The 144,179-nt window shown below is 38.4% G+C and overlaps 1 protein-coding gene across 2 annotated transcripts; it reads right to left on the minus strand.

The window, feature by feature from the left end:
* Nucleotides 1-5,212: 5,212 nt before the first annotated feature.
* LOC130918004 (endothelin-converting enzyme-like 1) lies at nt 5,213-95,031 on the minus strand. 2 transcript variants are annotated; one of them, XM_057839838.1, is made up of 18 exons: nt 94,883-95,031; nt 83,686-84,864; nt 78,701-78,769; nt 78,207-78,317; nt 78,032-78,124; nt 71,938-72,062; nt 47,615-47,837; nt 43,718-43,816; nt 43,171-43,245; nt 40,047-40,150; nt 39,240-39,298; nt 26,882-26,933; nt 20,079-20,146; nt 18,200-18,324; nt 14,844-14,909; nt 11,796-11,891; nt 6,980-7,056; nt 5,214-6,670 (listed from the first exon to the last, which is right to left on the minus strand). In XM_057839838.1, the coding sequence occupies exons 2-18, from the start codon at nt 84,541-84,543 to the stop codon at nt 6,571-6,573; spliced, it is 2,400 nt and encodes a 799-aa protein (XP_057695821.1). In that variant the 5' UTR covers nt 84,544-84,864; nt 94,883-95,031; the 3' UTR covers nt 5,214-6,570. The 2 variants fall into 2 exon arrangements, with proteins under 2 accessions (XP_057695822.1, XP_057695821.1); XM_057839839.1 differs by lacking the exons at nt 26,882-26,933; nt 39,240-39,298 and having other exon boundaries at nt 5,213-6,670.
* Nucleotides 95,032-144,179: the final 49,148 nt, after the last annotated feature.

A 144,179-nucleotide genomic window follows, 5' to 3' on the forward strand; every position in this document is an offset into this window, starting at 1 on the left:
TGCTACATATCCCTTGTGAAGTGCTACAAGAAGCCAAAGATTCCACAATTACATATTGTCGTATCACAAGGTGCAAGTTGCATTTTATTCGCCATCTGGCCTTACCACTTTCGTTGTAATCCTCTGTAGTTTGAGGCAGCAAGGTCGTTGCATGAAAAAAATTAGCTATTTTCACGCATTTTGCCGATTCTTTCACGAGTGCTTTTCTCTTTTTAATTCTTATTTTTCAGCGCCACCCTTGCTCTTTTTATCCATCCGAGCACCGAGATAGCAGCTAATTTGGCTCAATACAGACTACAATTAGGGGGCGGAGCTGCATGCTGTATTTTTCGTCTGCACACGTGAGGTTGAGTCTGGGAAAAAAAAAAAAAAAAAATATATATATATATATATATATTTTTTTTTTTAAAGACGGCCCACAGGGACAGCAGTAACAGAATGTAAGTTATACTCAGTGACACTGTCATAAATAAATACCAAACAAAAAATTATAACAGTGAAATTTTTTATTTTATAAAACCCGGACCGGCCCATCTGGCCGGCCGGCCCTCCGGGAATCGTCCAGAAACTCCCGATTAGTCACTCCGGGCCTGGATACACGTAATACACGAAAATACACGTAAAACTTAGACTTTGGTCACTCTATTTTTATTATTGTTATTTTTATTCTTCTTATTATTATATTAACTCTACTTTTATTGAAAATTTTACAAATTTTATTAAAACGAAAACATGAAGAGGGGTTTTAATATAAAATTACTATAACTTGTAACTATAACATTTATCGTTTAAGAATTACAAGTCTTTTCTATCCGTGGATCACTTTAACAGAAAGAATGTTAATGCCATTTGTGGATTTATTGTTACAATAAACAAATACAGTACTTATGTACAGTAGCTTGTATGTATATATCCGTCGTGTGTGTTATCTTTCCATTCCAACAATAATTTACAGAAAAATATGGCATATTTTAGAGATGGTTTGAATTGCGATTAATTACGATTAATTAATTTTGAGCTGTAATTAACTCGATTAAAAATTTTAATCGTTTGACATATATATTATTTGATATATATTAGGGCTGCCCCTAATATATATATTAGGGCTGTCAAACGATTAAAATTTTTAATCGAGTTAATTACAGCTTAAAATTAATTAATCGTAATTAATCGCAATTAATCGCAATTCAAACCATCTCTAAAATATGCCATATTTTTCTGTAAATTATTGTTGGAATGGAAAGATAAGACACAAGACGGATATATACATACAACATACTGTACATAAGTGCTGTATTTGTTTATTATAACAATAAATCCACAAATGGCATTATTAACATTCTTTCTGTTTAAGTGATCCATGGATAGTAAGACTTGTAGTTCATAAAAGATAAATGTTATAGTTACAAGTTATAGTAATTTTATATTAGAACTAGGGCTGTCAAACGATTAAAATTTTTAATTGAGTTAATTACAGCTTAAAAATTAATTAATCGTAATTAATCGCAATTAATTGCAATTCAAACCATCTCTAAAATATGCCATATTTGTATGTAAATTATTGTTGGAATGGAAAGATAAGACACTTGACGGATATATACATACAACATACTGTACATCAGTACTGTATTTGTTTATTGTAACAATAAATCCACAAATGGCATTATTAACATTCTTTCTGTTAAAGTGATCCACGGATAGAAAGACTTTTCGTAGTTCGTAGTTTTAGTGGTTCTTAAACGATAAATGTTATAGTTACAAGTTATAGTAATTTTATATTAAAACCCCTCTTCATGTTTTCGTTTTAATAAAATTTGTAAAATTTTCAATCAAAAGTAGAGTTAATATAATAATAAGAATAAAAATAACAATAATAAAAATAGAGTGAAAAGTTTTACGTGTATTTTGCATAGCTAAATTGATATGGAATGCCAGTTTACTTAGCATTGTTGTTTAACTGTGTGTCAGAATAGGGCCTCATTACTATAGACTGAAGTGCTTTTCTTTTTGAGAACATTATTTTTTTTGAGAGAGAGATAGGAATATTATTTTTGTTGTGCTTTCACTAAACGATACTTATGTTTGTTGTGAGGGAGAAGCTTATGCCAATAAACGGCGCGCCTGTGTCCACTCGCCTTTACTGTATAACATATACAGTGGGGAGAACAAGTATTTGATACACTGCCAATGGGTTTTGGCAGTGTATCAAATACTTGTTCTCCCCACTGTATCTGTACATATCTTACCCAAAATAAAACAAGAGACACATAATTGCCACTAAAAGAAAGAAAACTTACCGAAATATGTGTGGAGCACAAATAGCAATTTGCATTGCATTGTGAATACAGCATAAACGTCTCACAACTACTAATTCTCCCACGTTTAGAAGACATAACATCAGTATGGAACGGCGCTGCCCCCAAGCGGCCGGTGGCAATCTCTTCACTCTTAATGTCCATAAACGGCCTCATTGTAATGTTTAAGGCAATATGCCAGCGGGTGCGTTAATTGCGTCAAATATTTTAACGTGATTAATTTAAAAAATGAATTAACGCCCGTTAACGCGATAATTTTGACAGCCCTAATATATATATATATATATATATATATATACACACACACACACACACACACACACACACACACACACACACACACACACACACACACACACACACACACACACATATATATGTATGTATTCATGCCCTGATGGGGGCTGCTCGAATTTATCTGGATCAAATATATTAGTCTGTTATGAAAACACAAATGCAAACTCACCATTGACTTGTGCAAATCTCTGAAAGAGACTAGTGAAAGGCCTACTGCACAATTTAAATATTCCATAAAGTAAAAATACTAAATATTGAAAATAATTGAAGTACAAAAAGCAAGACCCAAAAACGTAAACTTGGGTAAAAGGTGTCATTCTTGCTTTTAATTTCAATAGCGAGAAGTAGTGCCGGTGTTGTGTCGATGTGGTCTCCCCTTCGAATTGATATCCAGCTACTGAGAATGCTCATGGCAATCACCCCCATTTGGGGGTGGGGTTGGGGGGGTCAAATGTCATTGAGTTTGTCTACCATTTTGACTACGATGTCGTTGCTGTTATTGTTGCTGTGAACAGTGTTGTTTTCATCAACGATGACGATAACGAGGATATTTTGTCAATGAACACTTTTCATGACAATGACAAATCGATAACGACGTAAAAATGTATTTTGGGGACTAAAACATGACGAGATGAATTCCATTTTTCGTCTAATGAGACAAGAACAAGACGAAAATGTGCAATAGTTTCCATCACATGCTCACAGCGTGTGACATTTTAATGTGTAGTTAGCCTGCATTTTAGCAGTGTCATGTGTCACTCATGTGATGTGCTGCCCCCCAACCCACCAGTGTGTCGTCTCCAGTCTCCATGCAGCCTTGCACATGCGGTAAGATTTGTTTTCTTATCTTAGCCAGAGAGAATATGCAATGTTACTTTAGCCTTTAAGGTAAGTGCTGAGTGATGATCTCACAGTAAATGTAACTCGTAGCGTTAGCATTGCATTCTCATTAGGCTACTACTTTTTAAGCTTAAGCTTTTTATACATACAGTTTGTGGCGTCCACGTAGGTATAATTAATTGAAAATAATGTAGTGCAAAGTGTGTATTCTCACCAAGTTGGCGTTGTCCTTGTAGATGCTAAATAGTTGGAAACCTTTATTTTTTAATTTTGATGGGTTTTTTTTTGGGGGGGGGGGGGGATTTTTAATGTTACAGATGAAAACATTTTTAGTAAAGGTCAATTAAAACTAGACAAAATTAGTCGAGTTTTCATCAACAAAAACTAGACGAAGACAAACACATTTTGAGACGACAAAATTTGACTAAGACTGAGAGGTATTATTGTCCAAAAGACTAAGACTATGATGAAAATTAAAATGGCTGCCAAAAACAACATTGGCTGTGAGTAATATTTTTAAAGTATATTCATTTTGTAGAGCCTTTTGACCACTAAGCCTATCAAAAAAGGTACTCACATTAGAATATTCATTCATTTATTCATTGTAAATCACTCATTTAAAGGATGTTATAAGCCTGTTGAAATACACTTTACCTATGCTACTGCAGTATTATTTACATGTTATAAGCTATGATCAACTGTCCCACCGATACCCATAATCTTATCAGTTTGAGATCTAACATATCGGAGAAAATGCGACAGTAACCAAGAAAAAAAAAAAAAAAAAAAAAATACAATTACCGTAAGCAATAATTATGAGGTAGATATCCGTGACTTTTTTACAGACGCCGTTTTTTTCATTGTGACATAATTTGTTTAAAAGTTTAAAATATGCGAGCGAATAAATTTTTTAAGTCGTTTTTTTTTTTTTAAACAAAATATGAGACATTAGTTAATGATTCTAAGCTAAAAACAACAGACATTTTGAATAATAAATATATTAAATACCTTAGTTTTATGGCTGGGTTGAAACAAAAGCAGAAGCGCGACGTCTGTAAAAGGGGGTTTTCAGGGTAAAACGGACAAATTAAAAATAGTTCGGGGCTTCATGCGCCATAAATCTGCTATGGTAGCATATAGACATATCTATCAAACACAACAGTTGTTTTGTTTTAAAATACAGCAGTTTCTTTTAAAGAGGAGTGCAAGAGCAGAAACTGCTTTTTCAGTCTTTTCTGTGTTTTACGCCACATCGATTTTGAATTTTGGGGAAAAAAAAATTCCATAAGGTTCGTGTGAAACTCATGGGGTTCAGTAGTTTTAGCAAGGTTAAGAATCACTGACCTTGAGTAAGCTTGTATCATCGCCAGTACCCAAGAATGGAAGAAAAAAGTTCATAATCAAATCACTCCATATAGGAATAATGCTCTCAATTTGTAAATCCAACCTACTGTGTCATCAGTTGATTTAATGACATTTCTTCAGTCTTGCTGTAAATTGTTGAGACAATGCTGTTGCTCTGTAGCAACAAGCCTAGATTTCAAACTACAAAACTTTCCCACCTCTAATTTTTGCACAATATGGCATTTAAAAATACACTCACAGAACTTGTCATGAAGCTGCATAGATTATTTTATATGTGCTAACAATTTGTAAGCACCTGCATGACAACTACTACAACTGCCTGTATGAGACAGTCAAAACTCATAATGACGTTGCTGATCAGAAATATACCAGCATATATTCCGGGAGCCTTAATGAGAAAGTAACTGTCGTACCTGATAAAGAGAGGTCCCCTATCAGCTGTTAGGTGGTTGAGATAGAGCTTGGCCGCTGCCAGAGGATCACGACTGTGGGCACACACACTGATAACACACCGATAATAACCCAAAGCTACACAAACGTCACACCGGAATTTGATTGTATTTATTCAAACATTGAACAGCAACCATTGAGAGGAAGCGATAGCCAACATGTGAATTAGCAGCTGTACAGTCATGTTTTGGGTGAATGAGTTATGCGTTTGTTTGAGCTCTGTGGTGTTAAGTATCAAAGGGAGGGAACATGCTCTTGTTGTCAAAACTAACCATACAACGATAACACCCGACTCACATTTGGTTTACAAAAGCGTTTTCTTTAAAACAACACTGCCACCAAAATTTGTTTCAGTGCGCTCTGCAAGTACGATGTTGTATTTTGTTGTTCGAAGAGTTCAACATAAACTGTCTACATCAAATCTACTGCTTTTCTCTTTGTTAATGGGTCTGTTATTACTACTGAATGTCAGCTTCTCTGGTACATCCAAGTTTAAAAGTCCAGTCGGTATCTTTTTATTTACAAATACCAATCGTTTAATTTGAGTGAAGAGGTGAGAGTTGTACTGACTTTTGGCGCTACATTTCCTGAGAAAAAACGACAATAATGAATTTTCCTTTTACAAAAAAAATACAACACTTAACAGCGCTTAAAAAGGTACAAATACTGTAACAAGAGAACAACGCAGGCAAACGATACAACAGTCGTGACGGTGAGCTTTGTGCTCTAAATCACAAGAGCAAGAGTCAACTTGAATACAGTACCGAACTGAGAGAGAGGCAACATTTAGCCACGCAAAAACAATGCAGTCATTGCAGTTGAGAAAAAAACCTGCTTCAATCTGCAGTGAAATCCCCCCTCGACCTCTTGTGGTACGCTGGGAATTTTCTAATCAATGCATCAGAGGATAAATTATTGAAAAGAAAAGAAAAGAAAAAAAAAACGTTACTCAAGTTAGAAAAAAAAAAAAGGTCCTGCATGAAATACATTATGGTTCTCATAGATTTGCTGTAATAGAAAAATAGATGATTTGAACAAAATGAATCAATTAAAAAATATAGAAAAATATAGATATCATCAATAATACATGTAATGTGTATGAATAATGAGACTAATGTGGTTAGTAGACAATGCTTTCTTTGGCTGATGACTTAATGAGCATCATTAATTCTATATTTCTTACACTCATGAAAGTGAAAAGATGAACTTTTATCCTCAGTTAGGATGAATGTGGTCCATTTTCCTGTGACGAATTAGAGGTGGTCGTGTGTGTGTGAGTCCAACAGAAGCCTTAACAGGATCATCACCATACAGAACATTTGTCAACAGGATTCATGGGGGTACCCTTCGGACAGTGGAAAACGCGGGAAAACTCATTGAATTGAGAAACGCTGCCAATCACCCTGGAAGGTGAGAAATGTGTAATATATTAGCACAACATATTTCTAACTTTGTAAAGATTTTATGTGTGCAGTGTTTACTGTAAGTAAAAATAATAATAATAATAATAATGATAATAATAATACATTTTATTTGAAGGCACCTTTCTGGCACTCAAGGTTGCCGTACAATTATTTAAAACATTTAAACATATTAAAAGTGAGAAAATTAAAGTAAAGAACGTCTAAAGCAATTTTAGAATACTAAAAGAGATATAAGGGCAGTAATAAGTTAAAAAAAAAAAAAAATGTAATAAGGTGTGTTCAAGATACCTGTAGTGTTCCGGTGCATGTTTATCCGTTAACAACTGCAAGTAAATAGACTGAGATCTTCTCTTCATACACCAGTTCTGAAAATTAAGACAAAAATGGAATTAAATAATTTGAAATACAAATTGATTAGATGGATACAGTTGAGGCTAAAGTTATTAGGTATAAATTAGGCCTGAACGATATTGGAAAACATTAACATTGCGATACATATTGCCAAGGCTCCACACTTACTTTTTGCATTGGTTGCACTGGTGCAGCTAACTATTTTCTTAAGGTGCACCAGCACAAAATGTAGGCGCACACTCATTTTTCATTGCATCACCTTAAGTTGCCTGGTATACCAGACTCACCGATGTTCCAGCGATTGAGTCTGGCGACCGTACAGCGGATCAAATTCCGAGGGCGGAGCAAGCCACAGCAAACAGACAGCGGAGTGGACTAATCAGCGACGGGCAGACGTGACGTTGTTTTTTTTTTCTTTCAAATATTTTTATTCATTTTTAATGTACATAGAACCACAATAAACAACCACATAATTATGAACAAAATATTGTTACAAATGAAAAACAGAAGCGTAAAGACGTGACGTTGTTAAAGCGACAAGTAATTAGCGTGAGCAGAGAATGGAGAAGTTTATTCAACATGGCGAGCTCGAGCCATGTTGACTGTTGTCAATGACTTGTTTCGATGTTTTTGGTAATTTAAAACTGGTTTTACCGCGGATTGGAACATATTCTCAGCTCTCCCGTTCGCCATCTGTGTTGTTGTAGACACGACTTTCGGCGCGCAAGAGTGACGTTACTCGTTAAGAACGCGTCACGCAAATAAACGAATCTGATTGGACGATTGATTAGACGATTGATAGAGGCCGTTAATGGGCTGGGTCCCACACTATTTCTTACAGTGTTTGAAAAATACAGGGAGAATAGTCTGGTTGTGCCAGGCAATCACCTTAAGCACCATACTTTTTTTTACTCTCTAACATTTATATAAGTAATTTGTTCATTCCTTCATCTTCTGGACCGCTTATCTTCACGAGGGTCACAACGGTGCTGGAGCCTATCACAGCTACGTAACAGAAGGCGCGGTATTCCCTGAACAGGTCGCCAGTCAGTCGCAGGGCACATTTAGACACACAGCCATTCACGCACACACACCTACAGTGCTGCCCATAATGAAAATAAAAATTAAATCATTATTATTTTACACAAAACTCAAAAAATGGGCCAGAGAAAAGTATAGGCACCCTCAGCCTAATACTTGGTAACACAACCTTTAGACAAATTAGCTGCGAAGTACCCCTTCCCGTATCCATCATGGTTTTTTTTTTCTTTTTACAATGCTCTGCTGGAATTTTAGACCATTCTTCCGTGGCCAACTGCTCCAGGTCTATGAGATTTAAAGGGTGCCTTCTCCAAACTGCCATTTTCAGATCTCTCCACAGGTGTTCTATGGGATTCAGGTCTGGACTCATTACTGGCCACTTTAGAAGTCTCCAGTACTTTCTCTCAAACCATTTTCTAGTGCTTTTTGAAGTGTATTTTGGGCCATTGTCCTGCTGGCAGACCCATGACCTCTGAGGGAGACCTAGCTTTCTCACACTGGGCCCTACATTATGCTGCAAAATTTGTTGGTAGTCTTCAGACTTCATGTGCATATGCACTTCTATTTATGTACATGGTCAAGCAATTAAGTGCCAGAGTCAGCAAGGCAACCCCAAAACATCAGGGAACCTCCGCCATGTTTGACTTTGGGGAAAGTGTTCTTTTTTTTTTTGAAGGCCTCGTTTTTTCCTGTAAACTCTATGATGATGGCTTTTCCCAAAAAGCTCTACTTTTATCTCATCTGACCAATGAACATTGTTCCAAAACGTTTTTGGCTTTCTCAGGTAAGTTTTGGCAAACTCTAGCCTGGCTTTTTTGTCTCTGGGTCAGAAGTAGGGTCTTCCTGGGTTTCCTGCCATAGAGTCCCTTTTCATTCAGATGCCGACGGATAGTATGGGTTGACACTGTTGTATCCTCGGACTGCAGGACAGCTTGAACTTGTTTGGATTTGGTCGAGGTTCTTTATCTACCAGCCACACAATCTTTCGTTGAAATCTCTCGTCAATTTTTCTTTTCTGTCCACATCTAGGGAGGTTAGCCACAGTGCTATGGGCTTTACACTTATTGATGACACTGCACACGGTAGACACAGAAACATTCAGGTCTTTGGAGATTGACTTCTAGTCTTGAGATTGCCCATGCTTCCTCACAATTTTGCTTCTTAAGTCATCAGACAGTTCTTTTGTCTTTCTTTTCTCTATGCTGAATGTGCACACAAGGACACAGGATAGAGGTTGAGTCGACTTTAATCCATTTTCACTGGCTGCAAGGGTGAATTAGTTATTGCCACCACCTCTTACGTGCCACAGGTAAGTAACAGTTGCTGTTAATTTCACAAATTCGAGAAGCATCACATGATTTATCAAAGGGTGCCAATACTTTTGTCCGGCCCATTTTTTTTAGTTTTGTGTGAAATGATAATGATTTAATTTTTTCCCCATTCTCTTTTGTGTTTTTTTCACTGCAAGCAAATTAAATGAAGATATTACTACCAAAACATTTGTAATTGCAGTCATTTTTCTGGGAGAAATTGAGCATTATCTGACAGAATTACAGGGGTGCCAATACTTTTGGCCAGCATTGTACAGACAATTTGGGGTGTTCAATCAGCATACAATGCAGAGAGATGTGGAAGGAACCTCGAGAAAACCCACGTTTATTTTTGAACATGGGGAACGTGGAAAAAGGCTTCTTTATTAAATGGTTCATTGAGTAAGTCCACTCAAATTCAATCCCGCTTTGACGCTCACGCTGCTGAGAACAGCCTCTCGACAACGAAGATTGACTAAACGATGATTAACACATTTGTGCCTTTGATCATAAAGCTAACGAGCCTTTCTCTCGCCAGATCAGAGCTACAAACCTGTCAATCATCATTATCTTTAAGTACCAAATACCAGTTCCACTGGTGAGCAAGAAAAGCAGCAGGAGGGAGGGTGACAGCATGAAGCAGGAAAACAAATATATTTTCAAAATTAAAAACCCGATCCTTTTCATCAGATTTCATCCTCTGAAAAATCGCATGATCGGGACATCCCTCAAAAGAAGTTTTGGAAACAAATACAGACAAAGACGACGTCCACAAAATTTTATTTTGATACTTGTTATGGTTTAGGTTTGTTATTGCTTGGTTCGTTTCATGTTTATGCCATGTTTTGTCTCTTGGGCCATATGATCGCCCATCGATTTCACATGTTGTGCCTGCTTGTTGTGTGTCGACCAACCGGCTCTCACCTACCTGTGCCTCATTATCGCATGTCTGAGTTTTTAGCCTCCCCATGCTGTCATTTCTTGTTGCATCATCATCAATTTCAGCATCCACGCCACATGTGTTCCTGATCCCTCGTCCTGCCTTGTTTCAAGTAATTGGTTTGCCTTTTAAATTCCGTCTACAACCCTGTCTTGCATCCCCGTTTTTCCTCCATTTGGGTCCACCCCTCCTTTGTCCCTCGCTTGCTCCCACCTGATCCCTGTTACCTGTAAAATTGTTACCCCCCACTTGAAATCAAGAGTCAGTAGTGTACCCTTGCTGAGCCACAACTTTCAACTACCTCTTAAAATAGTTACTTGTCTTTGTATGTTTTTATGTTCTTTTTCGCAGAGGTAGGTAGTAGCGCGTTACATGTATTCCGTTACATTTACGTAAGTACCTTTTTGAGAAAAATGTACTTTTGAGAGTAGTTTTACTAAGCCATACTTTTTACTTTTACTTCAGTAAATTTGTGGAGAAAAAACGCTACTCTTACTCCGCTACTTTGGGCTGCACAATAGTCATTACATTTTCCCTATTTATTCTGCATATTAGATTTATTTATTTTTTGCCAGTGATGCCAAGAGTAGCTCTAGCAATTTCACCAAAGAAAGGTTGCAACAATCATCACATGACTCCATTACACCAATCTCACACAAGCTTGCAGCCTGTTCAATCACGTGGCGTCTTTAAAGCACCGTAAAAAATGAATTATTTGACATAGAGCGTGACTTGAAATCGCAGATTTAAACCTCTCTCCCAGTTCTTATTTGTCACCGATTGACCAAGGAAAACCGAAGATCTGGTCGTTTCAATTTCATAATAGTAACTATGAAGGAACTAGCAATTATGCTGTTAGGCTAAAGATATTTGATATAATGCAAATCTAAAAATGTATATAAATCTTATTCAGGGTTGTATTTTATATTCCAAAATGTATCAAATGCTACATCAGAACACTGCTGATGGTTTGATTGTATCAAGGCTCCAAAGTACTGGAACACTGGGAAAAAAGTTTTGGGAAAATGTTCGTCAGATCCTCGCTAATAATTTTTGACAACTGTAGCTAGCTACATATAGATTTGTCATGGCTGTAAAACAACATTACAAAACCACACTCAGACCTTAAAACAAGCAAAACACATAAAAGGACTTTATTATTCGGCGTCGTTTTGTTTTCTTTTTGATTCTGAGAAAAATTTAAACAGTTTGAGATGTTATAGGTCACGATGGATTCAATGAGTCATTTGTAAACAAGGTTTGAAACGTCTTTTCATGAAGGCGTTGTTGTGCCTTCTTACGGTATACATAGTGTGTTCTCCTAAGGACACGCAGGTGTCGATCTCTGTCTCCAGGTATTAAAAAGTATGTTATAAAAACTAAGACTTTTAACAAAATTTCAGACGAATGGCAAATGTATGGCAAAACAATAATCTAGGCTTTTAATGAGAAGCTTTGGTACCTGTGCAAAGGCAATGAAGAAGAGTTGTTCATGTGTATATTTGAGCCCTGGTAGGGGTCTCTCTGGGCCGTGTTCTCTCACCCACTTCTGATATGCCTGCACAAAATGATTGTGATTGGGGTTAGGAATGAGACATAGGTTTAAATTCAAGGGTAGCTCACTGAGTTAGATGTTCACACACCTGCCGTACAGTCAAACTTAGATCTCGCAAGGATAATCAGTAAGAGAATGACTGCAACCTTTGTTGAGAGATGTCAACTTTAATAAATTAGTCAAAAACTAAACGATTATCAAACAAACTGACAAGTATTTTAATAATTAGAAAATTGTTAAGAGCCTATTTGTAGCTTAAAATTTTCAAAAGCTGTCAAATCAGATTCAATCAAACATCTGCTTTTACGTGGGAAAACACAGACCCATTTATGAAATATAGCGGACCAAGCTGTTAACCAAATTATGATCATTTAATGGAGAGAAAAAAAACACAATGTATTGTGAAATTAATCATTATTTTCAGCCAGATCATGAGTACACAATTGTACTACGTAATCGAACCTGAAGCAGCTACAGAAGTGTACAACCCCTAGCAAAAAGTATGGAATCAACATTCTCGGACGAGCACTCACTCAGACATTTTATCATGTAGAACAAACTCAGATAAAATGCTTGAAAAAATAATGAATTAGTTCAAAAGTGCAACTCTTTAGAATTAAAAAACACTAAAAGAAATGAATAAAAAACATTGTGTTGGTCAGTAAATGTTAATTTTATAGAGCAAGTGCAGGGAAATATATATGGAATCACTCCATTCTGAGAAAAAAATATGGACTCATGAAAAACAAATAACAATCAAAACACTTCTGTAGTATTTAATAGCACCACCTCTGGCTTTTATGACAGCTTGCAGTCTCTGAGGCATGGACTTGATGAGTATTCTTCATCAATTTAGTGCCAACTCTCTTTGATTGCAGTTGCCGGATCATCCTTGCAGGTCGGAGCCTTGCTGTGGACCATTTTTTTCAATTTCTACCACAGGTTATCAATAGGGTTGAGATCTGGGCTATTTGCAGGCCATGACATTGACTGGATGAGTCTTTCTCCAAGGAATGCTTTAACAGTTTTAGCTCTGTGGCATGACGCATTGTCATCTTGGAAAATGACAAACATATTTTCAATTGAAGGGATAAGAAAGCTGTCTAAAATTTCAATGTAAACTTGTGCATTAATTGAAGATTTAACCACAGCCATCTCCCCAGTGCCTTAGCCTGACATGCAGCCCCATATCAAAAAGGACTGAGGGAATTTTGATGTCTTCTTCAGGCAGTCATCTTTGTAACTCTCACTGGAAGGGCACTAAACGGAAGTTCCAGCATCATCACCTTGTCCAATGCAGATTCTTGTCCCTTGACACCTTGTCCAATGCAGATTATTGACTCTTGACATGTTGTATAATAAACTAGCCTTCGCATTTCGGCAACCAGGGGAGATGTTTTAAATCTAACTTAAATATTATTTGTATACCCTGGCTTTTAGTAAATATCATATGCTGGTATTGTAAATATTACAGCAGTCTTACCCTTTTGGCACTGATCTGTCTAATGCGCTGAGCTAGCCTTCAATCCGCCCCCCATACTACTGCAACAATGTCAATGGCTTTTGTCAGATTGACAAACAGTCAGATGGTGGCTTTTTGCCATCTCCTCTTCTGAGTGTTTTGTTCGTGGTGACTGGCTGCTTATTTTCACTAACGGAAGCAGCAACAACAGTCTGAAAAGAAGCGAGAGTCCTTATCTTTTACCCCTGTGTATGTGTTGGATGTACACATCACAAAACACAACACCATGCACTTATTCACAGAGCAATCAAGTAAGTGCTGCTTAATAGAAGCTAACGCTTTTATAACGCTAATCTGTGCATCAAACAACACTCAATTACCTTGCACAAAGCCACCGCTGTCTAATTTAGCCATGCCCTCCAACCACAAACATTTAAGGCTAGTGCACATTGCATTATCAGTCGCGGAGGTGGAATTTAATCACAAAGCTGCAAAATGAGTACTTGTCAGTTAGTGTAGCAGCTTTGCTAAGTACATACGTACTGTATATCCCTCCAACTCCACATAAAAAACAATAGCTAACATTATCATTAGAATTTTATGTCGGTAATACTCTTTGCTAATTATAATTTGTGTTAATATATCAAATCTTTTTTCGTTTTGGCTTTGACATGATAATATTTGAACCCTACTTTATGGTTGTTGTTCTACTCTGAAGCTTCATCCCGCCTACCTGGTCATATGATCATCCAATTTCGGCTGCTCAAATGTCAATACGATCTGATTGTCCTCTACGAAAGCAAAGAAAAATTTTTGTGTTTTAAATAAAAGGAAACATTCATTGACTGAGCTACATTTTTGCCCATTTTCTAACATGCTTTGAATCAAATATCATCTCAATCATTCCATACTTGAAAGGTGATGTTATTTTTCCATAGTCTCTGATGTCATTTTATCAGGTTTGCAAGACAATTTGTGTTGAAAATGCCCAAAATGTCCTTTTTCAAGCTATTTTACTTGATCCTTATTGCTTGCCTCTGCAAAAAGCCCATTAATATGTGGCTTACTGGATTGAATTTTAATATTTTATGTTTAAATTTAAACTCTTCGCTCTGAATAGCCATTGGTGAGCGGGTGTGTATGAAGCGAAAGAGGGCAGGTACGTGCATAGGAAGGTGTGGTGTTACGTCAAACCGCAATTGCAATTGAAACACAGATGACAAACTAGGGCGTACACTCATCTTGACCTACTCACCTGCATGAATCAATGGAAAAAATTGGAATTATACACAAGGTCACCCTTTAAGTGCCAGGGCCCAATTTGTTTCGGTCCTCTAAAGCCCACCAAAACCCCTGCATGCGGGACATGGCTTAGAATTCATAAGCACAAAAGTCATATTCATATGATATGAATGGCATATCCTTAGTTATTCTGCATTTTATATTACTTTGATATTGGATTCAGCAGTATGAAATGAACGAATAATACTCACATAGTATGACAGCTTGAGTCCTCCCATGTCTGCAATGTTCTCCCCCAGAGTCAAGCGACCGTTAACCTATATACAAAGAACACATTTGTATTGCGTTCTAAAAGAATAACCCAAAATATTAACCATCTAATGCACAAATTAGGGGCACTCATTTAATCTAATGGTACTGAAACATGAGCATTTGCAGTCGTTCTTTAAAAGAATCGGACGTCTATCGCCATCAATGGTATGCAGTAAGTTAAAAATTATCAAGGAAAAAATGTTTGGTGGTAATCAGTGTGTTTATCAATTTTTTTCATTTTAATTTTAAGTTTTTTTAATCATCAATGTAATTTATACATTTCTTTTTTAATAATAAAGAATAATATGAAAACAAATGTAATAATGATCACTACGGGTATTAAATTTTATTATTATTATTTTTTTAAATGACTGAAAATTCCTTAGCTATAAAGGTTAAAGGTCTTAAATGTAAAATAAATAAACAACAATAGTTACTTCTTCTAAAGGGATAGTCTTAAAAGTGTCAACTTTTGAATAGCTGTCCACTGTCCATGAAAAGGTTCAATAGTCTCCAATAAAAAAAAAAAAAAGAGTCAGAGGGTTCAGTATGGGGGTGGGAACCTCTTCGTACCTCACGATACGATACGATTTGCGATACAAAGCTCACGATAACGATGATCTGACGATATGGCGATACAACGATTATCGATACATTCAGGAAATCTATTCTAGGATATTCTACAAACTGATAAACAGAAAAACAAGCTTCTGCTGTGAATTGGAATGAGTTTATCACTAGTAGACGTCCAATCCATTTGAAGTGGGAGGTTGGCAGCGAATGAACATATTCGCTGCCATCCCTCCCAATTCAAACGGATTGGAAGTCTATGGCCGTCAGTGGCAAGCAATGCCAAGCATTGGGGGAATTTTGGGCCATTTCAGGTCATTACCTGTTGATTTTCAGTTACTTTCTGTTGATTTTGGGGTATTTCACTTCCTGTTTATTTTGAGTTAACGAACAGGAAGTTACCCGCAAATCTCCCAAATGGTTTGGCAGTGACTCAAACTCAACAGGAAATGACCTGCCCCAAAATGGACAAAAAGTGACTAGAAATGCCCTGAAACTTTGAAAGCATGATTGTGAATTGTCTGGTTTCAAATGAATGAACGTTCCCGGTCTAAATGGATTGGGCGTCGAGCACCGTCAGTGGCAGCCACTCCCACTTCTATGGTCATCAGTGACAGCCAATGCCAGGTAACAAGGTAATTTTGGGCCATTTCAGGTCATTACTAGTTATTTCCAGTCACTTCTTGATTTTGGGGCATTTTACAGGTCACTTTCTGTTGATTTTGGGTTACAGAACAGGAAGTGATGTGAAGTGAATAAGCAGTGACCTAAACTCAACAGGAAATGACTTGTAAATGCCCTCAAATGAGCAGAAAGTGACCTCTAAATGCCCCGAAAATCTGAAAGAATGGTTTCGAATGAACGACCCTTCATTCCCCCTTCCCAGTCTTAACGGACTGGGCATCCAACGCCGTCAATGGAAGCTATATAGTTAACTGAGACACTTTTATGGTGGAAGATTTTGGTAGCAACTTGTTGGTTCCTTTTATTTTTTTTTTGAATATTGATACCTTTTTAAAACGATATCTCGATTCTTGGCAGGAGCATATCGATAACCTTTTGGGATACAAAGTAACACGATATATCACCAGTTCGATATTTTATCACACTCCTAGTTCAGTACAACAGGAAAAATGAAAAGGCTTTTCTTTTTTTTCTCACAGCATTTGAAAGTTTAAGTGTGTATACAAAATATATGATAATAAATGTGAAATAAAAAAAAAAAATATCAGTTTAAAAAATCAGTTCGATTCAATCAGGTAATATAAACATTTTTGATGTCTTTGATGTTTTGAACATGAAAAGTAACGTCCGTAACAATGAGGTAACTGAGTTACTAACTCAATTACTTTAATAATAATTTGTAACTGTAACAAATTACTTTTTAGATTTTTAGATTAACAACACTGGGTATTTTCTAAGTCTGACAGCAGCGAGGTTATGTTGTGTTGTTTGGGCTATAGTTATTCGACAAACTGTTGATATGTTACGTTAACAGATGCCTATTTAGCCTGTTGTTCACCATTTTACCATTATTATTTAAACGTAAAAAATCGCCGCCCGAAAACACGACATATACGACTTATACACAGGTGCGACTCATGGTCCGAAAAATACGGTAATTGCTCATCCCCAGACTGATTTACAGTAACTAACACAAAATTCAGCTCAAAGCAGTGTCATAATTTGGGCACTTCGTGGTAAAATAAAGGGATGAATTCGGTTTTAGTCCTTAAATCATATCAAATCTTCGACCTAAATTTATGAAAACTGAGTCAGTAATGAATCTGCTATACCAATGAGTGGCCAGTGGTAATTTGAAAATGTGTCAATAAGCACAACCGTGATGAGGCGAGCTACACTAATGCAATGGACAAGCGGATTAATAGTGTCTTTGAAGCAAACAAGGCAAATTGAAGTGTATTACTTAGCTGCAAGCTTAGGCACTGTTGATTCAGTATCAACTGCTTTGTGGTCCAAAAGAACACATTAAAAGAGCATTTGTTATCCCACTAATGAAAATATTTGAAGAATAACGTTTGTACGTCTTCATTTTCTAGTAATTATGTTACAATATGACTTCAAACACTGCCCGTACATTTGATAACGGTTTTATCATGCCAAGATATTTGGCCTGGTATAACACTGCATTTAACAAATATTCTTTGCCTGACATCATATACCATGGGAACCTTTGTCTCGAAATCACAAAAAAGCAATTCTGTGTCTGCATTGTTTGTTTTTTAAGTAACCCATTGCTGATCAACTTTGATGTTACTGAGCAAACAGTGACATTTTTCTGTTTTTTACAAACTGTTAGCATTATTTTCCCCACTGAAAATACATTAGAGCAGACTAAACTAAAAGCACTTAAGAGTTTGTCTTCTTCAAAAAGGTAAAATGAAGATGAATAAGAAACTGCAAAATACAGTCATGTGGGGTTCACACTATTAGCATTGTAAAGTCAAAAGCAAAATGAATTGTAAATATGTCAATTTTTGGTAAAAACGCATGGGTCTATGGGTCATTTCTCTTGCTTCTACTTCGCTGAGCATTCATGCATCGGCATGTCATGATACTGGATTAAAGCAACTCTGAGGTTTAATTTAACTCTTTTTTTTTTTTTTTTCATTGAAATTTTCTTAATTGTACATTGCATTTTCTTAGCGAACACCCACACTTAAAAACCTAAAGGCCATAAAAAAGGTCGTCAAGACTCACTCACCCTCTGATTGTAAACTGTGAAATTATCATAGAGTTTCACGATGCATTCAGTCTTCTTCTGGAACTTTCTGTAACTGTCCTCAGTCCACCATTGTTGGAGGTTGCCGTGGCGATCATACTGTCCCCCTAGGTATGGGGATTATTGTTTAAAAGGCATGCGATAATGAACCTTTTGGAATTTCTCACATTTCTGCATAAAATCACCATCAAATGTTGATCTGATCTTTCTTAAAATTACACAGATGAAAGAACAGTGTCTGCTTTAACTAAAACCACCCAAACATTTATAGGTTTTCATATTTTAATGTGGATAGCATGCAAACAATGACAAAAGGGGGAAAAATAAGTAAGTGAACCCTCTGCCTAAGGAGACTTAAACAGCAATTGAAACCAATTTTTACCAAACAATTAAAGTCAGCTGTGTGCCCAATCGCTGGTAAGTGGTTTAAAACTGTCCTGTCTACTATAAAATACACATCTGGTAAGAATTGTATTGATAAGAACCATTGTATGCTGTGCATCATGGCTCAGTCAAAAGAGCTGTCTGAAGACCTCCGATCAAGGATTGTTGATTTGTATAAAGCTGGGAAAGGATATAAAACCATCTCTAAAAGTCTGAATGTTCATCAATCGACAGTCAGAGAAGTTGTCTACAAATGGAGCGAGTTTGGCACTGTTGTTTCTCTCCCATGGAGTGGCCGTCCACCAAAGATGATGCCAAGAGAACAGCGCAGAATACTCAGAGAGGTAAAAAAAAGAACCCTAGAATGCCTGCTGGAGACTTACAGAAATCACTGGAACAGGCCAATATCTCTGTGTACACATCAACTATATGTAAAACTATGGCCAACAATGGTGTTTATGAGAGGACTCAATGTAGGAAGCCAGTGCTGTCTAAAAAAAACATTGTTGCTCGTTTAATTTTCGCAATAAGGCACTTGGACACTCCACAGAAGTTTTGGCAAAATATTTTGTGAACTGATGAAACCAAAGTTGAATTGGTTGGGAGTAACACACAACGTCATGTGTGGAGGAACAATAGAACAGTTCACCAACATCAACACCTCATCCCCACTGTGAAGCATGGTGAAGGGAACATCATGATTTGGGGCTGTTTTGCTACCTCAGGGCCTGGACAACTTGAAATCATTAATGGAAGAATGATTTCAAAAGTTTATCAGGATGTTTTGCAGGAAACCCTGAGGCCGTCTGTCAGACATTTGAAGCTAAAAACAGGATAGATTCTGCAAAAAGACAATGTTCTAAAACAGAGAAGTAAATCAACTTCAGAATGGTTTCAGAAGAAGAAGAAATACACACTCTGCAGTGGCCAAGTCCTGAATTGAACCCCATTGAGATGCTGTGGCATGACCTAACGCCAGCAATTCATGCCAGACATCCCAGGAATCTGACTGAACTACAGCAGTTTTGTAGAAAAGAATGGGCCAAGATTAGTCCTGATCGATGTCTGATCTGTAGCTACAGGAAGCGTGTAGTTGAAGTTATTGCTGGGGGGGGGGGCACAAAATATGAAATGTGATGGTTCACTTACTTACCCCCCCACCCCCTTCTGTCATTGCTTGCATACTATCCTCATTAAAACATGAAAACCTATAAATGTTTGGGTGGTTTTGGTTAAAGTCTTTTCATCTGTGTGATTTTGACAAAGATCAGATCACATTTGTTGGTGATTTTATGCAGAAATGTGAAAAATTCCACAAGGTTCAGATACTTTTTCATACCACTGTACATAGAGATCAATGTGCATGATAGATAGCTTTCAGTGTTATTTTATTATCCCATACTTTAACAAATTAGAAAACTACAAAGCAGTGACGGAACCGTCAAAACAGAAATTCTACAGGTGACAAAGTTCTTACCCCAGTCATCGTACCCATGAGTTAGTTCATGGCCAATGATTGCTCCTATACCTCCATAGTTCAAAGACCTAGCAGAAATGAAGACAACATTATTACACAAAAGATCTAAAATGTCTTTACTAGTCCTGCAACGATTAATCGATTAACTCCAGTAATTCGATTAGAAAAAAAGCTTCGTATCAAATTTTGCTGCTTCGAGTATTCGTATTTAATTGAAGTGGCGATACAATGGTTTGTTTTGAAAGTGTTTGCATTTAGTTTTATTAATTTAGGTGGATACACTGCCCTCTAGTGAAAGCACTGAATATGACATAACTCACTTAACATGGATGAATCCAGCTGCTCCCTGTTAAGACCAACATAAACTAATATGTTTTCGGCGCATTCGTAATTTAGTTTATAGGTATATTTAGCAGTTTTTTGTGGGAACAAGTGTTTGAACGATTTGTTAAGAGTACTGGAAAAAAATCTGAGCATTTTATAGCATTTAAGTTAGTGGATGTCCTTTTGTTGTCCTCATTTATTTATTAATTTTTTGAAAATACCGTTCGAGGCTAACCTCAGGTATTTTAATTTATTTTTAGATGAAAGTGAAACTCGAAATTGTTTGAAGAAACACTCGTGAAATTTATTGTGTGTATGGCGGAAAACACAGACAAGACTGAAAAAGCAGTTTCTGCTCTTGCACCCCTCTTTAAAATAAACTGCTGTATTTTAAGCCAACAGAACTGTTGTGTTTGATAGAACAGTATGCATTAAGCCCCCGAATTATTTTTAATTTGTCTGTTTTATCCCGGAAACTCCCTGTTTACAGACGTCGTGCAACCGCTTTTGTTTCAACCCAGCCATAAAAAGGTAAGTAATTATATTTCTTATTCAAAATGTCTGTCATTTTTAGCTTAGAATCATTCATTGATGTCTAATATTTCATTTAAAAAGAAAACAACTTTAGAAAATTATTCACTCGCATATTTTAAACTTTTAACCAAATTACACAATATGAAAAATGGTGTCTGTAAATAAGTCACGGATATCTACCTCATAACTATGGCGTAATTTTATTTATTTTTTGTTACTGTTGCATTTTCACCGATATGTTAGATGGTAAATAATCGATCCAAAAAAAGAAAAAATTAAAAAAAAAATCGTTTAAAAGGGTAAATATATGAAAAAGAAAATCTCGACCGCTCCTTGATGTCTGCTATTTCTGCATCGCGACCCTTGTTATATTACGATGTTTCACCCTTAAAATCCCCCAAAATCCGGCTGTGGCCATTCACATCTGTGTCTTGACACTCGATGATACATGCTAGATGAGTTTTTGGAGCGAAACAAGGTAAGTACGCGATAATATGTCGTAATAATCATGGCGTCTTTAATTCTGCTCTCGCAAGCTCTCACCTCCAGTTAGGGTTTTGCTGTTTATTTTATTTTATTATTATTATTTTTTAATTTAAATGCCCTCCTGTTAAAAAATTTTCTTCCCCCAGAAAATTGAGATTCGAAGCTTTCTAATGATGTATCACCTATGCATATAGGACAATTTTGAAATTTGGCCAAATTGAGGGGTTTCAGAGCAGAACTTCAAGTCACATGAGTGTTTTCCGCCGTATGCATTTAATGCTCTTTTGAAAGTGAAATCTTAGCAAGCCTTTGTTTTACGTCTCCTAAAATTTATTCTGCAACGCATTAAATGTTCCAAAGCCGATTACTCAATTATTCGAACTAGTTGATAGATTAATTGACTACTAAAATAATGGATAGCTGCAGCCCTAGTCTCTACATATGGATCAAATACACAACTCAGAAGATAACATTTTTTGTAATATGTTTGGGGGGAGCAGATGTATTGGAACTGACACTGTAAAGCAGAAATGTGAAGTAATTTCATAACATGCCAAATAGGGTCACAATTAAAGTAATTAAACATTGTCCAACAAATAAAGCATGAAAAAATAATTTATATGTTGTATATTTGACAAAATAATCGCGTTTCCAAAGTTCGAGCCTGAAAGGGGACGAACCCGGAAGTGATACGTCACACCGGGAACAGCGATGGCAGCTCCATACATACGGCCGCCATACAAAGCCCTTCAAACAATGATTCAAACAGCGAAATAAGCGATAGATCGAGCGTAAGGGAGGAGGTCCAAGTTTTTGAAGAGTTGGAGGAAGAAGAGGAGGTTGGAATTTTATGTTGGACCTAACATGTATTAGCCATACGCTAATCAGGATGCAAACAATGTGCCTAGACTACCTGACATGGAATGGATACAAGACCCATCGAGATTACAAGATTGGTAAGATATAGGCTGTTATCATTTTCATGATTTGAAGATGCAGGCATTTGCACATAATTTTATGTTTTTGTCTATCTGATGACATTGTTAAAAAAAATAATAATCAGACTTCATGTTCATTTTGGCAGATCCGGCAGCTCTCGTGCATATAAAATAATAATATAAAAACGTTGGGGGGAAAGAAGGAGATGAGTCGTTGATGGCTTTCTCCACTTTATTGTGGCAACAATAAGAAAACAAAATAATAGTGGACTGCCGCCACATTTGACCGCAAAGTTTTGCTTCTCGCTGATCTGCTCTTCGCCTCCTACTACTCCAGCATCTCTTAAACAGATCGTGCATAGCGTCTTGTTATGAGCTTTTTGTTTACAAATTTATCGAACACACGACGTGCTGACAACTTTGTTTCTTTATTAACACATGGAGCTAACAGTAAAACACAGCTCTGGGCTCTCGGGAGGAAGTGGCATCGAAAGCACCACTTCAGTGTTGTCTTGAGACTACATTTCCCATGATTCACTGCGTGACCTGCACGCTCGCTGATTCGCTGCCAAACATTAAAAGCAACACGCTTGTTGATGTCACCTGTCAGCGGCTCTCTCTGCTCTCGTATGTAAAACACAAACTAGAAGGCTATCAAGCGATCACCGTGAAAGAAACGCCGAACCGTACAAATGCAATGCAATGCTTGAAGCATGAAGGTGGAAATACATAATACAAATACAAATAAATGTGCACATACTCACCGGCGGTGTGTGTCTCTTACGGCAACGTGACCGTGAATTACCGCGACGCCGACCCGCTTATATGCACATCCACACCCCTTTCCCGATTGACAGTGGATTAACCCTTTCCGACAAGATCGTAGATGACGCACAATTTAAACACGCTTAACCTAGCGAACGCAACAACAACTATGATTGGGGATTGCTACGAGTTAACTTTCGGCTAACGTCGCTAGCTTATACTGTTCATTCCACAACAGTTGGCAGCTCTGCTTTGACAAAGTCATCAGTCATTTATCCAAAAATCACACTTACTTTTTGGCAAATCTTTGATCATAAGCAGACCGGTTAAGGAAGCAGGCATCTTCGAAGTGTTTGTAGCAGAGAACACTACTCGATGATGGCATGATATTCATTTCGCTTCGTGCGAACGAAAGATGTCCATTTACGTGCCCTGCTATCCTTTGGCCACTCCACCGTTTGAGTGAGAACAAAACATCGCCACACACCGCCGTGGCATCTTACCGAGAAGCAATGCAACAAACAATACTGTTCTATGACGGACATCCCTTGCACTTCCCGGTGTGACGTAATTTCTGAAGATTGCCGAAGAAAAGAATTTTCGTTGTCAAGGGCGTTGCTATGGGTTAAACAAAGAATCTGGAAGGGTTGCATTAAAAAAATCATGAAAATATGCTTATAATTGTTTAGCCATTGATATTATTCAAAAACATGGTTGGCCAAGCTTAGTTCACATTTCTGCTTTACATTACTTAGGTTGCAAGTTATCATTCTACAATACAAGTTATTTTCTATAATACTTGTGTAAAACTGTGTTGGTGCATTCAGTGAGTTAACAACATTTCTGGGGATGGGGGACAGGGTGCGGCAAATATGGCAAACCATAGCACACGCCTGTCTGCCATTTAATGGGATTACACACTGAGTCCACTCATGCAAGTCAAACACACAATTTTCTATGCAGTAGTGCTTAACAATTTACAAACTGCACCAGAGAATGAGAGCGTGCAATGTCATTTAAAAAAAAAAAGAAATTCAATCGCTCATATAGTATTTTATACGAGAAATATACACATAAACCTTTGCACCTCTGGTGACCCTAACCGGAAGCCAGCTGTCTTTGCAGCTCATGCAAAGAAGGGAGTCCAATTCGAGGGCAGGCTCAGGGCTATTCACATGGCTACGTCTGAAAATGACTTTCTGACAGCTAGTCGATACGCTGCCTCGCAATGAGCCGGACTCCCCCGCTAAAACTAACTGGCTGATTGAAGCTTCAATTACTGGATGTGATAGTGAGGTGTGAGTGTTGGGGGTCTGTGTGTGTGAGTGTGAATGCTTGTTTGGGAGTTTTGGGCTCCTGAAAGGGGGACACGTCGACACAACCATTAATTCATATTTATCAGCATGCGTGGCAGCAGGTAGTGGAGTTAGTGGCGATCTCCACTAATGAAGACATAAAAGTTCATCCTAATGTTTAGCACACAAACTGTTAGCTCTAATGATCTCATTTGTGAGTGTGTGATCTAGATGCATAAAGAAGGTGCAGCAATTTGGAATTAGTTGCCTTTGCATTACAATCATTGCGAGCAGCAGTCATCTTACAATGGGTTAAATGTGATAAATGCATACCTGCCAACCCGAGGCCGTTGGCAATCTTACAAGTATCCCCTTCCAAATTGGTGACTAATCTTACAACGTTGTATATAGCGTGCAATATGATACAATATGAACAATATGAAACTCATTTTTTTAAACAATATACATTTATTGGTAATATTGTAACATATAACCTGGTGCAATCAAAAAACAATCAATATATTCAGCTACTGTACATCATGATTACTAAAATTTAACAGTGACTTTTGTTATAATTGTATGTAGCCCTTTTGGCAATTTCTATCATGTCTTTTGATGGCTGCACTTCATGGCACTTCAGCTCGCAATTCAGTTTGACTTGAAAGTGGTCCGTTAGTGTGACCAATTATAAATTAAAAAGGTCAATTGATAGAATTAACTTACCGATGCAATCTTTGAGTCAGGGAACATTTCTTTTGCTAATTCTGAGAAGTGATCAGCAATATTTCCGGGCAAAGTGTGTGTGCAACAAATTGGCAGAAAAAAATCTCCGCTTTTGTCACTTTTCATTCTGTGGACTTCATGTTTATGCCCAGTGTTGTTAATCTTACTTTTAAAAAGTAATTAATTACAGTTACAAATTACTTTTCCTAAAAAGTTATTGAGTTAGTAACTCAGTTATCTGAGTTACCTTTCATGTTGTTTCCCCCATTTTTTACGAAACGAAACGAAACTAAACTAAACTAAACTAAACTAAACTAAACTAAACTAAACTAAACTAAACTAAACTAAACTAAACTAAACTAAACTAACCTTTGTTATGTTTGGAAGTCATTTAATATTGTGAACCAACCGTTAAAGTTGTTAAAATTGCTCCTGTTTTTGCATTAGTTCCCTTCTGTCTACTTTCGACATTTGAAAGTTTTAAAACTGTTTCATCATTTAAAGATAGATTCAAGTCAAGATTTTGCCCATTTAGGAGTATTTTAGATAAAAAGTTACTTAGGTTAGCTTGGAAGGTTCACTACAACACAGCCTTTCTGAGAAGTCTACTGCTTTAAAATGGCGGCTGTTTACCAAGCCGCCGAGTCTGTCATTTCGCATGTAGTTCTATATGCATGTAATATCTAGGTGTAGATTGTATGTTGTCGGATACAGTCAGGAAATATTGAAGCCACTTAGCCTAGCATCGCGTTTGCTACAGCGTCACAACAAACACTCTTTTTTCTCCATGTCTCTGACTTTTCTCGCGTCATTCAACCAACGAAAGGCATTGTCTCTTTGCTGAAAACGGTGACAAAATCTGAATGGAGAAAAGAAACCTAATGCACAAAAAACGTACAGATTTTGAACGTACGGCGTACACGTTTAAAAATCAGTGCTCACTTGTACAAATTATGCCGAAACCATACAACTTGACAGGCATGTAAATGCTCAGGATGTTTTCTATCGCGCTGATGCATTTGTTTATATCACTTCTCAAAAGCACATCAAAACCAGCTCTTTGAGTTGAATTTATGCTAGAATGGTTTGAAAATGAAGTTGCGGCAAGATGAAGATGGGTGTTGCATGACAGGCAATTAACTGTCCTCATTTGAAAAGTTAATGTCATTTTAGCTGCAGTCTCAGCTCTGTTGCTTTACTGTGCAAAGTCTCACTCCTCAAAGACGTTCCGAAAGGATTTTAAAACTATAGTTCAAATAAATGAATGGAACACAACAGGATTGAAACAAGTGCAAGGGGATGAAAATGGCTTAACTTAATAACTAATAGGAAACATGTCAGATATCCTCAGGTCAGTTGGAAGGTAACAAACATACTTTTAATTGCATTCATACGTTAAAGTTTAATCTAAAGTTGTCCGGCCGAGTTTATACTGTACATTTCATTCATTGGAGCTCATCTGAAAGTCCACAATGAGCAACAAGAGATAAATAGATGAGACACAGACATGTTCTGTCCAATTACTTCACTCAAATTTAGAGAGGTGACTTAGCAATGAAACCTGTTCCATTTGTTCACTAATTGAGCTCTTTGTGACTCATTAGACTGATTAAATCAGGCGTACTGGGCTTTTTGGGAAAGAGAGGCTTGCCAGAATAATGTAGACTTTAATGACCAATGTTTTTGAGGCAAATATATCGTACCTGTGGGGTGAATGATAGCAAGGACAAACACTTACTGTGGGAATTCAGGGTTGTACAAAGTGGGCTGAAGGATGCCGGCTGGGAAAACTGAAAAGGAAAACAGACACCTCATGACTAAAGCCATTCCCTCTCCTGTAGAGTGAATGCAGAAACTGAACATATCACTGTTAACACATTCAGGTTTTTCTTTGCCACACAAATACTTGAAATTATGTCCAAAAGTGTTAAATTTAGTTTCACAAGGCCATAACGCTAGGGCTGCTTCCTGTCCCTTGAAATAAAGAACGATCCGAATTTGGGAATTAAATGTTGCATTCTGTATTGAACTAATACGGAATATAAATGAATAGATACATTTCTATGCATTTTAGGAGTTTTGGGGATGTCCATTTTTTTCTCTGCCTGTACAGCTTTTGGCACGAGGTGGGGCATCCCATATTTCTTGTTTGTGAAAGGTGGCAACCTTACATAACACATTTCTCACATGCTTCTGGGAGACCTGAAATGTTTTTACATTAAATCATTTTCATCCCCAACACACCATTGCCATGATCTCCATACTTCAATTCCCATGTATTTGTTGATCTGAGCAGAATATTGCTAAAAATGTAAATGAAGTGCTGGTTGAGCTAAATAATCGTAATCAAGATGGTAATGGAATTTTGGATTGTGCAAAGATTGAGTCCAGAAATGAGTACAGTGCTAGCGCTACATATAAAAACAAAGGATAAGCAGTCTTAAATTTTCCATAGAATTAACACCACATAAAATGCCAATAGATGGGTTGTGAGGGTACACATTTAAATGCATTGGATATAATCAAGTAGACTCCTTTTTGGTTGGCTGTTACTTTTTATTAATAATAATAATTACTTGCATGATTATTAACATAAAAATGTATAAAATTAATTTCAGACGAAGCCCAACTAAACTGATTGACTTCGAGGAATACGTTTTGGGGGCAAATAATATCTTAAAAGACGTTAACGAAAGTATACTAAATAGACGTCCAATTAATTTTTCCACTGTTGTTATCAGGACCCAGGATAATTTGGGCTGACGATGTTGTGCCTCCTCAGCTGTTTAACTGATTGTATATATTGGTGGCAGTGTTTAACTCAAGAATACAAGTCATGCGTCAATTTAATTGGGATGGGTGCTTAAGCATGTACAATGTCTTGAATACAGTACCCTGCTCAAAATAGTTGATAAAGTGCCAAATGAAACTTTTCTACCATTTGTTTACAGTACTGCTTATCGTCAGTGGGGTAACAGGTGAGCTTGATCTTATCGCAGCTGAGGTTTTGGCCAGAGACATATGCAAATATATACAGGAAAAATAACTAGGGATGTACCGAAACCAAAATTCTTGGCCGAAACTGAAAATCGATTATTGAAAAAACTTGGCCGAAAAACCGAAAGGCTGAAAAATACACAGGAATACAATTAATTTTAAAATTTATTTACTGTATTTATTGAAATGTTCCGATGAATGCCCTTTGTCTTGGCATTTGCTCTCCAACCCCGGAGACTTGGGAAATTTAGTTTGAAAGGTGTCAATTATGAAACCTTATGAAACGGTATGTTCCCGGCGGCAGTGAGCATTTTGTGGCAAACTGTGTACGCATCCTTTTGCAGAGGTGCTGGCGTCGTCATAGTATTCACTTTGCACACGTTATGGCCAATGAAACCTTGATAAATGAGTTTTCTTGGAAGTTTGGGACACTCGAAAAATGGCTCTCACGCCTCCAATATTCCCTTCTCGCTGAAAATAGTAAAGCTCTTTACAATGCTATTACAATTTCTCCTCCTTAAAATAAGACTGTGTTTTCATCTGCAACAAGTGAAATCGATCGAGAGCCAGGCGAGTGGGCCGACTTCTAGCGGAGAGTGAAGTCGCTCCCGGCCAGATTAAAAGGTGACTGGCAGAGGGGTGTGGTAGTCTCGGGAAATAAATGCGACAAAAAAGAGGAAGTGCTCATGCTATAAATGTATTGTACTAAACCACAGCAAAATGCACTTGTATGCATTTAATACTACAGTGGTACCTCTACATACAAAGTTAATGTGGTTTGTAAATCAAAATGGTCGTATGTTGAGCAGGATTTTCCCATAGGAATACATTATAATTCCATTAATTCGTTCCACAGCCCAAAAACCTACTCTAAATCCTTATATAAATACTGCTGGTACTATTACAAATGGCAATTACATAAAGCAAAACAATTAAATCATAAATAAAAATCGGAATAATATAATAATAATTTTTTAAAAAATCCTGTATTAATGTAACGAATCGGGTTATAATGTGGCGGACGTTTTTTGCTGTACCTGAACGCACCGCGGAGCTGACGTGCCAGAGACCGAGAGTGGTGAGCTTGAGCGTTTCACTTTCACTTTCAATGTTTTCTTGAGAAAACCGTCAATTACGGCAGAGAGTAGGCGTTTTGTGTTGAATAAGTAGTGAAATAAATAAAAACGTGGCGAAGCTGGCGATTTCTTTGCAGATGTTACCACAATAAGAATTGTCAGCTTAACTTATAAAGACTAGTGAACGATGGTCGGAGGAGGAGTGGAGATGTATTGTTGAGCCATTTCACGGATGTCCGTCCCACGCTCATATTTTTCTATAATTTGCATCTTCATTTAGAAGGTAAGCGTCAACTTTTTCCTTGTTTCACCACCCGTACCAACCTTTTCTGAAACCTGTGTTGATTTGTCACACAAGAAAATCCGCCGTACATTCGTCTGCGGTGCTGCCATGTTGTCGTATTTCGAGCATCTCGTCGGATGTAGAAACAAATGGCGAGTCAAATTTGACGTTGGATGTCGAAAAGATCGCGTGTCGAAGCGATCGTATGTCGAGGTATCACTGTATTTGTACACTGTTTGCCTGATTAAACTACTCGCGCATGTGTTCGGGCCCGGACGGGTGGAATGGCAACAGCTGCGAGCCATTACAATCAGCTGCCTTCAAAAGCCTGCTTGTCATTGCGGCCGTCGCCAGACCAACATTTTCGGCATTCCCGTCAGTCACGTCCAGCACTCAGGTATTTTTCGACATATATACACCCGGCTAACCTGACCTTATCTCCGTCCCAGCATTCCCCTAGCCTGCTCCCTGACCTGTACCATTGCCTGATCTCCCGTGAATGCTTGCCAGCTACCACCCGACATACACGTGCGCTGCTGTGACCCTCTGTGCGCCCCTAACAATAAACCTTGTAAATAAATACCGACTTCTCCCTCGTCTGCTTTGGGGTCCAATACCCAGAGCACCCTAACAGCATGGGCTCAAATGCACTGTGTTGCGCGGGACAAAGCAGCTTCAGAATGCGCGTGTAACAGCGATGAAGCACATTTTTTATATTTTCCTTCATTTAATAATTTATATATTTTAGGGCTGTCAAAATTATCGCGTTAATGCACAGTAATTAATTTTTTAGATTAATCACGTTAAAATATTTGACGCAATTAACGCACATGTCCCGCTCAGACAGTATTCTGCCTTTTGGTAAGTTTTACAGCAAGGCTTTTTGTGCTGTCTAACAGCGAACTCTTGTGGTCGCTTTGCGACATGGTTTATTGTCTTCTTGCCAGTTCAATATGGCTGCACGACGTCTTGGGCTGACGCCTACGTTGTAATGTTGTGCCTATATGATCCTTGGACAAGATTTGTCCGTAAGTATGGTTGTTGTAAATAATGTACATATTATGTTAGTAAGGGAAATGTTATATTTTTTGTATGAGACGCTTTTTGTTTATGTTTAGTGAACCTGTATAGCGTGCTAAGCTAACGTTGTTGCTAATGCAATGCTTGTGTACTTTTTTTTGTAGTTTTACGACGTCTAAAGAGGACAATGGTTTGAGGCCATTTTATTAATAAATCAGATGAAAAAGGAAGAAGTCTGATTATTAAGACGTCGTTCACTAGCTGTCTAGCTTTGGAAAAAGTAGACGCTTCGGAGTGAGGACAGCATAGACAGATTTAAATGACAGTAGAGTGAAATGCCCACTACAGTCCTTAGGTATGTTGAATGTATATATCCATCTTGTGTCTTATCTTTCCATTCCAACAATTTATTTTACAGAATATATATATAATTTACAGAAAAATATGGCATATTTTATAGATGGTTTGAATTGCGATTAATTGCGATTAATTACGATTAATTAATTTTTAAGCTGTAATTAACTCGATTAAAAATTTTAATCGTTTGACAGCCCTAATATATTTCTTTGATTCCTCAAAATACCTCCAACCCATGGAATGTTGGCTGTGAGCTAGTAGTTTTGCTTCTCGCCGTGTTTTGATGGCGCCATCACAAGAGGGCGAGAGAACCGAAAATGCAATTTTAGCTAGTTTCAGCCGAAGGTTTTCGGCACCGAATTTTTGGTCACATGTCTAAAAATAACCATTCACATTCGCAGGCCCCTTTTCCACTGAGCTGGTCCTTGTGCTTATTCTAGGGTTGTGCCTAGTTTAGTGCTGGTTCTTTCTGTGTCCACAAACTAAGCACTGCCTTCAGAGGCTGAAAACGGGTGCTTAGCAGGCACAGACCTCTAGTTGGGTCAAGCATGCTGGTTCTTTCTGTGCCCACAAACTTAGCACTGCCTCCAGAGGCTGAAAACGGGTGCTTAGCAGGCACAGACCTCTAGTTGGGTCAAGCAACGGCCAGGACAATGACTCAAAAGTACACCTCCAAAATATGCAAGAACTATTTCGGGGAAGAAGCAGGCATCTGTAATGGAGTGGCCAGCACAGTCACCAGATCTCAACCCCATTGATCGGTTGTGGGAGAAGCTTGACTGTATGACAAGCAAGAATCGCCCATCAAGCAAATTCAATTATGGGAGGGGTTTCTGGAAGCATGGTACAGTGCTCCCTCGTTTTTCGCGGTTAATGGGTACCAGAACTCGCCGCGATAAGTGAAAAAGCGCGAAGTAGCCCCCTCCACAATAAAAAAGAAATGTTTTTTTTTTGTGCGTGTTCAATGTATTTATTCAGATTTAGCATTGGAAAGAGATACATATAAGACAGTTTTTTTCACTTTTTTCCCAAAGGATAATAAAAAAAAAAATGTATTCAGTATATTACAAATGCACGATAATCATCAGTCCGATAACAGGGATTATGACGTCATCCCAATAAATCAGATAATATTATTGCTAGGCCCAATAATATATAATATTTTTGTGTTGGTGGATTGGGATGGGTGTGTCTGTATCCACTCCTGTTTTGCCAGGATGCAAAGTTTTGTTACCGTTCTAGAGGCCATATTTTTCCATCACTGAGTGATGAACCTTACAATGGCAATCAGCAAATGTTTGCATTTTACAATGTTATTTTTACAAGTTATTGAGAGGCCTTTTGTTTATTGATAGGCTTGCTGCCCTATAATCGTCAGGTTAAGAAAATAGTTTCATGAACCAAGACCACAAGTCTCCTCTCCTGTTGCACCAAATGCTTTATATGCTGAAAAAGCACAGTACCTGTTGGGTTTATGTTTGTTTTAGTTCAGTGTTCATTGTTCAGGGGAACACATTGTCAATGACATTGACTGATCGATTGTGATTGACTCAAATTATATTTATTTGAAAAAATAAATATGGGCACTTTATTTAAAGTCAAAACTGTTCTTATCTTTGTTTTGTTCATTATAATAATGTTCATGTCATCATGAAAAATCTGTCTGGGTCAAAGGCAAATCTATGCTGAATCCACCACTAGTATTGTTGACCTACAGGTGTTAAAAAAAACTCAGGTGAATATACATTTAAAAATGATATATATATATATTATCGGTTATCGTATCTGTACCGGACTTGAAAAGCAGGAAGTCATCAATATCGAAAAAAAAAAAAACGGATATCGTGCATCCCGAATATATATATGGCGGAAAACACTCAGGTGACTTTAAGTTCCGCTCTGGGACCAAACTCAACATTGTCCTATATGCATGTGTGATACATCATTGGAAAGCCTAAAATCTCAATTTTCTGGGGAAAGAAAAATTTTGAACTGGAGAGCATTTATTTATTTATTTATTTTTTTTAAACAGAAAAATCCTAACTGGAGGTGAGAGCATATGAGAGCATAATTAAAGACGCCATGATTTTAACAAGATATCATCGCGTATTTACCTCTTTTCGATCCCAAAACTCCATGTAGCATGTATCACCGAGAGTCAAGACATAGCTGTGAAAGGTCACAGCCGGATTTTTGGGGGATTTTATGGGTGAAACATGGTAATATAATCAGGGTCGCGATGCAGAAATCGCAGACATTAAGGAGTGGTCGAGATTTTCTTTTTCATATATTTACACTTTTAAACTTTTTTTTTTTTTCTCAATTTTTTGTTTTGTTTGGATTGATTATTTATCATCTAACATATCGGAGAAAATGCGACAGTAACAAAAAAAAAAAAAAAAATACAGTTAAGCGATAGTGAGGAGGTAGATATCTGTGACTTTTTTTTTACAAACGCCATTTTTTTATATTGTTATGTAATTTGTTTAAAAGTTTGAAATATGTGAGTGAATAATTGTTTAAAGTCATTAAAAAGAAAAAAAAAAAACATCAATTAATGATTCTAAGCTGAAAATGACAGACATTGTGAATAATAAATTTCATTAATTACCTTCGTTTTATGGCTGGGTTGAAACAAAAGCGGTTGCGCGACGTCTGTAAACGGCGTTTTCCAGGGTAAAACGGACAAATTCAAAATAGTTTGTGGGCTTAATGCGCCACGAATCTGCTTTGGCAGCATATAAACATATTGTTCTATCAAACACAACAGTTCTTTTGGCTTAAAATACAGCAGTTTCTTTTACAGAGGAGTGCAAGAGCAGAAACTGCTTTTTCCGTCTTGTCTGTGTTTTCTGCCATATATATTTATATAAAAACATTTATCCCCCCCAAAAAAAAAAAAAAAAAAAAGGGCTGTCAAAATTATCGCGTTCACGGGCGTTAATTACTTTTTTAAATTAATCACGTTAAAATATTTGACGCAATTAACGCATGCACTGAATGAGCTGCTCTCGCATTGCCTCAAACAGATTTCAATGAGGCCGTTTATGGACATTAAGAGTGAAGAGAATGCCACCGGCCGCTTGGGGGCAGCGCAGCGCCGTTCCATACTAATGTTATTCCTTTTAATAGTGGGAGAATTAGTAGTTGTGAGACGTTTATGCTGTTGCTTTGTGCTCCGCACATATTTCGGTAAGTTTGCTTTCTTTTAGTGGCAATTATGTGTCTTTTGTTGTATTTTGGGTAAGATATGCTCAGAGATATATCTGTTATAAAGGCGAGTGGACACAGGCGTTCTTTGGGCTGCGCCGTTTATTGGCATACGCTTCTGCAACTCCTTCACATCAAACAGAAGTATCATTTAGTGAAAGCACAACAAAAATAATATTGCTATCTCTCAAAAAAAAAAAAATGTTCACAAAAAGAAAAGCACTTCATTCTGTAGTAATGAGGCCCTATTCTCACACAGCTAAACAACAATGCAAAGTGAACTGGCATTACTCAGTTTGGTCACTCAATTCTTATTATTGTTATTTTTATTCTTCTTATTCTTATATTAACTCTACTTTTGATTGAAAATTGTACAAATGTTCTGAAAACGAAAATATGAAGAGGCGTTTTAATATAAAATTACTATAACTTGTAACTATAACATTTATCGTTTATGAACTACAAGTCTTACTATCCATGGATCACTTAAACAGAAAGAATGTTAATAATGCCATTTGTGGATTTATTGTTTTAATAAACAAATACAGCACTTATGTACTGTATGTTGTCAGTATATATCCGTCTTGTGTCTTATTTTTCCATTCCAACAATAATTTACAGAAAAATATGGCATATTTTATAGATGGTTTGAATTGCAATTAATTGCGATCAATTACGATTAATTAATTTTTAAGCTGTAATTAACTCGATTAAAAATTTTAATCGTTTGACAGCCCTAATATATATATATGTATATGTATATATTTGTTTGATAAATATTTTTTAAGCACTTCAAATGTAATAATTATGATAAGTTTGAAACGTTACTGTCCCACCGAATTATTTTTAAACAAGAATAAATGAGTAGGAAAATGTTTGGCTTTATTAAATGCTTCATAGTGAGTCTACTTAAGCCCTCTCAAGCTGCTCACGTACACAGTTGCCACAGCAACTGTTTAACAAGTTCAACGATGACTGACGCATGCGATGCTTTTGAAGTCAGTGACTCTAGCAAGCTCAAACGCAAACATCTGTCAACATCGTTAACTTTAATAATCAACTACAGTGAAGTGCCTGACGAACAAAGAGCAGGGAGAGGGAGGGATGGAGCGAGAGTGAGACTATGAGATCGGCTCGGACAGCTCATCTGGGTTTTAATTTTTTTTTTTAATTGAAAAAAAATCTGTGATGAACTGAGGGCACCGAGTTTGAAGCGTGAAGTAGCGAGGGATGACTGAATACGCATTTCCTATATTCTTAGAAGTTAGTAGAAGCAGAGTAAGTGAAAGACACGACTAGAGAAAGACTGAACACGTCTGTATCCAAGACAAACACATTGCTGGAGATATTAAAATATCTTAAAATTGTTGAAAACTTGATGGTAGGAAGGCTAGAAACAGTTTCGTGTACATGGAAGTCGCTACAGCTTCTTCTTCAACTATAATTTCCGGTTTATTTGGTCAATCAGCGCAGGTCAAAATAATTTGTTCCAACTGAAAGTGACATGTTTGAACGCGTCCTAATCGGATCAATATTTTTGGGATTCATGAAGCTTCTGATAATTTTTTTCAGGAACTCTGATCCAATCAAAGAAATCGTATCCATATAAATGTAGCCACTGAGAGTCAGACAGTCTAATCACTAATTAAACATGTGGGCCATTAGTAATTTTTTTAAATTAGTAGATATTGCAACTGTGACCCAACAAATAAATAGATAAAATAACAAGGAAAAAAAAAACAATAATTGCCACTAATTTAGAGAGTAGGAAATGAAACTGGTTGAAGAGACTGCATCCAAACGCAGAGAAATGGACAGGGCCGGTCTGACTCCACTTCTACATCAGTTTATGAGAAAACCATTGATTTTCTTTTCCAGCAAGGGATTTAAGCCAGTAGGAAGTCTAGCAGACAACACAAAATGTAGCCTCCTTGTGAGTGACAACAGCAAGAGTGATGGAGAGAGGCTATTTGTTATTTGAAAAGGTGTCACTCTTTGTTGGGCCTTTAAAGCGAGGTGTATACATGCCAACAATTTGAGCATTTTTCCCATCAAAGTCAGCAAAGGTCCAATTCTTTACTGTCTGGAAAAAGATTAGCAGGACAAATGATCTTAGGGTGTGGGGGTGTCTAAGAAGTATTTAATATTCCTTTGCTTAAGTGCGGTTGAAGTTCTACTGTGTCTGTTTGTCCTTCCATCCAAAAGTTTTCTGACTGTAAACTGCTGCTTTGAGCCCTGCGTTTGATTTTTACAGGAAAAATAATTTTTGGTGTAAATATTCCATCATTCAGTCAGGTGCACAAACCATACACAGTATGTACATATGTACATAAGCGATACATGAATCTCTAATGGAACTCGACATCAATAAATAATTGATTGGGTCAGAGAAAATAGTGTTGCTAACAAGCACGACAAATTTGAAGTAATAAAAAATTGCTAACTACAGTTAAGAAGGTTTAAAAATAAGGCCGGACCACCAGATCTCAGACTCTGCGTTTCAAGTGCTAAATGGCGACTTTTTACCAGAGCTTGTCACAACGTGGATGATAATTAGATGTTTCCCTTGTCCACAAATCTCATCTACCATGTCAACGAAGCTTTGTAAACTGGAGGGGAAGCATCTCTTAGAAATCTAGCAAGCAAGCAGTCACAGTGTCTCGTGCAGCAGTTGCTGTCATTGAATGCGTATGGTGACTACAATTATCTTGAAATTTAGCGGGCCCTTGGCAGTATAGTAGCTGACTGTACGCATCCATTTATTCTTAGTAGTGAATAAATGCTGGCTCTTTCGAGAGATATGTGTACCAAAGGTGCACGTGCCTTTTGATCATCTGTCAATCAATTCTGAGTGTACACTCCCTTTTAACCAAATGTAGCTGCGACAGTCTCAAACCCACCGTACCTCAACAGGATTAAAATCCTGTCTGGTTTCCATCAATTTTTACCACTATAGTGGAGACCGGATTTTGAACAAAAGTATTGGGACATAATTTTCATGTATCTAGTCCAGGGGTGTCCAAACTTTTTGCAAAGGGGGCCAGATTTGGTGTTGTAAAAATGTGGGGGGCCGACCTTGGCTGACGGGCTGCATTTGGCCCCTGGGCCGGACTTTGGACACTTCTGATCTAGTCTATTTCATACACTATCTTAACTAAGAAAATCAATCAAGCAAGTTCCGTACATTTTGTTTTCAATTTTCTTTATGTTGTGGTTAGGGCTGTCAAACGATTAAAAATTTTAATCGAGTTAATTACAGCTTAAAAATTAATGAATCGTAAATAATCGCAATTAATCGCAATTCAAACCATCTATAAAATATGCCATATTTTTTCTGTAAATTATTGTTGGAATGGAAAGATAAGACACAAGACGGATATATACATACAACATACAGTACATAAGTGCTGTATTTGTTTGTTATAACAATAAATCCACAAATGGCATTATTAACATTCTTTCTGTTTAACTGATCCATGGATAGTAAGTCTTGTAGTTCATAAAAGATAAATGTTATAGTTACAAGTTATAGTAATTTTATATCAAAACCCCTCTTCATATTTTCGTTTTAATAAAATTTGTACAATTTTCAATCAAAAGTAGAGTTAATATACTAATAATAAAGAATAAAAATAACAATAATAAGAATTGAGTGACCAAACTGAGTAATGCCAGTTCTTCACTTTGCATTGTTGTTTAGCTGTGTGAGAATAGGGCCTCATTAATACAGACTGAAGTGCTTTTCTTTTTGTGAACATTTTTTTTTTTTTTGAGAGATAGCAATATTATTTTTGTTGTGCTTTCACTAAATGATACTTCTGTTTGTTGTGAAGGAGTTGCAGAAGCGTATGCCAATAAACGGCGCAGCCCAAAGAACGCCTGTGTCCACTCGACTTTATAACAGATATATCTCTGAGCATTTCTTACCCAAAATACAACAAGAGACACATAATTGCCACTAAAAGAAAGCAAACTTACCGAAATATGTGTGGAGCACAAAGCAACAGCATAAACGTCTCACAACTACTAATTCTCCCACTATTAGGAGGAATAACATTAGTATGGAACGGCGCTGCTCTGCCCCCAAGCGGCCGGTGGCATTCTCTTCACTCTTAATGTCCATAAACGGCCTCTTTAAAATCTGTTTGAGGCAATGCGAGAGCGGCTCATTCAGTGCATGCGTTAATTGCGTCAAATATTTTAACGTGATTAATTTTAAAAAATTAATTAACGCCCGTTAACGCGATAATTTTGACAGCCCTAGTTGTGGTATATTTAAACAAATTTTAGCAAACTATTATGTGTGTCACATTTGCTTTATTATTTTTTTTTTCATTAACAATTTCAACAATCTCGCAACTAGCCTTTGTGGCGTTCTCTTTCGACTCTCAGGCTCTTGCGAAATACTGCTGCTGTAAATTCAAACTAGCTTCAAATTGCTCCAATTTCTCGCTACGCATCTTCCCTGTAATTTTGTCGTACATGTCAGCGTGCGTGTCTTGTTTGGTCATATCGCCTCACACTGAACTCTTTAAAAACAGCGACTGTCTCTTTGCAAATGAGGCAGACACAGTTGTTGTGTATTTTAGTGAAGAAATAGTCCAATTTCCACCTATCCTTGATGCGTCGGCCGTCGCAGTCAACCTTCTTTTTTTTTTGTTGATTGTCACCATTTTAGAAAATTGGGAGTAGAAGGTCACATGGGGTAATGTTGCTTAGAGTGCTGCTGCCTTTTAGTTGGTAAATGATGAGCAGCATTTAGTGTGTAAGCTACTTCATATGCTGGTAACAGTACTGCTGACTAATTTATTAAGTCTGTGTGCGGGTCAGATGTTATTTATTTTATGAAAAAGGCTGGGGGCCGGATGAAATTTGACCACGGGCCGCATTTGGCCCCTGGGCCGGACTTTGGGCACTTCTGAGCTAGTCTATTTCATACACTATTTTAACTAAGAAAATCAATCAAGCAAGTTCTGTACATGCATGTGATTTCTGGAACACCAAAATCCCTTCATTGAAAGGTTGGTGTGCTAACCATTCATTCACCATACTACCAGCCCTCTTGTAGTCTTCACCAATTTTGTTTTCAATTTTCAGGCCCTCCTGATTAAGTGAACAATGTTTCTGTTCTTAAGGCTATCACAGTCACTCACCCATTTGGTTCTTGTTAGGTAGGTAGTAGGCATTTAGGGCCTGTGGGGGGAGAATCCACCTGTAGAGATATCAAACAAAGCATGCCACCTCACACAGGCAGGCAGTCAGTCAGACAGACCCGCACGCACACGCAAAAGTACTGACTGGAATCCCGGAACATTCTGTCTCTCATCTCTGTAAAACCCCCTGGTGGGAAGCATTCAGAGCCTGTGATCCCACAGTCACAGCTCTCTGCACTTGAAAACAAGGACAGTTCCTCTATGCTAATCCACTTGAAGCCAGACCAATCGATTGCCACCAAATTCCCTGAATGATTAGCTCTGAAAGTGAGCGATGCCCTTGTTCCAGAAAGGAAAGACTGATGCTTGTGCGTGGGCTGTGCTGCGCCGAAGAGGAGTGAAACACAAGAAGGAGGGGCATTTATTTATTTCTCAGTGACAAGACGGAGAGAGCAAGCAATGAAAGATGCACTTTTTGGTGATAAAGGAGGAGTGTGTGATTCAACTCTTTAGGGTATTGAGCGTGGGCTAATGGAGCAGTTGTTCCGGGCATCTTGGAATAATAATGTGTGTCAGTGCAGAGAATCACTCAATCCAGGAGTATCGGGCAGCTGCAGTTTACAAAAATGAGCTCCATGTTTCACAGCACGTTCTTACTGTCTGGCTTCTGTAGATAAGTAACTAAATGGATCTTTTCCAGCTGTGTGTGTCAATTTGAAATCTGTTTGTTTGTCACAATGGCACAAGCAAGAATGTGTCAGACTAAAGAGGACGTCGCAGAGACAATTGCTAAGAGAGGAAACTCACACTGTCTTGTCTACTTCTTCATGAATCTTCTTGACTGACAGCTTAATGTTGAATTTGATGCTGTTAAGAATGTTCTTGAAGTAGGTTTTCTCGTCCACGTCAAACTGTAAAATATGATAACACAGTGAACAGTACTTTGCAGTTAGTTCTAATAGCAAAAAAAAAAAAAAAAAATCCTTAATATACAGTTCATCACAACTTTTACAAGTTACACACAATTCCCTGGTTTTGGGTCTGAATCTTGGCTCCTGTCTGCAGAATTTAATACGGACTCCACTCTCCCATTTCCTACACACAAATCTGCGGTTGAATAAGAATTAACTTTTGTTCCAGATGCAATGGGTCTAAAGGTAAAAAAGTAAAATATCAGCCATGCTACTTAAAATATTTCCGATTACATTTGTGAAAACTCAGCCACTTGTAATAAAACCAACTTTACAAAGCGTTGCGCCCAGGGAAGGGCGGGGGACTGTTTTTTCAGTCCTTCAAGGCTATGTATTTGTTGGCTGAAACAAGGTTATTTTGAAGAAAAAAAAAAAAAAAAAAAACTATACTAACTAGAGAGTTAAAAGATAACAAAGTTACATTGAATGCTAATAAAACTATGGAAAGCAAATTGCATTCATGCCCTTCATTTTCTACTCAGGCAATTAATTGCATACATCAGCTTTTACAGTTGCTTTTAAATTAATTATTTTTGCTCGTTCGGTTTTATGACACGCTGCCATACGGCAAACTGGGGTTCAATTTGTCTACTGTATTTAACTTTGACATTTGTATATAAAAGCAAACAGTGGAATATTTCTCAAGCAGCCACATAAGTCACAAATATGAAGGTCAGTCTGAGGGCTTTGCAACTTGACAGCGAGTGAAAGGAAGCATGCAAACAAGGACTATAATTTGTTTTGGTTTCCAGTCGAGGGGAGTAGGCTAAACAACTTAAATATATGAAAACATGTGTCTTGTGCGTTGGCTTTACTTATGATTCATCTACTATGATGCAGGGGTGTCCAAACCGGTACTCAAGGGCTGCTGTGGGTCCTGGTTTTTATTCATACTGATTGAGCACAGACCGTTTAACCAATGAAGTTTCTGCTTAAACAAGCAACACCTGACTACAGTCAAATGATTATACTTGTAAGACACCAGATTGGTGCAAGGTCTCATCCTGTTTTGCTGAAAAGGAATCCAGCACCCACTGCGGCCCCATGTCGAATAGTTTGGGGACCCCTGATCTAATGAAATCATTAGTGCTGCAACGATTAATCGAGTAATTCGAGCAATTCGATTAGAAAAAAGATTCAAATTAAATTTTTGCTGCTTCGAGTATTCGTTTGATATATGTGGCGTTGTAATGGTTTGTTTTGAAAGGGTTTGCATTTAGTTGTATTGATTTGGGTAGATACACTGCCCTCTAAGGGCAACAGTGAATATGACATCACTCATTTCACATGGCTGAATCTAGCTGCTCTCTGTTAAGACCAACATAAGCTAAGTTGTTGTTTGAGCTAATGTTTTTAAATTTTATTTTTTATTTTTTAATGCATTTGTGTTTATTGGTATATTTAGCCGTTTTTTGTGGGAATATGTGTTTGAACCATTTGTTAAGAGCATTGTTTAAAAAAAAAAAAAAAAAAAGTTAACATTTTATAGCATTTAAACTAGCAGATTATTGCTATTATAAGTTAGCCAATTGTTCTTTTGTTGTACTTAGATCCTCATTTATTTTTATACTGTTTGAGGCTCAGCGTGGGTATCTTAATTTTTTATCTTCAATATTTGATTACTCGATTATTCAAACTAACTAGTTCAGCGATTAATCGACTACTAAAATAATCGATAGCAACAGCCCTAGTAATCATAGAAAATGTATTACGCAATGTATCAATTGCACTTCAAATTCTCTGACTTGTTATACCATTGCCCATATTTGATTTGTAGACAACTCTACATTTCTTTCTCCCCGCATGATTATAGTCCTTTAGTCACTCTGAGTAAATGCATCCATGTGCCAGAATTTTCTCCAGGTAAATGTGGGGAAGAAAGAGGTGATAATTTTTGGGCCAAAAAACGAAAGGTCCATGATCAGCAGGCACCTTGTCACAATGTCACATACAGCTACAATTCAAGTAAGAAATCTTGGCGTAATTACTGACTCAGACCTAAAATTTGACAGTCATCTAAAGTTTGTCACTAAATCTGCCTTTTACCACCTTAAAAATATAGCCAGAATTAAGGGGCTTTTGGAATGGAATTTTCAGTAGATTGGACGATTCCAATGGTATATTTACAGGTCCAAATAAAAAATCAGTCAGGAAGCTGCAGCTAGTACAGAATGCTGCTGCTAGAGTCCTTACAAATACAAGGAGTCAAGACCATATGACACTGGATATGAAATCGTTACACTGGGATAAGGAGGATAGACTACAAAGTACTATTGCTCGTCTACAAAACACTTAATAGCCTTGGACCAAAATACATGCTTGATTTGTTGGATCCCTATGAAGCATCTAGACCCCGAAGGTCGTGTGGAACCGGTCTGCTGTATGTCCCAATAACAATAGGTTTAAGCTGGATGTCAGTTAAAAGGTAAATTCAATTGCATGGAAGGATAGATGGACTACCGGTCTTTTCGACTGACACCAACTTTGAGATCAACCATTCACTCATGATCGATGCACCTCTGTTAAAGACAATCCACACGACATTTTACGAGACAATTAATAAAGAAGTTTTTAAAATTAATGTAGTTTTTACAAACACAGCCATTGTTGACTTCCGAATGTAACTTTTTTAAAACTTCAATCAGATACCCCCACCAAAAAAATCAAATCTATGGCTTGATGAACTGTTCCCTTTTTTACTTGGGTGGCTAACGAGTTGTAACCCATCTAATACAATATGTACAGTATAATAACCCTCTTCATATGTCACATGGTGGGTACTAAATTTCCCCACTACTTCATTCAGGAGAGTTAATTTGAAGGGGTTCATTTTTATTTTCTCTACGCACAATGTATGCTTTCTCCATTTGAGTGGTCTCCCAGTGACATGAGAATGCCTGATGGAAAATCATTTTTGAAGTAGAAAAGTAATGGTGAGAAAGTGAGAGCTTATGACTCACCCCGTATTCTCGATCTATGAGCTCAGGTTTGATCAGGAAGTCTGGGTATCCTGTCATGACCATCATGTACTTCAGCTGAGGGAGAACAGGAGGAAATGATGTTGAGGGGCAAAGTAACAGTGAAAGTGAGTAGAAAAAGAAGAACACTATACATTCATTTGCCTGCAACTTATATTCAATTGACATTTGCGTCTGGAGTCGGGCACGCACGTCTGTCCAAGCACACAGATCGACTAATCAAGCGAACCAAGTGAAATAGGATTACAGGGAAGCTCTTTATATTCAGCAAGGCGCTATAAAAGGATTATAACTCCACATTGTAAATGTATTAGAGAAGATATCTTGCTGTGCAGACCCTAAATCAGCACCACAGAGAGATCCGTATTCTCAAAGTCAAGTCCTTGACGTATTCTATCACTTGGTTTCATCTCGCAAGCAATCGGTCAAACTCTCAGAATTAAGGAAGAGAAATCAAAAACAAAACTAAGTCCAAATCCTACACTGACAGGAAATTGCACACCCGAGATGGAGAAGTTGAGCTTTAAACCTTTGCTCTGGCTGCCTCTTTGGTGGCTTCATCCATCCAGTCAAGCTCCTGCAACCGCAGGTCCAGGGAATGCTTTATATCCTCCACCAACTCTTGCACCTGGAGGAGATCACATTACATTTTAGGTTCCCTTAAAACAGATTTTTCCCCACTCAGCTTCTTTCCTTTAAACTAAAAGCCTAGCAAGAGAATGATGATATTTTTAGCAGATGTTGGAACAATTGTAGTTAATTGACATGAAACTACTTGTGAATTGAAGGATTCAAAATAAACAAAAACTATTACAGACCTCCACTGGGACAAAAGTGGAAATAAAACTGACTATGCTGTAGTAGGTTCAGCATACCTGGCAGCAGCCTGAGATAGAGGGACAGTATTGTGATCCCACACTTAAATGGAACACTCTCAAAAGTCAACAACACAAATCGTAACATGATGATATGAAGAAAAAAAAAGCAATTCTCACCTACATTTTAATTCAGACAACTACTTTTTGAGGAGACAACCTCCTGCGATCTACCTTTTGTGTGTGCGTGCATGTGTGTCCAAGAAAGCTCAGCAGCAATGTATGTTACAAGCAGTGTTGTCAGTAACGTGTTACTAAGTAACTAAGTTACTAAGTAACGCGTTACTGTAATCTGATTACTTTCTTTCAGTAACGAGCAATCTAACGTGTTCATTTTTCCAAGCCAGTAGTCTGATTATAGTTAGTTTCCTCGGTGCCTGTGCGTTACTATTTAGTTGTTGCCTCATACTGTATGTAGAATGAAGAATATTGTAATCATGTACGAAGAGCATTTGAAAAGACTGCGCTTGAGTTTGGGAGTGACATCACACCTCACGTTTTCTCATCGGGGAGAAAAAAACAGGTCACGTGTTTTACCATGCTGCCTGTGCGCGCGCCGTCTGCCACTGCGGTCAACAACATAGCCTGGCTAGTGGCTAACTATCAGGATGCTAACAGTAAAGGAGCCGGAGAGATACAAAAAACGGCTGCATTTGCTCACTGGAGATACAGCCATTACTTCACATATCCGTCCAGTAAAGATGACAAAAATATCCCTGCGCAGGCTCAGAAAGACTGTCGACCGCTAAAAATTCGACGTCCAATTCAACAAGGAAGCACTTGGAATTACAGCACAACGCGAAAAAACTCGAATCAAAGCTGACAGGTAACGAGACAGCCAGCACTTCTACAGTTTGTAACCAGCCTTTATAATATGTGTAATTATGTACATTTTATAGTTAGAATTTGTAATCATAGGCAAAGTTTTACATTTGTGGGACTGGGGGAAAAGCATGTTGAAGACTGAAACAAAAGTCAAAAGTTTGGAGTTTTATATATTTTCACTACTATTGTATATTCTCACTGAAGACATCAAAACTATGAACGAACATGTGGAATGGCAAAAAAAGTTAAATAACTGAAAACAGGTTTTGTGTTCTACATTCTTCAAAGTATCTTCCTTTGAGGTGTCTCCAAACTTTTGGCCAATACTGTATATATACAGTATGTATATACACATCTTGACACTGTTCGAGTTCAATCAACTGTTCAAGTTGTTGGTGGCAGCGTTTGAAAGCTTAGGGTTAAAGAAATTCGAAATATACATCTTGCCTCCTCTGGTGTAGTTTTGGCTTAGCAAAGCAAAGGATAGTCTCCGAGGTGCTAGTCTCATGATCTGTTCGAAAAATGATTTTGACACATTATGAAAACTTTACGTTGTAGGATTTTTGTTCATTTCATTAATTTTTATTGTTTGTTTTATTGCTTTACAACTTTTAGAGACAACATTTTAACGGCTAGGTCTTTATTTCAAAGGGGAAGTTCAGAATTTTTTTACATTAAGCTTCATCTTGGAGTTAGCGGGGGTTTAATTAGTCGTTGGAGTTGATTTAAACAAAATTTGTGCAGTTTGTCGGTTATTTGTTAGTTTTAGGGGTCCGGAATGGCTAAGCTAGGGCGAGTCAATGGTGGTACATAATTAATATGTGTCTTAAAAATGTTTTTTTGTTGCCCCGATCTACCCACACTAGCATTGTGATGAATTGATAGATCATGATTGACGTAATGAGCACCCCAATTTAATGGATTATTGCCACCATTACACATTTTGCATAACAATGAAACTAACAAAAAAAATAAAAATTAAAGCAATATGTCTTGTGTTTGTACTTCCTTGATTGTTAGAGGATGTTTTAATCCTAATAATTATCAGTCTTTGTGAATATCCCTCCATATTGTATGCTCGGGATGATAAAACACTTGTGTTGAAAGTCGTCTCTTGTTTATCAACTACAGCTTCCGAGACTTTGCAATTGCTCTTTAGGCTGTGGTAAGTGTCATCTATCAAAGCGGCATGTTACAACTGGCAGCTTTACTGAGCTATGTCGGTAATACGCCTTCAAATAAGCTAGCTTCCAAACCCCTATAACAAACAAAGCCTTTTAGACCCCTTTTCAACCTTTAATAAAACACAAGGAGTTATATTTTCATTAAAGTATGAGAATGTATGTAGAAATATAGTAGTAAGAGTAGGAAAAGAATTAATGACTTGTAACAAACACTTGCTTCAGAGTCCTTAAAAATATTTTTTTTTATATATGTATGTGCCCGAGTCTTTGCTCATGCACATTGAAGACTACATACACTGAAGTTAGATACTACCTATAGGTCTACCGACCATACAGTGCACACTGTAAGTAACACTTTTTTCCATGGTTTAGCCAGGCCCGCGACTTATACTCAGGTGTTTTTTTTTTTTTTTTTTTTTTTTTTTTTTAAATTGACAGTGCAAATTTTTTTTCTTTTTTTTTTTTAAACTTACATTATACTTTGGTGCGACTTATTGTATGAAAAATATGGTTAATGAGTTTTTGAGCAATAATTCATACACAATAATGGATACAAACAGTGTACTGTATACATTATCCAAATTTGGTCACTCATTTGAAGCTATAAGACTGTTAAGCCCTATGATATCGCTCTGAAAATTAACATATAGTGACAATAATGAAATTATTTTTTTACAAAAAAATACTAAAAAAAACTAGTGTACTGAGAAATAGTGTATATGTCATTAGCATCAATATCTCAATAAGTGTTGTTGTTTTAACTGTATTCGGAGTAAAAAAATGTTTAGCCACTCAAAACAATAATGTGTATAAACAGACTTATCTACTCTTTCAGTAGAAATTTACAGTGTGAAATGTTAAAAGATTGCTGGAAGCAGTTGAGTGGATCTATTTTTTTAAACATGCATAATGGCATGTGTCCAGATTCTGGTTCTAAAACCAAGTTTGCAAATAGTGGCTATAGTTTACAGGCATGCTATGAGATTACATAGGGCTCCTAGAGTTTAACAAAAAAAAAATCGATTCAGACCTATATCCCCATGTCCTCAAATGGCCCAAAGACTGAGATAAGAATAACAATGTGGAAGGATCAAGTTGTGAGAAAGAGGGACCATGGGTGATGGAGGGCCAGAGGTGTAGGATTAGTGAGAACCTTCCTGGAGAGCATAATGATTGCCATCGATAGAATTCATCAAAATCATCTGGTTGTTTTAGAGACCAGAGATGAAATACATTAAATATGAATTCATATAAAAACAAAACAAAAAATGTTTTTGGAGACGAGGTTTGAATAATCCTGATTTTTCAACGATGAACTTCAATAAAACATGTAGAGGTCAGTTTTTAGATTTCCTCTAATTGTCTTGGAACACTGAATGGGTTGATACAGTCCAGATTCTTCTCAAAGCCAAAAGCCCTCATTTACGACCAGTCATTGGAAACCAGATTCCCATTTTATGCATTGTTAATATAACAAACAACACACAATGTTAGGTATGCAGTCATTGTTCCATTCATTCATTCTCCAGCTTGCATTCTTACCTTCGCCTTGCTCTGTGAGGAGAAGTGCTGCTGGACAAAAAGAGCTCCCAGAGCCATGCCAAAGTGTTTGTTGGCCTGCGTGAGGCACATTCTGCCCAGCTCCAGCTGCTGCTCAGTGCCATCAATCTCCCGAGAAAACTCATGGATGGTGCTTCGGAAGGCGGTGGACAGATGTTCACTTAGCGCTGCCACAATGCGCCACAGCATGTAGTTATGGAGAACCCTAAGGTGGACGACACAGAAAGCCCACAAAGGAAATTGTTATTGGATAAAGCATACAAATAATTGAAAACACATCTCAGCGGCAACCATCGAGAGAGCCATTTAAATTCCATCAATACCTCTGGAAGACGCAGTTTTAAATCCAAACACCGCTGAGCGTGTGTAATTAATTATCTGACTTTTACCAGTATGGATACTGTATTTATGCTGATTGAGTGACTTTCTCCTGTTTTGCTAATACAACTCCACCATTTGCAACTGTTTTGAACTAAAGTCCCCCCCTTATTTTTGTCTTGTCTAAAAAAAGAAGCTCAAGTCACTGAATGTTCTGTATTCGGAACATTTAATTCAGTGATTCTTTTATGTACCCCACGAGGGTTCACATGTTTCACTGGTAGTACAACAGTCTGAAGGTTCCTTTTTTCCAGCAAGATAAGGCATGGCAAGAACCTTTAGAGCTTTGAAGGCAAAAATTATATTCTTTCGATGAATTCAAATGTATTTTTTTAACAACAATTACACGATCCTACGCTGACTTAATATCTACTATAAACGTGTTAAAGTCATTCAAAAAGCCCCTATGTGTTTGGGTTGTTGGGAGAAAATAGCATACAGCACAAAGTACCGTAATTTTCCAAAAATAACGCACACTTTTTTCCGCAAAATCAACTTGTAAAATCATTGTGCGCATTCTAAACGGGTACATGGATGGAGACAGAAATATATATATATTATATATATAAAAGCCAATGTTTTTTTTATTGACACGGCCATGTTGTTATGGTGTTGAAGAAACGTATGCGGCGATCTGTTGCCGACCATTACGGTACGTGACGTCACCATGTTGTTTCGGTAATACTTCACTCTGATTGGCCGAATGATTTTGTGTGTGTTAAATTCAGCTTTTTTCACTCTTCATAATGCACAGAATTTAGTTTCTTGAACTCATTTGAGTCAACGTTTATTGCAGCTCCACAACTCGGACCATAACAAACGTAACAACACAGACTTCCTGTGTCCGTCAACTATATCTGTCCCTCGGGAAACTCAAACCCAAATAACAATAGTTTCTATTGTTACTGTCGTGTCGACGGCGATGAGCTCTCTCGGATTTCCGATTTACGATCTCACTTTCAATTTACCGTATCAATCCATGGAGGAAACATTCATCATGATGAAACGAGCAACTTATACAGCAGCCTTTAAAAGAAAAGTCACATCTGTTTTGTTTTCTCCTGGATTCTGGTAAATTCAAGAAGTTATCAGTTAATATTATTACCGTACATATTGTCAGTTTACGGTAATGTTTTGAACTACCAATGTGCTATGCTTGTGCTGTGTTTCACCAGTCAGTAAAATGACATTTCTGTATCTGTACACGAGCTCTGTTCTCTTGTATTCTTCTATTTATTGGTGCTAAAATTAGGGTGCACGTTAATACACGGGTACAATAATTTTCCCTAGATATTACAAGTAAATTTGGGGTGCGCATTATACACGGGTGACCCTTATATTCGGGAAATTACGGGTAGTAGCAATCCACACATTGCACTGCTCATTCTAAAAAAAGATTTCGTAAACAGTCACTGTTTCGCTTCAGCTGATTCAACATTTAACAAAGACTTAACTACAAAGACGTGTCATAAGGTGTCAAAAATTCAACAAAAGAAGCTAGACCAGGGACGGGAACCTTTTTGGCTGAGAGAGCCATGAACACCACATATTTTTAAATGTAATTCTGTGAGAGCCATACAATATGTTTAAAACTAAAAATACAAGTAATATGTGCATTTTATGTAATTTCAACAGTTTTACAATACAATGTCTCTGAATTCGTTTTAATAACTTATAAACATAATAATAATTAAATTAAATAATAAACAATATTAAAATAGTTATTTAAATATTTTGTTATGTCTACAGATAGATTCACCCTATGTTTCATCTTATTTCGTTGTGTTTGTGGAAAATATTCACACGTTTCAGCCTGAAAAGACTTGTACTTACAGTTTTAACCAGCAGGGGGGAACGTTTGCTTCTTGCCGTGCATGGGCAATAAATGTTCGCATTTTAGAGCGAATAAGAAATAAGCCGTCTTTGCAGCAATGCAAGACGGACGTTATAAACTAATATTTTTTTATTGTTTCAAATGACAAAAAGAGTATAATATGACTGTGTATATTAGCAGATTGCCTTATTTTAGGATGATCGTGATGTGTACTGTGTGTTAATATAGTTCAGATATATGTTAATCATCAAGTATGTTTTCTGTATGACTGCAGATGTGTTCATAATGGCGAGAGGACGACAAGTGAATGCTAGTAGTGTCTAAAATGCAGAAGTTAAATGTTTTGTCACAAAAACTTGTATTGTACTGTTAATATAATTATATAAGAATTCACATTTTAGAGCGAATAAGAAATGAGCCATCCGTGTGCAGCAATGCAAGATTGATGTTTTTTTTTTTCTTATTTCAGCTGTATAAGAAAAATGAAAATAAAACTAAATTAAATGTGTTGCAACAGACTGAAACATTTAGTCTCTGTCTGCACCACGCTACAGATGTATAGCTATTATTTCAACCGACTGCCACATGCATCATCAGACTTTTCAGACGTTCTCCACTGCCGCACCTGTCCTGAATGTCGCCTGATCACTGGCTTGCCAATGGAAAAAATGTGAGCGCCCTTTACTGGTTGCTCTTTTTAACGCTTCCCCTGTGGCCCTTACGCCTGCCAGGTTTTCCCCGAGGTCATAGTTCCCTTCCCATTACATAATGAAACTTTATTTTTTTAATAATTGAAGATTTGTCTGTGAGCCAGATGCAGCCGCCAAAAGAGCCATATCTGGATCACGATCCATAGGTTCCCGACCTCTGAGCTAGACTCCTCCGCCCTAAATCAAGTATCGGTCCAGGCCACAACAGTTGAAGAAATCTCTCAGAATAAAAAAAACTCTTGGCTCAAACAAACTACTGTAATCCAATTGTAGGTCTACTGGTATTGATGTATAACGAATATGCAACCCTCATTTGTGCAGCCTTAATAAAAATATTAACGATGGCTCATGACTATGCGTTTCAAAAACAATTCAAGCTACAACCCTGAAATAAATGGATTTGATGAACCTACTTATTGTGTCAAGAATGTTGTATAATCTTTCTTTAATCTATCCAGAGCCACTTTCAGACATACGCGGAACTAAATCTGAGGATTTAAACAGGTAGCCTTTATGTCTGAAAGCAATTTCCCGAGTCGACTGACAAGGAAATGACACGGACATTAACCGGGTCACTCCCTAGTATAATGTCTTACTCGCGTGTGTGAAAGCAGCCGTTTAACCCCTTCAGACCAAAGCATGCTGCTGAAGGACATGCCGCGTTTGCGTCTCTAAACCAATAAGTACACTGAATGTTGTTGCTATTGCCACTTCTGGGAGATGATTGGATAAAACATTACCCATTGAAATCAAATCTTGAGTTTTGGCATGTCTTCATTGCTATTTTTGGCTCTTTGAAAGTGGTTGACCATACGCAACTTCAAAAAGGGCAACGTAAAGTGCTCATTTTTATTTTTATTAAAAACACCTTAACATTAACATGAAAAAAAAAAACATTAAAAGCCTGAAATATCCCCGACCGAAAAATGCGGGTCTGAAGGGGTTTATTCCCGGGTCAGAGCATGAAGGCTGATTCTGCGAATATCAAGGCGGGCCGATCGTCATTTCCTCTTTCTTCCCAGTAAGATGATAAGCGATAAACAAACATAGTAATTATCAACATGACAAACTGGAAATAGCAAAATTAAACTGGATCTCAGAGCAGAGGAAGAGAGAGTCCATTATCAATCTTTGGAAATGTGTGGTTTATTTTGTTTCTGATGCAGACCAAAAAAGACGTCCGGGTTATAAAATCCCGTACCCCGCCCTCCCCGCACAGAGAACGTCAAGTCGGGACAAGTCTGAAAGTGTCCAACCCCGGTATTTCCCGGGACATTTCCCCATGTCTGAAAGCCATGACATGGGTAAATCCTGCGCCACCTTACATGGAAATTTAAGGGGATATAAGTCTGAAAGGGGCTCAGGTAAGGACATTGAGAATAGTCTCATTTCACAATGACAAACTGGCTGTGAATTCTAAAAGAAAGTTGTTCATGCATTGCACATCATGTACTGTACATTACAGTTACTGAGTGTACCTTGTCTTATGAATAGGAAGTAGCAAATCTGGTTGATTAAATATTACCTGACAACAAAGCACCAGAAGCTGGGCCAAACTCAGTTTTTAGCTCTCAAAGTATCTCTACAATGCAAGTAGTGAGACATAAAAGAGTAAGACAATAAATGAAAATAAATGGAGAGTGGTCAGGTTCAGTCAGGCACTAAGAGAGGTAATTCATTTATATATTCAAGTTGAGTCCTCTCCCTTAGATGACAGAATGCTGGTGTGCCCTACTCTGCTGGGTGCACTCCGTCAATATGCTGTGGGCGACAGACACCCCACTCCCATTGTGAGGATGCATCTGAGGCTCAAGGCATGTTGTTATTGTTTCCTCCTCGATTTTATTTTCCCTGTATATGACAGATATGGAATCAGAAGAGACTGGCAACAGTACCCTGAAGGTCCTGCCAGTAAACCACTTGTGTTGTGGATGTAATTGATGGCGAAAGGTATGGGAAGGTGGGGCTGAAGGAGGCTGGTATAAATGATTGATTGTTTTGCAAAATGAATCCAGTGTACCTAGAATATATTTAACATACCTAAAACGCCCAGCTGCAATTTACATTAATTTTGACCAAGGATGAGTTACATTTTTGATGTAATGCACATTGCCCAATTAATTCCGTTGTCCAAGTAAGTTGGAACCTGTTCCGTCTGGCTTGGGTCAAGAAGCGCAGTACACCCTGTACTGGTCTTCAGCAAATCAAAGAACAAATAAACACCCAAACTAGGTATGTATGATATTCTGACGGCAGGATAACCTTAAGTCAAAATATCACGGTTTCACGGTATTGTAATTACAGCTCTAAAATGTATTACTTTGAGATATCTTGGTTTAAAAAAAACAAAACAAACAAAAAAAATCCCATTGAACAAGATTTATATTTTTCAAACCATATTGGCAAACTGGAAAATAAGTATTATGTTAAGTTTAAAAAAAAAAAAAAAAAATCTAATTAAAATATATGCAGTCTTTTAGGTGAGTCTAAATCCACAACCACAGCTCAACATTATTACCATCAGAACAAATATAATTATTTTCCATAAAAAACACGTGTGTATGACTCGTATCAGGTTTACATTTTACACACACTTTCTCAACACAGTTTCCATTTCGTTTTTTTCAATGGGGGAAAAAGTTCAGGAGTTTCACCTCCTCCATCCATCGTGTAGCACAGCTGACTCACCGACACTGAGTAACAACCGGTGGGGGAGGTTTGCGCCTTACACCCGCAAGCGAGGAATTTCTACATGCATGTTTGTGACATATAAAATAGCTAATACCTTAAGGACGGTATGACAGAATTTTCTTACGGTTTTGAAAACTTGACGTTTTCATACCATGGTATACCTTGAAACTGGTAATCAGCACATGTCTACAACAAACCATTCACACTCCCGGTCACAGCCATGGGCAATTTTGGGTCTTCCCCAATAAAGCACCCATCCATTGATTTTCTTCACGTCTTATCCTGTTTTGGACTGATAACCAGTCAGCCACAGAGAAAAGACATCCACTTATGCTCTTCAATTAAGCTAACACACATGGTTTTGGATGGAAGCAAGCAATACAACCTGGAGCGTGTACTGTACGCCCAAGCTGTAAGCTACAGGCCTGGCCTGCAGTGATAGAGTCGCCTCTAAGAAAACATTTTACTTGAAACATCCTTTCACATCATTTTATCTAGTTTACAGCCACCTAAAAGGTCAAGACCTCCTACCTCATATGGATATGTGTGCGTCTGTACATTTGCAGTAATGGAGTAACAGCAGAATGTACAGATCAACCATTGGGTCTTAATTAGTGAAGGAGTGAGAGCTCATTAGCTGAATGGATTTTAATGAGGCTAGTTAGGGAGATGAAAAGACACTGTCCTCCCATTAAGAAAGGTAATGACCCTGAAGGGTAATGGGTGGAATTGAGAGCATCCTACATTCCAAACCTGCAATAGCACTATACTTTCAGGCTCTAAGTGCAAATACACTTGTACAGTGTACTGCTGTCAGACAATTTCAAGTGATAAACACATTTCTGAATGGAAAAGCACTCAACTATGCTCGGCAACTGCAAAACCCAAAATCAAAGAGTCAAAGTGTATGTTTTGGAGCAAGCTTTTCCCCAAAGTACCATTGTGTTTCACAAGTCTATACTTTCACTTCAGATGAGCTCAAAACATTCCTTTCTGAATGCTGCTGCTAAAGCACCATGAAATTAAGCATTTGGTAAAACATAAATTACATTATAAATAGACTGTATTTTAAAAGCAGGACAACATACAAAATCCCGAGCTGCAGGGGAGCTACAGATACTGTATTGAACAAATTAGTACACAACTACAGACTGAAGATAAATTAGACCCTACAGTCTTCTCCCAACACAAGCATGGACCCCCATTAAATAGCCAATCATTAAAAATGACACACACCGGTGTGCCAACCTCACACTCTCACACCCTTGAGAGTGACGATGAACAGAAGGAGCAGACGGAGCATGAGCGGTGGTAAGGGGAACACAGTGTGTGTGAGAGATTCTGGTGTTGTCATTATGCTTTCTCCTCCATTTGAGGCTTGCTCATCTGGCTAATGGGATCGGCTGCAGTCACTGCAGTGGATGGAGACCGCAAAGAGTGGGCTACGGAGAGAGAAAGGAGGACAGGAAAATTGGTGGAGAAGGACGAGATAGAGGTTTGATTGCTCTTGGGTTTACTTGACTGAATGCGAGAAAATAAACATTGGGTGCAGTTTTGAGAGTAATGTGCCTTGCTCATTGACACTTAAGGGTGTTAGGGCCAATTCCTGTCCAGCAAATTGTACCTGCAGCCTTTTGGTCACAGGATGAATTCCTTACCGATAGGCTATAGCTGGAGGAATGACGGAAGGAGTAGATTGCTATATTGAGAACTCTTCTTGAACTTTTTCTGACCTGTCTGTGAAACAAACTTGAAGAAAAAGGCCCACATTTTATCCTTTTTGAAAGTCAAAGTCTCTATGAGCATGGTTAGACGTGTTTGGTGTGGAATAATTCAAGAGCCATGATTTCAACCAAATTAAACACCATTCCCTATAGTTTCAGTGTTTTGTTTCAATTGATTAGAAGTGTAGTAATTATGTGAGCTGTAATGATTTCATGAAAACTTCTGTTAGCCTCTGTCTTGCAATCAATTCATCATTAAGTATACTAAAGCACTTAATGACTGTTTGCTTTGGCCTGGTACAATAATAAAATATTTTTTAAACTTAAAATATTGTTTATAACTCTTACAGACCCCACATGCTAACTTCCCACCCAAAAATGGAAATTCGAGAGTTTTGGTTTTACTGTGTGTGTTGTGCTCAAATAATGTCAACATAGAATACCACACAAAATAAAACTTCTGTTCCATTGCTGATCTTGAAACAAGTCCTCAGAGGAAAAAAAACGCATACGATACAATAAAACTAAACTCAACCCATTATGTTCACATTTATTCGCAAATGTGGAATTCTTAAAGATCGTCGGCTACTGCACAGACAGATTGGTGGAAATTCACTCTGAACACCTCAAACCATGGGATAATCTTTAAGGATAGTATATACCCTACCCACCGACGTCACAAAACCACGTGCTCGCTGTTTGGTTCCGCCCACTTGTCCGTCATTTTGTCTCTGTATTAGCATTGGTTTCAATTGATCGAGGAATTTAAAATGCATTTCATGGAAGACCCGGTGCTTTCTGATGCCGTAAACTCACTGGATGTGTTGCATAAAAGGCGTTATGTGGAAAAGCTTCGTTCTATACAGTCGCCAGATCCATATTTGATGCCTAAATCGATGATTTTTGACCGGCTGCCTTCGCCGTCTCTGCCTGACCCTGATATTTACAACTATCTTGTCCACACAAAATCAGCCTATTCTCACGAAAGTTTGAAAAACTTTAAGAGCTTGGAGGCTTATAAATGCTACGTTGCTGGTTGGGTGAAACAGGTCCTCGTACGCGAAAATTCGGCAGGAATCTTGTGCTCGGAAGGTGAGTTACGAAATTTTCAATTCAAAATCTTTTGTTCTTGCTAACATCCACTGTCAAGTCTAATGTATTTTATGTCATTTGTCAATGGATCTAGGGCTTTTAATGTTTATATGGATTAGCGATAGCACTCTCACTACATACATACGTGTATGTTGTCGGCGATTAGCCTAGCAATGATCTTAATTGTGGTTGTCAGCCCAAAACCCTCTAAATATATATTAAATGCATCTTACCAGATATAAAATGACTACTACATAATCTGTGGTAATCGTTTGGAGCCCAGTTTTCTCGTCGAATTGCAGCAGCCCATCTCGCTCTCTCCTCTCTGTGTCTCTCGGAATCCGGTAGAACTTCAAGTCTCTCCGTCTATCTTCTCTGTTATTGCAACCGACCGCCACACACGCCTTAACCATTTTGATTATTAATGTTAACGAGCAGAAAAACACGCCGTAAATAGGAGGAATGTACGTAGCCGTAACAGGTCAACACGATGTGTTGACGGACAAGTGGGCGGCACCAGTCAGGAGAGCGGAGTTGTGACGTCACGTGGGTAGGGTCTATAACATGGTCTGGCATTCGCCGTCCTTGGTCAGGAAGAGGCTCGCTTGCAAAATGTATACCAGGCCTTACTGTAGCTGAGAAGCAGACATACAGTGTACAGTATCACAAAAGTGAGTACTTGCATTTCTGCAGATATTTAAGTAGATCTTTTCAAGGGATAACACCAACAAAATGACACTTTGACACACTGAAAAGTAATCTGTCTGCAGCTTATATGATAGAGTTGATTTATTTTCCCCTCAAAATAACTCAAAATATAGCCATTGATATCTGAACCCCTGGCAACAAAAGTGAGTGCATCTCTATGAAAAAATGTACATCCCTAAATGTCTAAACCTCTATGAAAAAATGTACATCCCTAAATGTCTAAATTGAGTACTGCTTGTCATTTTCCCTCCAAAATGTCACATGACTCGTTACAGGAGTGCTGTAAGCATTGCTGCAGAGATTGAAGAGGTGGAGGGTCAACTAAGGGTGTCAACAATAATCGATGCGGCGATGCATCCCGATGCGGGGCAGGGACGATTCGATTCGATGCGGGCAACACGCTGAATCAATTCAGCGCATTTTAACATATATAAGTACGTTCAAAAATCTTCCCTGCGCAATTCCAGTGATGCAATGGATTTGGTTTCCCCATTTGTATTGTTATTCTCATGTTTACCTGTAGAGAGAGCTACTTTACATTCAAAGCAAGCCCGTAGAGGTTAGATCGGGCCTAAAAAATTCCAGCCCAACCCAACACGGCCCGTTGGTATTGAAGCCCGACCGGCCAGATCAATTAACTATAGATTTGCATGCCCGAGCCGAGTGATGCGGAAAAAAAACCCCAGCAGCAGCAGCAATTTATTTTCATTTCTTCAAGTTTTCTTACTGTTTAAATAGTTTAAATATTTTTATAAGAGTTATAAAAGCCTTTACACAACGAAATAACGCTGGGAAAGTTTAATATGAAAAAAAAACACGGTTTTGCAGACACTCAGAGGAGAAGATTCGAAAGGACCACATTTGCCTTTTTGTGCATAAATAAAAGTGTCTTTCCTAACAAATTCTCAGTTGGCAGACAAAAAACGCAAGTTTACTCAATATTTAAATAGTCTACATATTTTTATGAAATTTATAGAAGCATTTACACAACGAAATAACGCTGGGAAAGTTTGATAAAAAAAAAACAACAACAAAAAACACGGTTTTACAGACACACAGAAGAGAAGATTCAAAAGGATCACATTTGCCTTTGTGTGCGTAAATAAAAGTGTCTTTCGTAACGAATTCTCAGTTGGCAGGAAAAAAACGCAAGTTTACTCAATATTTAAATAGTCTACATATATTTATGAGAATTATAAAAGCATTCACACAACGAAATAACGGGAGGAGGAGAAGAAAAAGAGGGCTGCGCCACAGCCCTCCGCGCATTTTTTTTTTTTTTTAATCTTTTTATACTTTATTAGTCCGGCGCGGCGGCCCGACCCGACCCACCGAAACGTGAATGCTTAACACTTCGGGTCGGGTCGGGTTCGGGCACAAGATCTAACCTCTATGCAGGGGGGACGAGGAACCCAAATCCGCTTCCTTACCGGAGTAACGTCACAGACAAGCGCAGTTGTAATCGAGAGAGCAGAGAGATAGGACATAACATAACAATGGCTGAAACGGAGAAAGAGGGAGCGAGAAATATTATAGATATAAGATTGGCTAGGCCTACATTTTACTTTTGTTCTACATTGCAATTTAGTTGATGTTTTGTTTGCAACTGAACTGATCCCTGGATTGATATTGCGATAAAGATGCTGCTGCACTACAATATTTTCTTTGTCGTTTTCTTTAATATTTACTTGAATATTTTTATTGATGGGTCGTTGTGACTAAAATACAGTGACTGTTATTACTGATTTTTTACAGGAGTTCAGATGTTGCACTGTGTGAAAGGCTGCTACTGTGTGTAAAAAAAAAAAAAAAAAAAAGAGAAAGCCCTGGTCTCATTATAAGCACTAATTAAATGCTGTGATCTGATTTTTTTTTTTTTTTTAAGATATATATGAAAGTATACTATTTTCATTTGACTTCGACCAGGAGTGACACAAGAGCCAATAAAAAGTTGTTTAATGTCTGTCCGCTTGTGCTGGCTCATGATTCACAAAAAATATGCTTTGCTTTATAATTTTAATGCATCCCAGGCTTTAATGCATCACAATGCATAGCCGAATCGAACCGAATCGAATCGTGACCCTCTGAATCGAATCGAATCGAATCGTGGCTTTCCGAATCGTAATCGAATCGAATCGAATCGTGAGGGCGGTGTCGATGCACACCTCTAGGGTCAACCTGTTAGTGCTCAGACCATACGCCACACTGTACATCAAGTTGGTGTGCACGGCTCTCACCCCAGGAGGAAGCCTCTTCTGAAGACGGTACACAAGAAAGCCCGCCTGTCTCATCAGACTATAGGACATGGTTCCGGTAATCCATGTGCTTTATTGACATGTCTTCAGCAAACTGTTCCCGCCTGTCTCATCAGACTATAGGACATGGTTCCGGTAATCCATGTGCTTTATTGACATGTCTTCAGCAAACTGTTTACGGGCTTTCTTGTGTACCGTCTTCCAAAGAGGCTTCCTCCTGGGGTGACAGCCATGCACATCAATTTGATGTAGAGTGCGGCGCATGGTCTGAGCACTAACAGGCTGACCCACCACCTCTTCAATCTCTGCAGCAATGGCTATATTTTGAGTTATTTTGAAGGTAAAATAAATTAACTCTATTACGGTATTGGCCCGAATATAAGACGGCCCTGATTATAAGACGACCCCCTCTTTTTCAAGACTCAAGTTTGAAAAAAGACTTTTTGAACACCAAATTAATTTTTATATAGAAAATAATTGCAGTACATCTGAAACAAATGATTATAACAATATATTTGAGAGAAAAAGCATGTTATTTTGCCTCATTCAAGTCTGAACATTTAAATATGTAAACTAAAGTGCAATCATATTCGTAAATGAATGGCTTCTGGTTTTTGAAATGTAAATAAACCAATCTATTGTGATAAAACAACAAAATTGCAATAACTGCATTAACCATCAAAGTGAAGTCTAACTATAACTGTAGTCTTGAAACAAATCTGAATAAGGAACAACATTGCAATAAAATAATGCAAACTGGTTAAACTTGAGAGTAACTGAGATCTGTCATGACAGAACATCCTTTCAATGATATCTGGCGCCATCTAGCGTCGTGAATGGGTATAATGTCTAGACTGCGAATATAAGACGACCCCCACTTCTTCAGTCTTATTTCAATGCAAAAACAACCGTCTTATATTCGGGCCAATACGCTATATAAGCTGCACACAGGCTACTTTTCATTGTGTCAAAGTGTCATTTTGTCAGTGTTGTCCCATGAAAAGATATACTTAAATATCTGTAGAAATGGGAGAAGGTTGTACTCACTTTTGTGATACACTGTACCAACGCGCATAGAGTATATCACATTATATCTGAAGACTCAAATACAGGCTCTGTGAGAAGTCAATATCTGACTATCTCATTGCTGATAAATTACACTGTAGCTATATAACAATTTTAGCACACTCATAGCATTGCTGTGTTATTATGAATACAATAGTGCTCATGACAAGCAGTGCACTGTAAAATTCTATTTGAATACATGTAAACTGTTGACAGTAGAAAAAGCAATGTTACAGGTTGAAAAGAAATAAATCACAATTTAACAGTCATATGCCAACATTGCAGTTTAGCCTGGGAGCGTAATCGAGATATTTTGGGGGTTTGAAATCAGATGGAAATAAAATCAATTATTGTAGTGATGCTATGCCGGACATTAGGTTAGTAGACCAGGGTGTTATGGTTTCGGCAGTCCATCCAGAACATGCTTGCAATTACTTTTTCAAATAATTGCTTACATAAAAACAGGCAAAGTCATTCTCTGCCAAAACTAATGAGCAGTTTAATCTTCTACCTTTCTGTACAAAGGCCCAAAATGTTATAATGTATTTGGTGAAGGACTATTCCTGCTATTTGGTTGGACCAGCTTGACAATTTAGTCAGAGATGCTACAATACATCAGGGGGCACCAACCTTTGTATATAAATCCTTTAAAACAGCTGATGTATTTGTTTTGCTGGCAAGTGAAGCCAAACAGTATCACTGGGTACATTCAGATCACAGCTTGAAGTGACGCAAATGGGATATTTTTGCTGTCATCTGACCTGAGTGAGATTTTTTCATGAATGACTGAAAAGGCCAAGTTACATGGAAGCTGATACTTTTAACCAAGGGTGTAGGTTTGGTCCCAAAATTGGTAGGGACAATATAACAGCATAACCTGCACGTACAAGTCATCAGCCAATCAAACGTGCGTTTGAGGAAAAAAACAAGGACGGGCACATTTAGCAAGTGAAAAAGGGGTACATGTAAGTCTCAAAATAATGAAAATAATTCACTTAATAATGGTAGGGTCAATTCTATTACAACATATGGGAAGACAATCTAAATGACCTATATAACTGAACACATTATATAATGCAAATAAGTTAGTGGGGAAAATTTGAGAATCCTGAAAAGTTGGTAGTGTTTTGTCCCTACCGTCACTATGCAAACCTTAGCCCTTGCTTTTAACTTTCGATTTTTTGTAATTTGACTGCGGTCTGAACACTCCCTTGATTCAAAATTGAATTCAGTTGACAGTGACATCAATTTGTACTGCTCACTAACATCGTAAAATAGCAGAAGGAAAGCACTGACAGAGTTGAGCAGTGGCGCAGTGAATACGAATTTGGGAGGATGAAACATTTCAGTGGTGACTTGAGGGATCCTACGGTAGTGGCTGGCCTGACCGGTCATAAAAATAAAGAAAAATCAAAGTGTCTTAATTAGGGCTGTCAAAATTATCGCGTTAATGGGCGTTAATTAATTTTTTAAATTAATCACGTTAAAATATTTGACGTAATTAACGCACCCGCTGGCATATTGCCTCAAACATTACAACGAGGCCGTTTATGGACATTAAGAGTGAAGAGAATGCCACCGGCCGCTTGGGGGCAGCGCCGTTCCATACTCATGTTATGTCTTCTAAAGGCGGGAGAATTAGTAGTTGTGAGTAGTGACGGGATCTGTCGTTCACTTGAGTAAACGAATCCATTCCGGTTCGTTCAGTAAAACGATTCGTTCAAACGAATCGTTCAACGAATCGTTCGCCCCCCTCATCTCCCTCCCCACCCAAATGAATCGTTCGGTTAGTGAACGGGAAGTGACGTTGCCGAACGAATCACCAAAGACCGCTTCGCAGTATAACTGAACGGGAAGTGACATTGCTTGGTCCCTCCCTCTCTTGCACATTGACCACTCGTCGTAGTTTCAGAAATGAGTGACAGGCGATATCATTCTGCTCTCAGAGACAGCCTCGTCTCCCTCCCGCTGCTGCAAAAGCGAGGGAGAACTTCCGCGTCGTCTGTCCTAGTTCTATGGGCTCAAAGTCATTGCTCGTGCTTGCATTTCGAATTAGGACACGGTTAAACATTTTCCTTTTGAGGGGGAAGTCGGGGTTTGGGGTCGGGGGCGCACGGACTTTCTTTAGCATGATCTTGCTCACATATACAATGCTGCTGCTAACAGCCAACGCGGCATGCCTGCTGTCACGAAAATAAAAATAAATCGAAAGTTTAATTTCTAATTATGGAACGGCCAACACATCATATTAACCTCTCGCTCTGTTGTATTTTTGTTTTTTATTATTAAGATGATCGTTTTGAATTTTTGCACTGGTATTAATAAATAAAATAATCCTGTCAGCTCCCCTGTCGTCCCCGCATCTCAGATCGTCAAATGCTGACGAGAAATAATTGTTTGCTTTATGATTTCGCCTTTCTACTCTCATTAGTCTGTTAAGAAAAATGTAGACATATTGCGACATCTCCCGTGTCCGCGCGCTTTGTTTTTGGGGCGCTTGAGTAGCACATGATGGACGGATTGACATAATTTGTCAAACCAACCGACACCCTCTGACACGAAAAAAAAAAAAAAAAAACACTCGGAAAAAATTGACATGTATATACAGTTTCATTGCAAATCAGTATTATGGTGATCATACTAAATATTATTTTTTTTCTGTGCACATATGAGGTACATATCGCTGCCATGAAGCCTCCATATAGTGACAGTTCTCTGCCCGCTTCACTGCCGTCACGCGACCGCAGCTCAGGTTTTGCTTGCCTCGTAGCTACGCGTGTTTTAAATTACTGTAAATTTGATAGTATATCGTCATAGGCACAGTCCCGAGTCTGTTGAGAAAAGTAGAACACTAAACCATGCTCGCTAGATTTGTGTGGTGTTTTTGTCTTTTTGAGCAGCATTTGATAGGCTCCACGTTAACAAATATGTGACAAAGTCGTTTCCTTTCATTTTATGACTCGTTCACCGCATAGTCATTACTGGAAAGTCAAGTTAGCAGCAAGCTAGGTCAGGAACCGGAGGACCGAATCACTGAACGGGAAGTGACAAAACTCAGTCTTTCCCCCCTGCCTGCACGCTGGCTGCTTATTGGCCACACGTGGAAATGAGTGACATACGCCATGATTCTGTTTCCGCTCCCTCCCCTGCCCGCGATGAGGCTGGCGTCTGATTGGTCGTGTGCGATGTCAGAAAACGCTGCCGCTTGCTCAACGCCCTCCCACGCAGCGAACAAGCGCCACCAACTTCATAGAACGAATCAGTGCAGATGGTGATTAGTTCGGTCTCGTTCACCCAAACAATTCGTTCAAAAAGAACGAATCGTTCGCGACCGATACAACACTAGTTGTGAGACGTTTATGCTGTATTCACAATGCAATGCAAATTGCTATTTGTGCTCCACACATATTTCGGTAAGTTTTCTTTCTTTTAGTGGCAATTATGTGTCTCTTGTTTTATTTTGGGTAAGATATGTACAGATACAGTGGGGAGAACAAGTATTTGATACACTGCCAATGGGTTTTGGCAGTGTATCAAATACTTGTTCTCCCCACTGTATATGTTATACAGTAAAGGCGAGTGGACACAGGCGCGCCGTTTATTGGCATAAGCTTCTCCTTCACAACAAACATAAGTATCGTTGAGTGAAAGCACAACAAAAATAATATTCCTATCTCTCTCTCTCTCTCAAAAAAAAAAATAATGTTCTCAAAAAGAAAAGCACTTCAGTCTATAGTAATGAGGCCCTATTCTGACACACAGTTAAACAACAATGCTAAATAAACTGGCATTCCATATCAATTTAGCTATGCAAAATACACGTAAAACTTTTCACTCTATTTTTATTATTGTTATTTTTATTCTTGTTATTATATTAACTCTACTTTTCATTGTAAATTTTACAAATTTTATTAAAACGAAAACATGAAGAGGGGTTTTAATATAAAATTACTATAACTTGTAACTATTTTTGTTATGTACTTCCCTGATCTAAGTACATGTAAGGCCGAGACTTGAATGGAACAACACTTCTTTATTCAGTGTGCTTCTCATCATATATGTCACAGAGACATAACAGAGATTCCTTTTTCTACTGTAATACCACACCCACAGGAAGTGCACACTATGGCAACAGCAGTGTGACATAAATATGTCACAACATTTATCGTTTAAGAACTACAAGTCTTTCTATCCGTGGATCACTTTAACTGAAAGAATGTTAATAATGCCATTTGTGGATTTATTGTTACAATAAACAAATACAGTACTGATGTACAGTATGTTGTATGTATATATCCGTCATGTGTCTTATCTTTCCATTCCAACAATAATTCACATAAAAATGTGGCATATTTTAGAGATGGTTTGAATTGCGCTTAATTGCGATTAATTACGATTAATTAATTTTTAAGCTGTAATTAACTCGATTAAAAATTTTAATCGTTTGACAGCCCTAGTTTTAATATAAAATTACTATAACTTGTAACTATAACATTTATCTTTTATGAACTACAAGTCTTACTATCCATGGATCACTTAAACAGAAAGAATGTTAATAATGCCATTTGTGGATTTATTGTTATAATAAACAAATACAGCACTTATGTACAGTATGTTGTATGTATATATCCGTCTTGTGTCTTATCTTTCCATTCCAACAATAATTTACAGAAAAATATGGCATACTTTAGAGATGGTTTAAATTGCGATTAATTGCAATTAATTATGATTAATTAATTTTTAAGCTGTAATTAACTCGATTAAAAATTTTAATCGTTTGACACCCCTAGTCTTAATGCTAGAATCAAGGAGGAAAAGACTCCAACAATCAAAGTGGTCAGGGACGGATAAAATCAGTTGTTCAATATGTTGAGTAAAACTGAACATGCATCGTTTTTGTCATTGCATGGTGGATGGTGATCTGCTCGTGTGACACTTTTAGGGTCGTGATGGAAAATGGCGGTCTGAATGGCCACAAATAAAGATCGCTTATGACAACAAAAAAAATCTTGTTTGTTCAAAACGTAGCCTTTAACCCATACAACCTCTGCAGTACGATCCTTCCCAACTCATGTCTTTCACCCAGTCAAAAAAAAAACCCTCTCATTTAATGGGGTTGGTGTTGTCGAGTACTCTGCTGTGGTATTGTAGTAGTATGTTTCTACCTTTTGTACACATGGTGCGGGTTTGATTGGAACCTACTACTCACTCATGCTTGCAATGCTTTTGTTCGAATTGTCCAGTTTCCTCCCACTTGACCAAAATAAGCATTATGGGTAATAGCTGTGAATGTCAGTGTGAATGCTTGTTTGTCGTAATGTGCCATGCGACTGACTGACTGGGTGAATGTTGCCTCCCGCATAAAGCCAGCTGGCTTTCCACTGACTTCCTAAAGCGGAGAAGTGACATAGAAATGCATGTATAACACTGTAATTCTATTAGCTAAAAATCAACTTCATGACTTGTTAGTGCGAGTAGCTGATAAGCTTATCTACTAAGCTGATCTACTTCTGCGTACATATTAGGGATATCCTGATCCAAAATTGGGCCGATCATGTCATTCTTACAAAGGTTCTGAATCGGATGAAAAGTATCGGGGTTTTTAACCCTTTACACTCCACGCTGTACAATCGGGGATGCCTGCATCCCCTTAACTCATTTGCTCCCAAAAACGTACAAATACGTTCTATTTTTACATTTTTCAGTGTCCCAAAGACATATTTATACGTTAAAAAAAAAATTAAAAAAAATTAAGACATCTCTGGCTTCTGATTCAATTTAGCTCCAAAACACAAAGCTGAAAATACATTTTAAAGCAATAAAACTGGCCACTGGAGGGCAGTAGCGAATTTGGTAAGACCCGCAACCGGATTCAATGGCAACGAAGGGCTAAGCCGCACGGCCGGGCGCCGGTGGAAAACCGAATGGATGCCAGGCGGCGGACGACCGAGCAGAACAACCGGTAGGACGCCCGAGCAGAACGACCGGGACCACTAGTGCAGCGATGATGCCTTTGAGTCTGTGCTGCTCGTGAGCAGAGCCCGCGGAGACTCAAAAAAATTCATCTTTACGAGACAGACGGCGATGAGGGAAAAGTTTAACCGGCTGTCGTGACCGGAACAGTGTCATCTTTCAGTTAGTTATGTGTAAATAAATTGTTACTCTGCTATCAAAAGCTATATTTGTCTTGTTGTTTATCTTATTTTGTGGAAAGGAAAACGTTATTCAGATGTTTGGGATGTAACTAAAGCAAAAAATAGCTGTGTATAAGTCAAAGTTATATTTGAAATGTATGCTTTCACAAAAAGCTTAATTTCTCCGTTTTTTCATCAGAAATTGGAAAATTGCTCAAACTAAGCTATTTTCTAATGCTGATTTCTAAAGAATGGAAAAATATATGAACTGTTTTTTTTCTGCTGAAAGAAGAGTGTCTTATCTTTCTTTTGGTGGGTTCCATGTTTATATAGCAATAGAACATAATTTTCTGTGGGCCTTGCAAAATCAGTAAAAATCCAGTAAAACGGCCGGGAGTGAACTGCCTTGCTCTGGTGAAAATGGTTGGGAGTGATTGAGTTAATTTCTGTGGGCTGTAACGTCTGTAGTACTTGCAAAAAAGTATTGTGCGACATTATTTGCTCTGATAGGGAGGTTCAGAACATCTTAGCTTTCAATGTGCACTTTGGACTTAAAGTTGTAATGTGAAGTAATTTCATAACATGCCAAATAGGGTCACAATTAAAGTAATTAAACATTGTCCAACAAATAAAGCATGAAAAAATAATTTATATGTTGTATATTTGACAAAATAATCGCGTTTCCGAAGTTCGAGCCTGAAAGGGGACGAACCCAGAAGTGATATGTCACACTGAGAACAGCGATGGCAGCGCTCCATACGGCCGCCATACAAAGCCCTTCAAACAATGATTCAAACAGTGATATAAGCAATAGATCGAACGCAAAGGAGGAGATCCAAGTTTTTGAAGAGTAGGAGGAAGAAGAGGAGCTTGGAATTTAATGTTGGACCTAACATGTATTAGCCAGACGCTAATCAGGATGCAAACAATGTGCCTAGACTACCTGACATGGAATGGAGACAAGACCCATCGAGATTACAAGATTGGTAAGATATAGGGTGTTATTATTTCCATGACTTGAAGATGCAGGCATTTGCACATAATTTTATGTTTTTGTCTATCTGATGACATTGTTTAAAAAATAATAATCAGACTGCATGTTCATTTTGGCAGATCATGCAGCCCTCGTGCATATAAAATAATAATATAAAAATGTTGGGGGGAAAGAAGGAGATGAGTCGTTGATGGCTTTCTCCACTTTATTGTGGCAACAATAAGAAAACAAAATAATAGCGGACTGCCACCACATTCGTTCGCGAAGTTTTGCTTCTCGCTCATCTCCGCCTCGCCTCGTACTACCATCTAGTACTACTACCTGGGGCTATCGGCAGGAAGTGGCGTCTAATGTCGTGAGGAAATGTAGTTTTTTTCACACAAGCGAACAGATTACAAAGCACCACTTCAGTGTTGTCCCGAGACTACATTTCCCATGATTCACTGCGGGACTTGAGCTGTCAACGCTCACATTTGACAGCATTCTGCCGCGGTCCTCCTCGCCAGCTGTTTGCTCGCCATTCATGCTCGTTTGCATTTGATCGCTAGTCTGATACACTCTCGCTTTTTCGGTGATGTCTTTTGTGTTTATTCGTTATTGGACCGTTTTTGTTCACCACTGTAAATAAGAGCACTGAAGCAAGAAGGGGTAAGTCGCCATTACTGTTCAACCCGTTTTCTCCAGTTTTTTTTTTTAGCACAAGAGGCTAGGTTAGTGGCTGTCTTTTCTTCGTTCTTTTTCATGATCAGGGTTTAGTTAGCGGGTGGGGTTCAAGTGTAGATTTCTTTTGTTTGTTGTTTTGGCCTGGGCTTACCCTGAAGCCACGCTTCATCTACATTTTGTACATATTCATTGCGAGTTTGATTGTTGTGTAAATTTTGTGCCACTTGTGAAATTGTGTGGCTCGTTTTATGTTACGCCCTTCGCGAGCCGTCCTTGGGACGTAACACTAGCGAACACAGCAACAACTATGCCACGACTATTGCCATGAGTTGGCTTTCGGCTAATGTCGCTAGCGTCTACTGTACATTCCACAACAGTTGGCCGCTCTGCTTTGACAAAGTCATCAGTCATCTATTAAAAAAAAAAAAAAAAAAAAATTTCGGACTACAAGTCACAGTTTTTTTCATAGTTTGGCTGGGGGTGCGACTTATACCCTGGAGCGACGTATGTGTGAAACAGTGACGTGCGGTGAGGTTCATGGTTGGTGAGGCACTGACTCCTTTAGTGTCAGATTTCCAAATATATAAACAAAAAAGGGTAGCTTTTTCAATTGGCTACTGGTTATTTCATATCTTATCAGCATTCTTCACAAAACACGCACACACGGTACATATTATCGATACGTAAAAGTAAGAAAATAACATGCATTTGCTCTACACCCTCAATGTGTTGGTCGTCGCAATTCTATAATTCATGCAACATAAATGAGAGTAAAGAGTGGTGTACAAAACCACAGAATTCAATTCTGACCTTTAGTGAAATATTCAGTTGTTTTTAAAACTTTTAATTCTGATACTTTAATCAATTTATTACAGATTGCTAAACAAAAAGTGTGAAAAGAAAAACAAAGAATATTTTATTTAAGGCCAAAATTTAGTTTTTAAAAATTCTATTGTATTTTTCTTGGTCTAAGCTCTTTTTTTTTTTTTTTATAAGATTGAAATGAAAACTGTTGGTTCAGATGATACACTGTTCGATTCAAACCTTTGTTTTCAAAAAAATACTAAAGAAACATTTTGAAAACTTCCTGATTAAATGTCTGGTTTTTATTAGCAAACATATACATAATGAAAATAATTCACTTAATAATGGCAGGGTCAATTCTGTCCTTACAACATATGAAACTATTGAAAGATCTAAATTCTCTATATAACTGAACATTATATAATGCAAAAAAGGTAAGGTTGCTTAAAAGTTGGTGGGGACAATTTTAGCATCCTGAAAAGTTGGTAGTGTTATGTCCCTACCGTCCCTATGCAAACCTACGCCCTTTTTGTAAAAGTCCCCCTTATTTTCCTTTACTTTAAAAAAAAAACATCTCTCCGCCTCAATGGAGAGGATTGCTTCAATTAGATCGTTCTGTGTTCTATTTGACAAGCCAGAAAACACAGTGGATGTGTCCAAAAGCCTAGCTAACCTTTCATCTTTCTCAGCAAAACCATGTAATCGTTCTACATATATGCCACGTTTAGAAGAGCTACACGCTCATCGTTACCACGAAATGTTAATCCTGTTTAGCTAGGATGCAGGTTGCATTAATGAGGTCTTTCAAACTCTTTTCTTTACCTTAGCACTGAGGATGCTACCGTTGAGCTTCCGCTGTTCGTCAAAGCCAAATCGATCCATGAGCTTCCAAAAGTTTTTAAAGCAATCAGGCTTTGAATGTGAGTGGTCGAGCTCTCATGTTTGCTGAGGCTTCGTGGTAGTTTTTTAATGTCACAATATCTCGTGTTAGTCCAGACATTGGCACAAGTTGAGAAGAAAAGGCAGGGAAAGCAGCAAAGGCGATTTTTCGAAGGACAGCCACATAGCCAGTCTTTTCGGGTGTACCAGTCCGTTTGAAAAGCGCAAGTTATCTTCTGTCTCGTAGTTTGAAGCAAACCTTTTAGCTCCGGTGTTGTGTTAACCGCGTCCACTTTTAACGGAAAGTCCAGTTTCACGTACGCCCTTAGGCTATTTATTCATTTCCTTATGATTTAAAAAAGTCAATGTTTGCGCGATCTTCAAAATATTTTCCATTTCACTCTGCATAATATAAGTTATTTGTACTTACTATATTTTTCTGAATGTATGTTGCTTATGTCTTTATTATTAAAAAAAAATAAAGAAAATAAATGTTTACATTAACTTCAATTTTAATATACATCCTATGAAAGAAAATAAATGTTTACATTAACTTCAATTTTAATATACATCCTATGTTCTTAAGTAGTTAAAATTGAGATTTGGCATTTAGTATGTGAGGAAATGAGGAAAAATAAAAATTAGGAGATGGAGGTTGGGGTTATTGCTGTTTTTGTTACCTTTCAAATCATTCAAAAAATACAATTTTGAATGAAAATCAGTTTTTGTATGTGTTATAGAAATAACCGTGCCAAAAACAGTTTTCATTGCATTTCAGTAGTTTTAGGAGGTTTGATCCCCCCCCCAAATGAAAATAAATAAATAAATTCTGGCTCCGTGGCGAACTTCACGTCGGGGAGTTACGGCAAGAAATTGTAGTCACTTTCACCCCTGATTATTACATAATTTCACATGTTATTTTGGTGTTTTGGAGAGACATTGATGGTTTGTATTGTATATATTGTATTTATATTTTAAATTGCCTTTCAAGATGACATATATCTTCCATGTGTTGGATTTTTATCAAGTAAACTTCCCCCCAAAATGCGACTTATACTCCGATGCGACTTATGTTTTTTGTCCTCTTCGTTGGGCATTTTATGGCTGGTGCGACTTATACTCAGGTATGCTTGTAGTCCGAAAAACATGGTACTGTATATCGCAATGTTAATTTGTTCCAATATCGTTCAAGCCCAAGTTAAACTTTGTTTATTTTTAAGGGCAAAAAAGTAAAAAAATAATCCAGAAATACAACGGCCAAAATATACAATAATATATAAGTTTCATACTCCGCTAAGCATTGTAAAAGTGCAGTGCCGTAATATGTTTGGAACATTTTTTTGGAAAAAAAGATTCGCAAAATCAGGTGACTCAGACTCGGATGCGATCGGGACGTCCCAAGTACATACATGATTCAATTTGCAACAAACTAAACAAGATTGCTCTCAATATTAAAGATAGGATTCAAAGTATAAAATTGCTTGCAAGAATTATGATTAATACCTGTTAGGAAATGAAAGCTACCTTTTCGTTAGTGTGTCAGTCCTACATTTTAACTGCCATTATTAAACATAGTCTATTGGAACCCATGGTAACCAACTGAATAGGAACAGACCAATGTGTCAGGATATTATCAAATGGATCACTTTAAATCTTATTGTGTTCTGTTAAAGATATACTCACAACTATAGTATTATTTTTTTTCCCCAGGCCAGAATCCTTAATGTTGCTGAGTTCACTATGGATGACTGAGGTATGTAGGAGTATAACACATATGACATCTATTCATTTTTCAACATTGACGTCAAGAAAGTAATACACCCGCCAGTCATCCAGTCAGTCAGCCATGCGTACAGTTTGAGTGTTGTTGTGTTGAGCACAGTGACTATTGGTGAGCTGTCAGTGGCTCTAACACACATCCTGATGTGGTCTAGCCCCGCGGCCTGTCAAGAGGAAGAAGAGGAAAGAAAGAACAATGTGTTGTGGAGTGTGTGCGTGTGTGAGAGCAAGTTGGAGAACAGTGTGGGTAGATCAATAATAATCAGCTGCTGTAGAAGTGGAAGGTAATTCAACGGGAACTGATATGCACTAACATGCTCAAATGTGCATGCACAGAAGAACCTGAAAAAAATACGGTACGTATAGGACAGCGCCAAACAAAAGACCATGCATTATACACTCACACTGCACAAATCAATTTCAAACAAAAGCGCTTATGCATGCTCATAAAAGGTCCAAACGAAAAATGCACACATCAAATGCAATCGATTTTTGGAATAAATTAAAGCCCCCCCCAAATCCAAATCTCAATGCCTCCTCACACTTTTGATCCCCCCCCACCCCCCCACCCCACACACACACACTTATTGTTTACCTTTTTGATGTGGTCTTGATAATATCAGACACTTTTTGTATGTAATCTGTAGCAAGCACCACTATCTCCTCGTCTTCAGAGATGTTGTCATGGAAAATTTTATCCAGCAGGCGTTTCCAGTGAAGCTGTGGTCAGATATTCATTCACCAATTAGGAATACAAATATACATTGGCATTAATAATTTGAGCCAGTTTTTGTTGTTGTTGTTGCAAGCTTTGGGCTATCTGAACTGAGTAAATGGTAAACTGTAGAATACTTCTTGAAACTAGGTCAGATGTCTCAAATGGTAATTTCATTCTCAAAATAAGTATTCTATCTGCCTATCACAGTATTATTTATGTTTTTACATTGTTTGTGTTTGTACGTTTCTCCAAATCAGGAACAGAGGCAAATCAAGGGAGTGAACATTAGCTTTGCTGAATCTGCAATCACAAGATTGAGCATACAGAATCACACGATTAGTGCATTAACGAAAACAACGCCGCTTTCATCAAATCATTTTTAAATCCACAAACATATTTTGGACGAAATGCAAAATAGAGTACGCTTCTGCTTGCGTTGAAAAAAAAAAAAACCTCTTACACTCCTCCAAACCTCAATTTTTTTGGCGCACATTACAATGTCACTTTCTAAACCAACTCAATTAGTCAGATGTTCTATTATACTGTATATGAATATCTAAGAATGCATAATCACAGACTTCAATATAATATGTTTGTTTTAGACTAGGCCATTACCCTAATGAAAACTGAGGCAAAGATTCATAAATCAATATCCAGTCAATATTTTATATTGTGATATTTCTTCCGTAAACGCCACAAGAATGGTGGCAAACTGCCTGCTGCACTGCGGGTCTACTCCTCACAACACAAAATGCAATATAGAGCAATGATTGCAAAGTGTTTAGAATTAAGTAGGCTTTACTGTAGTGCGTGCCCTTTTAATCATAATGAAGAATTATAAAAAATATATCTAATCATGTCAGTTTTCCATTATGGGGAAAGACAAGATCAAGTGCATAACAGCAGAAGGAATCTTGTTTAAAAATGTGAAAAACAGAATTTCATTTTTATGATGTGTGATAGTACAGAAAAACAAAAATTAAAGCCAATACTTTCAGATAGTGGGCGAAATTGTTGTAAGCAGACACTTTTAAATGCCAAAACTGTTTCAGCCAATCAAATGTGAGTATTTCAGATAGTTCACCATTGCTCGTGATGTCAGTTATACCCACATTTCCCTCGCCTATTCCTATTGCGATGGTGATGTGGTCTACATGTGAGACGTCACTTACACTGCTGGCCAAAAGTATTGGCACCCCTGCAATTCTGTCAAATAATGCTTAATATCTTCCAGAAAATGATTGAAATTACAAATGCTTTGGTAGTAATAATCTTCATTCATTTTGCTTGCAATGAAAAAACAAAACAAAAAAAAGAATGAAAAAAAAACAACAACAATAAATCATTATCATTTTACACAAAACTCCAAAAATGGGCTGGACAAAAGTATTGGCACCCTTTGTCAAGAAGAAGAGGTCACCCTGGAGAAATGCCACACTAGCTTTAAAACAAAAGCAAGATTGCAGAGGAGCAGAATGCAGATGGCGAAAAAACAAACTCCTGTTTTTTTATGATATCTACAAAGAGAGTCTTCGCATATACAACCACGAACTGAAAAATGCTAGACAGTCATATTTTTCAGAGATCCTTAGTAGAAACACCAAAAATACCTGCACACTATTTTCTATTGTTGACAAACTGACAAACCCACAAGCATCAGTGCCTCCGGAATTGGCATATTAGGTGTCCTGTAATGATCGCAGAATTCTTTACACAGAAAGTACCAAAGATAAGACAGACTGTGTGCAACTCCGGATTAACAATTGTTACACTAAATGCCTCCCAAAATGTCCCCATGTCAATCTGAGACATTATAGCCTCTTGGACTATGCCACTTTAACAGAAATTGTGTCAAAATTAAAGCCCACAACATGCTGCCTTGACATCCTTCCTTCAAATTTATTCAAAACTGTTTTTCATTGCATGGCCCCAGACATACATACTTCAGATTATAAATACTTCTGTCCAAACAGGAGAGTTTCCACAGACTTTAAAAACTGCAGTAATAAAACCTCTTCTTAAAAAACTAATCTGGATGCCTCAACCATTAGTAATTATAGGCCAATATCAAATCTGACATTCCTGGGATGATGCAATGATGAAAACAATGATGCAAAACAATCTTTTTAACTTATTTTAGTCTGGATTTCGGCCACAACACAGCACCGAGACCGTGCTTATCAACGTCTTAAATGATATTTGTCGGAATACCGATGCAGGCAAATAATCTGTTCTGCAACTATTAGATCTCAGCGCCGCATTCAACACGGTTGATCACAACATACTACTCAGCAAATATGTATAGTGTGTAGGGCTTACTGACACTGTTATTCAGTGGTTCACATTATATTTACATGATAGGGATTTCTTTGTGTCAATTGGAAACCATCAGTCAGAACAAACCAAATTCACAGGTGGAGTCCCTCAAGGGTCAATTTTTGGACCACTCCAAGAACAAGAACCAAGCAGGGTGAGGCAGCATTTATGTATTATGCTCCTCACCTCTGGAACAATTTACTTGTAGGTCTGAAGTATGCTCAAACTGTTAGCTCCTTTAAATCAGGGCTAAAAACGCTTTTGTTTAGCACTGCATATCCATAACTGTCTATATATTTCAATCTATTTGCTTTCTATTGCTCTTGTGCTTTATCTCCATTGCTGATTTCAGTTATTATCATTAGTAGTAGTATGTTTTATTATAATTATAATAATTATTATTATTTTTGATGATCATTATTATTATTATTATTATTTTATTTTTTTTCTATTTGTGATTAAATGAGATTTTTATGCATAATTTTATTTCCTGTTTGGATTGTATTTGTTTTTACGTTCTATTTATTTAATGTGATTTTTATGATCTTCATGTGATGTAAAGCACTTTGAATTGCCTTGTGTTGAATTGAGCTATATAGATAAATTTGCCTTTGCCTTTGAAATATCATGTAATGCTTCTCTAATTTGTGTAATTAACAGCACCTGTTACTTATCTGTGGCACATAACAGGTGGTGGCAATAACTAAATCACACTTGCAGCCAGTTAAAATGGATTAAAGTTGACTCAACCTCTGTCCTGTGTCCTTGTGTGTCAATGTGGTACACACTGAGCATGGATAAATGAAAGAAGACCAAAGAAATGTATTAGGACTTGAGAAGCAAAATTGTGAGAAAGCATGGGCAAGCTCAAGGCTACAAGACCATCTTCAAAGACCTGAATGTTCCTGTGTCTACCGATCGCTGTGTCATCAATATGTGTAAAGCCCATGGCACTGTGGCTAACCTCCCTAGATGTGGACGGAAAAGAAAAATTGACGAGAGATTTCAACAAAAGATTGTGCGGATGGTGGATAAAGAACCTTGGCTAACATCCAAACAATTTCAAGCTGTCCTGCAGTCCCAGGGTACAACATTGTCAACCCCTAATATCTGTCGGCGTCTGAATAAAAAGGGACTTTATGGTAGGATACCCAGGAAGACCCCACTTTTGACCAAGAAACATAAAAAAGCCAGGCTGGAGTTTGCCAAAACTGAGAAAGCCAAAAACGTTTTGGAAGAATGTTCTCTGGTCAGATGAGACAAAAGTAGAGCTTTTTGGGAAAAGGCATCAGCATAGAGTTTACAGGAAAAAAATGAGGCTTTCAAAGAAAAGAACACAGCCCCCACAGTCAAACATGGCGGGGTTCCCTGATGTTTTGGGGGTTGCTTTGCTGCCTCTGGCACTGGACTGCTTGACAGTGTGCATGGTATTATGAAATCTGAAGACTACCAACAAATTTTGCAGCATAATGTAGGGCCCAGTGTGAGAAAACTGAGTCTCCCTCAGAGGTCATGGGTCTTCCAGCAGAACAATGTCACAAAACACACTTCAAAAACACTAGAAAATAGTTTGAGAGAAAGCACTGGAGACTTCTAAAGTGGTCAGCAATGAGTCCAGACCTGAATCCCATAGAACACTTGTGGAGAAATCTGAAAATAGCAGTTTGGAGAAGGCACCCTTCACAACTCAGAGAACTGGAGCAGAATGGTCTAAAAGTCCAGCAGAGCATTGTAAGAAAGTCATTGATGGATACCAGAAGCTGTTGTTCGCAGTTATTTTGTCTAAAGGTTGTGCTATCAAGTATTAGGCTGAGGGTGCCAATACTTTTGTCTGGCCCATTTTTGGAGTTTTGTGTAAGATGATGCAGTTTTAAAAAAAAATCTGTTTTGTGTTTTTTTCATTGCAAGCAAAATAAATGAAGATATTATGACCAAAGCATTTGTAATTGCAATCATTTTCTGGGAGGAAATGAGCATTATCTGATGGAATTGCAGGGGTGCCAATACTTATGGCCAGCAGTGTAAATAGTTGTATATCCACCGATTTTGCTCATAAATAAAGAGGAGAATATTGTGTGTATTTTGCCCTCTTCCATTTTTGTAGGTTGGTCTATATTGCCGTAGTTTGGGTCGGTGTCTGCACACACTTCATGCTGTGAAAGTCTGTTGGACCCATTTTCTGACTAAGTGTTTCATTGTGAATGTGGATGAGAAAATGTGGGAAAATGAAAAAATGAAATGGTGACAAGAGGGGAAAATGAAGCCTTGTTTAAGGGTGACATGGTTCCAATTCGCCCAAGCTAAAATGTGAAAGAGCTTTCGTCTTTGTCTACAATGCAAAAAAGCAAAAGAGTGCACCACTAGAACAGGTGTAGTAACGCTGAAGAGTGTGCGCCAACTTAATTTTTGCGTCCTTATTTATCAACGTCTATATGCTGTTCACTAACAGTCACTGCTAACATTGTAACCTATCAAGAAGTCTGGTCACTTTGTTCAGAATGACCCGCTGATTCTTCTACCGATGAAGACTCAGTATTCAATGGTCAGCTCGGCTCAAACTGTCAGCCTGCAGCCTGTAGTCGGCTCTGGCTGTCCAACACATATCTTGAGAATGACCTATTGCCCGAACAATGTGAGTTTTTTATTTTGCTTTGCTGCTCAGAACTGATAAGCCTACCTTTTCTGCCGTTCGGACACATTCTGGTTGGCAGTCTGTAAATTACCTCCAGCACAAAGGGGTGTGGGTATAACTGACGTCACACAAGTCTCAAAATGGCAGTGCCTATAAATTGTGTCAATTTTCTGTGTTTAAACGTTATTTTCTTTGTCATCATAGTTCTAAGAAATTTTCAAGTGATTTGTATATTTACTCTTTGAGCAACCATTTTGCACATAAAGGCCATATACACAACCTTGCCTCTTTTCTTTTATGACAATAGAATATTTGTTAATCAGCTGTTAATATAATTAAATTAATGAAGATGTGCTCACTTGTTTGACAAAGGACAGCGTTTGGACTGATATACTGTAGTTTTAAGCAAATAGCAAAAAAAAAAAAAAAAAATCTAGCATGGTTCAAAGCAGCTGCCTTCCATAATTTCATTTTATGGAATCAGTAAAGCCTCTTAATCACGCATCATGTGAACAAAATTTGCATCTTAAATTCATCAGGCACATCCAGATACGATTGACTGCAAATTGGTTTCGGGTACACAGAGTGCTTCATACTCCTCTATTTCAGTTTGATTTCAAATCTACTGCTTTTGCCCAATTTTGAGGATTGCATATTCACTCTCACAGTATGTTATTTAAATGTTTATACGTAATCTATTTTTTGGCCGATAACTTTAAATCAGTCATTTTATCTTTGTTTTGTTCCCCATGTCTCTCTTCCTTCTAACTACAGAACATCTTGAGGATGTCTGTCAGCATGCTCACTGCTTCAGGGTAGTGCCTCCTCCTTCTTTTCCTCGCTCGAAATCCAATTTACCTTTCCTCCTCCTCCCGCCATCATGTCTAACACCCTCCAATGTCCGCTTATATTCCTTCCTTCTTCTTGCATTCAAGCCTCAATCTTAAATCCTGCAGGGCGGACACTTTTTGTGATGCACTTGAGCAGTGTGTGTGTGTGCGCGCGCATGTGTGTAGTACTCACACCAGGAGCGGTGCGCTGTAGCTGCCTGAGTGTAATGCGGTTATACATCGTGCTGACGTCCTTTCTTTGGTCATCATATTCTGACACGGTGATCTGGAGAGAGATTTTACTGAACACTCCACATATACGCGCATATGCTTGCACATAAACAGGAGCGCACACACAAGCAGCTCACGTTGGCTAGACGAGTCTCCAGCTGTATAATCTCCTTGGACTTTTGTGTAGCGTTGTGAGCTCCCAGCATGCTTAGTAAGCGCTCCATCAGGGCCTTGTATGCTGCCAAGATCTGAAAGGCACAATGACTTCAGCACCAATCGAGGGGAGGAGTATCATCAATAACAGCTGGTGACGGCCTGACATGTGGCGAGGTGCAAAGGATAACAAAAACACAGTGGGATACAGCAGAAAACAGGTGGATTAATGTAGATGAGTGAGGAAAGTAAATAGAGCAGATGGAGGAGTGATGGGGAAGTAAGGGCAGGACCAGGGATAAGACAAGCAGGTGAACTCATTGACAGTGAAGGGTGCAGGAAGGCATAATAGGAAAGTGGGATGAAAATTGGATCCAAGAGAAAGTGAAAGAAGAAAGGGAAGGGTAAGTGCAGCGTGAAAATGGCAGTGAAAAGTAAATGACGGATGGTTTCAATAAACAAAAGCAGGGATTCCTACCTTGACACTGTCCTCATCCTGACCCAAGTAAAGGCTTCTCTCAGGCAGCGTGAGTCCTTCCTGGTCAATCTAAGCAGACATAACACACACAATCCACTGTAGTCACAATTGTGTCAAAATTTACAAGCTCTTAAACCAGCTTTGTGCAAGTCAACTCCAGAGCTTGGTGCATGCCTCTTGTGTTAAAAGTTAACAATGTAGACATGCAGTCTCTTAATGTGTATTGTGACAATATTTCATAACATTTTACCAACATTTTAGTTCCACTGCCAACAGTGTGGCTACTACTGTATGAGGCTTTCACTGACAACCCTAGTTGATGTGTCATAGACAGAAAAATCTTTATGGGTTAGGTTATATCTAGAGGCAATCCTAACTAATGTCCAATTTACACCATAAATACCCGCACCCAGGTTTTCCCACCCAGCCTTGCTGATCTCATAGATGAAGAAGTGTGAGGGGCTAACATGTCAAAGCCAGAAGGCAAGAGAAGTGTGACTTCCTCCAGCTACTAAGCAGAAATATGTGAGAAAAATAGTGCAGAAACTGTAATGCAAAGTTACAATCAAATTCAGTGGAAACTCCAAAGTACATATCGTCTGATTTTTTTCTGGCTTGTTGTCGGTATAACTTTTTTTTTTTTTTTTTTTTTTTTAAAAGATGAACAACCACCCACAAGGATAGCAGAATATCAGCAGAGGATAAAGAATACAAACTAGATGAGGTAATAGGACTTCAGAGAGACTTGAGGATTTCCAGGCATACCAATACTTCTTATTCAAGGCTACAGTAAAGTGGGCTGAATTTACTTTAGTATGGTGCATTTGAGAAATTACTCACCTTGGCACCTACTATTACAACCCCAAGCAAAAAGTATGGAATCACCAGTCTCGGACGAGCACTCACGCAGACATTTTATCATGTAGAACAAACTCAGATAAAGAGCTTGAAAGAATAATGAATTTGTTCAAAAGTGCTACTCTTTAGCATTCAGAAACACTAAAAGAAATGAATAAAAACATTGTGGTGGTCAGTAAATGTTAATTTTATAGAGCAAGTGCAGGGAAATATACCTTATTGGCCCGAATATAAGACGGTGTTTTTTGCATTGAAATAAGACTGAAAAATAGGGGGTCGTCTTATATTCGCGGTCTAGACATTATACCCATTCAGGACGCTAGATGGCGCCAGATATCATTGAAGCAATGTTCTGTCATGACAGATCTGAGCTACTCTCCCCATTCATGACGCTGGATGGCGCCAGATATCATTGAAGCGATGTTCTGTCATGACAGATCTCAGCTACTCTCAAGTTTAACCAGTTTGCATTAATTTATTGCTATGTTTTTTTTTCTTATTCAATTTGTTTCAAGACTACAGTTACAGTTAGACTTCACTTTGATGGTTAATGCAGTTATGGCAATTTTGTTGTTTTATCACAATAGATTGGTTTATTTACATGATTGCGCTTTAGTTTACATATTTAAATGTTCAAATATTAAGATTTGAATTAGGCAAAATAAAATGCTTTTTCTGTCAAATAAATTGTTCTAATCATTTGTTTTGGATGTACTGTAATTATTTTCTGCATAAAAAATAATTTGGTGTTCAAAAAAATTTTTTTCAAACTTGAGTCTTGAAAAAGAGGGGGTCGTCTTATATTCAAGGCTGTCTTATATTCGGGCCAGTACAGTATATGGAATCACTCCATTCTGAGGAAAAAATATGGAATCATGAGAAACAAAGAAATAACAATCAAAACACACCTCTATATTTAGTAGGACACCCTCTGGGCCACCTCTGTCATTTCCCATGATGACAATGCATCATGCCACAGAGCAAAAACAGTTAAAGCATTCCTTGGAGAAAGACTCATCCAGTCAATGTCATGGCCTGCAAATAGCCCAGATCTCAACCCTATTGATAACCTGTGGTGGAAATTAAAAACAATGGTCCACAGCTTGGCTCCGACCTGCAAGGATGAAATGGCAACTGCAATGAAAGAGAGTTGGCACCAAATTGATGAAGAATACTCATCAAGTCCGTGCCTCGGAGACTGCAAGTTGTCATAAAAGCCAGAGGTGGTTCTACTAAATACTAGAGATGTGTTTTGATTGTTATTTCTGTTTTTTTTCCTAATGATTCCATACTTTTTTCCTCAGGATGGAGTGATTCCATATATATTTTCCAGCACTTGCTCTATAAACTGAACATTTACTGACCACCACAATGTTTTTATTCATTTCTTTTAGTGTTTCTGAATGCTAAAGATTTCACTTTTGAACTAATCCATTATTTTTTCAAGCTTTTTTTCTGAGTTTGATTTACGTGATAAAATGTCTGAGTCAGTGCTCGTCCGAGACTGATGATTCCATACTGTTTGCTAGGGGTTGTAACCAGAGGTGGGTAGAGTAGCCAAAATTTTTGCTCAAGTAAGAGTGGCGTTACTTCAAAACAATATTACTTCAGCAAAAGTGGTCATCCAAAAAATGTACTCAAGTAAAAAAGTATTTGCTGAAAAGAATACCCAAGGAATGAGTAACATTGTAACTGCTTATATTTTTGTTGGATTTTATTTTAAAACAATGCTATTTTTTTTCTGAGCACAAAGTGATCTATATGGACCGTTGTTAAAAAGGCACTGTACAGTAACCCATTACATAACGACATTAGGCCTAAGGGGAAAAAAAAAAATCATTGAATTCGGACGAGAGAAAAAAAAAAAAAGATACGTAAATGAAGCATTATTTGTCCAAAGAGCATGACTACCATCTGGTGGTGAAAATAGTTCCTAGTTTGAATAGCGAAGGGTTCCTTTATAATTACTATATTGAAATTAAGAGGATCACATGTCCGGTTTTCCGTGGTCAATCGGTGCCAAATAAAAACTGCGAGAGTGGTTAAAATCTGCGCTTTCAAGTTTATATAAAATATTTCATTTTTTACAGTGCTTTAAAGACACCACGTGATTAAACAGGCTGGCGTGAAGCTAGAACGGCAAGTTTGCGTCTGATAAGTACTGTATAATGGAGTAACTTGATTATTGTTGCAACGTGTCATTGGTGAAATCGGTAGAGCGACCCTGGTAATACACCAGGCACATCTCTACCCTTGGCATCGCCGGCGAGAAAAATAATGAATCTAATGTGTAGAATAAAGAGGAAAAATGTAACGACTCGAAAGTAGCGGAGTAAGAGCAGTGTTTTTTTCTTCACAAATCTACTCAAAAGTAAAAAGAATAGCTTGGTAAAACTACTCTTAGAAGTACATTTTTCTCAAAAAGTTACTCAAGTAAATGTAACGGAGTACATGTGACGCATTACTACCCACCTCTGCTATTACAGCTGTTGCCTTTTGTGGGTACTTGAACAACTGTATTGTGAAAATACAACTGTTCAGTAATAATGGCTTTGTGATGGTCACGGTGTGAGCTTGGTATAAATTAAATCCTGTGGGAAAATAATTCTTCAGTTGACCGGCATACTGCAACGGATGTCTTCCAGCTTAGAGGTTCCACTGTAGAGCTAAAATAATTGGCACAATCTGAAGTTGTCATTGAGTTAAAAAACTGACAAGTTCAGAAAAGTATTAAAATTTTATCCATTCCAATAATTGTCTAGGGTTTAAACTTGCAGAGAAATATTATAATGAAGGCCTTCCAAAAGCTACGGTTCAGTCACTTTATTGTGACAGAAATTTTGCCTTTTAAATTAAATGTGTATTCCCCTTTTCTTTTTCTTCTTTCAAGGTAGAGTTTGCAGGTTTCAAATTGGTAGCAAGATTTAAAGATAATCTCAACCCTCCACTCCCAGGGGCCTGGGAAGGTGTATTAAGTAGGAGGGCTGAATGAAAAATGACTGATGTTGTATTTTTATAAGTGCATTTAGTCAAAAAACGAAAAAAAATGCCTCGACTCTCATTCAGCTGCTGACTGGCTGCCATAAACTACAAGCAAGTAAAATATTGAGAAGGATGGATCCCAAATGAATCTCGGGGACCAAGCAAGATATTTGCAAGCTTTACAAAAGGCTAAAGTGATCAAAAATTGTCAGTACTAAATAGTGCAACTGTTACTTACACCTTGCTGCCACTGGGAGGGCTGCAGTCCCCGCAGCATCCTACTTCCAGCGCTTCTGTGTACCCTACAACTGCGACCAAAGTTGCACAATCTGTACTAGATGTACATTGAACAAATGTGGACAGTAAACAAGCTGATCTTGCCCATCGTCTGCAGTTTGATGTGTTCTTTGCAATGTGAAATTAATTACCAGTGTTAGAGAGGTGATCATGCTGTTAGAGAGGTGATCATGTCAACTCTTGACCTAATGTGGATGATATCCTTGACAATGGGTATGCCTGCCAAGAACACCACCGTTAAATACAGTATGTGGAACCTTGTTTTCACTTAGGAGCGGTCCAATTCCTTATGTGTCATTTTTGTTTTTAACGTAGTTAAATAATTGCGGCAAGAAATTATAATAAGCTAATATTAATTTAGCTTAAGTCCACAGCAAATGATCGACACAGTTTTTGGGCATGTCTTCTGTTTCTACGGTCTTTGATTGGCCGTTCTTATCGCAGCATGGCTATTCTTAAAATAATAATATAAAAACAGGCATTCAATGGGGTGACAATGGAGTGATTTTTCAAAAGATCATTTTCATACTATTCTACTGTTAGGTCATATAGGTAGTTTTAACATGACTGAGTTTTGGTTTTCTGGGCATAAACTTCTAACGCCACCTTCAACCAGAATAAGTAGCTGTCAAGGTAACAGTTTCTTATCCTGATTTTTGCTGTATCTTAAGAATATGAATATACACTACCTGTGAGATAAAGTTCATCTCCATTGTTTAAATATAGTATAATTAGGAGTCAGTTTTTGACATCGAGCTGTGTTGTCACAAAGGATTAACCTTCTACTAGAATGATACACAAACCTAGATACATGAGCAGTTTAGAAATAGACGCTGTCAATTCCTCACCCTGATTGCATTCCGAGAAGAGTTTTTGTCATCCACATTCACAGTAAGAGAGAAGAACACAGCAGTGCTGTACACGCCCTGCGTCCTATAAAGCAGTTCATTGAAATCTGGTCTTTGTGGGGCACCCTCTTTCTCCCAGCCAGCAGCACCAGGAGGGGCCCCAATCTGATCCCACCCTCCACAGCTGTCTATCACCTCGATCATGGGGTCGGAACCCAGTTTGTCAATCTCCTGGATGTTGACACACGATCTATAAAACTCCTTAACCTTGCGCTCTGCCGAGTTGGGCTCTCGCCTCTGAATTGGCTCCAGAAGGATGCGTTGCAGTTTCTCTTCATTGTTCTCTCCTATGGCTGTAATGATTCCATAGCTGAGCTTGTCCTCTGGGATTGCGTGACGCCTCAGCCAGCCTCCACACGCGAATGAGTAAAAGTCCTGGCATGGCTGGATGGTGGGGTCAATATTGGCCTGCACAAAGCGCGCTGCCCGCAACAGTACGCGTCTCCGCTGGCAGTCTTGCCTGCACTGGGGATCCTGCTGGGCCTCCAAGGAAATGTATTTCAGTGCTAGCATGCTTCCCAAAATGACACACATGCCGGCTGCGAAGACTAAAGCCGAAAGGAGGCATATCTCCCTTCGGCTCCATCGGGGGAGACCTCCATTGCTGCTAGTGCTGCTCGCATCTTTGCTGCGACCATTTGCCCAGGTGCCTCCCCGCCCACACGCCATGTGACGGTCCAGGCTGCCGCCCAAGTGAAGGGTCATACCATTACTGAGGATGTCACTGCTGTAGCGGCCGCCGTATTTCACTTCCTGGAACTCATCATAGTGCGCGGTTAGTGAGTACGTCTTCTCCATGACAATGGGATGTTATGAATTAGATGTCACTAGCAGAAGGCTGTGGGGGGGAAGGATTAAAGAGGATTTATTTTGTGTTCAGATTAAGACCATGACTCCGACTGAGATAAATAGAGGCAGGCCACACAGGGCAAAACACGGATGATGCGGCCGTCTTAGGCTACGATGCCTTTGTTCCGTTCAAATCACAAGCAGGCGGAATGAGGACTTCCATTTTGCATGAGGAATCTCCTGGGTCTTGCTCTCTATCTCGCTCATCCCGTTTCTCCTGGATTCTTTTTCATTTGTTCTCCTCCCCACCAACCACTTCCAGGTAACCTGCTGATGAAAGTAAAAATGATTTAGGAGGTAGCTTTAAGGCATAAGAGAAATATTCAACACTGGGGAATTAAAATCTTTTGGCACAATTTTCTCACATATTCTGCCCATTTGTCTAACATGCTTGGCCGGTACACAATTATTAGTATTAACCAACAGGTTATTAGTGCCAGGCAGTGCCGGCTAAACCTGTTGGGTTAAGAAACGTCTCGGAGGAAGGTTATGGTGACTTACAAATTAGACATACTGTTTGGAAAACTTGAGATAATTATGGTAGAGTTTGCGTTTGGCATAATAATTGTGTTATTAACATAAACTCCACTCTGAAGGATCAACAAAGCCATAAACTTTTGTCATCTGAGAAATCAATGGCTGGCTGACTGTTGATGAGTTAAAAGAAAGGTTTTATTCAGATCCATGTTGTATCCAAGAGAATAGTAAAATCATCCTATTAGTCTAACAAATTAAATCTTGATCAGATTACATGGAATTTCTTAATTTATTATTTGCAGTGATAAAAACACCTCAATGTACTCTACTGTAAAACCAAAACAATAATGCCCAACAATGTACATTAGATAGGAATGGTCCACACAAATATTTCTTGGCATGTAGATTATATCACACACACACAAAAGAGACAGATACATACTCTACAGGAAGACTGGTGAAATCTAGTCACATTTATTAATAAAGCCCTTAATCTAGACATGTCCAAAGTCCGGCCCAGGGGGCCAAATGTGGCCCGTGGTCAAATTTCATCCGGCCCCCAGCCTCTGTCATAAAATCAATAACGTCTGGCCCGCACACAGACTAAATAAATTGGTCAGCAGTACTTCTACCAGCATTTGATGTAGCTTACACACTAAATGCTGCTCCTCATTTACCCACTAAAAGGCAGCAGCACTCTAAGCAACATTACCCAGTGTGACCCTTTCCTTCCAATTTTCTAAAATGGCGAAAATCAACAAAAAAAAGTTGACTGCGACGGCCGACGCTTCAAGGATCGGTAGAAATTGGACTATTTCTTCACTAAAATACGCAACAACTGTGTCTGCCTCATTTGCAAAGAGACAGTCACTGTTTTAAAAGAGTTCAATGTGAGGCGATATTACCAAACAAGACACGTTGACATGTACAACAAGATTATAGGGAAGATACGCAGCGAGAAATTGAAGCAACTTGAAGCTAGTTTAATTTCACAGAAGCAGTATTTTGCAAGAGCCCGAGAGTCGAAAGAGAACGCCACAAAGGCTAGATTGTTGAAATTATTAATTAAAAATAATAATAAAGAAAATGTGACACACAGAATGGCTTGCTAAAATTTGCTTAAATATATTGTTTTACGTAAAGGACGTCAGCCAAGGTTCGCCCCCACATTTGTACCACACCAAATTTGGCCCCCTATGCAAAAAGTTTAGACACCCCTGCCTTAATCACAGCTGATTGACGCCCCCTCCCTCCACCCCCCTCAAAAAAATAAAAACAAAAACTAAATTCCCCATGATTTGATCTCCCAATTAGCCTAGGAAACATTCAGAAAGAACCACATTTAAAGAAAAACGGACAAAACGTGAAAAAGGATTGCAGATGTGGCAATTAAAACTAGTTAGTCATTCTGTGTTGGCATGCATTATTACATCTTTATGATTGTGTCAGAGATGGTTATTGGTCAGGTAGGCCTGTGTCAATAACCCGTTGTCACGTTACCTACTAATGGGTGAACAATCCATTAATTGATCAGAATTCGAAGTGGTTAAAACAAACTGGGAACTTCAACAGAGTGGAGGCTAAGCTCAAGCTTCTTGTGCAGGCCATATTCAATTTAATTTTCACAATTTGCTGCAGGGCAATAAGAACTGGCCTGATGTCCAACTGTAGTTTGGACACTGCTGGTTTGAGCAGTCGCAGCAAATTTGGTGCTGATGAACATTTCTGTCCCTGTCCTGTCTGTCGCCTTCTTGACCTGGTTAACCCAGCCAGAAGCACAACGCTCGAGACAATTTGGCTACTAGGTTCAGTGGGACACACAAACCCCTCCAACACATTAAGGTTAAGACTCAGGCAGTGGATATCTTTGATCTTTATTTTTATAAATATTTGTTATCATCTTAGATTTAGGTTTTAACAAAACTAAAAGTAGAGCACATTCCAAGGGTACGATATATCTCTATTTGGGGGCGGCCGTGGCGCAGTTGTTAGCTGGAGTTCTCCTTGAACCGATGGGTCAGTGGTTCAATTCCCGGCTGGGACTGCCCACTGTCGAAGTGCCCCTAGACAAGGCACTGATTTGCCTCCAATGGGTTGACAGTGCCTTGTATGGCAGCAGCCCCATTGTTGTATGAATGGCTAAATGTGTGCCAATGTAAAGCACTTTGGGCATGGTAACCACACAGATAAGTGCGCTATATAAGTACTGTCATAGGGAGTCATGGCTACATCAGAGCCAAAAATCCAGTTTTAAATTTAGTTTTTTTCAAACATTATTTTTCATAACCTTTGATGTCATTTTAAGAGGTTTGTAAGAAAATTTGCGTTGAAATTCCGCTGGATTTACTTTCTAAAGGTATTTTATTGGCGGTATATATAGCATTGCTGCTTCAAAAATCCAATGATTGCATCCATGCTTAAAGCATTGCGGAAACTCATGAAGATCACTCAATCACAGTTAGCACTGTGTTAATTCTCCCTAAACTGGCACAATCTGGATTTTGAGGTTAATAAAACTCCCATTTATTTTAAACAATGAAAAGTGGGATAAGTCTCAAGAAAGTGGGATAGTGGGATAGGGTACAAGAAAGTGGGTAAGTCAATCGCAGCATGTATTAAAAAAACAGTACATTTGGCATATGAAAACATATCGCAAAAGATTCAAATATGAGTTTAAATATCGGAATTCAATGAGTTTTTAAAAAATTTTCTTCAATATAATAAGGTGGGATATACTAGTATTTAAGAAAGACATATGCACAAGCTACTTTATTAGGTTCCTATTTAGGGACATCCCGATTGCATATTTTTCCACCCGAGTCCAGGTTCGTGCCCTGATTTTGAGAATCTGCCCTATCCTATTTGTATTTTACTTAAATTTTTTTTTTTTAAATTAAATGTTACAGTACTGGACTGTTAAACTTACAGTGCTTCCTCTTATGCTTTTTACCGGAGTGTAGCGAAGGATACATATTTTAGTTTAGCTTTTGGCAATGACATTTTATTTCTCGATTTTTTGCTTCTTTTTAGCCCTTAAAAAAATAATGTTTTTTTTTTTTTTTCAAAATTAAAAACCCGATCCTTTTCACCCAATTCCGAACCCTTGAAAAATGGCCCGATCGTCCCAATTTCTGATCACATGACCGGATCAGGGGCATCCCTATTCCTATTACTTACCTCTGCAAACAGTCAGAATACCATTAATATATGGCTGACTGGATCAAATTTGAATACTGTATACACGTTTAAATTTAAACACTTCACTCTGATTGGCCATTTGTGAGTAGATGCGTCAGTAGACAAATGTTTATATTAAGGCCTTGTGTGGCCATTATCGAGTGGGTGTGTAGGAAGCGAAAACTGGGCAGGTACTTGTCTAATAAAGTATGGTGTGACGTCTCACAATCACGGTTTGACTTACAAAAGCAGTTACAATCAAATAATAATAAAACAGATGACGTAGATACTGTAGATGACCAACCTCAACCAGGTCACACACTCTTTTGATCTATCTTACACATGAAACAGTGGAAACAATTGGAATTCCATGCGAGCTCACCTTAAAAAAAAGTACCCACGCTAAACATACAATAGGGACCAACAATCGCCTTGGCCAATAATCAGTCCCTGTGACTGCAACAAGGTCGGAGTTGAACAGACTTAACAGTTTAGATTGTTTTGTGGCATCTATTAACCAAAGAATTTCACTGTGATTCGTACCGTTGAGTTTCCATTGCTTGGCTATCAGTCTGACGGACCATCCTTGTAATATTAATCATGAAACTAAGTGTTGTGGAGTTCAAGGGGAATTGGGCATCCAAAAGGGCAGAAAATTGGGAGAAGAACTGGAGAAATTCAAGGATAAAGTATCGTATTGAGATGTCACTGTCCATCCAAATTTTCATCTATCAAACCTCCACACTTTAGGTCACAGACACTTGATATACTGTACTTTATCTGTGAAGCTATATCTCATGACATCAGCTTCTTGTAGGTAATAGATGAGCACATATTCCCTCTACCTTATTTATTGTAATGCATAGGTTATTGGATTGCATGATTTAGATATATGCCTTTTGTTTTTTCAACTGCACTCCTCTGTTATTGAAATGCATGTACACTACTCGTGCCACAGTTTCTTAAACATAACAATAAATTATGGCAACATAAAATAACAACCAATAAGTACACACTTATATACACACCGTAATAAAAAAAATGCACATGCACACATGCAACACGCACTATCAGCCCCTCCCCACCCCCCTCCCACACACACATGCACCCCCCGGCGCACACACACTAACAAAAGCAGTGCATGGATAATGGATTGGATCTTGTGGGTTCCATCACAGAGAATGGCATGTGTGATGAATGGCTATTTACTGAACATGACAGCCACTGATATCTGAGGGTAACTTATGCTGAAGTGTACATACACACCCACACCCACTGCAGTTGGATGGAAACTGGCGGAAACTCGTCAAATAATTGAAAAGTAGGGATTTCTTGCTCAGTGTTTTTATTTTTCAGGTTTTCTGATTTCAAGTCACCTTGTTTAGAGTATCTGCAAGTACCCAGTGCCAAGCCGATCAGCATATAAAATAAATAAAATTAAAAGTTATAATGCATAGGTGGTGCTCTTCCTCAGAATGTTTATTGTTACTTGCAAATACCAGTACTCACTTCTGTCCTGAGTCTAGCCTCTACTTCTCATTCCCACAATTTAATTGTGTGTCATACACATACGGGACATCAGTGGAAAGCACTCATTTTATGACACTTCGTTCCTCGAAAACTTTTCCTTGTCAATTTAAGCCTTTAGTAAACTTTAATCATGAGGCAGGCCGTACAGCCCAACAGTTGTATGTAATTTTGAAAGTATTTTCTTAACATTAGTGGGAATTCATCCTCTAAAGGTGGGACTTTTTGTTGGATGTTTAATGGGCCTGACTCAATAAGTTCTTGACCACTCCTTAAAGGGATATATTGCGGAAAGAGAAAAAAAAACACAGACAAGGCTGAAAACACAGTTTCTGCTCTTGCACCCCTCTTTAAAATAAACAGCTGTATTTTAAGCCAAAAGAACTGCTGTGTTTGATAGAATATGCTTACATGCTGCCATAGCAGTTTCATGGTTCATTACGAACTCAAACTTTAATTTGTCTGTACCCTGGAGACCCCCGTTAACAGACACCGCACAACCGCTTTAGTTTCAACCAGCCATAAAAAGTTTTCCCCGATATTTTAGATGATAAATAATCGATCCAAACAAAGTAAAATTGAAAAAAAAAAGTTTAAAAGGGTAAATATTTGAAAAATAAAATCTCGTCCACTCCTTGAAGTCTGCGATTTCTGCATTGCGACCCTTATTATGTCAATGTGTTTCACCCATAAATTCCCCAAAAAATCCGGCTGTGGCCTTTCACAGCTGTGTCTTGAGTTTTTGGATCGAAACAAGGTAAGTACCCGATAATAGCTCATTAAAATCATGGTGTCTTTAATTATGCTCTCTCATGCTCTCATCTCGAGTTAGGGTTTTGGGGTTTAAATTTTTTTTTTGAATGCCCTCCTGTTCAAAAATTTTCTTCCCCCATAAAAATTAGATTTTAAGCTTTCCAATGATCACACATGCATATAGAAGAATTTTGAAATTTGGCCAAATTGGGGGTCTTAGAGCGGAACGTCACCTTAGTGTTTACCGCCATATTTTTATATATTAGTATATTCATATACAATTATTGTATTTTTCAGACAATAAGCCAAAACTTCTATCGCTCCGTTTGTACCCTGCAGCTTTCATCATGAAGTGGCTTATTTATGGAATTTTTTTTCAAACGGGCTTCATATTTTCTCATTTAAAAAAGTTTTCATTTAATTTCCCTTCATGACCCGACGTACCATGATGACGTTGCCACTTATAGGGTTCGATCAGAGTGTCTAACCACTAAGATGAGTGTTCCATTTTGATAACACTTTAGTTTCCGTGTGTACCTGTGCCTTCTCGGTGTGTATTCTATTCTCTAAAGTCACGCTTAGCTAATTAGGTTCATTGGCTCCTTTTGTGCAAAGCTAGTTAATTTCAGGTACATGCCAACTTGTTGTTAAGACAAGACCCTTGCTGCTACTACTTAGGTTCATAGGCTCCTTTTGTGCGAAGCTAGTTAATTTCAGGCACATGCCAACTTGTTGTTAAGAGAAGACCCTTGTTGCCACTACAGAAAAGCCATATAAGGCTAACCATGGGAAATTACACATTTTAAAAGAACGGATATTTAATTTTGCCATGACATGGCTCTCAGCTGCTACACCAACACCAAGAAAGCTTGCTAGAAGCTTCATCAGACTTCATTAAAAACTCTGGGGATTTTATAGATAAATAGGACTCCATCTGATGCTGTACGTCGCTACATAAGATGAAAAAAAAAAAAAAAATCTACAAGCTACGGGACAAGCTCAGAAGACATTATTGCCCAGGATGTTTCCATCGATGATTGATCCCATTACAGAAGAACAGTTAAAGTTTCTGAGAAACTCTCTGTGAGCCAGCTATTTTCAGTTTTGCCAAACTGTTACTTGTATATTTTCAAAGTCACATAGCTGTCTCCACACCCAGTTTCCCGATGAATAAATTGTCAGTGAAAGCTGTCCGGGGAAAGACTATTACATTTTTAAAAAAAAAAGGTAAGCAGAGCTGCAGTTTTATTACAGATAAGATTCTGCCGCCAACCTGTATGGTCTCCTGCTTTCCATCTTTCATTAGAAATTTCTTGAAAGGTAGTCTAAATATCAGAGAAGAGATAGCTAGCATGGTTTCTAATGACTGCAACAAAAGGAGGAGGCGCTTGGTGGAGTCGACTGATGGCCCAACTCACTGGGAAAGCTTTCTGGGATTTGTAGTATGAGCAGTACAAGCACAACTACTGCTATATACTGGCAGTCTAGCTCTAATACACATTTGATAAATCTCGCTGTGCAAATATAATTATACTTGGAGTATACATAGATGTGTCCTTTAAATGTGACCATTCGCTCAGTCAGAGAAACAGATGTGTGTTTGTTAATTTCACATAGTAACCATTGTGTACAACTCCCCATCCCCCCAAAATTAACCTGTTCGATCCAAGCACCTGTCTGTATGTTCAAATTACTTGAAGATGAATCCTCATTCTCCATATGAGGGCATTAAATGGTAAAAAAAAAAAAAATTAGGAGCGCACACAATGAATACTATGTGTTTGGCCATTCGCGAATATGTGACACACTTGTGTATTCAATACTTGCTTACTCCACATACTGTACGTATCCCATGATTTACTACCCAACATGAAGAAAAGCAGCCAACACAAATTAATCAGGAAGTGTTACTACATACAGAATTATATCAAATGCAGTCTCTTGTACTCTCTCGCAATTCATTTAACCAATTCCATCATAACTGGTGTGATAACCCATTGCCCTGTGCCGTCACATCTAAGTGAAACACGATGATTCCCAATTACCTTCGTTGTGAATTTTTTTTTGGAGTTTTTCTGTTTAATTTCCTTCATGAGACAAGCTTTGAAACAACATGAATAATTGCATTCTGTGAGTGCAATCCTAAGAGGAAAAGGGGACATACAAGAAAACATTCCCAAAAAAATAAAACACGGTAACTTTTAAATGTTTGTAAAAAAAAAAAAATTGGGTGTACCTGCCCACCCATCAAGTATGAAATTGGCAAACCAAGTACATTTATTTTCTGATGCCTGAAATTGTGTCCATCAGCAAGCCCAAAGCTTTATGCTTGCCAATGAGTATGTTGCATGCGCCACATGCAGAGATCAAACACAAAAAGTGACAAGACGACTTTGGCCACTTGGGTTACATTTCTTTCAAAGAAAAAATTGATTTGGGGCCCTCAACAACACTTGTAACCTAAAGTCACCTGGCACTCACGTGGAGGGGGTATACAGCACTGCCTCGTGAAGCCGGTTGTTCGCACTCAGCTACTTTCAAGCAGGCTATAAAAAGTCTTGTAAAAATGTTGTGAGTTTCTTGAGGTATTTTGACAAAGGTTAGTATGCATCTCGTCATACTATGAGCCAGAGGAATTGTATAATTCCTCTTTTAAAACCTGTCACACATAGCCGTCTACAACACTAGACTCCCTCCATCATGACTGATATCACATTTGAGTCACTAAACTGTATCTGCTTGCTGTTTGGCATTGAGCATAGGCTACAAGATTGATTTTCAAACATTTTCTGTAAAAGTAAATGCTGGCTGCAGCAAAGAAACTGTGTACAGCAGTGTGACATTGTCTCTTTTAAAGCCACAATTATTGACAAAATATAACTCTGACCTTTATGAAAAGAGTTCTAGACTTTCAATGGTTACCAAATACAAACTCTTTTCTTAGTTTAAAAGTTCTCTTTAGTTTAGATTAGTATCTCTTGATCCACCTTTCAAAACTTGCTATAGGACCACTGGGACTAAACTCTTATCAGCGACTGCCAGAAGATGCTCTAGAGAGCAGTACTGAGTATTTGGGTATGAAAATCAGCCTAGGACATTTAGTTCAGGGGGATTAATTTAGCCAGTAATCTGCAAGTGATCATAAAGTGTTAACAATTGCACTCATACACACGCACGTGCCCTTACACACATACATTCAATGCGTGATTTTTATAATGTATACATCACTTGTAATGTAATTATGTGTGAATTTGTTACATTGGCTATGTAGGGGGCAATGAATCTGCGGTTCATACAGGTCAAGGTAAGTTAAAGTCAAGACTTTTAAAGACTTTACGGTGTTTGAAATTAAATTGAGACCAACTTGACAACAAACCAAATTAAAAAAACAAACAACCCCCCCGCAAAAAACAAAAAACAAAAAGCAGAGCATTAGATAGTGTGTTTCAGTTTTTGCTTAAAGTAAATCTTACCCGCATGACATACCCGGAAGTGTAGCCTTGTACAGGAAGTGACATCACTTAATCCTAACCGTTTATTTTTACTAAAAAATACAAAAACACCTGCAAAGTCGAAGTTATCCCTGAATTTCATTGATTTGACAGTGTTTAGTTATGTTTGCATGAAATCTCTCATTAACCAACGAGATCGGAGTAATTTCGTTCCCAAAAATCACTGAAGTTTTAAAAGTTAGTGTATTTAATTTGATAAATAAATAATAATTGTGCTTATTTAAATGAATTTCAATGAATTAAAAAATATACATATATATTTTAATCTATTTTTTCTAATCAATGTCTTTTAAGACTCACCTTAATATAGTCTGAATCTTCAATTTTAAGATTTGGAGTATATTCTTGCACAATTAATAGAAAGCTTTACTTATGATTTTACTTTATTAGATTAGGGCTTTAATATGAAAATAATTATTCATTCATAAACTTTCATATACTTAAGGGCCAAGTTTCTGTGACGTGTGCGTATAAATACGATAAAGGCTACAGGGGCGAAAACATCATACTCGATGGTCGTTTTCATTAGACACCTGAAAGATGCCATAGATTAAGAACAAATGGCAACAAACAAAATTCAATAGATAATAAGTTGACACTTGTCCACAGTAAAGCACTTAAACGTGCACGTCCCATCTGATCACTAAACAGCTTGTGCTGACCATATTTGCTAAGTGACGCAAAGCAGCCACCTGTGGTTATTTTTGCTTTGGCTTCCAAATTACAATCTGTAATTGCACTTCATTTTTGAAAGTGGAATTACAAAGACCACCTGTCAGCTGCATTGTACCGTAAAAGCTTATGCGTGAGGTCTACCACGCACAAGAGTGGTGGGAACTTACCTGTTGAGAGTAAATCAAAACAGCTGGTGAAAGGATAAAAGTGAGTTAGCCGTGTGAAAGATTATTGAGATTCGCTCCAGTGGAAGTCCAAGGAGGTGATGAGCTTCCTTCCGAAGACTGGCATAAGCCGGGATGTGCACCGTTTCCTGCCGCCGCTGCAGCCCACAGCCTCCCAACTAGTATCAGGGTGAGGGAGGGGAGAGGGAGGGACAAAGGGGGAGCAGAGAGAAGGAGAGAAAGTGGTGAGGTATGCACCAGCAGGCACACACCAGCCTCACACTGATTATTCACATGTCCATATGTCAAGGATCAAATAAAAGGTCCCTTCTTTTTGTGTGTATTTCACATTAATTGTACAGTTTTAAAGAGCTAAACAAGACTGTGATTAAGTGAATCCCAGCGGAAAGAATCTTGTTTTCACGCACGAATTAGGATTTTTTTTTTTTAATGACATTCATATTGGACAGGGGCCAAACTTGGGGCCCAAAGGCCAAATGGGTGAATATTTGGCGGTCCCCATCTGACATCCAACTGTAGATTTACTGTTGCCTGCATGCAGTAAAAAAATGTAATTTTAGAAAAAATGAAGGAACTAATAGAGGGATAGATTTAGGGGAAGAAAACAACAATCTAAATTAGTGCTGTCAAATTTGTTGCGTTAATGGGCAGTAATTAATATTTTAAATAATCACGTTAAAATATTTGACGCATTTAACACATGCACGGAATTACCCGCTCATGCATTGCCTCAAACACTTTACAATGACGCCGTTCTTGCACACTGAGAACGAAAAGGCAGAGAAATGCGAGCGGACACAGGCGTTAATTGGACCGCGCCTTTTATTGGCATAAGCTTTGGCAACTCTTTCACAACAAACTAAATAAACAAAACTATTGTGGCGAGCGACGTAGGAAAGAATGACAAGAGTCTTTTTTTTTTAACGCAACGCAGAACATATACCATTTGCAGCCACCACTGACATTCATGGTTGCCCAACTTCCCATCATGCATTTGGGTGGAACAGTTAAGTCGCTACCGTATCATTTAGTGAAAGCACAACAAAAATAATATTCCTATCCCTCAAAAAAATAATGTTCACTAAAAGAAAAGCGCTCAATGCAAAGAGAACTGGCATTCCCAATCAAAATAGCTATGAGCAATACACATAAAACTTACTCAGACTTTGCCTTGGCTAGATCTCTAATTAATTTAAAACTCGCCATTGACACCTTGTTGTGTATTTCAATCACTACTTTACGTAGTTATAGACACTGTGGAAGAACGGCAGGCAGCCCATGTGATGTCCCGCTCGGCGACGTCAACAATGGCGAGCTATTAATTTATTTTTTTGATGGAAAATTTTACAAATTTTATTAAAAGGAAAACATTAAGAGGGGTTTTATTATAAAATTACTATAACTTGTACTCAAATTTATCTTTCAAGAACTACAAGTCTTTCTATCCATAGATCCCTTTAACAGAAAGAATGTTAACAATGTTAATGCCATCTTGTGGATTTATTGTTATAATAAACAAATACAGTACTTATATACAGTGTGTTGAATGTTTATGTCCGTCTTTTGTATTATCTTTCCATTCCAGCAATAATTTACAGAAAAATATGGCATATTTTAGAGATGGTTTGAGTTGCGATTAATTACGATTAATTTTTACACTGTCATTAACTTGATTATAGATTACAGAATTTCATTTTAATGATATGCGATAAAGGAGAAAACGTCAATAAAAATCAACAATTCAAGGAATTAAACGAAATTGCTTTTAGTAAACATTTTTAAATGCAAGAGCTGCTTTAGCCAATCAAATGCGTGAATTTTAGATAGTACGGCATTTTCGCGCGCTCACCCATACACACATTTTCATTGTCCATTGCTCTGCCAATGTTGTTTACATGTGAGACATCACTTTAATAGTCATAGTTTAAAAGTCATTTCATACACTTTTATTTGGAAAAACAACAAAGAAAAGAAGGCAGTGCCAGTTGCCTCAGTGTTTAACTTTCCACTGCTTTAACAGGACAGACGTAAATACTGTATCCCACTGGACGTTTCCTTTCTTTTTTCCCCGATGGGGTATGAGTACTGGTTACATACAGTCAAGAGACAGGCGTTTATTCCAACAAAAGCCTCGAATGTCAGCTCGGAATATTTTTTTAACAGCTGGGAACATTTTTTAAACAGCTGTTGCATGATGGATGTGTACGAATCTAACATTGCGGTTAATGCAAATGTATTGAACAAAAATGTTAAATACAACTGACTTTTTACTTGGCAGCACAGTACACGATATGACTGCTTAGTAAACTGCCTCACAGTTCTGAACTAAGAGGTTCAGTTATCCTTCCTGTCTGCAGTTTGCATGCCTTAGCCGAGCCTGTGCTTGTTTTTATCCAGGTACTATGGTTTTCTACCTAATCCTCGAAAAATGCATGGTAGGTTGAATGTACGTGTAAATGGTTATTTGTCTCTTGGTGCCCTGCGATTAGGAGGCAACCAAATGAAGTTAACACTGCCTCCTGCCCATAGTTTGCTGAAATAGGCTCCAGCACCCACGTGACAGTTATTATGATAAGTGACATTAATAATAAAAATTTATTTCGCCTACCACTAGAGAGAGCCTACACATCGCTATTGTAAAAATAGTTGTACTGTAATGTAAAAAAAAGTTCTTTTTTTTTTTACTGCAGTCTAAACCAGATCAATTCTTCACCATCCAACCACCAGACACAAGCCACAGAATCATTTACAGCCAACTAGTCATAAACCATTCAAACCAAAATGTTATACGGCAAATCACTTTATTGACTAACTGGGTACTTCATTACCACAGTCGAGAGCAAAGGCAAATACATCATGTTTACTTCTTTATAGGTTGGGGGTAGGTGGAGTTGGTCATGTTTTGATGACCTTGGCAATATGACATCAATCCTTTTCAAGTTATAATGGGGTGCAAGGAATTAGTTTGACCGGGTTGCGTAAAAAGTCACAGCTAGTTTCATTTGCATCTCACTTATGGTTTTCATTTGATTTTTTAAAAGAAGTCAGCACATTTATAGCCACATATAAAGTAGACACTTTTGGAACTTTTTGCCCACTTTGGGGGGTGCCATACCATACTGGGTACCATATTGCTGTTAGTCCACCTCTTTATTTTTGGAGTTTTGACTACTCTTTATCAATGAGTGAACAGCAGTAGTTTAGTTTGTCTAAAGCAGGGTTCAGCAAATCTGGACCTCAATGCCATCTATCCTGTCGTGTTTTCCACGTCTCTCTCCCCTAACACACCTGAATCAAATGATTATGTCATCAGCAACCTCTCCAGAAGCCTGATAATGATCCTGATTATTTGAGTCACGTGTGTTGAAGGAGGGAGACATGAAAAACACGACAGGAAAAGTGGTTCGAGGTCCGGATTTAGTGAACCCTGGTCTAAAGGGTATTGGTAAATTTCCCAAATGAATAATCTTGCTTTTTTTCGATTTGTCCCTCATGTGGGGCAGCACAGTGGCTAAGTAGTTGGCACATCTGCGCCATATGATCAGAGATCAAGGGTTCAGTTATGTGCTCTGGCCTTCCCGTGTGGAGTTTGCATGCTCTCCCTGTTCTTGCCTGGGTTTTTCAGTGTATTCCAGTTTCCTCCCACATTTCAAAAACATGCATGGTAGGGTGACTGAACACTCCAAACTGTATGAGTGTGTGAATGAATGTTTATTTGTCCCCTTCTGCCCTGTGATTGGCAACTGAGTCAGCATGTACACCGTCTATTGCCCATAGTTAGTTTCAGCCATTGACTTCATAACTATTGACAGGACAGGGGGAGCGGGGCCAATTAATAGGGGGCCTGCATTGTTGCCGTGGCTGTCAAAGCTGACCGAGTGGAATCACAGACAAAGAGATTTTTGTGTTGAAAATTCTTGTGAATAAATGCTTAAATCCCCAAATTTTTTTATAGATATGAACGTAAAACAGTCTTGATTCTTTGCTAAAAGAGAAAAAAACGGGTACTTAGCATTTATTTTATGTAAATATGTTGAAGAATGATGCTAGTCTGTTAGTCAATGCGGCGGCCGCCATTTGTAAACGGAGCTTTTTCGGTGAAAATTATTGTGAATAAATGCTCAAATCCCCGAATTCTTTATAGATTTGAATGTAAAACAGTCTCGATTCTTTGTAAAAAGAGCAAAAAAACGGGCAGTTATGCATTTATTTCACGTTAATATGTCGAAGTACGAGGCTAGTCTGTTAGTCAATGCGGCGGCCGCCATTTGTAAACAGAGCTTTTTATGTTGAAAACGCTTTTGACTAAATGCTTGAATCCCTGGCTTCTTTATAGATGTTATTGAAAAACAGTCTCGATTCTTTGTTAAAAGAGAAAAAAAAAAACCTGGCAGTTAAGCATTTATTTTACATAAATATGTCAAAGTACGGTCAGTCAATGCGGCTGCCGCCATTTGTAAACAGAGCTTTTTCGGTTGAAAATTATTGTGAATAATTGCTTAATTCCCTGAAATTTTCATAGATATCAATGTAAATCAGTCTAGATTCTTTGTTAAAAGAGCAAAAAACCAGGCAGTTTCGGATCTATTTTACGTAAATATGTCGAAGAATGACGTTAATGGATAAATTGTATACACCTTCATCCATTTGTAACAAAATCAGCTTAAACATTTTGTTTCATTTATTTAACTTTACTGTATTTCAAAGGACAGGCAAAAGAAATCCAATGAAAATTTCATGTGCATAAAATGTTATTGCACTTTAGGTATTCAGAAACATCCTCAACACTCCCACTGCTGATTTCTTGGCCAGGATATTAATTGTAATAAGACCTCAGTCCCAGTTAGTTTATTCACTGGTCAAATACAAGCTGCAAAACAAAATGCAGTTCTCACCGCCATTCTAATAGTAAATAGATATTTGATGCTTTAAGCAACTGAAAGACAAATCTTGCGTCATAATTCACATTATGGTGTCTTCCACATGAATGGCTACCACTTGAAAGTAAAACATAAACAGAATAGGCAAGGTACATTTCTGTAAAGGTCACTTCATGTAGAAATTGACTTCAGGTTACTGGTGAGCCTCCCCACCAAAACAGTGTGACATTATTCAGCCAAGTCTTGGTATAATACTGTAACTGTTATTATCTTCCTTTGGTAAAAAATGTGTCAATGAGCAAGATTTGTGAAGTATATAATCATCACTAGGGATGGGAATCGAAATCCGATTCCAATTCCGAACCGGTTCCTAGTGTTTCGAGGGCTCGACATCACAGTGAAAAAGCCTTAACGATCCCTTTAACGATTCCTAAAGACGCATATTGCGTCGTGACTGTCTTGTTGTCTAGACGCATCAAACTAGCATGGCGCCAAGAACCACCCCCTCCAAAGTTTGGCTACACTTCACCAGGAAAGAGGGTGAAAATGAAAGGTTACGATGGTTTAGCACGAGCATTGCAGCCGTAAACATAACTGACAGCACTTAGGTTCAAACGCTCGAAAGTGTGTCTTCACTTCACGAGGAATAATTACAACAAAACGACTTGCAGTCATTGCAAGGTGGAGATAACTGCATCGGGAGGGAATACTAGACTGCGCTCTCCTCACCGAGACAGCTATACAGCTAGCTAAACTCCAAAATGACGATACAGAAGACGTTGGTATAATTTGCTGACTTTATTCAACCATCACTTGAAGAGTGAAACTAAAAATCGAAATGAAACAAATCAATTATGTCCCAAATAACGATCAGGTTTGCATCAGCGTAAATCAGTGATGATTAGCTGCTAATACAGTAATAACAAAACCGTTAGCATGCGTTTGCTAGCATTAGCACATCGTTCAAACCACTACACAACTGGATTTAAGTGTCCGATTGCGAGTGGAAACACACAACAATAACACAAAAGATGATACATACAGGCATTGCCTCTGTAGATATTTTACAAAAATTAACAAAGAACGTAGGGTCGTAGCAGTGCTTCCCTCTCTCACTAACTCGCTTGGATGCGGCATTTCTTCTTCTTCGCGTGTAAGCACGCTCTTCTTCGTGTGAGGAAGCGCAAGGGCGCCCCCACTTAAGCGTGAAAGCACCATAAAAACTAAAAGGCATGCATTTCATTCATTCATTCATTTTCCATGCCGCTTATTCCTCACGAGAGTCGCGGAGGTGCTGGAACCTATCCCAGCTAACTTCGGGCAGTAGGCAGGGGACACCCTGAATTGGTTGCCAGCCAATCGGAGGGCACAAGGAGACACACAACCATTCACGCACACACTCACACCTATGGACAATTTAGAGTGTTCAATCAGCCTACCATGCATGTTTTTGGGATGTGGGAGGAAACCGGAGTTCCCGGAGGAAACCCACGCAGGCACGGGGAGAACATGCAAACTCCACACAGGAAGGCCGAAGCCCGGGATTGAACCCTTGATCTCAGAACTGTGAGGCAGACGCGCTAACCACTCAGCCACCGTGCCGCCGCATGCATTTCAATATACTGGTAAATAATACACTAACAGGGGTCCCCAAACTACGGCCCGCCCCGACATTTGGTCCGACCCCTGAACAATACCAGAGAGCATTTTGATTTTTTTTTTCCTCAATAGTGTTATTTATTTTCTGGCCTTTTTCTGTGAAGAACTCAGAGAGGGTTATTTGGTTATAATCTATTTGATTAATAGTGTTATTATTATTCATTATTATTATACTATATTATTATTATTTTATTTACTTTTGTTCCGTGAAGAATGCAGAAAGGGTTATTTGATTGTGGCTTTCAGAAAAACAAAATTTTTTTTTACATTTTGGCACTCCTGCAATCGTCACACTTTTTCTGTTACAAACTGACCCCGGCCCCTCATCAGAGAAGGGAAAAGTTATGTGGCCCTCACAGGAAAAAGTTTTGGGACCCCTGCAAGTTTAACACATATTGCCAATGGCAGACCAACAACCCATATGCCAATATATACCAATATATATACAGGTATATATTAGAAAAATGTTTCAGTAAAACGTTACACATTCTTGTGCATTTCCCACTTATTGCCACAGTTAATATTGAGGCTTTGGGCCTCCTTTGACCTTGTTGTGAGTTTGTAAGGTTGTGACTTCTGATTAAAAAAAACTCAATGCCAATCAAAACGTTTGTTCTTCTTTTTCCCCAAATTAGACTCGATAAGAGAATAGATAAAGAATCGAATCGTTAAGCAATACCGATAATTCAATCGGAATCGTAAAAATCCTATCAATTCCCATCCCTAAATGTTGAGTTAATTATCGAGGGATGATTGGATATTTGCTTATTGATTGAATATTTGCTTGTGCTCATACATACCTAATACATATTGCCATATTTTTTCTTATTGATATAAGCAGTAAATGATTATTGCTTGCTATACTAGGTTGTAGTATAATGTTTAAGTGTTACAAAGAGTAAAGAGGGTCGGGATGACAACTGCCTTGCTTCATGGCCGCATCATTGCATAACTAGACCTTCCGGGACATCTTCAGCACCTGGCATCTAGACTTCCGTCTAGACCTTCGAGAACAATTTTCCATTCGAGGACATCTTCCATGGCCGCAGCGTTGCATAACTGAAGTGTCTGGGTCATTCTGACCACTTTACCTGTGCCCTTGCTTACACACGTGTATTTAGTTAGTTCCACCTACATGCTCACACATAGCCAACCAAAATCCCATGGGTGTCTCCAGCTTGCTTTCCCCCTCCCTTCAGGGCGGCACCCTTCTGTGTTAGGACAAACCCCTAATAAAAAGAGCAAGGAGGGTTTTTCCTTAGATCAGTTTTGGTGACTATACAGCGTAATCTAGCATTTCTCTGTCTAGTCCCTCTTTGCTCTCCTTGGCCAAGAAAACTGAATGTGTTCTCTCCTTTTTTTTGGGTAATTTTACAAATGTCTACCTAAGGGTCTATTTTTGAACTTGACACTAATCCTCACACACCACATGTGTTGTCTTCATGGCGACTTATGTTCACACTCGCAGTTTTAGACTTGGCTGTTAACAAGTATTTACCCCTCGTTCCCCATGTAGTCATCACAGATTTACATTATTGCCCTACAACAGGGGTCCCCAAACTTTTTCCTGTGAGGGCCACATAACCCTTCTCTTCTCTGATGAGGGGCCGGGGTCAGTTTGTAACAGAAAAAGTGTGACGATTGCAGGAGTGCCTAAATGTAAAAATGTATTGTTTTTCAGAAAGCCACAATCAAATAACCCTTTCTGGATTCTTCACGGAACCAAAGTAAATAAAATAAAAATGATATAATATAATATAGTATAATATAATAGAATATAATTAGGGCTGTCAAATTATTAAAATTTTTAAGCGAGTTAATCACAGCTTAAAAATTAATCGTAATTAATCGCAATTCAAACATCTCTAAAATATGCCTTATTTTTCTGCAAATTATTGTTGGAATGGAAAGATAAGACACAAGACGGATATATACATTCAACATACTGTACATAAGTACTGTATTTGTTTATTATAACAATAAATCAACAAGATGGCATTAACATTAATATTCTGTCAAAGCAATCCCTGGATAGAAAGACTTGTAGTTCTTAAAAGATAGATTTTAGTACAAATTATAGAAATTTTATGTTAAAACCCCTCTTAATGTTTTCGTTTTAATAAAATTGGTAAAATTTTCAATCAAAAAAATTAACTAGTAGCTCACCATTGTTGATGTCAAGAATTACACAATGCTCATGGTGCATAAAATCAGTCGCACCCAAGCGCCAGCAGAGGGAGACAAAAAACACAAGTAACAAGTGGACATGACACTGCTGTCATTTTAATCTGTTTGAGCGGGGCATATGCGTTAATTGCGTCAAATATTTTAACGTGATTAATGAAAAAAATTAATTACCGCCCGTTAACGCGATAACTTTGACAGCCCTTAATATCATATCATATCATATCATATCATATCATGTCATATCATATCATATCATATCATATCATATCATATCATATCATATCATATCATATCATATCATATCATATCATATCATATCATATCATATCATATCATATCATATCATATCATATCATTTCATATCATCAGGGGTGCACATAATTTTTTTGCCCAGGTTCTCAGAGGAGGACCTGGAGATGTGACTTGGTCCTCATTGAGCTTGAGAGCCGACCCACCTGATGCGATATATTTATGACAAGCTTTACTTAGAGCCAATTAACTTTGATTAATTATATTAACAGTTAATGCTTGATTAACATCAACTGGCACAACAAAATTGCCATTACTTTGAAGTGAAATGTAAAGAAATAAACATAAAAGCACCAATTCAAAATAAAGGGCATTATGCGGCTCCCACATTAACTCCAAGCCTTTTTAAAAGTGGGATGTCCTCCTCATAAGACCTCATTGAACGTGCATGTTTAGCTTTGTAAAATGCGAGCAAAAACACGTTTGTCAGTGCATGTCGCTGTTCATTACCTTTATTCCGCCCTATTCCGCCACATGTCCATAGGGCGAGTGGGGTCCTGTTTGACATCGATAGTTTGCTTAATTGCCACATGCTCTCTGTTTTTTTCGTGCTTTTCAAGGTTTGGATGGCTGAAATTCTTTGACCCTACATAAAATGCGTTGCTCTAATCGGCGACATTGGGATTCTCACGGCACATTTTGTACCGCATTTCCGTGCGAGCATCATTCGCCTCTAGCCATGGTACCTCCTGTAGCCACTTTTCAGCAAAAGTCCTTTTTTTCGGTAGCTCCGGTGACGTCTCTGTCGTCTGTCTGTCTTTTGACGGGGGTGGGGGAACACAGAAGTAATTACTCAGTGTGGCCTGCCTCATCGACATTTTGAGAAGTTATTTTCTCGTGTCCGCCGCAAATAGAGTGGTCAGCCATCGGTACGCAAAAGCGTATGGAAGCCGTTGAGGGCCAGCGCGTTTGTCTATGTCCAGTACGCATGTGCGGACCACTTATGTGCACCCCTGAATATAATATAATATAATATAATATAATATCATGTAATATAATATAATATAATATAATAATACTGTATTAATTAAATAGATAATAACCAAATAACCATTGCTCAGTTCTTCACAGAAAAAAGCCAGGACATAAATAACTCTATTGAGAAAAAAAAAAAAAATAATAAATAAATTTTTTTTTTTTTACATTTTTTTTTTACATTTTTTTTTTTTGTTTTGTTCAGGGGGCCGGACCAAATGTGGCTGCGGGCCGTATCCGGCCCGCGGGCCGTAGTTTGGGGACCCCTGCCCTACAAGATGATCTGTGGCTACAAAAAAATCTAATAGATAATGGGTTGGGATTCCAAATTTCCGTAATTTAAAAAAACAAAAAACAAAAAAAAAACAAACAAACAAAAAAAAAGAATTCTACCAAGCTACACAGCAACTGTTTTTTGTTTTTCCTTCTTTAAAGGTTAAACTCAAATAATGTGCAATTGGAATGTGATCTATCAAAAGTTGAGTCTGGTTGGTACTTTTACACAGCGCGGCTCAATTTTTCATCCCGTCCCATTCACTCAGGCTGGTAACTGACAGGTCATTAGTCCTGGATGTAGCTGCCTGTTGCCTTAGGTCAGCTGAGATAGATCTGAGCCCACCAATCAGCCGAACTGGATAAACGATCAAGATGAAACTATGCTAACCTCACCAAGACACACATGCAAACATGCTATGCATTCGTTCTGATTTACTACCTCGACCTGGAGAAAAAATATTTTGCTGGTGTTGTTTCATTGCGTCCTCTGACAATTTCCCATTTAGCTAGGGGGCATTTTGTCCCACTTTCCCCAAAAGTCATCATACTAACAGGTAACAGTGAGAGCAACGAGCACACTGGCCCATAATCTGGCTCAGTGAAGCATTTCATTTGGGTTCAGCTGTCAGCCTGTACCAGAAGCAGAACACTTGGCACAATTTTATCCCAAAACACTTGTGGCCTACAGGCTCAGAATTATAACGAATGCCCCAAGAGACCAGAGGGGAGGGAAAGAAAGCCATGGACTCTGATGATGAGCAGATGAGCCAAGATCAATGTTGGAGTCCAGCTTAACGAATGCGAGAGAGTGTGACGACGAGTGGTGCTTTGGGCCTGCAGCGCTTTCATTCAAACAGATTTGTATTAGGGGGTTATTTACACACCTGCTGCCAAGGGGACAGACACAAAACTCTCTTAACATCTCTCACTACTATACACACACATTATACAAACACTGGTGGGGAGGAAAACACATCTGACTAATCCTCTACGAACAGACTAATTTTATTGGTCTCTAAACATGTCATCTTGTAATCAGGGTTAATCAAGAATTGATCAAGGTCCTTAGGCTACAGATGTATTTTGCTCTGGAGTTGGAGCTGAGTAATCTAGAAGCCAAGCAAATAGAGGAGCAAGCAATTGAGAGTTTCAATGTGATCATAGCACAATAATTATGACCACCTGCTGTGGATCATCACCTTGACTCTCATGTTGATACTGTTGTATAGCACTATTCAATTAGATAAATGTTGCCTACTTGTCTTCCACTGTAACCTGGTCATCCTGAGAGGGGTTGAGAGGGGTATCCCCCATCTGCAAGGACCTTCTCTAAGATTTCCATTTTTATCCCAGGTGGGTTTTGGATTTTTCCTCACCCTTCTGGAGCTTAAGATCAAGGGATGACGCCACATTTTTTGTCATTTGTGAGCCTTTAGAGCCCTTTGAGACACCAATATGATAAAGGGCCGTATAAATTAATGTGATTTGACTTGACTTGAATTAAATTGCACACGATGAAATGCCAAGCCACAGCAAATCTAGTCTTGATCAGCTTAGTAAACATCAAAAGTATTTATTTATTTATTTAAATTGCTTTTAGGTTGTACTTTTACTCCTAGCATAGTGGCTCAATTTAATAGATATGAATTGTATTGTCATAAAAATATTTACAAAAATAGATTACTAAAACCCCAAGTAAGGGAAACACCGAATGATTTTCAATGTGTCTGTACTCTTCTTCGACACTGATTTGAGGACTAAATAGTTCCGATTTTTTAAAGCTAATCGGGTAACTTCTTTTTTATCAGACGATCATGTTACATGTATACTGCATTTACAATTGTTTTCTGATGCCAATAGCTTGAGACTGGAATTTATTTTTCCATTATATTAAAATGGGAAATAAAAATGGAAATCCATATCTCATTATAGATTGTGATTATTGTGATATATTGAGCTAAAGCTGAATATATATGTATATAGTATATATACAGTGGTATAAAAAAGTATCTGAACCTTTTGGAATTTCTCACATTTCTGCATAAAATCACCATCAAATGTGCGCTGATCTTTGTCAAAATCACACAGATGAAACACAGTGTGTGCTTCAACTAAAACCACCCAAACTTTTATAAGTTTTCATATTTTAATGAGGATAGTATGCAAACAATGACAAAAGGGGGGAAAATAAGTACGTTTCTTTTTTATACCACCCTAGCTAAACAAGCATATAGACTTTATTCAAACCAAAGGACTAATTTCTTCAGGTACTCTGGCTGCTATGTGATTGAATGACTACCACTTCTAAGTGACTCACAGATAAGAAAAAAAAAGGTAAACCAAATTTGCTTTACTAATATCAATAGCAACAATTTTTATGATACACATGATAACACCTACCCCTTTAACCTTTTAAGACAAACCTAGCAACAATATATTTCTCCTTTTTGACACACTAGTTCTCATTAAATCGTGCAGGTGTAGCGAATGCTGAAGTCATTGAGTGTGTATCAGCATGACCATCGCTATAGAGCAGCTCCTACATAGGTGGGTGAAATAAAATAGGACCAGCTTGCCTGCAGCTGGTGTGCGAGTGTAGGCGGGCTCATGATGGATGGAGATGGCTTGTCTAAGGGAGGTGGACAACATGATTTTTTTCCCTTTTGTTTTGCTCACCACGTGAGACTGTTCCCACCCCATGCATCCACCTCCTGCCTCTCATACTCAGACTGACTAATGGGAAGAGCTGTTCGTATTCGTCCACCATTACCTCACATGTCAGGGCAACGTTAATGATCCATGTGTGTTTTTCTTCTGTTCTTTAAAAAAGTCTATTTTGTTTTATTGGAAAATATGTTTTTACGGTATTTTTTTTTTTCAATTCACGCAAGGACTTTACATATGTGTTTCCAGTTTGAACATCTGAACCTGTATTTTTCCTTCCCTGCATTTTTTCTTTTACTGCTTCAATAAGTGCGCAATCAAAAGCTGGCTGAATTTCTATTTACTTGCTGTCTCCAGCAAAGAGCACACTCTTGTTCGTCTGCATGCTTGCTTAACCGATTGCATTTACAATGTGTCAAAATATCAGAACATTTAAACTAATACACTGTATTGTCTCATTTATTTAAATACGTAGTATGACAGTTGGGGAGAAAATGGAGGAAAATGTAATTTCATTCAGATACTTAAGTTTCAGCGTTCTGGTACAGAGAATGCTGGCTCAATTTCATATTGTCATGGCTGGGTCTACTAGCCATTTGTTATTATAAGTTATTCTCAATATTTGTACAATGAAAGCACAACTCTCAGCTGTTGGAGCTTGAAATGTACTGAGAGCAGCCTCCACTTTTAGCGCAAAATATTCTCTGCCGCTTTTTCTAATTCTTGTTAATCACAAATGTGCTTGATGGGTTTGAGATCAAAGCTCCATAAGGGTTGGTCTACATCTCACTCAACCATGCCTGGGCATACTTTGTGCTTTGAGGCCTTCTTGAAACATTTACCTCAAACCGGAAGCAAAGAACTAAAAATTTCATGTTTACATTGCCAAGGCACACCAATATAGAATAGTTATTTGCAACAAGTTATGCTGTGTGTGCTATTGTAGAGAAATTATCAGGGGTGCTGCAGGATATTATCCAATTTCACTTATTTGCTAGAAAATTATTATGTACATTTAAGTTTCTATTTATGCAGTGACGTTTAGTGAAAGGGAGACCAACAAAATCCTATTCAATTTGATGTCATAAGGTGCAATAAACCTGCGCATACACCAGTTGCCATCTTTAAAACCTGTTTACGTTATATAATTCTTTTTTTTTTTATTAAACTCATAATTCAATGATCACTTTTTTCAGTGAAACCTACGGAAGGTGGAGGTTATGTATTCAGTTCCGTATGTCTGTTTGCACTCAAAATAACTCCAGAACAAATTAAAGGATTATTATCAAAATTATGTTTGTAATATGAAATGGAAGAGGTGATTAAACTTTGGGGTAATGAAGTCAAAGGTCACAGATGTCAGAAAAGCAATTTCGCTATAACTTGATAACGAACGCCTATTTTAACTTAAATTCGCAGGGTAGGTAAAATGATGAGAAGGGGGAAAAGGTCAGAGGTCCCACATTTCGGAAATATTGGGCAATGCTTTAAATGTGGCCGCTAACGTGGAGAGCAGACATCCGAAAAAAGTAAAGATGATGGTGACCTACAAGACGTTGCATCAACCAAAGCATAATAATAATTTTCTGGACACCAACTAAATCATTACAGTAATTAACAAATACATCAGGGAGTGTGTTCAGAAATGCATTCATCTCTTTAATTCAATCAGTCAGTTTCCTTAACTAATAATAATGATACATTATATTTCTAGGCACCTTTCACGACACTCAAGGTCACCCTACAAGATTAAAACAAGAAAATAGAACAAACTTAAATACGCAAATACAAATAAAACATGAAGCTGTGACTTGTAGGTGGTAACAGAGTCCAAAGTGTTTATATATTCAGGGAGGGTGCTCCAGAGGCGAGAAGCTGAGCGGCTTGAGGCTGTGGACCCCATGGTAGTGAAGCAGACAGGTGGGATGGTAAATTGATTGGATGAAGAAGACTTGAGGGTGTAGATGAAAACATGTATATGAGGAGGTTGGTGAGATATTGAGAGGCCAGGTGGTGTAAGGCCCTAAAGGTTAGCAAAAGGATTTTGTAGAGGATGAGGAACTTTATGGGAAGGCATTGGAGTTGTTGCAGAACATGTGTGATGTGACTTATGGGGGGAGTTCTCATGATAATCTAGGCATCAGAGTTTTGAACCAGTTGCAGTTAATGAATAGACTTTTTCGGTAAACCAAATTCTAGATAGTTAAATAGTTGAGAGTTATAACAAGCGAGGCAAGATGTGACAAGGCTATGGACCAGAGTTGCAGTATTCTTGGTGAGAGAGAAGGACGGAGATGGGAGAGAGAGACACCTCTTAACCTCAAGTGAGGGTGAAACTGAGAACTTGTCAGTGGAAAGTGAGAATTTTTTTAGATAGGGTAGCTTTAGAGCCAATTGGAAGAAGTTTGTTTATATTAGTGATAAGTTTAAGGAAAATAATAGGGAACCAAGTACTTATTTCCTCTAACTAATAAGAGTGGTAACTGGGAGAAATGGTAGAATTGGGTTTGATGGACAGGTAGAGCTGGGTGTGATCCACATATCTGTGGAAATGGATGCTACATTTGACAAATGTCTGATCAAAGGTGATGAGATAGATGATTAATAAGAGGGGTCCAAGAAAAGAGCCTTGGGTAACTCCACAGGAAAAGGGAGAAAGATGCAGTGTAAAAGATTTTAACTAAATATACTGAGTGTAATAAACTACTGAGTGTAATAAACTGATTATAAACTGAGATGTATGTAATGAAAATATTCTATTCTATTCTATTCTAATGGAAATGTAATAAAGAGGGAGAGGGAGGTGGTAACTTGGTAAAAGTTAGGCTGTAATTCTGTGAACTGCTCATCAGTCAGTCACAGAGTGCTTGTGAACTGCAACTGATGTGAAAATTTGTCTGATGATAACACTAGGGTTGTCAGAAAATGCCTTTTCGACCAATATCCCAATATCAGTCGAACTCCCAAAATCTGACATTGATCAAACCGATATATGCAGTCGTGGACTTAACATATTATGGCTAATTGTATTGTGATGCCCCACTGGATGGATTCCAAATAAACATTCTGTGAAAAATCAGAGAGACAACTTCAACTGAATTTATGGAAAAAGTGCCTTTATTGCACCACTATATTTATTGTTGAAATCAAAATAGTGCAAACATCAGTTTTTTGGATCAAGTGCAAAGTGCCAATAAGTCACTTATTCCGTCTTCAATATGTGTGTGTGGGTACACAAATCGACAGATAGCGAACAAATCAGGCTATAAGGAGAAGTCAGATGCTGGAGTAAAGTTGAATCGGCTATACTGTGGTCATCTTTCTTTTGACAAGAGCACTGATACTTTTTTGTAAAACTGAAAACAACAAAACATTGTGTCAATATTATGAAATAAAGTCACAAAATAAAACAAAGCATGCACCACGTGTCAATTCTAATAGCAACAGTACAGCTTGCAGGCCATGAAATAATGTCACCACATTTTACCACAAATGCAAACAAATCAAAATATACACATCTCCAAAATACTACACAATGCTCATGAATATAAAACAAAGGAAGAATATAACTTAGAAGCGATGCTTGTATAAGGCACAAACAATGTGGCGAGATGGCAAGAACTGCAGACGTTAGCTTGTCCATTTAGCTCTTTTTATTAGCAATGAGCTTTTGTCGACATCATGACTTGTAAAAGTTATAAAAAACTTACCAAACTTTTGCCTCATAAGCGCCAGCAGGGGGCGATGAAACACCAGAGACACAGCCTGGCAATAAGTGGACATGACAGCACTGCCATATGCAAATTGGGCCAAAACAGATAATGAAAAAACGATCTCGATAAATATCCGATATCATTTTAAAATGCTAACTCTAGATAAGACCATGTAAGCCATTTATGAATCCCCGTCATTTTCTCTTATGGATTTTGAACTGATGAGATCGACTGCAAAAACTAAAACCTTCCTGCCACAAGCTGGCATGCCTACCATGACCAACAGCTGTACTGTTCGGTAATTGCTTGATTAACTGTTGTTGACTAATAGTCTCATCTAAATACATTTGAATATTGTTTAGGGATGTACACGCATGTACATATAATATGTTTCTGTGCATTTGGACGTGCACACATACACACGATGCCACACATGCAATTAAACTTTCACAATACAAATGAGTGACTTTAAGAGCAACAAAGTGCTGCAAAAGAATGTCTCTGTGGAATTTTATTTTTTGTTATGCTCACAGAGCAAGGAGTTTTTCCATAAAACTAATTATAATGTCCCTTCATTTACACCCTCTACGGTCCCTCTTCTCCGTCTTTTTTTTCCTTTACTTCTTTAGTCTCAAGTGTCAGAAACCCCATTACAGTATTTACATCAGTGGACCCTCAAAGAGCTCTCGTTCAAAGAGCCGTGGAGGGAAGGACGCATGGAGGCGAAGAGATATGGTTCGAAGGAAAGAGATGGATAGAGGAAGCCGAGCAGCTACACAGAGAGATGTTGGTGAGACGGCGAGATGAAGGAGTGAGAAAGAGGAGGGAAAAGCGAGAACAGACATACATCACAACTCAGGAAATAAACAGTGAACAATAACACGTTTTCGTCTCAGTAAAACAGGAGCTCAATAGTTTGAATTGCGGTTACAATTATCGAGCTCAATTTTCTGAGTGATTGGCACCCTCCGCTCTTTCACAATAGATGTTCACAGTGTCTCAATGGCTTTAGTCCACAAATACCATAACCATTTTCTCCTGTTGTGTTGCCTCTCATAGAAGTTACATGTTGGGGCCTAATTAGGTTTGGTATTACAATGAAGGAGGTATAATGAATGTATTTACCATGTTTGTGTTTTGCTATTCACACATCGAAAATGCAAAAAGATAGTGGCTTTGGTTATATTGAAGAAACAAAAGCTTGGGGAGGCAGAAAGAAGGACTGCGTCTCTCCAGCAAAATTCTTGTAAGAGGGCCATTTTATTGTGCTGCCAAACTATAATATTTACGAGCAAGAATACTCACAAGCAGGATGTTGATTTGCGTTCTTTCTTCTCTGTTCAAAAGTGTAGTCAAACAGATGATAGTCATTTTGCAAGCATTTAAAAAGGCAGCAAATTCATTTAAACTAATTTCAGGGGTGAAAAAATTAAGCCTTTTTTCCAGTCCTTTGCATAGCAACTAAAGAATGTGTTCCAAAGCATTAATAATTAACTGTTTCAAATACAACCTGGACCATTCTAGACACATTTCCTTTGTTCTCAAAGAAAATTATCATTGCTTATTTATATTTCATTTACTTAGACAAGATGGGAATGAATACAGTAGATAGCCACGCTAAACATTCATTTTTGTTTGGTTGTTGTTTTTGTCAATGGATTCCTCGGAAGAGAAAAGTTATTATTATTATTCTTATTTTTTTTGCCAGGATGCTGAAGAGGGCTAACAATTCAGACACCATGGAAAGAATTTCTCTGCTAAAATAAAATGTTTATTTGCAATTACAGTGCAAAATACAACAAGAAAAAAACCATCTGAATGGAGAGGATGCACACTATTGTTAGCAGCGATGTTCCGAGAGCATTTAAGAGAAAGGTAAGGAAAAGGACAGGTGTCAAGACCGCCGATAAAAGCCTCGGAATGAGAAGAGTTATGGAGACTGAAAGGTGGACAAGGGGAGAACTATAGGGAAAGATGGAGATTCAGCACCAGGAGTGCCTAGTGCTGTTCTCCTACATTGAAATTCTGAGCTCATAGTTTTCTAACCTCCCCTCATTTTATATCCAAGGGTGATGTCATCTATATGGATCCTTTGGTCAGACGCCACCATCGTCGTGATCTCTGTCACTGTCACCATTTGCACACACACAGACACACACTCAAGCACTTAGCCCCACAGTGACCTACATCTTAATGCACATTTGCTGCAAAGGACACAAATATATCTGTATCATTAGATGGGTGGAGTCAGCAGCGAGCAGGCGAGAGTGAATTGAAGTGCGTGATGAAGTATCACAGTTATGGCACACATACTGTACAGTAAGTGAGTTGGAAAGCCACCCATTCAACGAGAGCTTTATGACTGGTTTAGGCTGGCTGACCAGGCCACTTAAGTCCATGTTGGAAGGGCGTGGTCCATTTTAATATGTGAGAGTGCTTCCACTGGTGACTGTCGCCGTGAGGTAGGGTGGAGCTGACCATAAATCATTTCAGCTCATTAGGAATTCATGGATGGGAGGACAGGAGTTGAGGAGGGTGTATGTGTGTTCTTAATAAAAAGAAGGTGGCCAAAGGCAAATGCATGAATATTTCATTTTGATTACATTAAAGATTGCCACAAGGTGACAGAGAGCAAACACCGCAAATATTGTCCTTTTTTCGACTGATTTAGTAGTTTTTCCCAAAAATTCACCATCAATTGGTATCAGAACTGTGCATAAAAATACCCTCCAATACAAGGTCCAAAGACTCCAAACACAGCATAATGAACATTATCGGATTCTAGAGCGGTGGTTCTTAACCTTGGTTCGATGAGTGAGTCTAAGGGGTTCGGAGAAGGTAAAGAAACGCTGAACCCTATTTTTGTGTGCTGATTAAATCCAGGCAAAATGGCTTTTTAGACCAGGTTTTGAAGTGGTTTGATCCCAATTTCCAGACTTAATCCATTTCTTTTAACTTCTAGTCCTCGATTGGATGGGAGGAGGAACTGGTTTGCTCAGTGGAAGGTTGACTCACACTTGTTATGAGGGAATACAACAGACCAACGGACAGCCTATCCGCAAATTTTGACCTGTTTATAAAACATGCTGTCAAAATGAGAACACTTTTGAATGGGTATTTTAAAAATTCCTTAGCTTGGTAGCTTAGATATAACGGTTTTGAATTTGAAAGAAATTGCTTTATTATCTAGTTCTGAAGGGTTCGGTGAATCCACGTGTTTAACTTGTGGGGTTCGGTACCTTAAGCGAGGTTAAGAACCACTGTTCTAGAGTATTTATCACACGTGACCATGAATGGGGATCATTAACAAAAATGCTTAATTCTGGTGTCTGATTGAATCACAAATTACGCAACACAACACACTATACATCACAAAATTGGCAGAATGAAATTCTGAGCAATGATATGTTTGAGTTCAATAACGCTAGTTGAAACACAGAAGTGACAGCAGGAAATATGTGAGAAGGAAATCCAATGGGATGAGTATTGGCAAAGCAGCAATACCACAATTTTTCACATTGCTGCGCTTTCGTGCTTTATTTCCTTTTACACTGTATTTGTGACTTTAACAGAGTTTAAATCTGCAGATTGTGCCTGTTGATCAAAATTTTACAGAAAATAACATTTCTAATAACAGTAAGCGTAAGAGCCTTTTAATTTGATAGTGGATAATATCGACTTCGGGTTTTCATTATATGCAAATATGCATGTTACCCTCAAAGTGAATGTAGATGCCTTCTGCCTTTGTACAAGGGCTGGTCACAGTTTAGCACAGCAATTAAGCTATATGATCATTAGATGTCTCCAAACTAAGATACGTGGAATACCTTATTTGAGTTGATTCTTCAGTTAAAGTTGTTCTCTTATTTTTCACAGAATGTTTATTTGGAAAACCTGAAGTTATTATATTTATTATTTTTATCGCATCGAGTGGGGCATCAAAATATAATTAGTCACAATATGTCCACGACAGTATATGTCAGTATCGGTTTGATGTAGGTATCGGATTTTTGGAATTGGACAATTATCGGTTAAAGAGCTATTATCAGACAACTCTCGTCTTTTCATCAGGTAATTTTTCACATCAGTTGCAGTTCACAAGCACTCTATGACTGACTGATGAGCAGTTCACAGAGTTGCCTAACTTTTACCAAGTTTCCACCTTCCTTGGACAATATTGGGATATCGGTTAAAAAGTCAGCATTGGACAACTCAATTTTTTTAAATTTATGACAAACTTCAAACATTAAAAAATGACATCTATTAGATAATAAAAAATAGCAAAGTACTGCATATACGGCACTCTAAACTGTACACCCATAACTATATAACTAAATGATAATAATATATAAATTTATAAATTTGCTTTCATTGAATTTAATCACTTATAGGATTAGGGTCTTTTTAAACATTCATAATAATCAAGGTACAACGCCTGGCTAAAATTATGGAATCACCAGTCTCGGAGGATATTCATACAGTTGTTTAATTTTGTATTTAAAGAAAAAGAAAAAAAAAAAAAAAAAAAAAAAAGCAGATCACAGAAAAGACACAAAACCTTGAATGGCAACTTTCTGGCTTAAAGAAACACTAAAAGAAATCAAGAAAAATGATGTGGTGGTCGGTAACAGTTACTTTTTTAGACCAAGTAGAAGTAAATAATTATAGAAAGTGGTTCAAGACAAAATGAGTATGGCACCTCTGCTCTATGAAGCAAACACATGCTCTACTGTTTCACGCCAACAGACGAACAGTAAATGCCATGTATTCTGTTCTGATTTAGCCTGATAGAAAGTCTACACTTTGGAGTAATCTCCAGTTAATTATATGGCTGTTAGGAAGAGGTCATTAAGTGCGTGTGTGCTTTTGGGGAAGGGGGGGGGGGTCTAAAACTATTATTTAAAACTCACCTAAGTGAACGCAACAAATGGCTCCTTTTTTTTTTTTTTTACATGGTGTGTGCTTGCATGTCTCTATGTCTCTACCTGTTTGCGTGTGGTAAGGCAATATTTCAAAACAAAGTGAGAATACCAAAAACAAAATAACCTAGTCAGCCTGGTTAATGTCAGTTAATTGATTAAGGAGTCATTTCTCAGGAGTCTCTCTCTCTCTCTCTCTCTCTCTCTCTCTCTCTCTCTCTCTCTCTCTCTCTCTCTCTCTCTCTCTCTCTCTCTCTCTCTCTCTCTCTCTCTCTCTCTCTCTCTCTCTCTCTCTCTCTCTCTCTCTCTCTCTCTCTCTCTCTCTCTCTCTCTCTCTCTCACACAACTATACACACACTATCTCAATCACTTGAAAACATACTGTACAATAAGGCCATGACAACCAAATTGCGTACAACTACATTTCAGGCTCGTAATTTTTATCTTGTCCTAATTGAAATTGTTATCTGTGTGAGCAAGAGGAGGATGAGAAGGGCATGGGTGATTTGACATACAAGTAGTAAGATTCTTGACCGACAGTCAGTAAATGATGTGCTTTATTACTATTGTTGTCTGTACTGTTGATCCTGTTCAGAGTCATGGAAAACTTGAGCCTACTCCTATTGACTTTGGGTAACGGACAGACTACATTTGTGACAAGGCAGCAGAAACAGACAACCGTTTCTTTTAGAAACAGACAACCGTTTCTTTTACATCCATAAGATCTATTACAGTGGTACCTCGACATATGAATTTAATTAGTTCCAGGTCCTGGGATGCATGTCGAAATAGTCGTATGTTGAGTTGACTAAAGACTGCATTATAATACGATTAATTTGTTCCACAGCCCAAAAAACCTACGATAAATCCTTAATAAATACTGCAGGTACAATTACACATAGCAAAAATAGCAAATTATACATAAATAGGAAATAAAAAAGCATTTTTATTGCCATCTTAACTTACAGTATAGAGGCTGGCGAACGCAGGTAGGAGGAGACAGCGGTTGTGGAGGTTGAGGATGATACGGTGAGCAGTGTTTTGTCTAATTTAAGAACTACATGAAATTAGACACATGCAAAACAAATACATTATGAGTAAATAAGAAATTTGAAAAAATCGTTTTTATTGTCACCTTATGAACGAACGAAGGTCGGAGGAGACAGCGGTTGTGGAGGTAAAGGAGGATACTCACATGCGCACCACGCTCAGAATTTTCTGTGATTTTGTCACTCCAATGGTAAGCGTCACTCACCTTCTTCCTTTTTTCACTACTACTACCTGCACTAACCGTCTTGGGACCCTTGATGATTATCTCACAAGAAATCCGACGTGCTGCCGTGTGGTGGAAAAACAATGAAATCGTGACGCTGCTGTAAATTGTATCTCGAGCATTTCGTCAAATGTCAATACAGATGACTAGTCAAATTTTACGTCGTATGTAAAAAAAAAATCGTATGTCAAGGTACCACTGTACAAGAAAGCTAGCTTGTGATGGACCAGGCCTTTTGTCACTTTTTTTTATTATTAAAAAAAAAATGTAAACAATGGCAGACAATATATATAAAATATTATAATAGAAGACATTTAATTTAAAGAGCATACGACAGGAGAAAAAAGTCTTAAATAGCATTATTATGTGAATTAGAATCATATTTTGAGACGATTCGACTATGTACAACAATTTAGCAAAGCTAATCTGCCGGTTAGCCACGCCTACCATTATAGGGCTCAAGCGTCCCCAACAGGTGGATAACGTCAGCAGGAGACTGGGCTCATCGGTTTTACTATACAGCCCATTGAGGGGGAACTATTCAGAACGAGGAAAACGCGACGAAGAGAGCCGCAAAATGTCATTGTTTCAATCTCTCTACTCCAATATTTTTACAGGATATTCTTTTTATCCAAGTATTTTTCCCCAATAGCTAAATAAATGGCTTGAGGAGGACCAGTCAGCCCGTCGAGGGGGAACTATTCACAACGAGGAAAACGCGACGAAGAGATCTGCAAAATGTCATTGTTTCTGTCTCTTTATTTCAATATTTTTACAGGATATTCTTTTTATCCAAGTATTTTCCCCAACTGCTAAATAAATGGCATGGTCATGACAAATAACAGTCTTGTGCTAAATGGAATATGAAATAATAAAAATGCACTTATTCAGGACGACATGGCAAAATTACTCCATAATGGTCAAAACTGTCGACTTCACCTTTACTGTCGCAGCTCCCGAACGATATTTTATGACACCTAAATCATACATATGTAATTTCCCTTCCCCGGCTTCGGAGTATGTAAACAAACCAAGAGGTGTGACAGCTAGCCGACATGCTAACCCGAATCGAGTGATGTTTCAAAGTCTTGAATCGGAAAATCACACATAACTAGCCCGGAAAATTTGAAATGACGACTGGGTTGTCGATTGTCTTCGCGGATCGGCAAACTGCCCGGTGGAGTGCAATTTACAGCTCGTTCCCCTGAGGAGGGCGGCTGCAGTTGTTGTGCAGCTAACATGCAGCTAATGTGCATGAGGAGAGCTTTTTACATGCCTATCAATGATCAAACTGTCTTTAAATAAAGGACTACTTACGTTTGTAGTGTTTACTTTGTAATCGCTGTATTCGTATTTGACATAATACAAAACAAGATGTTTACTCACTTCCTCGGAAGTCCAATGGTCCCACAGTAGAAGGGCTTGTTTTGGCCAATATCCACGGTGAATGGGAACTTTTTGAAACTCCAAAAAGGCGCACACACCTCTCCGTCATACAGCAAGATTTTTCTGCAGCCGTTTGGCTGGTGTGATGCGAAAAATAAACGTATTAATCCAAAAAATCAGCTGAATCCTTAGTCCTCATACACAACAGTACGGCTGTATAGTGAAGAGGACGCCTTCATCCGTACACGTCACAGCGCCCTCCTCCTCAATGCATGACCGAAGTCGGAAGTCACCCATTTTCATGGCGCGGGGTTAAAAAAAAACTACATAAATTATGGCGATCGCTTCCACACACATCCAAGCGGTCCATATCATTCAGGAGCATAAAATACCGCGTGAATTATGAAAAAAAAACATGTTTTTTTGTGTCACATGCACTTTAATCTCACATTAAAATAAACTTACACACGTAAAATCACACACTTAAGTTTCCCTTTTCATGAAGTACAAGGGGTCAATGACAGCATCAAGTGCAGCTCACTACTGAAGATGGGGTGGAGCCTTAGAAGGTAGGTTTGGTCCTGTTGTATCATTTCGAATGGCCAATTCTTGTTGTTTCTTTAGAGAGGGGTGGTCCATTTTATTGGCCGGGCCTCAAGCAACTGAATTGCTTGCCTGTCTGCTAGCCCCATCTCTGGGTGTGAAGGAGTTCCTGGTGTTCATGCTTACAACCTGTGCATCCCGCCTTCTTTTCCTGTCTCGGCTGACTTGCATTACGGCCTTTTTGTGTTTTCTTCTACACAGTTGTTTCCGAGAAGAGCAATGATGGTAGTTCTCAGGATGTCCTTTTTTGCCTATCTGAAGGGCAGTGTTGTTAATCTTACTTAAAAAAGTAATTAATTATAGTTACAAAATAACTTCTCCCAAAAAGTAATTACGTTAGTAACTGGTGATAATTTTCATGTTTTTTTTTTTTTTTTTCCGGAGGAAAAAAAAAAAAAAAAACATCGGTCACACTATGAGAAGTTTAAAAGGTTTTTGGGACAATTGGCTCTAGCCCAATTCTTTACCCTAATTTACCCTTTACCCTGAATCAACCGTTAAAAGTTGTTACAATTCCCATTATTGCATGAGTTCCCTTCTGTCTACTTTTGACATATGGAAGTTTTAAAACTGTTTCACCATTTAAAGATAGATTCAAGATTATGTCGATTTAGGAGTATTTTCGATTAAAAGTTACTTAGGTTCGCTAGGAAGGTTCTCTACAAAAGAGCCTTCCTAAGAAGTCTACTTGCTTTAAGATGGCGGCTAACTAACGCATCTAGTTCCTATACTGTACATGTTGCTAACGCTGATGTGTCATTTCGCATGTAGTTCTATACATATATGTGATATCTACCATGTTTACCATATCTACCATATCATGCGGGCGTAGTTTGTAGGCTATTGGCTACAGTCAGGTATTATTGGAGCCATCTAGCATCGCGTTTGCTCGGCGTCACAACTTTTTTGCCTCCTCCCAACTCCTGCTCTGCTCTGTCGTCTCGGTGAGTCCGTCTCCCTCAGACTTTTCTCGCGTCATTCAAGTATGTAACGCATAGTAACGCACGCCTTTCCATCCTCAGTAACGGTAATGGCGTTGCAAGATGAGAAAAGTAATTACATAATTAGATTCTTCACTACTGAAAAAAATAACGCCGTTAGTAACGCCGTTATATTCCAAACGCCGTTATTAACAACACTGCTGAAGGGCCAGCATGGCCCAAATTCTCTGAAAAAGGATCCCAAGTGGAACCCTTGTTTTTGCCAAAACTTGACAAGGCTTCAATGGAAATTTCCTGCTGTTGTTATAACGCAATGCTTGTGTGCTCCAAACCAAAGTTTTGGAGTTCACTGTCCTGCCACTGCACTGTATACTGCCTTATTATATAACATAATCACCTTTCTTTTCAAACAGTGAGTAAAACACTATGACAAAGACAGAGAATGTAGTCTTGAACACAACCATGAGAGAGGTGTTCAACGTTAAAGCTTCCCTAGTTCAGGTATTGTCCTACCTTCAGCCTCTTCTGCTCTTCTGCTTTACAGCTTCCAAACTGAAATGCTTTCCAGCTTTTTTTCCCAGCCAGTAAGAAAGCGTGAAATGAAAATATAATTGCGTTTTAATTTGTCAGACAAAAATTCAATTATATTGCAGTTCATCATAGCATTAAGGCATAAAACAAGGAGGTAAATGTCAGACAAATTCCTTCTTAAAGAGAACACGTGTATCACACAAAATGTGTATATAAAAACCAACAAGGTGTGTGTATCGCTTTACGCCGCTCTGTTTACTCCAATGTTGGCTTTGTTTGTTTTGAATACACAAAGGGCCTGGCAGCACTGGTATGTGTGTGTGCTCTTTGCATATAAACAATTGCTCAAGTGGGAGATCTCAAGATCCCTTAAGTAGCTCCTTATCACTACCCTGAGTTTATGAGTGTGTGTATGTGTTGATAACGCGTGTTGTTGTTACCATTGTGACCTGTGCTTCAAAACTCTTAAAGAGGCCTATGAGAGAACCAATAGAAGTTAAACCTCCTGTGCCTCCCTGAGCTTCTGTCCGACATTGGCTGCTAACTAACAATAAAAATTAATACAGTATGACATATTAAAACAAATCTCTATTTCGGGCATGGTCGCTATTCGTAATCAAAATATTTCTACACATGTCCAGGTTTCCAGGATTCCATCAGGAATCACGGCTGGCAGACAGGAAGCAACTAAGTAGGAGATCTAAGGACAAGGGCACAATGTAAAAGGAATAACTATGGCTTACTACAAAATACTCAAAGGGATGAAGGTATAAACTCATCAACAAAAATTGTCAATCTGCCAACAAGATGGAGCTCAGTAAGACAGGCTTAAGTGTCCCCAATTCTGATGGTTTGGATCTGAGGGGTATTGCACAAAACCAGGATAAGGGATTAAGTCTGTAAATATTGATCATTCCTGATGATCTTGACCTCAAATTGGTTGCACAAAAGCAATGTTTCCATACACTTATTCTCAAAGAGTAACCGTGGTGACTCAGCCCCAGGAGCAAGCCATGGCAATATCAATGCTGTCACAAATTAGTGTTTTACTCATTCACGTTCAGTATTATTTAAATAGGTATGATACATTACAGATATGGCGGAAAACACAGACAAGACTGAAAAAGCAGTTTCTGCTCTTGCACTTGTTTAAAGCCAAAACAACTGACTGTTGTGTTTGATAGAACAATATGTCTATATGCTGTAGGGTTGCCACCTTTCAGAAATAGAAATAAGGGACGCCCCCCTCGCACCCAAAGCCTGACGGGTGAAAAAAAGCGGCAACCCCAAAACTCCTAAAATACATAGAAATGTATCTATTTTTAGATGAGAAAACTGTATTGTGCACTATTTGGGCATGACAGCTTCCTTGCAGCAGATTGTTTTGTTTTTTTCCTGCAGGTTAGTGAAAACGAAGTTGTGAATATCGTAATTAACATTTGTGTTGTCAGCACTGAATCCGGTCCCGTGATCCATTGACAAGGCAATTTCTTAAGGGAATGCTCCAGGAGACATACAGTTCCAGCAGCTGACTCGTCTGCATTCTCTATAAAGTCCAGCATTTTGTTGGTGAGCCCAGACTCTGGACTGAAGTACTGGACATCAAGGGGAAACATCTTCCTGCTCTATTTATTCGAGGCATCGGTCTGTATGGAGAATGGGATGGGTGACGTTAAGATCTTGAGCACATCACCCACTGCCTTTGGACCCAGGACTTTCAACAGTGCCTCTTGCTTTGTTTTCCCCAAAGTCATTTTCTTCACCATTTTGGAATCACATAAAAATCTGATTAAGCCTGTGTCCACAGTCAGCACTATTGTAGCTCTGGCTGTCTACATTTTATTGTGTGGTATAGACCCCAATCACCAACGTCACATAATGACGTGTCGCTGTATTGTGCCGCCATATTGTCCGTCATTGTGTGTCCGTATTCTCAGTGGTCTCAATTTATCGTGCAATTCATGGAAGCCCCGGTGCTTTCAGACGCTGTAAACTCATTGGATGTGTTGCATAAAAGGCGTTAAGTGGAAAAGCTTCGGTTGATCCATTCGCCAGATCCATATTTGATGCCTAAATCGATATTTTTCGACCCGCTGTCTTCGCCGTCTCTGCCTGATATCTGCTACCCTGATATCTACAACTATCTTGTTCACAGAAACTCAGCCTATTCTCACAGAACTTTGAAAAACTTTAAGAGCAGCACTCTAAGAAACATTACCCCGTGTGACCCTTTACTTCCAATTTTCTAAAATGGCGACAATCAATAATAAAAAAAAAGTTGACTGCGATGGCCGACGCTTCAAGGATAAGTGGATATTGGACTATTTCTTCAATAAAATACGCAACAACTGTGTCTGCCTCATTTGCAAAGAGACAGTCGCTGTTTTCAAAGAGTTCGATGTGACGCGATATTACCAAACAAGACAAGCTGACATGTACAACAACATTACAGGGAAGATACGCAGCGAGAAATGAAAGCAACTTGAAGCTAGTTTAATTTTACAGCAGCAGTATTTCGCGAGAGCCCGAGTGTCGAAAGAGAACGCCACAAAGGCGAGATTGTTGAAATTATGAATTAAAAAAAAAGAAATAAATAAAGCAAATGTGACACACAGAAGGGCTTGCTAAAATTTGTTTAAATATATTGTTCTACGTAAATCAGCCAAGGTAGCCCCCCACATTTTTACCACAGCAAATCTGGCCCCCTTTGCAAAAAGTTTGGGCACCCCTGTTCAACTGATGATCCGTAGACGAGGCCAGCTTCTTTCACTTGTTACCAGCTAAATATTATTCATAAAATAATGATGGTGGAAGAAATCAGCATCTTGAATTTAAAACTGTATGTTGTCGGCGATTAGCCTCGCAATGATCTTAATTGTGGTTGTCAGCCCAAAACCCTCTAAATATACTGCATATTAAATGCATCTTACCAGATATAAAATGACTACTACATAATCTATGGTGATCGTTTGGTGCCCATTTTTCTCGTCGAATTGCAGCAGTCCATTTCGCTCTCCTCTCCGGGTCTCTCGGAATACGGTAGAACTTCAAGTCAGTCTATCTTCTCTGTTACTGCAACCAACTGCCACACACGCCTTCACCATTTTGATTATTAATGTTAACGAGCAGAAAAACACGCCATAATAGGAGGAATTTACGTAGCGGTAATGCGTAAACACGACGAGCTGACGGACAATATGGCGCGGAGGCGTCGTTGTGACGTCATGTGAGTGGGGTCTATACCTGTGTCACCTCAGCTGCAGTAATTTAGAGGGTAGGAGTGGGATGATGTCAAATTTACTATTAATCAATCAATATATAGTATACTGTATATTCGCAGTAGGACTATATATTCAGTGTTCATTTGCTGCTAATCCATCAGGAATAATTCCAAATGAGGAGCATTAGTTAGCATAACAAAATAAGATGTTCTTTATGGGTACATAAATTCCTTCCATATTGATTGATAATAAATGCATGTTTCAAAAAATAAAAAAAATCAACATTCCTGAAAATAATCAACCATAGTGGCAACTGAAATAGCCTAGCGATGCTCCTATCAATGCAAGATGTATTAAGGTAAATATAAGAATAGCCTATATGTTATCCATATACAAGAGCATAATAACATACCAAATCAAGCTCAGGGGATGTTTCAGGTACAAAGAATTGTGACGAAGGCTCTTCTGGGATCTTATATTCCGTTTGTGGAGGTCCCCTGCAGCATGCTGTTTTACACCTCCATGAGACACAGCAAAAACTTTCCTGCCTGCCTTGCAGTTCGCTTTATAATCATCATCAGTGACTCTATCGAGCCACGGGCTTCTATCTTCCCACTCCAGTCTATTTTTTGGAGACGTTTCCCTTTTTGAGGATGAGGTGGGGTGTCCTGAGCTTCTGTTGTAGAAGAAGACATCTTTGTTTTGAAAACGCGCGGGCGGTGTACTGAGCAGAGCGAGCAACATAACTAGGCAACGAACCCGGAAGTGGAGCGCAGTGCAGGGCAGATAGCAGCGGGCAGGCAGATAACTATCTTGCTGTCTCTAACATCTTCTGCCATTTTTGTTCATTATTGTTGCCTCAGTGGTCACTCATGAGCGCAGGACGTGTTTGTTTGTGTGTGACAGACGTGCATGGGCTGGACGCACCGCCGACCACGGCTCCGCGTGGGGTCGCCCCATGGGACAATTGTGAAATACGGAATAAACAGCGTTCCGTATTGGTTCAATACGGAACGCAACTTTTAATTCCCAGTTACGGAACGATTCCGTATTTCAAGGGACGGGTGGCAAGCCTAATATGCTGCCATAGCAGATTCATGGCGCATTTTTTTTTTTTTTTAATTTGTACGTTTTACCCTGGAAACCCCCATTTACAAACGTCGCACAACCGCTTTTGTTTCAACCCAGCCATAAAACGAAGGTAGTTAATTATATTTATTATTCAAAATGTCTGTCGTTTTTAGCTTAGAATCATTAATTGATGTCTCATATTCCGTTTAAAAAAAAATACGACTTTAAAAAATTATTCACTCACATATTTTAAACTTTTAAACAAATTATGTCACAATGAAAAAAATAGTGTCTGTAAAAAGTCACGGATATCTACCTCGTAACTATTGCTTAATTGTATTTTTTTGTTACTGTCGCATTTTCTCTGATATGTTAGATGATAAATAATCGATCCAAACAAAGAAAAAAAAAAAAAAAAAAGTTTAAAAGGGTAAATATATGAAAAAGAAAATCTCGACCACTGCTTCATGTCTGCGATTTCTGCATCGCGACCCTTGTTATATTACCATGTTTCACCCATAAAATCCCCGCAAAAATCCAGCTGTGGCCATTCACAGCTGTATCCTGACACTCAGTGATACATGCTACTTGGAGTTTTTGGATCAAAACAAGGTAAGTTCGCAACAATATCTTGTTAAAGTCATGGCGTCTGTAATTCTGCTCTCGTGTGCTCTCACCCCCAGGTAGGGTTTTGCTGTTTAAAAAAAATATTTTTTTCAAAAAATGTCCTCCTGTTTAAAATTGTTCTTCCCCCAGAAAATGGAGATTTTAAGCTTTCCAATGATGTATCACACATGCATATGGAACAATTTTGAAATTTGGCCAAATAGGGGGTCTCAGAGCGGAACTTCAAGTCACCTGATTGTTTTCCGCCATATATAAACGAAATCCTGCATGACAATGAAAGAGGTAGGGCAGAGGGAGATTTTTTTTTAATATATCACCACTAGACCACAAGGCTAAGATGGTTGGGTTCCATATTAAATTTGCTTTTAACTCAAACAATTGTTCAAATTCATTTCTTTTGTTGAATCTAAAAAAGTCCCGCATTTTTAACTTTAGGGACAGTTCCTATGGGGTACATTTTATTAATCTTCCATACTGTACATGTTTGGGCTACTTCCGCATCAAAACGGTCCACTATTGTATACCAGGATTTTTTTTTTGTCCGTGTTAAAAAAGAAAATAAAAATAGCAGCACTTAAAGTGCGTATGACACCAAAAAGCATGTTTTATGCTCCTGAATGAAATGGAGTGCTTGGATGTATGGGGAAGCGATCGTTTCATATATTCAATTTTTGAATCCTGCGCCATGAAATTGAGTGACTTCCGGCTTCAGTCTCAGGTTTGGGACGAACGCGAATGTGAGGTCACCCTGGTCAGCATCTCACAATAGAGCATTGCTTTATAGCATGCAGATGGACTACGGATTCAGCTGATTTTGCGGGTTAATTTGTTTATTTTTTGCATCACGCCAGCCAAACGGCTGCAGAAATTTGTTGCAACCCCCCCCCCCGCCAGGAGAGCGCTATACTTGGCTTATAACCCTCTTCGTGTGCCCAGTGTTCTGTCAAATTTTCAACCCCATCAGAAATTGCAACTTTGTGTTAAAAATGGCCTTGAATACAGTGATTACAAAGTAAACACTGCAAACTTTTTTTAAGTAAAGGACTATTTACTTACGTTTGATCATGGACGAACATGCACAAAAGTTCTCCTCAGACACATCCTGCCATGTCAGCTGCACAACATCTTCACGCCGGTCTCCGTTTACGTCTTCACTGTGTAGTAAAGCATTATTTGACGCCATATTCGTGTTGACCATGTGGCAGCTACGCGCTTCTCCGACGTCGGACGGTTTGTCCGGCAGTACTCTCCAGCTGCTTCCCCGGCGAGCTCTCCTGTCCTTATGGTAAATGGTGTTATAATTGTATAGTGCTTTTCCACCTTAGCAGGGGAACGAGCTGTAACTTGCTCACCGTCGGGCCGGTCGCCGATCGGCGAAGACAATAGACAACCCCGCCGTCATCTGACATGATCCGGGCAAGTTTTATGTGATTTTTGAGACACCACTCGGTTCAGGCTAGCATGTCGGCTAGCTGTCACGCCTCTTGGTTTGTTTAAATTCTCCGAAGCCAGGGCAGGGAAATAACAAAAGCTTGGCTATCAATGGTGGGATAAAATATCGTTTGGGAGGTGCGACAGTAAAGGTGAAGTCGACAGTTCTGACCATTATGGAGTAATTTTGCCATGTCGTACTAAATAAATGCATTTTTATTATTTCATATTCCATTTAGCACAAGACTGTTATATAACATGATCATACCATATATTTGGCAATTGGGGGAAAATACTTTGATAAAAAGAATATCCTGTAAAAATATTGGTGTAGTGAGACTGAAACAATAACATTTTGAGGCTCTCTTTGTTGCATTTTCCTCGTTCTGAATAATTCCCCCTCAATGGGTTAAATTGTAAATCAGAGAAAACCATTACCCTGACATCGTCATCCTCTTGTTGGGGACGCTAGAGCCCTAAAATGGTAGGCGTGGCTAAGCGACGGATTAAAAGACTAATTTCTCGTCATCTGCGTTTTGCCAAATTGTTGTATATAGTCGAATCGTCTCAAAATATGATCGTAATTCACAATAATAATGCTATTTAAAACTTTTTTTTATCCTGTCATATGCACTTTAAAGTTTGCTTTTTGCTGAATACTGGCGTTTAGTTCCTAATATTTTTCAAGAAGCAGCTCTTGCTCCATAGGAGTAAATGAATACACACATTAGGGGTAGGGGTGTGCCATCTTAGGCACCCTACGATTCGATTACTGAGCAATGATCATGGTATTGACGCTGGTCACGGTTATCATGATTATCGATGCATCGTGCATTTCTAATTAATAAAATAGCCAAACAAATTTATGTCCATTATTTGTTTAAAATATCCTAATGATTCAACAGGAACGTTGGAAATATGCCCATACAACAAAAAGCTGTCCTTAAACTGTTTTTTTTTTTTTTTTCTTCACAGCAAGGTGCAAAAACGTGTTTCAAAGGCAGTACGTATTTCTCTCAACAATAAAATAAAATTTAAAGTTGTGGAATGAATTCCACAATTTCTGGAAACAAACAAAGTGTCATTAGAAATAAGAAGCATAACCAATATACTTTGTTTTTATAGATTTCTGTACTATTTCGCATGTTTGTAGTGTTACCGCTGTACTTAATCCTGGTTTTAAACGTTCTGCATCTGGAGTAATTTATGTACATCATCAAACAATGCACAACTTGACATGGAAGTATATGTTAGCGAAGTTGCTAATTAGCATAGTTCAAACTGGTAACATCTCAAAAACAACAACAAAAAAGGCTAAACAGTAGAAGAGGGTACGTGTACTCACCTCTGATAGATGGACACGGGACTTAGCAAAACACTAGGGACATTTTCCAACTAACACAACTTGAACCTACTGCTGGACAACTGAAAGACAAGGAGGACGAACGATCCCTCTTCCCCCCTCGCTCTAAAAAATAACTTGCGCACAGACGCGCGACTGCCGGGTCCCTGCCTGTCTAATACACACATTTATTTTCCAGTCTTTTGAAAAGGATTAAATCTCTCGCTCAGTAACTGGCAGCATCCATCGTAACGTAGTGCGTGCGTCCGTTAAAGGTGTCCGGGTGACAGACGTGTCTTGAATTTCGTTCCGCTACGAGCGGCTGTCATAAAGTTATTAGGGAAAATCATCATTTTTGAATCTTTATGAATCGTAATCGAATCGTCACGTGTCGAATCGCAATTTATCAAATAATCGATTTTTTGGAACTCCCTTAACACACACGCATTGTTCATTGTTCCAGCGGTGATTGTGTGATCGATTTCGTGAAATTTTTGTGAATGCTGTGCCCGCACGTTTATCTTTAACATCCACACCTGGCTTGAATTAGCCAAGTCTCTTGATCCTAGCACGGCGAACGTGCAACCAATTCATCCAAGAAAGTTCCAATCAGGCTTAGTCAAGCACAATTATCCTATATGTCTTAAACCTACTTTTTTGCAATACCCTTCTGATCATTTTTGTCTAGTCATACACAAGGAACACACACACAACATGACAATCAAGAGTTTGCTTTCTCTACCCTCTTATTGTACTTAAACAACCTCAAGATCAAGATCCCCTTATGATTCACTAACTCCAACACAAATTGTCCAAGTACAAAAACAATCTCTAGTACTAACCTTTTAACCATATGGTTGCTGACCTCATCAAAAAGGCACTTCAACCGAATTGAAAAAAACGTTATGAAAAAGGCTAGGACTTTTGATGCATATATTTATACTAATGTGAACTTACCTGCCAAGCAAGACAATGCGAAGGGTTGTTGTTATGCTCCCATTGTCTTTGTTATTACTGTTACATCTGTGCAACACCAATAGTCCTATTCATCGCTTCTATTGATGTATTATTACATTACTTTACTGCAGACCACTGCCTGCAGTGTGGGATGGGGGGGAGGGGTTCTACTGATGATGACCTTGCTTCAAATCACACGCACACGCCCACACGCATACCCCCCCCACACACATGTATACACACACACACACACACACACACATATTAATTTGACTAACCAACACGAAGTGGAAAGAGAAAACAAAGCAATCCCACTTTCTATTTAATTGAGACCTCATCCAATCCCCCTGTTCACCTTGCTCATTGAATTGCTGATTGGTTCCCACTTTATTTATCACTACTCATTCTGTTTTCTCTTCTTTCACCTTTTTAACAACCCTTTCTTGCCCTCCTTCCTTTTCATCCCCACTCTACCCACAACTGGGAGGCTCAGCAGAGTCAGTTCAGGGCTGTAACCTTTTCATACCTAGCCTCCCACATGCCATACATCTTTTAGGGACAAAAAACAGTAACAATAAATAACACTTTCCCATTGCATCAGTTCGATGAATGCAGCAGTTGAGGCAACATTACATTACTGCTCTTACGGATATGTTGTGTGTGTTGTGTGTGCGTATTCCCTCTGTACAAACTTTTTTTTTCAAGGGAAACCGTTTTGCTTCATCATTTGACAAAATCTATCCTATTTAGACTTTTTTTCCCTGCAATTAGCCAAATGTCCATTTATTAAAAAAAAAAAAAAAAAAAAAAAAATCAATTTTCTTTAAAAAAAAAAAAAAAAAAAAAGTTAAAATTAAAATCTAATTTCTGTTTTGTGACTGGATGGTTCAGGGTACACCCTGCCTCCTGCCCATTTTTAGCTGCGATAGGCTCCAGCACCCCCGCGACCCTTGTGAGGATAAGTAATTTAGAAGATAAATGAATGAATGTTTTAAAGATACTATTAAATATCACAGCAAGTGACATTTAAATGATAGCAGACCACTTTTTTCTTTTTTACATCCATCAAAAAAGTGATCGAAAAAGGAAAAAAGAAAAATCTCCAAACAGAAGATGATGTCATAACCACAATGAGTTGCATATTTTTGCAGTCTGCTAGCATGATATCCATAGGCTTGCTAATCTGTTGTTAGCGTGGGACCGTTCTGTCATTCTGTCAATATGTATGAGCTCGCACAGCACTAGAGAGCAAGGGATGATAATCAAATATGGTTGTGATGTCACCTACAGAATTGCTGGGGAAAAAAGTGGGTCTTCCTTAATGCATTGTTTTGGATAGAATGACTATAAAATAGTAAAAGACTGCAGGGTTTGAGTGCCAAAGTGGGTTTTTCTAGATGTAAAAATTACATTTGTGCAGTCATTTTGATTTTTTTTTACACTGCCAATTTTTGGACCTTTAACTTAAAAAAAAAAAAAAAAAAACAAATAAATCGATGAATGAATTAGACTGACAAGGGGATTTGCTTAATTTGACCTGTCATTTCCTCACTGTGTCCATTACTTCAGTCACATATTATTTTATATCACTTGGTAAACCATACTGTGATTCACTGGCAACCGGTTCAGGATGTTCCGAGCCTCCTTTCCGTAGTTAACTGGGATAGGCTCCAGCATCCCTACAACCCTCATGAGGATAAGCGGTACAGAAGATGAATGGTAACATGGCAAAAGGGCAGAATACTCGCTCGCTCGCTCACTCACTCACTCACTCACTCACTCACTCACTCACTCACTCACTCACTCACTCACTCACTCACTCACTCACTCACTCACTCACTCACTCACTCACTCACTCACTCACTCACTCACTCACTGAATGAATGAACAAGTTTCAGCCTTTCTTTGGAATTAAATGGTTGTCAACCAGACCAGTTCAGTGTGATTTATTTAATTCCGCTGGTATAATGGTTCTTCACCGTTGTCACTATTGTCACGTGACTCCACCTCAACGACAACCTTCGACCATTTTGGCCGTCTAACACCTTGCGTGTGCAGCGTAAATGAATATAATTTGTCGCAGAGATAATTGAATATTATCCTTTCACAAGACAACACAGTTGGGTTAACAGGCATGCATCGGGGGTGGTATACTTCCAAGATAGACCAGATTGGTTAAACTGATCAGTATTTGCTCCTGAAAACGTGTTTTAAAACATATTTTGTCGGCTTGTGAAGTGGTGAATTTGTAATACAGTACATATAGTAATTACTGCATAAATACCTTAAGTTACAACCATCAGACTTCAAAATCATACAAAAGCATTGATGCCTATAAGTACTTTGTAATAGGATTCATAAAAGAAGCTTCACTCACCCTTAGACTAATTGCGCTCATTTAAATGTAGCTTCAAAATGTAGTTTTTCTGTCCGATTGGAGCAAGCCACTTCATGTCGCTCCTTCTCTTTGTGTGCCTGAGAAAAGTGCAGATTTTCCCATCCAAATTCAACACAGTTTTTGATTCGAAGTTTGGGGAAATAAAAAGTCAAAAGCCGCTAAAATCGATTAACTTTTGAAGAACGACACAAAGGTCTAGCTCAATCAGCGTGTATGTGTGTACTAGCTTTGGTAGCCAGCCATAATAGCGGCAAACTATTTGGGTGGAAGTGGAGTGACATCACATAAAAAACCTCCATTGTTTCTTGCCTTATTCCACCTCTGACTCACTAAGGGCAAGCCCTATAGACCCCAATCACCAACGTCACATAATCACGTGATCGCTGTATTGTGCCGCCATATTGTCCGTCATTGTGTGTCCGTATTGTCAATGATCGTAGTTTCTAAAGGTGGATTCACTTGCAAATTATTGAAGCCCCGGTGCTTTCAGACGCTGTCAACTCATTGGATGAGTTGCGTAAAAGCTGTTATTTGGAAAAGCTTCGGTCGATCCAGTCGCCAGATCCATATTTGATGGCCAAACCGATGTTTCCTCCTGTCGTCAGAGCTCGTCCTGAGACCACAAAATTTCCAATTATACTCCAGTCTATGTCACGATGACGAGTCGGGTAACCAAAATCGGCACCGGCCCGAATATATACCGACATTTGGTCAGCTGAGCATCACCGCTGTCACGATTGTAAAATAAACTTGATCGACAACGGGCCAGTGTGTGCCGAAAAATAGCTGCCCCACGTGATATGTCCCCCCTGATGGGAGCGCTTATTTATAATGCTTTATTGACGAGAAAACATCAAATGTTTTCATGGACGCAATACAGTAATGTATTTACGACTGTAAGATCAGTTTTAAATAATTAAATTACACAAAATATTAGTACTGTATTTTAGTAACAAATCGTGGACTGGGCCACATAACCATCTTTGAACAGAAATGTATTAGTCTACAGGTTTTCACGACCATAACCCAATGACAATCACACAGGTATGACATTTATTAGTTCAAGCAGAGTAAAATAATTCATATTCACGGTACAAGAAAGTTGTTTCCGTGTGGGCGCTCCCTTCAGGGGGACATTTCAGCAGGGCGGCTATTTTTCGGCACAACACCTGTTGTTGCGCTCACCTTCTTGCTGCGCGACCGTGGCGACGAGCTTCGTAGTCTCCATCTGATGATGTCTTTGATCGTGTTGGTATCATATTGATGTTTTCGCCGTTGTCTAACGGCTGTCGACACAAACGCATCATGGACCGAGATAAACAAACCGTGCTGCTTTAGAGATTTGCTCTTTTAACAATGGGAATACAGCAACTACTAAAATGACCGTTTATCTTCTCTGTTACTGCTACCAACCGCCACACATGCCTTCACCATTTTGATTAATCAATGTTAACGATTGTCAGGAAGGTTTTTGGGTTCGTTTACTAGGCGGTGATTCCTTAGACAACCAGAAAAACACGCAGTAATAGGAGGAATGTACGTAGCGGTAATATGTAAACACGATGAGCTGACGGACAATATGGCGGCACCAGTCAGGGGGCGGAGTTGTGACGTCATGTGATTGGGGTCTATAGAAAATGCATGGTTATGGGTGGATATTGCATGGACAAAAACAGAAGACTGGAATATACAGTAATATCTGTTACATTGACAGCAGTTAAGTGTCTCATTAATGTTTGGAGGCAAACATATACAAAAGGATACTTAAAGAAAAACAACTACAAATGTAAAGTTTCTCTATTAGTATCGCTGCTTGAAGTTACAATGAGTGAAGATACTGTATATTGCTCATTAGGATGATGGTATGCTTACCATTAGTGATGTAACGAGGTGCACCGAGCTCAGGGCCAGCGCTAGCTATTTTGGTGCCCTAGCCATAAATGCTTTGTGGTGTGCCCCCCCCCCCCCCCCCCCCCAATCCCCCCATCCACCAATACAAGACAAAACATTCAGGGATTATACGTTGAAATATTGTTTTGAACCATGGTACAAACATTTTCTAAATTAATTGTAGTATTATGCAGGCCCATATTTAAAATACAGATACATGAAAACTTTAATATTATACCTTTATAGACATGGACTGATAGGGCACTATATAAACATTCTGGAAACAATGAATATGAAAGGGGAAATCTACATAGCTTTAAGATTGTTTTTTTTTTTTTTTCTAATTTCACCAGTAGATGTCGCTCTTGGCATCTGAACCTCTCGAAAATGACTATGGCTTCTTACAAATGGAAAAATTTCGGTATCAACATAGTCGTTGCATAAAACCACTACCGGTATGTCTCGTAACATTCCATTTAATTTTCATTGTGCAATGAATTTTCAAGTCAGTTTTTTTTTGGTTGTGCACACTAATAAACCGATCATAACCCGATTTCTGGAGTTACCAGATTATTCAAGTGGTCATGTAAACAGCATGATCCGCTATCCTTTATCTGATAAACACCGCTATTTTACATCTCTGAGCATGTGTACAAATGGAAAAACGGATGTCGCTAGAGAGGCCTTAGGGACGCCAAACTGATTCGCTTTCAGCCTATGGGCCTACTCTGCAGTTAGCGAGCTTGTGTAACGCAATCGCCACACTCGCATTTGAAGAGGTTCAGTGGGACAACTTCAAGAAAGCATGGGTTTTTGGTAAACATGGAGGAAGGCCTATGCTGAGACCAAGAGTTTTACGTCATGTACTTGCAAAGAAATTGAACTATTGACTTAACATGTAAACCAGTTTTTCCCTGATTATCACATCACTGAAGTGCACGTAAATGCGTCAAATCTCATTATTGTCATTACCTGGTTATTTATCAGATTATTGTAATCATGTAGACGTAGCTGATAATAAATAAACAATTATTTAAAAAAAAAAAAAAAAAAAAAAAAAAACATTCTTACCTGCAAGTGATGCGTGGGCATCATCTCGCTGCTTTTTCCTCTTCCTTTTTTCCGCCCCGACTCTTGTTGTCTTTTCGATGACATTTCCTTTCAAGAATAACTTCTGCCAAATTTGCGACTGAAGCGTAATGGAGCAAACCACTAGGGAATTTGGGGGGGCACCAAAGGTAGACTGACGGGAGGGCTGCACAGGAGATTCTTTTTTTGTGTAAATAATGAGCCTATGTTACTTATATTTGTATTACATGCATTTATCAGGCTTTACAAAGTTTTATTTTAAATACTATGTATTGTTGTTATTATTACAATTACTATTTTTTGGGATTTTTTACAAACTTGATTTTTTTTTGTGCCCATTCAGGCAGAGTTGGTGCCCTACGCGCAGTGCGTGTTATGCGTATGGAGCGCGCCGTGTCTGACCGAGCTTTTGAAGAGTGTCTCGACTAATGAAGGGACATTTCCGAAGCACTGCTGATGCTCGCTTTATTTAGGGGAGGTTCCGAAAACGATAATGTCCGAAGCCTCGCTACCTATGGAGGTAGATTTGTGTCTTTATTATTCAATCAAAAAAAAAGTTGCTTCAATCAAATAAAAAGTTGCTTCAATCAAAATATATATTTTCAATCGAAGAAAACGTCACTTCAATAAAAAAAAATGTGTTTGAATGTAAAAATAAATTTGAAACTCAAAAAAATATATTTGAAAACTATTTTTCTTTGATTGAATTTTATTTGATTAAAGTCAAGTTTTTTTAATTGAAACACCATTTTTGATTGAAGTCATGTAATTTTCCGTTTGGACCACATTTTGGCTAGGACATTTGTGTCTTTATTATTCAATCAAAAAATAAATTGCTTCAAACAAAAAAATATATATTTTCAAAAGAAAAATCACTTTAATCAATTAAAAAAAAAAAAAAACAATCGTAGAAAAAAAGGTTTGAATGTGAAAAAATATTTGGGACTCAGAAATTCGCATTTGAACACTTTATTTTTAATTCAAACTGTTTTCTTTGATTGAAGCAATCCTTTTTGTGTTTGAGCCATATTAGGGGTAGGACATTTGTGTCAAAATCATTCAATCGCAATAAAAGTTGCTTTAATCCAAAAACTATTTTTAATCAAAGAAAAAAATCATTTGCAAAAACCTTTTTTTTTTTTAAATATATTTTTTATTTGAATTTTTTTTTTTTTTTAATTGAAGTGTCACTTTTTTTGAAAAGCAAAAAGTTTTAAACTCTTTTTTTTTCAAAGTGGAAAAAGTTTTGAACACACTTTTTTTTTTTTTTTGAAGTGGAAAAAGTTTTGAAGGCACTTTTTTTCGATTGAATCATTTTGACACAAAGATTCAACTTCAACGCTAGTTCCGGTGTGTTTGATTGGCAGGTGGCTACGCCAATGACATAAAAGTATGAAGCAAGCATAATGGCCACCAGGGCTCCATCCAGCCATCGGAGTCTGTTGGAGTCTAAGCCGAATATAGGGCACCGGTACGGGCGTGTGACATCGGCATTGCACCGGAGTACCCGCAACAGTACGGTGCCCTGTCGTGGCACACTGGTCGGACCCCGATATCACCCCCCAGGCGCGGAGGCCGGCTGTCGAATGGACACCCCGCGAATGACACGGCACTCATTCAAAGCTGAAGCGATGGGGCTGCCGGCATGGACGCCGGCGACTCGCCGGTAGTCCACTCGCTTACTGGGCAGGCTACTGTCGGGCCACTCACCGACCACTCCCGTACCGGCGCGTCGCGGACACTCCGGTTGGAACCAATTGCCAACCGTCACGTCAGGGCAGCGGGTGAAGTTCGCCGTGTTAAATCACATTAAGCAACAGGGCACCGTACTCCGGTGAAATGCCGATGTCACACGCCCGTACCGGTGCCCTATATTCGGCTTAGACTCCAACAGACTCCGATGGCTGGATGGAGCCCTGGTGGCCATTATGCTTGCTTCATACTTTTATGTCATTGGCGTAGCCACCTGCCAATCAAACACACCGGAACTAGCGTTGAAGTTCAATCTTTGTGTAAAAATGATTCAATCGAAAAAAAGTGCCTTCAAAACTTTTTCCACTTCAAAAAAAAAAAGTGTGTTCAAAACTTTTTCCACTTTGAAAAAAAAAAAGAGTTTAAAACTTTTTGCTTTTCAAAAAAAGTGACACTTCAATTTAAAAAAAAAAAAAAAATTCAAATAAAAAATATATTAAAAAAAAAAAGTTTTTGCAAATGATTTTTTTCTTTGATTAAAAATAGTTTTTTGATTAAAGCAACTTTTATTGCGATTGAATGATTTTGACACAAATGTCCTACCCCTAATATGGCTCAAACACAAAAAGGATTGCTTCAATCAAAGAAAACAGTTTGAATGAAAAATAGTGTTCAAATGCGAATTTCTGAGTCTCAAATATTTTTTCACATTCAAACCTTTTTTTCTACGATTAATTAAAAAAAAAAAAATTGATTGAAGTGATTTTTCATTTGAAAATATTTATTTTTTTTGTTTGAACCAATTTATTTTTTGATTGAATAATAAAGACACAAATGTCCTAGCCAAAATGTGGTCCAAACGCAAAATTACATGACTTCAATCAAAAATGGTGTTTCAATCAAAAAAAAACTTGACTTTAATCAAAAAAATAAAATTCAATCAAAGAAAAATAGTTTTCAAATATATTTTTTTGAGTTTCAAATTTATTTTTGCATTCAAACACATTTTTTTTTGATTGAAGTGACATTTTCTTCGATTGAAAATATATATTTTGATTGAAGCAACTTTTTATTTGATCGAAGCAACTTTTTTTTTGATTGAATAATAAAGACACAAATCTACCTCCATAGCTACCCAGCTGTACCACGTGAGTGCTTCAGGGAGATTTTGCCGCGCGGTTTTACAGCTCGCTACGGCTCTGGCTACACTCAAAATGAGGGTGTCTGAAGAAGAGTTGGGATCAGGTGAGAGTCTGGATAGTTTGGAGGTGAGTGAAAGGTTAAGGAGTGGTACAGTAGTTGATAGGATGGAGCCAGCAAGAAAGAGGACTTTCCCTTGTGTGGAAAAACTTTTGTTTTTGAATAAAAATAAGTGAACCCGACCCCCTCCCATGCTGTACATCAATGTTCAAGTTACACTTTTACCGTTCTCTGCCTGATTATGCTATTGTCAATTTCAGAAAACAACATCGAACAACCTGTCATATTATGATAATACCATTTGGGGAATCATTCTCACACGCACACACGACACACTATTTATTACATAAATACCTCGCTACTTCGTGACTCAACTTTCCCACAGTCAGTGCATCGCAGATTTTTTAATCTTGTTATAAATATCTTGTTATAGGAATGAAAGAGTTCTAAAAACATATTTATGTGCTCTTGTTACTCATCTACGTATTTATCTACACTTACACCCTCACTGTTAGGGCCTCTCCCTCCTGAGAGCTGGGCCACCTTCGGCAGGTGTGCATGATCAATCTAATTCACAGGTCAGACAGGTCGAGCGGCCACAGGTGTAGGCAATCATCATCAGCCACCTTTATAAGCCAGTGGACGCCTCACCTCGTCGCCAGATCAACTTGTCTGTTTCCACCGTGAGTTGCTTCTCGCACTCATTTCATCCTTTTCTCTGTGATTCTCAGCTCATGATTTTTCTGCTCTCGTCCCAGGACCTGTCTCTGCGCGCCCCACGTTGGAACCTCGAGCCTGATAATCTTCCTAATCCTAGTCAGCTCCTTGCCTTCCTGTTTGCGCTTGGATCTGGCAACAATACAACATTTTTGACCACAGTCACTCGTGCCATTGTCTGCTCTGGGATCCCCTCCCATCGGGCATCCTAACACTCACACATGTATCATAAGAGATTTAATGTATAGTATGTATTATTTATACGTTATTTTATGTATGTTATTTATAGCAATAATATTTTATTTACATTTCAAACTATTCTTTAATGTTCTAATGATAACATATGCATTTTTAGGATTTTTTGTACACAAATTGATATTATACGTATATACACCAAATAAGGGGTGTTAAAAATGGGTGTGGGGGGAGACCCTATTAACCCATTAACAGTGATAAGCGAGGCATAGACTTCATAATTTATTGACAGGACACGGGTCGCGGGGCCGATTCATTGGGGGCCTATTTCCGTCAAAGCTGACAGAGTGGAAACACAGACAAAGAGCTTTTTCCGTTGAAAATTCTTCCCTGAATTCTTTATAGATATGGACATAAAACAGTCTCTATACTTGGTTAAAAGCACATAAAAAAAAAACGTGCAGTTAGCATTTATTTTACGTAAATATCGTGAACTATGAGGCTAGTCAGTAAGGAAATTAGCGGCCGCCATATATAAACAAAGATTTTTCCGATGAAAATTCATGTAAATAAACGTTTAAATCATTCAATTCTTCATAGATATTGACGTAAAAGGGTCTCGATTTTTTATCAAAAGCAAAAATAACAAACGTGCACATAGCATTTATTTTACGTAAATATTGCAAAGTAAAATGCCAATGCTGTAGCGGCTAATTTCTCCTATTGATTTTTTTTTACGTTTCAAAATGCATGCATGGTATGAAAAATATAATAATTACCTTGAATCCTCGAACAAATCCCTCCTGAGACAATCCTTCCTGTTTGTATGCGGTACAGCTTTTGTACTTTTTCAACCTAAATTCAGCGTTGGATCGCTGAATGTGTTGACTAACTACGACTGACTGCGAATAACTGAAACGGACTGTAAGACATCCCCCTACTTGAAGGCGTTGTGCAGTGGCTGATGGATGTGACCCGTCAATACAATTATGTATTGTCTAAGACTAAGTCTAAGAGTGAGGGATCACTGTATTTACATATGTGATAATCTTTGTACATAGATGATTTGGTAAAAAAAATATTTTGCAAATTAATTCTTCCTAACAGACACACACACGCACACACACCCACACACACACACATCCATCGCCCCCTACGGGCACACACCCACGCACACAATCAATGAATCACAGATGTGGTTAAGAGACAACTTGCAGTGATCATACACTTAACCCCTAGGTGGTACCATGCTCACATGAAGCTTCGAGAAATTAGCCCTCTCTTGAACCAATTGCCTCAAGTGTTTCAATGCCTCAGGAGCCTTCATCTGAGCATCACTACTTACAATATTTGTTTTTATTCTCAGTCAAAATTTGCATATACAGTAGTGGTGCAGAGACAACAGTGAGAAATTGTGTATCTGCGACTGTGTATTTGTCAAGGCAAGGTTAGCGAAGGCAATTGGGATCAAAGTGCAACAAGGAAACGGATGTAGAGTGAAGGGTTTTTATTGAACAATGGCACAGTGTTGAGCGGCTGGTAGATTGATTGGTCAATGGCTGCGACTGTGGCTGTGGCTGTGAGGGCTTTGATGGGTGGGTGTCCTGATGGTAAAATCAGAATTAGTCAAGAGTTTGAAAACGAGAGTCAAAAACTACAAGCTTAATGGCCGATGTACCAATGGTGACAGGCGGAATCATCTGGCACCTGCTTGCTGCCCAGGCCGCTCCTTAAATGCTTTGATGATTACTGTTGAGCTGCTGGTGCACTCCCACTCTGCCAAGTTAGAACTCATGCCACATGAAAAAACAGGAAGGGTCACAACAATAAATGTAAAGTAGAGGGGTGTCTGGGCTAGGACCACCACAGTATTTGTGTATATCAGATTGATTGCAGTCCATATGTACGAGGAGCTCATGTGTGTTTACTTTTCTTGACCCTTATTCCATTGCATTGTCATTCCTAATTTTATTATTTTACTCTTGACATTCGAAGGATTAAAAAAAAAGAAAAAATCTTTGTCATAAGCCAATAGAAAATACTATTTTAATGGGAAGGGAAGGGGTGAAAATATGTTATGTCTATAATAAAACTATTTACTGAGCTATGTGTGTGCACAGTATTTATGTTTTGGAGAAAACAAAACATTTTAAACAAATATGTATAGTCATGTTTTAGCCAATGGCAGTGAGAAACATCATGCACTACTTTTCCCCCTATCTTGGTGCATGATAACTTCTGATGTGAACAATGAAGAAATTGCTTACTTGAAATGGGGACATTTTGTGACTCATAAATTCAAGCAATTTGCAGACAACAATTCCAGTCAAATTTCTTCTTTATATTTTCCATGTGAAAGTGTTTTTGTCCAACACTTGCTTTGTGCAAAGATGACAATATATTCATATTTATATTACCTATTTTTTAAAGAAAATTTTAGGGATCTGACTGCAAGAGTACCTCGTTTTACAGCGTAATTACAGTGCACTTTCAGTTGTTGCATGCTAACTTGTCTGAAGCTTCTTCAGACCCAAATGCATTTGAATCTTCTCATTTTATAATAACCATCAACCCTCTCTGGAAAAAAAAAACAAGTACTCTCACAAAACTACAGAATCATTCCTCAAAGTGTAATCATGTTGATAGGAAGCAAACACAAGCTACAGCCAAATAAACTTACTATAAGTGACTTTTCTTTCAATAAAAACCATGTGAGCAGTGACATCTATGATTAAAGTTCTTTCATTTTCAGACATTTTCTGATGTTTTTGATTACATTTGAAGTATCAACGTAACCCATCCGCATCCCATCATCCTTCCTAATGCTTGAAGAGTGACAGATGACTTGTAGATAAGAAATCGAAACAGATGGGCCTCTTCCCAAAGCCCCTTTGTAATTTCTTCGTTAAAGAGTAAGGGATTGGCTTCCTGATGACAGTTGGCGTCGCACGTTGGCATTTGTGAGAGTGACATTGTGATGTGGATTTTATTATTCTCTGTAATGAGCTGACAGTTATTGCTTTGTCGTGCCTTAATTATTTTGGATTGAAATTGCCTTACGATAATGAAAAGCCACCTCAAAGTCTTCTATTCAATTTCCAGTTTGCCTGGTTTCCTGGGAAAGAGTGAGGGACAGGATCCAAGCAAACAGTGTTTACCATTACGTGCAAGCATATGGTAAATACAATCAAAAAGAATTTTCTTCTCTAAAGTGCAGGTCTTTTATGTTGACTTCACATTTTGAGATGCATATTTAAGGAAGGCAAAGAAATGGAGAGGCATTTTCATCCCATTGCCTTCTCCAATTTGCTGGTCTCATCAGAGGGAGTTATTCTGTATTTCATTATTCATTTGTCTAGGTTGTGAAAATTCTTAAAACGTGACCTTGCATGGAATTCCATTTTCTATACTGTTACATGCATTAGGTGGATCAAAAGCGTGTGATTGTTCGAAGTTCGTCATTTATGGGGCTGTTTACACGACAGTGTAAAACCCTATCGTTTACACGGTGATAGCGTTTTGGGAGGCTGAAAACAAACATTCTAAAACGCCTTACAGAGTGGAAGTCTTGTCAATGCTCTCCTCTGTTGTCATTGTCACAACAGTTGACAACGCAAAAGTGAGTTTTCGGTGACAACTAACTTCCGTACTCCGAAACAGTGGGTGGCGAAAATGCTGCAAAATATTTGTCAGTGAAAGGGAGGGAACACCGATGACATCAGTGCACACGGACAGTCCGACAGTGTATGAAAACATGTCTTCAAGTAGCAACCTTGACAAGGGTTAACCGCATTCAACATTATTCAAGAATCTAGTCAACTATTCACTACTCTAATTACAGAAACTAAATTAATACTCGGCCTAATGGGCTTTACCATGTTATTATTTGACCAGGACGAAAGAGGAAACAGCAAAAGGGAAGGGTTAAACGCAGGAATCAAGTTTTAGTGGTGCTGGGAGCCTGAGACTCACTGCGTTGGGGTTTACCACCTTTGTGATCTTGAAGGGCCCAACGAACAGGGGGGAGAGCTTCACGGACTCAGTCTTTAAGGGCAACGCCTTTGAAGACAGCCACACCTTTTGGCCGGCCGTGTAAACAGATGCGGGCGAGCGGTGACGATCAGACTGGGTACAGGACCTCTCAGAGGCGCGGAGGAGTGCGGCGCGCGCTTGTTCCCAGACTCTGGAGCAACGGTCGTTGTGGCCTTGGACAGAAGGGAAGGCGATATCTCTTTCCTGTGAGCAGTAACGGGGGTTGGTAACCCAAGGAACAAGGGAAAGGTGACATACCTGGTGAGGCATTCGGCAGGGTGTTGTGGGCATATTGAATCCAGGGCAGTTCATTGCTCCAGATGTTGGGGTGAGCTTGAGTGGTGCAACGGAGGGCTGCTTCGAGCTTTTTGGTGGTACGCTCACACTGGCCATTTTTCCGTGGGTGGTAACCGGAGGAGAGGCTCACTCCAACGCCCAGGGCCACACAGAAAGCCCTCCAGACTTGTGAAGTGAACTGGGGTCCCCTGTCGGAGACTATATCTGACGGGATGCCATGCAAACGGAAAACATGGTTAGTGAGCAGGTTTGTAGTTTCCGTGGCTGACGGGAGTTTGCGAAGCGGGATGAAATGGGCGGCCTTTGAGAATCTGTCCACTATAGTGAGGATCACGGTGGAAGGGGGCAGACCGGTGACGAAGTCCAGAGCTATGTGGGACCAGGGTCGGCTTGGGATGGGGAGCGGGCGAAGGAGTCCACAGCTGGGCTTGGTTGATGTCTTGCTGCGAGCACATACTGTACAGGCCTGGACATAGGATCTTGTGTCCTCTTGCATGGTGGGCAACCAGAATCGCTGGCTCAGGACAGTCAGCCTCCTCCGGGTGCAGGGGTGGCAGAAGAGTTGGGATGAGTGAGCCCACTCAAACACCTGTGAATGGAGCTTCTGGGGTACAAACAGGTTAGATCGGGGACCGTCTCGAGGATCTGGGTGTTCACCATGGGCGTCTTTTACTTTGTGCTCGATCTCTCACTCCAAGGAAGCAAGGAAGCGGTTTTGTGAAAGAATCCGGGCGGATTCCTCCTTAGGTTCGACGGTCTGGAATTGGCGTGACAGGGCATCTGGCTTGGTATTTCTGGAACCTG

This window comes from Corythoichthys intestinalis, chromosome 6 (genome assembly GCF_030265065.1).
Source record: "Corythoichthys intestinalis isolate RoL2023-P3 chromosome 6, ASM3026506v1, whole genome shotgun sequence".
In the NCBI taxonomy this organism is placed as follows: domain Eukaryota; kingdom Metazoa; phylum Chordata; class Actinopteri; order Syngnathiformes; family Syngnathidae; genus Corythoichthys; species Corythoichthys intestinalis.

Bases quoted from the DNA above. Each gene is read 5' to 3' on its own strand.
- LOC130918004 (XM_057839838.1), bottom strand. From the start codon at position 84,543: ATGGAGAAGACGTACTCACTAACCGCGCACTATGATGAGTTCCAGGAA. The intron at 39,299-40,046 runs GTGAGTTTCCTC...ATATCTCTACAG, and splicing joins GAAGAAGTAGACAAGACAGT to GTGGATTCTCCCCCCACAGG. The intron at 7,057-11,795 runs GTACCAAAGCTT...CTTAATTTTCAG, and splicing joins TCTTCATTGCCTTTGCACAG to AACTGGTGTATGAAGAGAAG.